The following is a 121,665-nucleotide window of genomic DNA, read 5'->3' on the forward strand; positions in this document are numbered from 1 at the left end:
TATTTTTTATTAAAATCATGAAAAATTAAGGAGAATGATCATTTACCAACTACAATAACCATTAAAAACACAGGAAAACAAATGTTTTAAAGTAACAATCACCCACTCGCAAAAAAAGTCAAGAATAGCACAACAGTCTGGTTGCTGAAATCATTGTCCAGGTCTGATCAAAGAAACACACATGTCAAAATGCATTACACATTGACAGATTAAAAATATAATTTTTTAAAATAACACAAACCATCAGTAGACCTGAACAAAAACCCCTCAGTGCCTGAACACTTGTAACATGAAGCCACCAGAGGAGGAGCCCTCAGACCACTAATGATTTCAACATCAGTTCACTGATGAAGAGAGAAACAGTCTGTAGATTTTAGAAAAAGAATCTTAATTCAATTTGACAACAACAGGTTAAATACTTGGATGTTGTAGTGGTAAATTTGATGCCTGCACACCCTACTCTCCCCTAAGATATTAAATCACCTTTTGCCTGCTACCCATTTGTATATTCTAATGTCTAGACCTTGCCATTTGTTAATTCAACCTCTTTTGTATCTTACCCAACTTCCTACTTTCTCACCAACATGCTAGACTTCTAAATGTAATTTGTTAATTGTATCGTCTGGACCCCTCAATTCACACCCCAGGATATTGATGCCAATACACGTGAAAGGTGAAAAGACTTCCTGAGTTAGGGGCTGACCCCACAGCAAACAAAAGGTGTGGCCACACCCAAGAGGTGGGCTTTTCCTAAAGATATAAATGTTCAGATTTCTTTGTATTAAACGTCTTTCTTCATCCTGAACCACTGACCTTTTCTTTGCAAGGAAAATAAAACTTCGTCGGCCGACAGGTCTCTATTTCATTTTCACCAACAACAAAGAATTTCCACGACAATGTTATAAGGTGTGATAATGTATTGTATGTTTACAATAAAAAACAAATAACACTCTTATACATTATTAAACGTAACAAAAATTTAATTTAGTTCACATCTTGAAGACACTGAAAGTTATACAGATCCAAAGTGTGTTTGTCAGTGATTTAAGTTCCTGAACATTTAGTCTTCACTTTGATTCATTTAAATATATCGTAGTCAGCTGATTTACTGTCATCAGTATGTAAATTAGCCTCCTTGTGTGTTGCCTCATAAGGAAGTGAAGTTTGTGTCAGTGAGAGGACAGAAGAGCTCACATCAGCTCAGCTTCAACATCAACCATGTTCTCTGTAGCTCTGCTGCTGCTGCTGGCTGCTGGATCCTGTGAGGAGCTTTCAGTGGATTCACACTAATGAACACATTAGAAACACTGAATAGTCAGATGAATGATGGAGATAATGTTGATTTGTGTTTCCACAGGTGTGAACAGTATTGATCTCATCCAGCCAGACTCAATGGTTGTGCAGCCTGGACAGTCTTTGACCATCACCTGTCAGGTCTCTGGTTATTCTTTGACTGATAACAGCTATGCAACAGGTTGGATCAGACAGTGTGAAGGAAAACCAATGGACTGGATTTTCCATATGTGGGGAGGAGGTGGCCTTACTCAAAATAATGCTCTGAAGAACAAGTTCAGTTACAGCAGAGACACTTCTGCTACAACAGCGACTGTAACAGGACAGAATCTGCAGCCTGAGGACACAGCTGTTTATTACTGTGTACGTCGGCCCACAGTGATACAAACCACCAACAGACCTGCACAAATACCCAGAGACCATGTGACTCAACCACACATGTTATAAATGCTGAAATTAATATAGACAGTGCTGTCTAATGAGTTGTTAAAAAATGAATCTTTATTTAATTCACTGAATCATTAAGGTATTTTTTTGTTTCTTGTAGACAGAAGAGGAGTTGAGAATTTTGGTAGATCTAAGTTGACTTTCCCTGCAGTCGACATCAGTAGAGAAGAAGAAGAGAGAAACTTAAATTTCTCTCAATACAAGATGCATGTGACATGTTTTATTAATTTATTTTTATGTATTGGAATACCTTGAAACATGGGAAAACATTTCATGACTTAACTACAACTTAAAGAGTAGCTGTATTTCTTCACAAATACACAAATAGGATGCAAATTTCCCTGTTGTAATTTGGCCAAGCTGAAAAAAGCTCTAAACTTTAAAATCTTAAGCCATTTAGAAAAAATAATTTTTTTCATGACACCATCAGTCCAGAAATTAGTTGCCAGGACTTTTTCCTACAGTGTCTGCTGTTACTCTACTTATGAAAATGTGTGTGTGTCACATGTTCCCTCTTTAAACCTGTAGAGGAGGTCTATGCAAACTCTTCTCTTATAAACACACCATCAGTAACTTGTGACAGAAACCTGTGACAGCTTGAGATATATTTGAAACACTGAGATCAGAGAGCTCTGAACTACAGTGTTTATCACAGAATGGAAAATACAATCATCTGGAGTTTATTATTTGTAGTTAGTATTCATGGTGAGAAAATCAATTCTGCTTTACTTATTTTGTAAATGTCAATCCTGTGATTTACAAGTTTGTTGGATAATGATCACATTTTCTTTGCTTACAGGAGTTTGGAGTGAGATCAAACTGGACCAGTCTGCCTCTGAGGTGAAACGACCTGGAGAGACAGTGAAGATGTCATGTATCATATCTGGTTATAGCATGACGAGCAACGCTATTAACTGGATACGACAGAAGCCAGGGAAAGCTCTGGAGTGGATTGGGTGGATTAACACGAATACAAACACTCCGAGCTATGTCAGCTCCTTTCAAAGCCGTTTTACTTTTACTCAAGACGTGTCCAGCAGCACTCAGTACCTTGGCATCAGGAGCCTGACAGCAGAAGATTCTGCTGTTTACTTCTTTGCTCGACAGACACAGTGACTGAAGACAGTGGAGCAGCTGCACAAAAACCTCCACAGACAACAAACATGTGATCTTCATGACATCTGTGTTTTCTCACCACCTGCAAAACCACTTTGATATATCCACATTGGATTCCCACAGAGTTTACTGTAAACTCATGAATAATATTTATTCTCTTTATGTTACATCACTCACAGTAACAGAGTTTCTTCATTTGTCAAAACATTAAATAACACTATATTTCTAATGTCATCTACATAAGTACAAACTCTTAATGTCATAAATCCCCAACAAACATTCAGATTATTGGTGGATTGTTTAACATGATAAGATGACAATTCAACAAATTTCAAAAATACTCATGGATATTGGTGATCATAAGAACACTGCAGATTAGTATTTAGCGCATATGCTGTCTACAGGAAGTAATGAGAAACATTGACGCTAAGACAAATTATATGTGAATTTGTTTGAATGAATGCTGTTTGGAAATGTGACAGATTCCTGAACCAAATTTCACATTTTGGAGTGTTATTAAAATAAATCAGGGAAATGTTTCCTCCCTGTGAGGAGGAGTCAATGCAAAACTCAGATGTCTTCCTCCTCTACTTATCTGACTGCAGAGAGGATGACAGAGAACAGTGGACACACAGTTTAATATGATGGACTATAGGACAGGACTGCTGCTTTTAACTGTCTGCTGGGCAGGTGAAGATTTACACTGATTTTTATTTCACATACTTTCATTGTTGTTGGGAATGTAACTCATCACATGTGCGTCTTTTTTTGTCTTGACAGGTGTTGATGGTCAGACTCTGACAGAATCTGAACCAGTGGTTAAAAGGCCTGGAGAATCTCACAGATTGACCTGTACAGCCTCTGGATTCACATTCAGCAGCTATGATATGAACTGGGTCAGACAGGCTCCTGGAAAAGGACTGGAGTGGATCGCCTTGACTTATACTGATGACAGCCACCAATTCTACTCTGAGTCAGTCAAAGGCCGGTTTACCATCTCCAGAGACAACAGCAGACAGCAGGTGTATCTGCAGATGAACAGTCTGAAGACTGAAGATTCTGCTGTTTATTATTGTGCTCGACAGCCACAGTGACTGGAGTTGGTTGAGCAGCTGTACAAAAATCTACAGAACTCATCTTTACTGGCTCTTCCAGGCCAGTAAAGATGAGACAGTAAACATTAAATGAAACAAAACAAATTAAAGCTGCAAGCAGCGATGAACGGGCCCTCGCAGTCCACGCGGGTCGGGGCGTGCTGCTGTCGGGGCGTGGTCCTTACCCGGACCCATTGCCACGTTATTGTGCGCGCATGTCTTAACTGATAGCCAAAAACGGTTTTGTGTTGATAATAGCGCCACCTGGTGGTCTTTTTTGGTGTGTGAGTTACAGGGGCAAGTGTATACCACCCCTATGAATTTCATATCCATAAGTGTTATGGTGTGGGCACAGTGCCAAATATAAAGTTAGATTGCCACCAGAGCGCCACCTAGTGTCGGATGGGTAAGACCTTTGTCAGCTATCCTCAGGAGGGCAGTGGCAATGAGTGGACCAAGTTTCGTGTTAATGTGACCAACCGATGTGGAGATATAAAATACTTCAATTTAAAGAGCGCCACCTAGTGGTCACGGGGAAAAATTTGGCACAGAGCCTTAGGGGCTCATGGGGAAGTAGTGTCCTGAGTTTCATGTCATTTGGACACACCAATGTGGAGCTATGCAAGACTTCCTGTTTGGAACGAAATCTGCAGGAAGTTGTTATTTAATAACTTGAGTATTTTTTGGAATATCAAAATTCTTTTAATAACTTTTTGTCAGGAGGGTCCCCAGATGCTGTGTGCAAAGTTTGGTGCAAATTGGTAAAATTGCCTGGGAGGAGTTCGAAAAAGTAGGTTTGCGACATTTCGCTAGCTAGGTCCTATATCAGGAGATTCAGCATAATTCACTGAACGCGTGGATATAAGGTTTTTGAATGTGCGACAAAGTATGTGGGAGTTATTGGCCAAAACACACTTTCCTTGATTATAGCGCCACCTAGAGGTGAAAATTCACAATGACAACAGATTATAAAAATTTTTGCCAGGTCTGATCTATATTCCAAGTTTGGTGAGTTTTGGGGTATGTTCAGGCAGTGAAAAATGCGATCATTTTGGCCTAAAAATAATAATCATTACAAAAACAATAGGGACCTCGCAGGTTTCCTGCTCGGGCCCTAAATAAAGGTTACTTGTTGATAAAAGGCCCAAAGACAACACAACAATGTGGTCACTGGAATAAAACTACCACAAAATTAAACATTTCTACAAATGAGGAAGGAATAATGTCTCTGAATTTTGTAAAATCTAAATGAGTCATAATATGAAGGAGATAAATAATGTAACCGTTTCTTGTATAAAATCACTAGAGGGCAGTCAGTGACAAGTTTCTCTCTCCTCTGTTACTTAAAGGAGACTCTGTGTTCTCATTGATATTAACTGACTGACTCTCAACACTCAGATGTAGTTTTTGCATTTTGTCTCACAGGTTTCACTTCCTGAGCAGCTGTTTTCCTCTCGAGGCTCCAAGTTTCTCTGTATGTCTTCAAACATCTGCTGACACTGAAATTATTAAAAACCTTTCATGCCAACCAGCAACATCAGTCAGAAGTTTCCATACTGTTTACATGATGCTGTCTGTTGTCACTTTGCTTCAAATACAGTAATAGAATAGAATAGAATATATTTTATTGTACCCTAGGGGAAATTTGTCATGGACTCAAAGTGCATAGTGCATAGTGGTAGCCGCCCTTACAGACAATAAATACACATACAAAGAAACACACTACATACACACTCATGATTAAAGCAAATAAAAACAAAACAAACAGAACACCAAGTTATTGCACACTTCCCAGGCCTCAGCGCAGGGCCGGCCCTGGGCATAGGCAGTATAGGCAAATGCTAAGGGCGCCGTCATCCACGGGGGGCGCCGCAAACGGGGGGAGAAAAAATAATAATAATAATAATATTTTTTACCAGTGCTATTGCTTATATTATTTCGAAATATTATATAAGCCCACAGCAACATAACTTCATAGCAAAGCCTATTAAATAATGGAGAGGCCTTTCTTCTGGGTTCCTGGCTCATTGCACTGTACCTGCCTTCTGTGAGGGAGGGGGGCGGGGTCGAGAGGCGAGCTGCCTGAATCTGACCGGACCGTGACCCAAGACAGACGTTTATTGATACTGTGGAAACACAATGTCCAAAAGACTGAAACCATCCGGCGCCCAGGGAAGGAAAAGAAGGAAAGAAGAGGAAGAAACACGTGAAAAGGAAAAAGGTACAGTAACGTCAATGTGATGAAGTGAATGAAACTAATATGCATCGTAGTTACCGTTGTTGGAGCAGAGTGTTAGCTTGCTAGCTTACTTCGGACGATAGTAGCATTGTTTAATAATCAGTAAATAGCTGAGTCGACGTAAGTTAATGTTACTCCACCTTAAAGTCATGAGGGACATTTGGAAAGTTAACGTCAGGCCTGTTCAGGTGTTATTTTAACCTGTTCACTGTTTTTTCTCTGCTTGTATGTCAGTTAAAATGCTCTGAGTTTTCCATCCACTTTATAAGTAATAGGGCAGTTGTAAGACTTTGGTTTATTGTGTCACAGTTTATATTTGTTAAAGTTTACATCAGTGTTAAAGTGCAGTTAAAGTGTATTACTGTTAAAACTCCATACCTTAGCTTTCCCATATCATTCATAGGCTACATATATATATATATATAGCTATATATAAGTTTCACTGCACTTTACTTTAGTCTATATTAGTCTTATGTATAGCACACACCAAGCATCTGTTTTTATTAAAATGTAACATCCAGTGGTCACATATACTTCTCTTCTCTCTTCAGATGCACTTTTAAAATATTTCACCACCACTGCCAGTGACACAGCATCAGGTGCTCCTGTCCTCTACCTCAGCACAGAGAGTGACACAGCATCAGGAGTAAAGGCTGCACCAATAGACTCTGCTGACTGGCCATCTCTTCTAACTGACAAAGTAAGAAAGGAGTTAGTTCACAGAGGACCATTTCAAATAAAAAACAGTTACACATATCCCAAAAACAAAGATGGGAGAAAGTGTCCACATGACTTTTTACCAGAGTCTTAGTCAGTGGGGAAAAATCAAAAGAAGCTGGCTGATGTACTCAAAAAAGAATGATAGCTTGCACTGCTTCTGCTGCAAAAGGTTTCCTCCCAAAGAATACAGACTGTTTTTATTTTGTATGTAAATAGAATATTCTTTAATATGTTTGCGCAATACCTTATTTATATTGTATTTTTAATGTATCACTTGTTTCTTTCTTCAGTTTTTATTTGGTGTGATATTTTTGACTTAAAATAAATAAAATCTTGAATACATACATGTAGTTTCTGTGTGAGTGTATGAAAATTGATTGTGAAATTGACTGCGATGCAAGGGGGCGCCAGCCAAAATCTTGCCTAGGGCACCAAATTGGTCAGGGCCGGCACTGGATGTTTATTACTGTGTACGTCAGCCCACAGTGATACAAACCACCAACAGACCTGCACAAATACTCAGAAACCATGTGACTTAAGCAAAAATGTTACATTGGATCATTGACACAAATAAATAAATAAAAACATAAAGAGATATTGTCTCTTGATATGATAATGTATTTCTTAAAGAAGGACAAGCTGCTTCAATTAAAAAGTTAACTACTCATAAATGATGCAATTAAATGAAACTTTAACAGAGTGTCTGTACATGAGCCACTCCCTCCTCATGATATCCTGATGCAAATCTTCAGTCTGTGCAGTGTACTTCTGTCCTGCTGACTGCTCTTGTACTTTGTGTGGAACATCAGAGGTCACATCTCCAGCCTCAGGATGATGAACACACTCACTCTTCTGCTGGTTGCTCTCTCTCTGCCCTGTGAGTTCTCCTGCTTCTTGCTGTTTTATCTTTTATCACACAACATGGACTGATGGTTAGTCAGTGATAGCAGACAACTTCCCAGATGACTGTCTCACTTTCTTCTGTGGTTCCTCTCTTCTTTCATCTCATCAGGTTGTACAGGTCAGAGTATGGAGTCCATTCCTTCCAGTTCAGTATTGAAAAAGCCTGGGGAGACTCTCAGTCTGTCCTGCAGGGGATCTGGCTTCACATTCAGCTGCTGCACTATGCACTGGATCAGACAACCTGCAGGAAAAGGACTGGAATGGATCGGGAGAGGTTTCTCCAGCTCCAGTAGAAACACGTATGCCAGCAGTGTGCAAGGACGTGCAGAAATCAGTAGAGATGATAGCAACAGCATGGTGTATCTGAGACTGTCCAACTTAAAGCCAGAGGACTCTGCTGTGTATTACTGTGCCAAACACACACACTGGTTAAAGGGAGCAGAGAAGCTTTACAAAAACTCCACAGAACATTTGTTCACAAAGACCTACAGGTGGCAGCAGAACATATGAAGTCAGATGACACTAAGGAGAGTATGACAGTGACTCTAAACACTCACACATGCATGGATCATATGAAAACAACAGCAGATGTTGTGGTTTGTGACTTCCTGTTTCTCAGTGTTACATTTAGCGTGTTTTTCTACAATAATTATGGTTTATAAAGTTCCCATTATTAATGTTTAACAGCAGGTGTTGAGAATATATTTGAACATTTTCATGATATATCCAGTATATAGATGGACCACCAAATAAATACATCTTACTGGTGTGTGAATAAATGTTGCCTCCCTGACTGGATAGCCAGGGAAGCTGCAAGTCCTTGGTCTTGCCTGTGGTAAGAATAAAGGAGATACACGTTGCTCTGGTGTTAACTTCACGGCAGCAGGATTTATTCTTCCTCTTTACACGTAAATCCTCACTTCAGGTATCAACATTTCTACAAAATTATTAAAGCTAATGGCCTGAGCTTCAGTCCCACTGTTATTTCAGATGGCCATTTCAATGCATGGGTTAATAAAACAACACTTTGCTCACATGTTCATCTTCTTAAAGGTGACATATTATGCTCATTTCTGCTTGTTGACATGGTTCCTTGATGTCTAAATGGAATGATAGTAACATGCTTTGGTCGAAAAAAACGAAGGATTGAGCACAGCAGGGTTGTTTACGCACCAGTTTCACAGCCCTGCTCTAAGCAGCCGGTTTGAGTGCCTTTCCCTTTAATGCTAATGAGCTACTGCGTGCGCCGGCCACCTCTTCCTGCCGGGCGGAAGCATGGATCTATAATAATAGATCCATGGGCGGAAGACGTGAGGACGGCATCGCATGACCATGGCAACGAGCTATACACATTTGGGAAGCAACTTTTGTGTGTCCATGCCTGCATATAACTGATAGTAGCACAGCAGACATGTAGCAGCTAACCCCTGTCTCCGGCTCCAAAACAAAGTAGTGATTGCTTTACTGCAGGTAACGTGCAGGTCACTGTCCTTTAGCACAATATGCTAATGAATTAACGTAGCTCACCGTCCGCGAACAACCGAGACATTTCACACCGTCTCCTCTAATTGTTCACGGCCGAGCAGTGGTTCACCGGCTGGTTAGAAGCGATAAAATCTCAATATCCTAATTCATTTTCTCAATTCACTATCATGTTTTAAAAAGAGTGTTGATATGACAAATTAACGTTTGGTAACATTAACATTATCGTGAATACTACGGCCAGTAAGCCCAACGTTGATAACTTCACATGTAATGTTAGTTCAGCCTCATATTTACATCGACGGTTAGCGTTAGCGTTAGCACATGTGCTAAACGGCCAAAGTAACACAAACTACACTGTTTTTTAAATACTTACAGCTCCATCATTGACAGTGGGTATGGATCCATCTTTTAAGGGACAATCTTGTTGCCAGTCCAGCGTCCAGTCCTGACCCTGGTTGCTGAAGCAGTCCGGTGTGAAGTGACTGGCACAGACCATAACGCTTTTGCTCACTGAAGCTGGGACGTTTCCCTGATAAATAAAATGTAGCCGCTTCGCTCTGATATCCTCTTTGGTAGGGAGGCGATGTGGCGAAACAGGAGGATCCGTGCATCCGACGACAGAGCAGCAGTGCTCGGCTTTCGGGTTGTACATGGTAGCGGTCAGGATGTCGCGTACAAGTGAAGCGAGAACGAGAAAATGACGGATCCTTGTTTAGGTAGCTGGCGAAGTGTGGGACGAGATAACCAGCGCGAGGGCTGGAGTATGCAAAAGACCGGATTGTGACGTCACAATCCAGTCGAAATCCAAACGGCTCGTTTAGAGACTCAATTCCTGACTCCGGTAGTTTACGAAACATTGACTTAGTTGTCGAAAAATCATGCTTAAGGGGTGGGGAGGCACTCCGGATACGCAAATATACATACTAAAGCAAGGAAAAATCCTATCCTACCACAAGCGCGATGCCCCACCTAGCGGCCTGGACGTGCCAGTGCGGTGAAGTAGTGAGACTGCAAGTGAATGATGAAATGTATGAAAATTAATGAAAAATGATGATAAAAAATTATAGTAGGGGTGTCCGTTTTTCTCTTATCTACATTCTCCTACTGTTTCAACTTTTTCCTATTGTTTCCAACCCTCTACATAAACACCACTGTTAAATAACTTCAGAGACATCTTTATTATTAAAAGAATCACAATAAAAATCTTAAAATGTATAAAATAATATGATGATGTCATTCTAGTTTTGTCCAGAGCTGTGTGAGATGTGGTGTGTTTCTCTGTGAGGAGGAGGAGTCGATGCAAAACTCTGATCTCTTCATCTCTACATATGTGTTGCAGAGTGAAGGACAGAGACTGAATCACTGACATACACACTGTAGACTGGACAGAGACAACTGGCTTTTACAATGATCAGACCTGATTATTTGGTTGTTTTTCTCATCCTGTCTATTAACTGGGCAGGTAAAAACAATGATTGTTTTTCTGACAAGCCTCCTGCTATGAAGACAACATGGCTGCATTACAGTAACTAATGAGCTGTTTAACTGTCTGTAGGTACTGAGGGTCAAACACTGACTGAGTCTGAACCAGCAGTTAAAACGCCTGGAGGATCCCACAGACTGACCTGCACATATTCAGGGTTTGGTGGCAATTATTGGAACACTTGGATCAGACAGGCTGCTGGAAAAGGACTGGAATGGGTTTCTACTATCAGTGATAGCAGTGGTGGCATCTACTACTCTGAGTCAGTCAAAGGCCGGTTTACCATCTCCAGAGACAACAGCAGACAGCAGGTGTATCTGCAGATGAACAGTCTGAAGACTGAAGATTCTGCTGTTTATTATTGTGCTCGAGAGCCACGGTGACACAGGAAGCAGCAACGCTGTACAAAAACTCAACATGTCAGAACAAGTCAAAACTTTATTTTCATCTTTGACATTTGCAGAAATTGACAAACTCAGATAAACATCATCTCAGTAAAACTGATTCAGTCAGACAAGTTTTATTGCAGCTTTTGTGTTCTCCAACATGTAGTTTAGGACGAATGAAAGTATAAATATTCTTGTGACCTTCATGTGAATAGAATTGTTTGTCTTAAATAAATGAAAATGTATTAAAGGAAAAAAATATTTCATATATAAATTAAATATTGTGTTTATAATAACGTAAAGATGAATGTGTTTGTCTCACTTGTTTAAGATATTTAGTTTGGAATAAAAACTAGAAATTTAAATTAATGTTTGAAATTATTGAAACATTTTCTTACATATGTGTCAAAATAAACATTATAACAACCTCAAGCTATGACTGACAGCAGAGTGTGTCCAGGTCTGATCAAAGAAACACATTTGTCAAAACTCTTTGAAATACTTTTTTTTTTTTTAAAATTTAAATTCTTTTATTCTTTACATATGTTGTTCAGAGTGGTAACAGTAAATATTATGGTGATCCGAATGTAAATGTGAATGTTTGACTCATCTGTCTTTTGTTTGAATAATGTTCACAATACAACTTCAAGCTGTGACTCCTTGTAACAGGACAGTTGATCCTCCTTTTATATCCTGTCAGTGTCCTTTTCTATGCAAAGTGAACTTCCTCACAGTCTGCTATAAAGACTTGATATCATGCTGTCAGTTGCAGCAGAAGAAGAGAAGCTCCCATCAGATCACCTTCAATACCAACCATGTTCTCTGTAGCTCTGCTGCTGCTGCTGGCTGCTGGATCCTGTGAGGAGCTTTCAGTGGATTCACACTAATAAACACATTAGAAACACTGAATAGTCAGATGAATGATGGAGATAATGTTGATTTGTGTTTCCACAGTATTGATCTCATCCAGCCAGACTCAATGGTTGTGCAGCCTGGACAGTCTTTGACCATCACCTGTCAGGTCTCTGGTTATTCTTTGACTGATAACAGCTATGCAACAGGTTGGATCAGACAGTGTGAAGGAAAACCATTGGACTGGATTTCTCATCAGTGGGGAACAAGTGGCCTTCGTCAAAATAATGTTCTGAAGAACAAGTTCAGCTACAGCAGAGACACTTCTGCTAGAACAGCGACTCTAACAGGACAGAATCTGCAGCCTGAGGACACAGCTGTTTATTACTGTGTACGTCAGCCCACAGTGATACAAACCACCAACAGGCCTGCACAAATGCCCAGAAACCATGTGACTCAACCACACACACATGTTGTTAAATGCAAACATTAATATAGACAGTGCTGTCTGATGAGTTGATAACAAATGAATCTTTATGTAATTCACTAAATCATAGAGGTATTTTTTGTTTCTGGTCGACAGAAGAAGAGTTGAGAAATTTAATGGTAGATCTAAGTTGATTTCCCCTGCAGTCGACATCAGTACAGAAGAGAAGAGAGAAATTTCCCTCAATACAAGATGCATGTATTGCAGTGCCTTGAAAAAATTAAGAAAAAAAAACATTTCATGACTTAACTACAACGTAAAGAGTAGCTGTATTTCTTCACAAATACACAAATAGGATGCAACTTTCCCTGTTGTAATTTGGCCAAGCTGAAAAAAGCTCTAAACTTTACATCTTAAGCCATTTAGAAAAAAGATTATATTTTTCATCACACCATCTGTCCAGAAATTGACAGGACTTTTTCTACCGTGTCTGCTGTTACTCTACTTATGAAAATGTGTGTGTGTCACATGTTCCCTCTTTAAACCTATAGAGGAGGTCTATGCAAACTCTTCTCTTATAAACACACCATCAGTAACTTGTGACAGAAACCTGTGACAGCTTGAGATATATTTGAAACACTGAGATCAGAGAGCTCTGAACTACAGTGTGTATCACAGAATGGAAAATACAATCATCTGGAGTTTATTATTTGTAGTTAGTATTCATGGTGAGAAAATTCAATCTGCTTTACTTCTTTTGTAAATGTCAAACCTGTGATTTACAAGTTTGTTGGATAATGATCACATTTTCTTTACTTACAGGAGTTTGGAGTGAGATCAAACTGGACCAGTCTCCATCTGAGGTGAAAAGACCTGGAGACACAGTGAAGATGTCATGTATCATATCTGGTTATAGCATGACGAGCTACAATATGGGCTCTGGAAAGCTCTGGAGTGGATTGGGAGGATGGTTACAGGTTCAAACTCTGCTGGCTATGCCAGCTCCTTTCAAAGTCGTTCCCTCATGACTGAAGACGTGTCCAGCAGCACTCAGTACCTCGAGGTCAAGAGCCTGACAGCAGAAGATTCTGCTGTTTACTTCTGTGCTCGAGAGACACAGTGACTGAAGACAGTGGAGCAGCTGCACAAAAACCTCCACAGACAACAAACATGTGATCTTCATGACATTCTCACCATGATCTTATCTAAAAAGTCCCTTGATTTAATACACCTTACAGATATCATATGGTGTCATTTTTATTATCTTTGATGATGTTACATTAGTCAACCCAATAGGAAACTGTCAAAAGTCTTTTGCAATGACTTGGTATTCAATATTTAAATGCAAATTTCACATTCACAAGTAGAAAACTCATCACCAAAGAAATTTCCTAGTCATTTTGATTAAAAATAAAGATGATAGTCCAAATGGAAAGTCATTTCTTTGGCTCTGACTTTCAGGATGGCATCTTGCTTTTGCATCTGCAGTAAATATAACTCATTGATTATAATTTTACTCTCACACTGCATTACATGTATGAGGGGGACTGTCAGTATTGACCAACTGGCAAATCGCAGACTAGAAATGCACCATTTTTAACAAGAGGCTTGCTGCAGTGCAGTACCCTGTACAGGTGCAATGGAGTACCTGCATAGGGAACAAACTGCACCTCAACTGAAGCAAAATGTGCTATTAAACAACCTCATAGATCTATAAGCTATCATAGGCAGAGTATAATGTTTTCATAACACTAAATTGCTTCAAGTCTGCATAAACTGAAACACAGCCTGGTAAAACGTTCAGTTCATGTCAGTCTTTGACCAACTGGCCAATCTGTAGCTGGAGGTATCTGATCCTTCACTGTGCTCTGTGGCCTTATGTGTTTACAGTTTGTGATTCATTATTCAAGATCAACATGTGAACATGTATGGTTAAGATTTCTAAAACTTGTGTGTAGTTTGCTGTTGACAGAAGTATAGAAACATCTCAAAGCCATAATGAAGAAACGTGGCAATTTAAAACATTTGGCTTATTATTATTACACTAATATCAATTGCACATTTGTGTAATTAATTCTAAATTTAAATGATATAGGACATATTTAATAAACTGGAATTTAGTCAAATTCATTTCTCTCCTCCCTGTGAGGAGGAGTCAATGCAAAACTCAGATGTCTTCCTCCTCTACTTATCTGACTGCAGAGAGGATGACAGAGAACAGTGGACACACAGTTTAACATGATGGACTATAGGACAGGACTGCTGCTTTTAACTGTCTGCTGGGCAGGTGAAGATTTTACTAAATCTCTTGATGTTGAGTTTCAAACATACAGTAATTAATTTAGATTTTACTTGTGTCTCAACAGGTGTTGATGGTCAGACTCTGACAGAATCTGAACCAGTGGTTAAAAGGCCTGGAGAATCTCACAGATTGACCTGTACAGCCTCTGGATTCACATTCAGCAGCTATGGGATGCACTGGGTCAGACAGGCTCCTGAAAAAGGACTGGAGTGGATCACTTATATCAGCAGTGATGGCCGTAGCTACATCTACTACTCTCAGTCAGTCAAAGGCCGGTTTACCATCTCCAGAGACAACAGCAGACAGCAGGTGTATCTGCAGATGAGCAGTCTGAAGACTGAAGATTCTGCTGTTTATTATTGTGCTCGACAGCCACAGTGACTGGAGTTGGTTGAGCAGCTGTACAAAAACATACAGAACTCATCTTTACTGGACTGGGATGAGACAGTGTTTGTTTTTTGTTTTTTTCCTTTTCTCTTTTGTGGTTAATTTTTATTAAAATCGTGAAAAAATTAAGGAGAATGATCATTTACCAACTACAATAACCATTAAAAACACAAGAAAACAAACATTTTACAGTAACAATCACCCCCTCACAAAAACAGCCAAGAACAGCACAACAGTCTGGTTGCTGAAATCATTGTCCAGGCCTGATCAAAGAAACACACACAAGTCAAGATGCATTACACATTGAGAGACTGAAAATATTTTTTTTTAAAACAACGGAAACAATCAGTAGACCTGAACAAAAACCCCTCAGTGCCTGAACACTTGTAACATGAAGCCACCAGAGGAGGAGCCCTCAGACCACTAATGATTTCAACATCAGTTCACTGTTACAGTAAAGAGAGGAATTGACACTTTTAGCAATGATAAAGTTAAAGGAATACAACATATTTTATAAAAATTTACAATTACAATAAAACTGAATGTAGCAGAGACATTTTCCAAAAAGTGTCTGACTCACAATATTAATGTGAATAAATGACAACATTATTTCAGCTCATAACTACGTTTTTAAGTTTTTCATTACACAAGAACAAAAACCCACAAACAAAATATGTTTTTATTCCTACTGGAGTTTTCTGTCCCCTGATATCTAAATGATATTCAACGATCACCACTGATGTCCAGGTGACCACCTCACAGGGTTCAAAAGAAACATTTTTACTCTTTAATCTTGTTTTCAACGTCTCTGACAGACATCCAGAGGACAGCTGCTTATGGGTCAAAAAGAACATTTTTATGACGTCTGTCTCCAGCTACCTCCAGACATCCTTATAGTACTCAAATCTCATTCTTTTGAATATAGAGCAAAACAGGACACAAGGTACTACTAGTGGGATTCACACTGGTGGCTAAATTATAAGCTTTTTGTCAAGGGAACCAGAGCAATGCTAACTTCCAGGTTAGCCTACAAAAGTATGTCATTGTGACACCACTCAATTCAGAGCAGACAACAACCTTAATCTTATTAAATTCATGGTGACTAACACAGGTATGTGTGGCCCTTTCATGGTTTTTCAGGTTATGACTTTTATACTGCTTAACGCATAATTTAATTTAATTTGTCATGAAACTACAGTTTGGATTAAAAACTGGAGATCTTGCGGTCACCAACTTAATCCCTTTTTCAGGGCTTTTCAGCATCTAAATTAGACTAGACTAGACTAAGCCCCCAGAAAGTGCTACTGTAATATACAATATTAAAGCAACATTATGTAGAAATTGGTCTTTTGTGTGATTTGGCTGACCCCACAGTTTCAGAGTGCAAAACCACTGTCCTAAATACCAATACCAGGTCTGGAACAATTTATCAGATGTGATGTAGGTGCTACCTACAAAAAAAAACAACTCATGGCGTCATAACAATGTTATGTGTTTAAAACTTGTATGTTGAAGTAAACATGTATGTAACGCTGTGATCTTACCCTCTCACTGAAGTTACATAGTGCAGAAACAAGTGATAGGGGGGCGGAGTGGCTGACAGAGACACTATTCACCCTATTACAAGACACTGTACCATCAAAAATCATTTTGAAGCTGTTATTTTAAGGTGAAAAAGTTGCATAATGTTGCCCCAAAAAAAATTGATGAAATGTCTAAAGGTTTCTGAGGCTTTTGGAGGATTTAAGCCTCCGATTGAAGCCACATGTTAAGAATGACTACAAATGGCATTATCTAATAAATCCAAATCTTTTGTCTTAAAGACGTCAAGAAACCTGAAATCACTGGAAGGACAACAGTAAAGCAGGGTGATACTCTGAACTTGACCTGCAGTGCTGAAAGTTTCCCTCTCGCTTCTGTCATTTGGACTCAAGTCCCATCCAACAAAAACCTGCCCAGTGAAACTGAAACTGACCAGCAGAACAACACTGGAACAGCCACACTTGTGTTCCCTAATGTGACAACAGAACATACCGGACAATACACCTGCACAGCAAAACACCTGAACACGACTTTGACCAGGGCCGGCCCTGGGCATAGGCAGTATAGGCGAATGCTAAGGGCGCCGTCATCCACGGGGGGCGCCGCAAACGGGGGGAGAAAAAAAATAAAAATAATAATAATAATACTATTTTTTACCAGTGCTATTACTTATATTTTTTCGAAATATTATATAAGCCCACAGCAACATAACTTCATAGCAAAGCCTATTAAATACTGGAGAGGCCTTTCTTCTGGGTTCCTGGCTGGCTGCACTGTACCTGCCCTCTGTGAGGGGGGGCGGGGTCGAGAGGCGAGCTGCCTGAATCTGACCGGACTTTGACCCAAGAGAGACGTTTATTGATACTGTAGCAGAACAACAATGTCCAAAAGACTGAAACCATCCGGCGCCCAGGGAAGGAAAAGAAGGAAAGAAGAGGAGAAACACGTGAAAAAGAAAGAGGTAGGCCTACAGTAACGTCAATGTGATGAAGTGAATGAAACTAATATGCATCGCAGTTACCGTTGTTGGAGCAGAGTGTTAGCTTGCTAGCTTACTTTGGACGAAAGTAGCATTGTTTAATAATCAGTAAATAGCTGAGTCGACGATAGTTAATGTTACTCCACCTTAAAGCACACACCAAGCATCTGTTTTTTATTAAAATGTAACATGCAGTGGTCACATATACTTCTCGTCTCTCTTCAGATGCACTTCTAAAATATTTCACCACCACCGCCAGTGACACAGCATCAGGTGCTCCTGTCCTCTACCTCAGCACAGACACAGCATCAGGAGTAAAGGCTGCACCAATAGACCTGCTGACTGGCCATCTCTTCTAACTGACAAAGTAAGAAAGGAGTTAGTTCACAGACGACCATTTCAAATAAAAAACAGTTACACATTTCCCAAAAACAAAGTTGGGAGAATATCCACATGACTTTTTTTACTAGAGTCAGTGGGGAAAAAATCAAAAGAAGCTGGCTGATGTACTCAAAAAAGAATGATAGCTTGCACTGCTTCTGCTGCAAAAGGTTTCCTCCCAAAGAATACAGACTGTTTTTATTTTGTATGTAAATAGAATATTCTTTAATATGTTCGTGCAATACCTTATTTATTGTATTTTTAATTTATCACTTGATTCTTTCTTCAGTTTGTATTTGGTGTGATATTTTTGACTTAAAAGAAATAAAATCTTGAATACATACATGTAGTTTCTGTGTGAGTGTATGAAAATTGATTGTGAAATTGACTGCGATGCAAGGGGGCGCCAGCCAAAATCTTGCCTAGGGCACCAAATTGGTCAGGGCCGGCACTGACTTTGACTGTGTATGCCAATGTAAATGTGACTTGTAAGTAGAAAGGAAACTTATTGTCATATCCTACCTGTGTTGTTATCAACTTGCTGTACACTTCATTTGATGCTCTGATTCTGTTTTTTGCAGTGTATCCAAAGATCCTAAACAGCTCTGGATGCACAACACAGTCAGAGATTCTGACCTGTATGTGTATCAGTCAGGGGTTTCCTTTACCCACCATCACATGGCCGCTGTTGCAGAACCACACTGAGTTCACTGTCATTACCACCGTCTCAAATAACACAATCAACAGCACCATCACCCTAACTGTAAAAGAACGAAGTAACACTGGTGTTGAGTGTGTCAGCAGGAGTGAAAATAGAGAAGTAAAAGGGAAACTCATCATAATCGAAGTAGAAAAAGAAGGTAATCGCTCACCATTTGAATGTTCTTTTCTCTAACCTACAAACCTCTATAGTGCTTTTAGTGTTTGTTTCTCTTGATTTCAGGTCAAATCAAGTGTAGGAACATGTGCCCATCGCCTCTGCATTACATTGAGGCCCTGTTGTTCTTGTTAACCCCTTTCATCTGGATGAAGACGATTTACATGAAGGAGGCGCCTTTCAGCTGACATCTTATCTCCTGGCAGAGAGGACAGTGCTTTCCTGGACCATAAAGACTTCAAATGAGGACAGTTTTAATTAATTTACAACTAAACTCCCATTTCTGAACTCTCTTTCCCCTTTGAACAGATAAACTCTCCACAGGTCATGTTGAGTCCTCTACCAGTTCACCAGGAGGGACGAACGAACTGGTCATCAGAAGGTGTCAATACAGAGTCTTTACATGTGTAAATTGAGTAACACATCAAATGGCTTTCTTCCCCTTTGTTTTATTGTATTTCTCTCCCCCTTCCGTCTCTCTCTTCCTCTCTAACTTCTAAACCACACGTTAGGAGAGAGAACACTGGAAACCTTGTTACCATTTGTTATTGTGATACTCCCGTCTGTTATTTACGACATGCCTGGTATCCTTATCTTTGAGACATTCCATTCAAATGGCCTCTGTATTCTTCCAGATTTCAGACCATTTCTAATTAACCATTAAGTCAGTATCTCACAATCTTATTTCTAACACATTAAGAAACAGTAAGAGAAGTTCATAAAACTGATCTTTTCCCCGTTTCTCTACGATTAAGATTGACTGAAATCAAATTTTAATGTTTAATCTGTCCTGTGTTCGGTGGAACCACAGTGCCCTCCAGTGGTGAGTCCTGGTACAGTTGGACGAGAAATATTCTGTTTAATATGTTTATGGTTATAACCAGTAAATGACTCTGATATGTCTTTGTTTTAACAAGTATTAAGCTGAAATATGTATAATTAATGTTTAATCACGTCATAATCATTTTCATGATAGACAACGTACATCTATTAAGCCATGGTGAGAATCTGTGAGAAGGTGAAGTACTGTTTTGTAACGTTTAAATCTTGGAGATAAAAGCCGGTAAGCCCCGCCTAGACACGCCTCGATTTGCAAATAATAAAACGGAGAGATCACGTCTCTCGAGTCAGTTTTAAGGTTCAGTTTTTAATTTTCAGTTTTGTTTAGTTTAAGTTTTGTTTAAAGTTTTCTTTTGTAACTTATTTTTGAAGCTCTTTACTTTACTTTGAAACACGCTCCAAGACAGCGATATCAGCAGAAGTGCTCACGCGTTGATTTTTCTCACTTTATATTTTTCGCAGTATTGATTAGCTTCTTTTATTAAGTTTGTACCAGAACGAAGTTCTGTTTTAATTTGTTTTATACAGTTAAGTATCGTAACCTGCTTTTGAAGAAGTGAACTTAATTTAGATTACCTTGCATTAACTAACAACGGAAGATCCGCCTGATCAACGTATCATCCTCAGTTATTTTATTCAAGAAGTTAAATTTAGTTTACAAAGTCAGAGCCTGAAAACCACTCGAAGAAACGAAGAAGAACATCTTTATCACAATCATCATCACGACACTACAGCAACTTGCTGTGTCCGAGACCGTGCAAGCGGTTTCCAACGAAAGACTCTGACAAGCCCCCATCGATCGCTAGCGGTACCATCCCGCTGGGCATTGAGCCAAGATCTGCACCGGATCGGTACGGGACCAGCTGCCCTCTTCCTAAGACAACGGACCGAGGTGCCCAACCGACTGATACCGGACGAGCTGACCCCCGGCCATTGGACCGGGACTGCCAGCTAGAGCCGCAAACCACCCGAGGGAATCCGCTGCCGCGGACTCCGCAACTCTGCTGAGAAAGTAGGCTCTCCATCACTCACAACAGCTGGATTCACACATGATACATGAGATGGTGTATATGGCTCTGATTCATATCTTTTAGCTTAAGAGAAATTCGTTTAGGGTCTCGTTAGTATTAAAATTACTCCTGTAATCTTTAAATGCTTCAACCTAAATCGTAATCTCACCATCAGCCCATATTCCACTAATAACCCATTACTTAGTTATTTCACATTTCCTGTTACCTGTTGTTATTCATTTAAATTGCCATTTCATTTATTTAACCTGAATTATTTAGTCAATAAACATATTTAACCGTATGTCGTTGTCTGTGCAGGTTTGTTTTTAATGTGGAGAACCGATGGATATGTGTAGAATTCACTACTTCATTTATGAGATTGAATAAATTGATCTGAAATTGATTAGAATTGATACAAGTTAAACTTGTCCAGTCGAATTTGATTAATTACCTCCGGATTATTCAAATAGACAAAACAACGGAGGTGGTGCCCCATTAACGAGTGTTTTTTTAATCGCCAGTGATTAATAAATTACATTTATTATTAGTGTATCTCCTACACAAGGAATTGGTCAGAATTGTGACAAGTCTGGAACATGTCATTGTGTTTTTGATCGGCGCTCTTGTTTCTGCAATCATTTGCTGTTTGGTGAGAAAATGTCACAGGTACACTATGAATTTACTATTTATGTAATGTTATATTTACTTTTTCTTGTTTATCTGAATTACAGGCTCAGTTTCTGTTAACTGTAGTTCATAAAAACATATCAGAAGTTGTATAGTATGCTTTGTAAAATGGTTAGCAGTGATGGAAAATGTTTATTGGAATAGGTGGGCCAAAATATGCTTAACTTCTAGTCTTTCAAGTGAGATTAAAGAAACCGTGGCCCAAAATTTAAAAAAGTCAGTCATTGTCTACTCACTCCCATGCTGAAGGAAAGGGTGAAGTTTCATAAGTCTTCACTTTTCTTGCATCACACTAAAACAGTGATGCAGCATTCTCCTAAACAACTGAAGTAGATGGGGACTTGTTTTAAAAGGTAAAAAAAAAAACCAACCCAACAATAAATAAAAACATGAAATCGCTCTATGTAGCTTGTCTGGTGTAAGCCACATCTCTGTAAGCCCCAAGATCCCCAAAAAGATTGGAAAAGATTTTAACTTGGGATCTGACGGCTTCTGGAGACATGGATTACACCGGAAGAGCTGGTTGGAGCCATTTTATGTTATGTTATTTAAGTCCCCATCCACTTCAGTTGTCAGTTGAGAATGCTGCACTGCGGTCCATCCACTGGCTTGGGGTGTGTGAGCAGATGATGACTGAATGTTAGTATTTGGGTGAACTTTTCCTTTAATAATCTTTGCTTGACATTTGTATGTTAACATGTGTCGCTGTTTATAAACATTTCTCCTCAGAAACAAACGGAGGACCTACGGAAATCAGGCTGACACTCTGGAGATGGTGACAATTCTCGAGGATCAGCTGGTATTTATATTTATACAGTCGGAGATATTATCCATTAAAGACTTTTGTGACACTTTCCAAGCTGAAATTAGACATTTGACATTATAAGGCAACCAAATTATAATTTCCAGTTGTTGGTGTTGCAGCAGCGGATGAATGACTCTTGTAATTTTCTGTGTTGTATCTGACAGATTAATGCTGGTCCAGCAGTGGAAGTGGATCAGGCCATCGACCAAGAGACAGCTGAAGCAGGAGAAGCTGGGGCGGTGGGGAAATCAGACGTGGAGTACTCCAACCTTGATTTCTCCCTGATTAAGAGGCAGACTCCAGCAGAGGCAGGGGCGACACAAGGGAAGGCAGAGACCGAGTACGCTGAAATTAAAAGAGAAAAAGGAAAGGAGAGAAAAGGTGGAGAGGACAATGTGGAAGAGGAGATGGATGAGGAGGCAAAACATGGTGTACAAGATGAGGAGGAAAGTGAGGATGTGGCGGTTTATTCTACAGTGAAGGAGTTAATGGATGAGATTGAAGGATAGTGTTTCTTAGCTATTAGAGGATGAAGTAGCTTCTGTGATTTGTTGTGATGACATTGCGTCTTGCTGTCATGTGTAACTGTCCCATGTACAGTTTCTGCAGTGACTTTTCAAAAGCCAAACTGAGCCTCTGGTAAGCCTCAAATGATTGAGACTATGTTTAAATATCATAATGTAGAGCACAAGTTATTTTGTGAATCAGCTCCGTAGCAGCGCTGAGCACTGTACAGTTGTTTATAAAAGGCTGTTTTAGTATAGAAAACATTTGTCTTTGCAGACAAATGTGTTTGAGACCAACAAAAGTGGCTGTCATTCCAATGACATTGTTACCACATCAGAGGATATACAAATACATATTACATGTACAAATCATACATATGTGCATAGTTGTAAGGGCGCGGACACACCAAACACAGCAAAGAACTAGTGGCAGCGAGAGCTGACTGTCTCGGCCAAAAAGGTGCACTTGAACATACCATGTTACAGTTTGACATTACACAAGATTACATGACGGCCAAACACGTGAGAAGAAATACCTTCCCATTCCATCAGGTGGACGTAGTATGTATTCATGTATTCATTCCAAAAGGGAAACGGATGACTCCGTACTACAGATACACAAATCGTTGTTATGATAAAGCAGCATTTTTTTGGACACGTCGCTCACTAAAATAGCAATCTCTAGTTGAGAATATGTCTGATAAAAAGTTGCAAATGGCACTGAAGGTCAAAAAATAGAGCCACGGCACTACATGAGTGACATCATGATTGGTTAAGCGACACGCTCAAGGGGCTTTCCCTTTCTTTTCCATTTTTCTTCTGGTGCAGTGATATGCTTAGCTGCTGAGTAGGCAATTAGAGGGATTTCTCTTACGGACGGGCTCAACATTGGCCAGTGTGTCAGGGCCCTAACCCCCTGTGACCTGTGTGAACATTAATGCTCAAAAGACTAAAAGAACAGGTGGAAATCTGTTGCAGAAATCACTTGAAGGACAAATGTTCACACTTTATCTTAAATTTCCGTCTACAGTATTGCTTTTAGTATGCAGACAAATTTTAATTATGTTAACGCTGGATGTGTGTATACTGCATTATGTTGTATAAACTGCTGTATATTGCAATTACAAGTATTATTTTACTCTATATATCAGGAAACCCGTAAGTAGAAAGGTGTTTTGAATATAACTTTATTGTGTCTTTATTTGTATATGATAACTTCACGCAATGTAAATACAGTTTTAAAGCAATAGTAGTTAAATATTTTAGACTAATCGCTTCCTTCCTCAACCACTCACATGTTTATGCATTAAATATGGAGCTAGCTTAGCTTAGCATAAAGGCTGGGAACAGCAGGGGGAAATGCTCTGTGTAAACTAAAAAAGAAAAAAAAGGTTTTAGGAAGGTGTGGCATAACTGTTTGCAGCCAACCTCACCATGGCAACAAGAGTATTGCAGTAACAGCTGGTTACAGTTGAGGAAATCTGAATGCTTGAGTGAATGTTTTTGTTGTTTTTAAAATGTGTTTTAATAAAACATATACTTGAGAAAACTAATGCATTAAAACTGTAGCTGAGTATCAACACAGTGCTTTCTTTGCTGCTACCTTGAATCTATAAATCGATCAACATTACGGAGAAACTGTGCTCATACTGTACTTTCACCACCTTTTGGCAATTTGATTGTTTTTTTTAAAAAAAAGAAAGAAAATGTTACTTTTTATTTGGATTGAATCACGTGTTGTATTATTATTGTATTCAGTGGAGACAGAACATAAAACTGCACCTTCTGCTTTAAACAGACAGGAAATCATGGTGTGAGAGGATGTGAGCTTAAAATAACATCTGAAACTTCAACTCATGTCAAATTTTTTTGCATCCTGGGTTCCCCTTCAAAGAGACAACAGCAAAACTCTGCAGCTTGGCTCATAAGGCTCTGACTTACCGTGTGCACACCTTCCTCAACTTACTTTGTTCCTCTTTATTGGTAATGCCTGTATAATGTGGAAAACTGAATATTCTCACAGCAGCTTTCACAGTGAGTGAAAAGAAAATGAAACTCCCGCTGCTGATCCTGTCAACATTACACCCACATCCAACCAAAAAAACAAAAAACAAAAGAAGAATCACAACAGGCTTTGAATGTAATTCATTCATATCACATCTTTTTGGCGATGTCGTCTTTATTTTTTTTGTAAAGAGGCAGCAAACATGAAAAAGATCCTCAGCTGGAATTGAGCCGTGGAGGTTGTGTTATGTGGTATGTGCTTGAACCATTCGGAAAACAAAGCGCCCAATGTCTTTAACATTGTGGACAGTGAGGAGAAAGACTTTGTATTGTTAATAAATATATTTATCATGGCCTTACTGATGTGTTTTGGCCATCTTCTCTTGTCTAGATAGCAGTTGCGCTGGTGTTATTAGTAAAGATTTGCATTTTAATAACACTGTTGCTATTTAATAATAATAATTTAAGCATTTTTATGTATCGTAAATGATGCATCATTTAAAAACGTGTGTCTTCTTGTAGGCTTATGCATGAATGCAAGTAGATTTACATACACACACACAGTATGCCTGAATGTGCTTAACCTGATTTTGGATTAAGGCTGAGCTAACAGCATTAGAATGTTCTGCTGGCTGGACGGACGCCTTAAATAGATCAGACTGATGCTGCTGCTGCTTCAGAGCTGCAGAACAATCAACATTTTACAACTGAGAACAAATATTTCCACCACAGCTGTGCTTTTCCTCCACATCCGCAGGTGAGTGTGTGCAGCATTTTGTTGAAATGAAACTTCGCATTGCTGGAAAAAAAAAGTCAATATTTGATTGGTTTAAATCGCGAATTCCTTCACTACAGAAAAATAATCAGACTTTGGCACATTATGATAACTGGCAACAATGCATTATTTAATTTTAGGGTTTTTATCTTAACTATTTCTATTATTACTGGGATGTGGTAAACCTTCAGTTTAGATATAAACGTGATAAATGAGTAGTTTTCCTCTGACACCTGCATAGCTTCCAGTTGTATTTATTTTTATTGATATTTTAAATGTCATCATGTCTATCGTTACACTTACAAGCATGGTAAAGGAAGATCAGTTTTAAGGCTTTGTTTGAAAATAGTATTCATTGTATTAAAGGGACTTTTTTATCTTTTCACAGAAACGGCTGATGTTTTCAGAGGCCTGAACCTCCTTGAAACCCTCAAAGACTCCATAGAGAACAACAAGTTATCAGATGTAAAGGATACCGTGGAAGATCTCCTGATCAGCAGGATCAACTTAGCTGCAGTGGGAGACCGTGGGGATGAAAAAGCTACCTTCATAAACTCCCTCCGTGGCCTCAGTCCCGGCGACGAAGGAGCTGTTCCGTCTCCGTCCCCTGCTGCTCCGGAGGAGTTGGCAGGCTATCCTCACCCTAAACACCCTGACTTTCGCCTGTGGGATCTGCCACCTGTCCCATCCACCTCTCCATTTGAACCTGAGAGGTACATGGAGAGAGTCAAGTTCCCCCGCTACAATGCCGTCTTCATGACATTCACACAGACAGTCCAACCCAACAGTGTGGAGGTGTTCCTGGAGGCCCGCTCACTGCAGCAGCATACAGTTTATTTTATTCTCTTCGCTGTAGCTAAAGACACAGAAAAAGCCTGGAAGAAAAGAGGAAAGCTAGTGTGGAAGTGCTGACATCACAAGGTGTGGCACAGCCTAAAGTCTACGTGGTGCGACCCTCAACCCTGGAGAAGTTTGACTTCCCCGGCCTTTTGGAGGACATGGGGAGAGACCTTCCAGAGATACGAGCCCACGCTCTTCTCTTGGCTCTGCCGACTCTGACCTCCACCCTGGTCACTCAGAAAAAGGATGCATTCAAAGCACTTGTATGGGCAGCTGCCTCACTATCTGGTGGGGTGTCGGCTATTCCTGTTCCCTTTGTGGCCTCCATGGTGGACTCAAGTGTAGCAGTGCGGATTCTAACCAAAGCACAAGTATCTCTGTGCCTGGACAATGAATCAGTCGAGGCACTGGCCCGACAGCGAGGCATGGAACTCACTAGACTTAAAGGGCTGCGGACTTGTGTACTGTCAGTGGAGGTCACCAAGGGTGAAGTGAAAAAGCGGCTGGCGGCGGCAGAAAAGGACTTGGCCACGGCTTCGTCGAAGCTGGTGGAGATGGCGATGCCCAGACATGCCCGCTCTGTCAGCCGCTCCTTCACTGCCATGCTGCAAGCCTTAAACAGCGCCATCGATGAAATGGCGGCTGGTGCTGAGAGGGTAGTGGCTGCTGCTTTCGGGGAGGGGAAGTGAAGTCAAATGTTCTTCTCTTTGTGTGCTGTTGATGTGTGATTCATCTTCACTTTTATGTTTTGGGCTGTAAGAGATGCACTGTTTATTATCCTTAATAAATCTTTTGATATGTTGATATGTCACCAGCTACAGGAGACCATCCCCCCACATTGCAGTGAACCGGGAACTGGCTGACGACCTGAATGTCTTCTACTGCAGGTTTGAGAAGCCAACATTCACACCCATCACCCACTCCAACATCAAACAAACCTCATCACCCCCCTCACCCCTCCCTACTGACCCCCCACCATCACTCAGGATCTGTGAAGAGGATGTGTGTCAGCTCTTCAGGCAACAGAAGACCAGGAAAGCTCCAGGCCCAGACGGCGTGTCACCCTCCTGTCTGAAGGTCTGTGCTGACCAGCTGGCCCCCATCTTCACCCAGATCTTCAACAGATCACTGGAGCTGTGTGAAGTCCCCTCCTGCTTCAAAAGCTCCACAATAATCCCGGTCCCCAAGAAACCGGCAATTTCTGGACTAAATGACTACAGGCCCGTAGCCCTGACGTCTGTGGTCATGAAGTCCTTTGAGAGACTGGTGTTGAGCCACCTGAAGGACATCACAGGCCCCCTGCTGGACCCCCTGCAGTTTGCATACCGGGCAAACAGGTCAGTGGATGATGCAATCAACATGGGTCTGCATTACATCCTGCAACACCTTGACTCCCCAGGGACATATGCTAGGATCCTGTTTGTGGACTTCAGCTCGGCGTTCAACACCATCATCCCAGACATCCTCCACTCCAAACTCACCCAGCTCACCGTCCCAGCCTCCACCTGTCAGTGGATCACAAACTTCCTGACAGACAGGAGGCAGCAGGTGAGGTTGGGGAAAATCACATCCAGCACCCGGTCAATCAGCACAGGCGCCCCCCAGGGATGTGTGCTCTCCCCACTGCTCTTCTCCCTATATACCAACGACTGCACCTCGAGAGACCCATCTGTCAAACTCCTGAAGTTTGCAGACGACACAACGGTCATCGGCCTCATCCGTGACGGTGACGAGTCTGCTTACAGACGGGAGGTGGAACAGCTGGCCCTCTGGTGTGGTCAGAACAACTTGGAGCTGAACACGCTCAAAACTGTGGAGATGACAGTGGACTTCAGGAGTAGCCCCCCTATACTGTCCCCCATCACCATTTTAAATAACTCCGTGTCTGCTGTGGAAACCTTCAGGTTTCTGGGATCTTCCATCTCCCAGGACCTAAAGTGGTCTCTCAACATAGACTCCATAAACAAAAAGGCCCAGCAGAGGATGTACTTCCTGCGTCAGCTCAGGAAGTTCAACCTGCCCCAGGAGCTGCTGATCCAGTTCTACACAGCAATAGTTCAGTCTGTTCTCTGCACCTCCATCACCGTCTGGTTTGGATCAGCCACCAAACAGGACAGGAAAAGACTGACACGGACAATAAGGTCTGCAGAAAAAATCATTGGTGCTAAACTGCCCACCATCCAGGACCTGTACTCATCCAGAGTCAGGAAACGGGCAGGAAACATCTCTGCAGACCCATCACACCCTGGACACAATCTGTTCGAACTTCTCCCCTCCGGCAGGCGCTACAGAACACTGTTCGCCAAAACAACCAGACATAAGAACAGTTTCTTCCCCCAGGCCGTCGCACTGATGAACACTTGATCAGTCACCCAGTGTCAGTAACCCCGACTCCAAAATCATCCACTCAGTCTTTACATTTACAGACTACATTGCACTTTATATGTATATATATATTTATATATTTCTACCTGTACATAACTGAACAACACATATCCACACTGTAAATAATATAATATAAATATACTTAAATATATATTTATATATTTATAATAGTCCGGACTTCTGAACACTTTTTAACTCACTGTTCTTTGTTGTTCTTGTTCCTTCTAGTTGAATGTTGTTATGTTTGTTTATGTTCATGTCTATGTCTATGTACATTGTGTGCGAAGAAAAACCAAGTCAAATTCCTTGTTTGTGTTTCACATACTTGGCCAATAAAGCTGATTCTGATGTTTCCACTCTTTTTGATGGGCCTGAAGTACTCAAAGACACTGTAAATACTGTGCAAGCATACATTCTGCAAGTAAATGTCGAGTACTGTAAGCTGCTATTTGGCTGTTTGCCCACCCTGAAGAGGGACTTTCATTTTTGACAAAGCATTAAATAGAGGAAGTGAGAGGGAACTCGTCTGCATACGCACTGCAGCGGGCCAGTTGAAGAAAGAATTACTGTATCAACTTCATCAGTAAAACTATAAAAGATTCTCTCCTCTGGCTTGCATGATTGGGCATGCAAATACTTGAAGATTTTGTGTCAACCGTGAAAACTTCCTTTTTTTTAAATGTTATTTAAGGAGGGATGGTTTGTGGTACGGACTATAATAAAGGATTTCTCTGAGGTAAGAACAAGCTTGTTTTTGTATCTTTCAGTCACAGATGTTTTCTCTATCATACTTCCTATTTTTAAAAATAATAGTCATCTCTGTCTGTAAAGGTTCATCTCAGTCATTCAGATGTTATGCCGTCTGTCTAGACAGAGGAGACTTTTGATTTCTAAAATGAGACTTGGTATATAAGTCACGTATATTCTGTTAATGGAGCTTACAAAAACATTTTATTTATAGTCAGTATGTTGTGTATGGTGATTATGGGTGTACTTGCACGGCTGGTGACGCAGACAAAATTGATGTCAGAAGATCTCAAATATAAATGATATGCTCCCGAGCCATATTTAAGGTACTGAAAGTCAAGAATTTTAACATCTAACTGGAAGCATTAAAGTGCAATCAATGTGGGCTCTGCAAAGACACTATAATTACAACAACTATAGGCTTTTCAGGAAAAAATGTTGTTATGACGTATTTTCAATCTGTTTGCAATCTCTTTTTACTACAACACAATGAAAATGTTGCCAGTTGTGAAAAAGATGTCTGTAGTGCTGGAGAATTCCCAACTATCTCAAAATGATGAAGGAAACAGACCAGATAATTGTCAGAAAAAGAAAAAGAGGAAGAAGAAAAAAATTCAGACTGGCTGATTTGCATTGCAAAACATCAAAAAACCCACCTGGTAAACAGATAGTTTACAGTAAATGTATAAAATTTTGTGTACACACGTTTTATTGGTTGTTTGTTTCAGATTTCTAGCTTTGATGCTGCATGAAGATGAATACTCGGACAATCGGGTGGTTCATATTTCTGGTGCTGATAAAATGTAAGAATTTTATCACCCTAGTGTGATAACAAAGTTTGCTTTTTACAACATTTGGTAAGTTACAAACATTATCTGACTTTTCCACTTGTGTTTTCACACTACAGATCTTTCTGGTGCCGACCCTACTTATTTCAAACTAGAAGGCAGTCACCTGACAGCTACCGAGGGGTCATGCACTGAAATCAACTGCACAGTCTATCCTAGCAGATATAAATTTCCTGAAGCTGTTGCATCCTGGTTTTGGATGAAGGATGCGCATTATAATGATGCTATTAGAGACTTTAACGCCACAATCATTTACAGTACGGATAATCAATCACGTCCCGTCAGTCCAGACTTTGCAGGCAGAGTGAAATATATCGGGACTCCGTCTGCAAGCTGGAAATATCCATCCTCGCCTCCGTCTTGCAGTATTACGATCTGCAACCTGAAAATAACTGACAACGGAAACTATTCTTTCAGAGTTGTAGGAGAGGCTGGAAAATGGGAGACTAATCGAGTTAACCTCACAGTTACAGGTGAGTACAGAAATCAGAACACTGACAGACATTTTAAGAACATACAAAGAAATATAAAGGGCTATGCAGACACTGGGGGCTCCCTAAAAACTTGGTATTTTACCCGGATGGGCGTGGTTTTGTAGCACGTGGCAGTGCACTCTTCGGCGAGCTCCGTAACCATCTTAGTCCATACGCTGAGTGCTTGTTATTTTCACCTCACATCTACATGCATGGAAAGTGATAATCGGCCTCGTAAAAGCCTTTTTATGAGATTTTTTTCTGCCTGAAAACCATTTGGAAATGTAGGCCTTGAGGTGATATAGTATAAAACTGCGTATTATACCTCTCTCACTCAGTGCTGCTGGTTGAATGTGACTTTTATGAGGGTGGCCAGAGTCTGCATATTGTGTGAAAATATGGTTTTTGTTTTATGTATTACACTATTGGACTCAGTGTATTAGTTTTCAGGTATTTAAAAGAACAGTTTCAGTTTTCAGCCGCAGTTTGTTTTCGAGAAAGGTAATGGCACGGATTAAAATGATAAGTCAACGTTCACTTGTGGTCTCACATGGGACAAGAACAGCAATTAAGCTTGGGCGATATCCAGCATTTTATATTGCGATATTTTCCTGTCCAAATATCAGGATAGACAATATTATCGCTGTAATATAAAATATAAATATTTTATTTGTAAATAACGGACTGAAAGAGAGAGATAGGCTGCTCACTTCTTTACCACTCTCTTTGCAGCAACACATACAACACTTGTATGTGACAAAATGATATTAAATTATATATATGTATATATATATATATTATATGTGAAATCTTAAGTTTCTCACACTGAATAGCAAACCAATAGCAGTCAATATTGATCTTCCTGACTAACACAACTACCTAAAACGTAAGTTCTTACTGCTATATTAACATGGAGCTGATAATCTCAGAATCACAAGATCTGTATCTTAAAGTTATGTGGAAACTATCTCATGATTGAGATCTTTATTTTCAGTCACACAGGAAAAAGAATTAGAAGGTTCACTGAGTTTAAACTCAGCATTTAATACCAGATCAGTTTTGCTGGAGCTCCACTCTGCGTAGATTATCAGCCTTTCAAATATGAGTCAGTAATTCACTCAGTATTCAGCTTAGTAACGAGTACATATGTAACTATGAGCACAGAGAGCTTAAGGAAGATAAAGTATGAGTAAATTATATATTAAATATATTTTTTTAAGAGAAAGTGTGATTATGATTAAGTGGCTATTATGTAAATTCACAATCTCTTATCATATTCTCCTTTTCATTTTTTCAGAAAATCCATGCCTGATCACTTGGATGGATTTGAAAACCCAGCAGTAGAAACAGGCCTATATTTACAACTCTGTTGAGTCCAAATTATTATTTTATTTTTTCTTTATAGCTCAAGTTATATATCATGTAATCTTGTCAAATATACTTTAGCTAACAGTGCCAGTAGATGAATCTCCTTTAAGATCAGAATTGGCAAGCAGAATATGCCTCTTAGTGGCAGCTGTTACTTAATTGCTTAATCCAGTGGTTCCCAAAGTGGGGGGCGCGCCCCCTAGGGGGGGCACAGAGCAATTGCAGGGGGGGCGCGGGAAAAACGGGGCGCGGGAAAAACGAATGAATGAAAATATAAATACAGTAGGCTAAATAACACTGCTAGCATAACATGGACAAATTTTTGACGCAGCTCCCACGTAAACGCAAAGCAGAGGATGAAGCATCACCAGATGTGCTTCCAAAGCAATTTCCTTCCAAGGCAAAGACAAGAAAATATGACGACACATATCTTGCCTTTGGCTTCACCTGTACAACGGCGGGTAATGAGGAGAGACCGCAGTGTGTTGTCTGTCTTAAAGTGCTAGCTTGTGACAGCTTGAAGCCGAACAAGCTAAGACGCCACTTGGAGACAAATCATCCAGAGCACAAAGACAAGCCAGTTGACTTTTTCCGACAAAAACTCGTAAACTGCCGTGCTCAACAGTCTCTCTTTACTAAAGCTGCCAGTGGATTCACACTAATAAACACATTAGAAACACTGAATAGTCAGATGAATGATGGAGATCATGTTGATTTGTGTTTCCACAGGTGTGAACAGTATTGATCTCATCCAGCCAGACTCAATGGTTGTGCAGCCTGGACAGTCTTTGACCATCACCTGTCAGGTCTCTGGTTATTCTTTGACTGATGACAGCTATGCAACAGGTTGGATCAGACAGTGTGAAGGAAAACCAATGGATTGGATTTCCCACAAGTGGGGAGGAAGTAGTGGCAGCTTTTATCAAAATAATGCTCTGAAGAACAAGTTCAGCTACAGCAGAGACACTTCTGCTAGAACAGTGACTCTAACAGGACAGAATCTGCAGCCTGAGGACACAGCTGTTTATTACTGTGTACGTCAGCCCACAGTGATACAAACCACCAACAGACCTGCACAAATGCCCAGAAACCATGTGACTCAACCACACACACATGTTGTTAAATGCAAACATTAATATAGACAGTGCTGTCTGATGAGTTGATAAAAATGAATCTCTATGGAATTCACTGAAATCATAGAGCCATTTTTTGTTTCTGGTCGACAGAAGAAGAGTTGAGAATTTTAATTGTAGATCTAAGTTGACTTCCCCTGCAGTCGACATCAATACAGAAGAGACTTAAACTTAAATTTCCCTCAATACAAGATGCATGTGACATGTTTCATTTATTTATTTTTATGTATTGTGATGCCTTGAAAAAATGGAAAAACATTCAACATTCAATTTCAACTTAAAAAGTAGCTATATTTCTTCACAAATACACAAATGGGATACAAATTTCCCTGTTGTAATTTGGCCAAGCTGAAAAAAGCTCTAAACTTTTACATCTTAAGCCATTTAGAAAAAATAATTTTTTTCATGACACCATCAGTCCAGAAATTAGTTGACAGGACTTTTTCCTACAGTGTCTGCTGTTACTCTACTTATGAAAATGTGTGTGTGTCAAATGTTCCCTCTTTAAACCTGTAGAGGAGGTCTATGCAAACTCTTCGCTTATAAACACACCATCAGTAACTTGTGACAGAAACCTGTGACAGCTTGAGATATATTCGAAACACTGAGATCAGAGAGCTCTGAACAACAGTGTTTATCACAGAATGGAAAATACAATCATCTGGAGTTTATTATTTGTAGTTAGTATTCATGGTGAGAAAATTAATTCTGCTTTACTTCTTTTATAAATGTTAAACCTGTGATTTACAAGTTTGTTGGATGATGATCACATTTTCTTTGCTTACAGGAGTTTGGAGTGAGATCAAACTGGACCAGTCTGCCTCTGAGGTGAAAAGACCTGGAGAGACAGTGAAGATGTCATGTATCATATCTGGGTTTGACATGACGAGCAACTATATTCACTGGATACGACAGAAGCCAGGGAAAGCTCTGGAGTGGATTGGGAGGATGGATACAGGTTCAAACTCTGCTATCTATGCCAGCTCCTTTCAAAGTCGTTCCCTCATGACTGAAGACGTGTCCAGCAGCACTCAGTACCTCGAGGTCAGGAGCCTGACAGCAGAAGATTCTGCTGTTTACTTCTGTGCTCGACAGACACGGTGACTGAAGACAGTGGAGCAGCTGCACAAAAACATCCACAGACAACAAACGTGATCTTCATGACATCTGTGTTTTCTCAACACCTGCAAAAGCACTTTATATCCACATTGAATTCCCACAGAGTTTACTGTAAACTAATAACAACATATTTATTCTCTTTGTGTTACATCACTCACAGTAACAGAGTTTCTTCAGTTGTCAAAACATTAAATAACGCTATATTTCTAATGTCATCTATAAGTACAAACTCTTAATGTCATAAATCCCCAACAAACATTCAGATTATTGGTGGATTGTTTAACATGTTAAGATGACAATTCAACAAATTTCAAAAATACTCATGGATATTGGTGATCATAAGAACACTGCAGATTAGTATTTCGCACATATGCTGTCTACAGGAAGTAATGAGAAACATTGACGCTGAGACAAATTATATGTGAATTTGTCTGAATGAATGCTGTTTGGAAATGTGACAGATTCCTGAACCAAATTTCACATTTTGGAGTGTTATTAAAATAAATCAGGGAAATGTTTCCTCCCTGTGAGGAGGAGTCAATGCAAAACTCAGATGTCTTCCACCTCTACTTATCTGACTGCAGAGAGGATGACAGAGAACAGTGGACACACAGTTTAACATGATGGACTATAGGACAGGACTGCTGCTTTTAACTGTCTGCTGGGCAGGTGAACATCTTCCAAGAATTTGATCAGACATATTTTCATTTGTGCTGTGAATGTTACTCATCACATGTGCGTCTTTTTTCTCTTGACAGGTGTTGATGGTCAGACTCTGACAGAATCTGAACCAGTGGTTAAAAGGCCTGGAGAATCTCATAGATTAACCTGTACAGCCTCTGGATTCACATTCAATGACTACCAGATGAGCTGGGTCCGACAGGCTCCTGGAAAAGGACTGGAGTGGATCGCTTTAATCAGTAAACCTAGTGGTAGCACCCAATACTACTCTGAGTCAGTCAAAGGCCGGTTTACCATCTCCAGAGACAACAGCAGACAGCAGGTGTATCTGCAGATGAACAGTCTGAAGACTGAAGATTCTGCTGTTTATTATTGTGCTCGACAGCCACAGTGACTGGAGTTGGTTGAGCAGCTGTACAAAATCCTACAGTACTCATCTTTACTGGACTGGGACAGTGTTGCGTTTTCTTTTCTTTTCTCTTTTGGGTTAGGGTTAGGGTTTTGTGGATATTTTTTTATCAAAATCGTTAAAAAAAATAAACAGAATGATGATTTACCAACTACAATAACCATTAAAAACACAAGAAAACAAATGTTTTACAGTAACAATCACCCCCTCACAAACAGCAAAGAAAAGCACAACAGTCTGGCTGCTGAGATAATTGTCCAGGTCTGATCAAAGAAATACAAAGTTGTCAAAACTCTGCATTTCACATTCACATATTGAAAATATAAAAAAAAAACAATAAAACTGGTATTTACCGACAAGTTTCAAGTTTTTTTGTGTGTTTAAATGTAGTTCAGAGTGGGAGCGGTAAATATTTTGTTCATCTGAGTGGTGTAAATGTGAATGTTTGACTACTCTTGTGTAAGAAGATTAGTGATTTAAGTATATATATATATATATATATATATATATATATATATATATATATATATATATATATATGCTGTATATATATATATATATATGTAGGAACACATGTCCATCGCCTCTGCATTACATTGAGGCCCTGTTGTTCTTGTTAACCCTTTTCATCTGGATGAAGACGATTTACAGGAAGGAGGCGTCTTCCAGGCTGACACCTTATCTCCTGGCAGAGAGGATAGTGTTTTCCTGGACCATAAAGACTTCAAATGAGGACACTCTTAATTAATTTACAACCCAAAGCCTTTGAATGAACTTTCTCTCCCTTCCAAACAGATAAATTCTTCCCACAGGTCAGTCTGAGTGGGCACGAGGTTACCCCTCTGCCTGTTCACCAGGAGTGACGAACGAACTGATCATCAGAAGGTGTCAATACAGAGTCTTTACATGTGTAAATTAAGTAACACATCTAATGGCTCTCTCCCCCTTTGTCTTTCTGTTTCTTTCTACCTATGTCTCTCTCTTCCTCTCTAACTTCTAATCCACACGTTAGAAGAGAGGACACTGGAAACCTTCTGACTTGTTGTTCTATGCCAACACCCCCATGTCTGTTATTTACGACACATCTGGTCTCACTATCTGTGGGACATTCCATTCAAATGGCCTCTGTATTCTTCCAGATTTCAGACCATTTCTAATTAACCATTAAGTCAGTATCTCACTCTCTTAATTCTAACCAATTAAGAAACAGTAAAAGAAGTTCATAAAACTGATCTTTTTCCCGTTTCTCTACGATTAAGATTGACTGAGATTAGAGGTGTGCGATATGACGATATTAGATCGTGAACGATTAGAATGTGTAGACGATCTGCCAAAGTGCAAAGATCGTAGGGATCGTCTAGGGCACATTCCATAAATTTTAGTTCTATGCTGATGCACCGACGCACTAAACGTATTACGTCGTCAACCTGACCGACCAATCACAGCGAATTACGGGCAGTGACGCGCTTTCTTACCCACCTCCTTGTTTATGTGTGTAGCGGTAGCCGCATGCAGAGCCATGGCTGAAAGCCAAACGGAGGAGTTGGTCGCTTTTTTAAAAAAAACAGCGTTTCACCATCTCTCATCTCTGCCAGTTAGACCCTCAACCTGCGAGAGGCACAGTGGAGGTCTGCAGCCAGGACCTCGTGGAGAGGGGTGGCCACCTGCCGCCTCTCTCGGGTGCGCACGCACGCACGCACACACACACACAGGCGCATGGATAGGTCGCGCTTGGCCGCTAATAAACGGTAAATGCGCTAATTGTAGTGTTCAAATTACCGCGACCCCCCCACCCCCCCGTCGGATAGTCCGACCACTGACGGACCCTTTTCAATAAGCTATTTAGTGTTTGGATATACTTAAATCCTGTTAAAATGACTGTGTTGAATAAAACAAACAGTAATGTCTTCATTGATATTTTACTTTCATGTTTATTGAAAGCTACCTTTTATGTTGCAAGAGTGCACTTTATCAGTGTTGTTGTTTACCTTTTAGTATGTTTACGTTGTTTGCACATGTTGGCAAAACTGCAACTATTTAAATTAAAATCTGTTCAGAAAGGTTCTTTGGCCTAAATTGTCTGTTTTTCTTTTTTTGATTTAAGATCGTGATAAAATCGAAATCGTGATTTTATTTTTAAAAAATCGTGATATGATATTTTTGCCATATCGCCCACCCCTAACTGAGATCAAGTTTTAATGTTTAATCTGTACTGTGTTCGGTGGAACCACAGCACCTCCTGATGGTGAGTCCTGGTACAGTTGGACGAGAAATATTCTGTTTAATATGTTCATGGTTATAACCAGTAAATGACTCTGATATGTCTTTGTTTTAACAAGTATTAAGCTGAAATATGTATAATTAATGTTTAATCACGTCATAATCATTTTCATGATAGACAAAGTACATCTATTAAGCCATGGTGAGATTCTGTGAGAAGGCGAAGCACTGTTTTGTAACGTTTAAATCTTGGAGATAAAAGCCGGTAAGCCCCGCCTAGACACGCCTCGATTTGCAAATAATAAAACGGAGAGATCACGTCTCTCGAGTCGGTTTTTTTGGTTTTTAGAGTTTAAAGTTCAGTTTTAGTTTTCAGTTATTCTTTAGTTTAAGTTTTCTTTTGTTTTAAAGTTTTCTTTTGTAACTTATTTTTGAAGCTCTTTACTTTACTTTGAAACACGCTCCAAGACAGCGATCTCAGCAGAAGTGCTCACGCCTTGATTTTTCTCACTTTTATATTTTTCGCAGTATTGATTAGCTTCTTTTATTAAGTTTGTACCAGAACAAAGTTCTGTTTTAATTTGTTTTATACAGTTAAGTATCGTAACCTGCTTTTGAAGTAGTGAACTTAATTTAGATTATCTTGCATTAACTAACAACGGAAGATCCGCCTGATCAACGTATCGTCCTCAGTTATTTTATTCAAGAAGTTAAATTTAGTTTATAAAGTCAGAGCCTGAGAACCACTCGAAGAAACGAAGAAGAACATCTTTATCAATCATCATCACGACACTACAGCAACTTGCTGTGTCCGAGACCGTGCAAGCGGTTTCCAACGAAAGACTCTTTGACAAGCCCCCATCGCTCGCTAGCGGTACCATCCCGCTGGGCATTGAGCCAAGATCTGCACCGGATCGGTACGGGACCAGCTGCCCTCTTCCTAAGACAGCGGACCGAGGTGCCCAACCGACTGATACCGGACGAGCTGACCCTCGGCCATTGGACCGGGACTGCCAGCTAGAGCCGCAAATCACCCGAGGGAATCCGCTGCCGCGGACTCCGCAACTCTGCTAAGAAAGTAGGCTCTCCATCACTCACAACAGCTGGATTCACACATGATTCATGAGATGGTGTATATGGCTCTGGTTCTGATCTTGTAGCTTAAGAGAAATTCGGTTAGGGTCTCGCTAGTATTAAAATTACTACCGTAATATTTAAATGCTTCAACCTAACTCGTGATCTCACCATCAGCCCATATTCCACTAATAACCCATTACTTAGTTATTTCACATTTCCTGTTACCTGTTGTTATTCATTTAAATTGCCATTTCATTTATTTAACCTGAATTATTTAGTCAATAAACATATTTAACCGTATGTCGTTGTCTGTGCAGGTTTGTTTTAATGTGGAGAACCGATGGATATGTGTAGAATTCACTACTTCATTTATGAGATTGAATAAATTGTTCTGAAATTGATTAGAATTGATACAAGTTAAACTTGTCCAGTCGAATTTGATTAATTACCTCCGGATTATTCAAATAGACAAAACAACGGAGGTGGTGCCCCATTAACGAGTGTTTTATTAATCGCCAGTGATTAATAAATTACATTCATTATTAGTGTATCTCCTACATATATATATATAATAAACACATTTTATTTCATGCTTTTTAAATAAATGTTCACAGCACAACTCTGAACTCCAACTGCTCTTAACAGGACAGTTGATGCTCCTTTTTTATCCTGTCAGTGTCCTTCTCTATGCAAAGTGAACTTCCTCACAGTCTGCTATAAAGACTTGATATCATGCTGTCAGTTGCAGCAGAAGAAGAGAAGCTCCCATCAGATCACCTTCAACATCAACCATGTTCTCTGTAGCTTTGCTGCTGCTGCTGCTGGCTGCTGGATCCTGTGAGTCTCACTGAGGCAGAGACACTGACAGTATGATCACAGCACACTGACTGTTCACTGTTATTACACTCATTCAATATTCAACATGTTTTCCTCCACAGGTGTGAAGTGTGAACAGTTGACACAGCCAGCCTCTGTGACTGTGCAGCCAGGTCAACGTCTGACCATCACTGTCAGGTCTCTTATTCTGTTAGCAGTCATCACACACACTGGATCAGACAGCCTGCAGGGAAAGGACTGGAGTGGATTGCGCGCGCACGTGTTGGGTACAGCACATACATCAAGGATTCACTAAAGAACAAGTTCAGTATCGACTTAGACTCTTCCAGTAAAACAGTTACTCTAAATGGACAGAATGTGCAGCCTGAAGACACTGCTGTGTATTACTGTGCCAGAGAGACACAATAACACAAACCATCAGTAGACCTGAACAAAACCCTCAGTGCCTGAACACTTGTAACATGAAGCCACCAGAGGAGGAGCCCTCAGACCACTAATGATTTCAACACCTGCTCACTGATAAGAGGGAAAAAGACACATTTAGCAATGACAAAAGTAAAAGGAATATAACATGGTTCATTACAATTTTCAGTTACAATAACATTAAATATATAGGGCTGACAAGTGTGTTTCAAAAGTAATCTAAATGAAACATAATTGGAAAAATTATAGTCTAAATTAGGTTTTCTTTCCCCTAATGTTTTAGAAAGGTAGGCCTCATGAACAGTTCAAAAGAAGTGTCTGAAAATCAACATAACAACACAAGGAACAACATTTGTTGTCATTTTTTGTTTCCCCCTCTAAAAATTATATTAAAAATATTCACTTTAGTGGCACTGTGCAAATGATCAAATGTTGTGAAAATCTTCATTTGATGCACACTGTGCTTCATAATGAAGGTCAACCAATTTTAATCACGTGCGTGTTAACCTGTTGGACAAATTGTACTGAAACATGAAAAGGGTCTCTTGGAGGAATGCCTCATGTTCAATAAACGTTCAGTTCTTCAGTTTCACCAAACACTAACTGAGATCCAAGTCAAATTCAGTTCTACAATGTGAGGAGGAGTCAATGCAAAACTCAGATGTCTTCCTCCTCTACTTATCTGACTGCAGAGAGGTTAACTGTCTGCTGGACAGGTGAACATTTTGTCTGAAAATAGTGTTTAATTTTATGTGTTTTTTTAAGTTATAAATGTGTTGTTTACGATTTGATTTTATTTCTTTGCTGTCTTGTCATGTGTTGATGGTCAGACTCTGACAGAATCTGAACCAGTGGTTAAAAGGCCTGGAGAATCTCACAGATTGACCACTAATGATTTCAACACTAGTGCACTGTTACAGTAAAGAAAGGAACAGACACATTTAGCATTGAAGCATTAACAGAAACATGAGCTGGTTTATGAAAATATTCAATAATGACAATATTGAATGGACACATGTTCCAAAGGGTGTCTTTTTTGTCTGACTCACAATATGTAAGTGAAATAATGACAAAATGATTTCAGCTCACAACTGCATTTCAAAAAGCTCTTCATCTAAACAAAAAATGAAACATAAATCAGGATTTTCGTTCCTACTGCAGTTTAATTTCCCCTGATGTCCTTTAAAAGGTTTGCCTCATGAACACTTCATCAGAAAGTCAACATTACAACACAAGGGACAACATTTGTCGTCATTTCTTGTTGTTCCGCCTAAAATATAACTTAAAATACTCATTTTTGTGATATTGTGAAATTGATCAGGCTCTCAAATTCTTGATGCACAGTGCTTTATAATGAGGGGCAACGACCTTAAATTATGAGTTTGTCAAATAGTTGCACAAAAACTATTTAATATGTGCAAGTTTCTCTTGAAGGAATGAATCATGTGCAGTAAATATTAATTCTCCAGTTTCACCAAACAGTAACTGAGATCCAAGTCAAATCCAGTTCAACACTGTGAGGAGGAGTCAATGCAAAACTCAGATGTCTTCCACCTCTACTTATCTGACTGCAGAGAGGATGACAGAGAACAGTGGACACACAGTTTAACATGATGGACTATAGGACAGGACTGTTGCTTTTAGCTATCTGCTGGGCAGGTGAACATCTGCACTGATCAAGTTACCTTAAAAAACGGTTCCAGCTTCATGCAATTGATTACTGTATATTCATTTTTGTCTCAACAGGTGTTGATGGTCAGACTCTGACAGAATCTGAACCAGTGGTTAAAATGCCTGGAGAATCTCATAGATTGACTTGTACAGCCTCTGGATTCACATTCAGCAGCTACGGGATGAACTGGATCAGACAGGCTCCTGGAAAAGGACTGGAGTGGATCGCTTATGTCTATATCAGCAGTGGTGGCAGTAGCAGCATCTACTACTCTGAGTCAGTCAAAAGCCGGTTTTCCATCTCCAGAGACAACAGCAGACAGCAGGTGTATCTGCAGATGAACAGTCTGAAGACTGAAGATTCTGCTGTTTATTATTGTGCTCGACAGCCACAGTGACTGGAGTTGGTTGAGCAGCTGTTCAAAAACCTGCAGTGCTCATCTTTACTGTCCTGGAAGAGCCCAAGCATTAAGTATTTTATATCATACATAATTATATTATATTTTTAAATCTGTTCCTGAGAAATATTGATGGTAAACATTAAATGAAACAAAACACAATAAAGGTCACTTGTTGATAAAAGGCCCAAAGACAACACAACAATTTGGTCACTGGAATAAAACTACTACAAAATTAAACATTTCATGTCACTTTGCTGCAAATACAGGAAGTACATTTAGTGATCAAATGCTGCAACTACAACAATGTTCTTACATTTGAAGTTAATCTTAAATGTGATGTAGAAGGTGCTGACAGAAAATAAATTATCTCAGTAAAACAGCTCACATCATATTTAAAGTGTTTCAATAATTTGAAAACATGCTGAACACACTGTAAACATGTCTTATAGAAAGCAACATTTTTGGTGGTTTCTCCTTTTGTTTCCATGACACATCATCATTAATATTGTAATGCTGATTTTAAAGAATATGTTTTCCATTATCTATGGTTCATGTAATATTCACAGTAAGAATAGTTGTGATAATCATTTACAGGAGTTTCATTTCTGTAAGTTGAGTGTGTAATGAAATGAAAATATCATATGTAAAGCAGAGGTGATTTCCAGGCATGTTTTCACTCTGCAGATATAATAACAGTCAACAGACTCTTCTATTGGCTCCAGTCAGACCAACATTGATGCTTCATATGTTTGATTCTATGCAAACTCAGTGAGCTTCCTTGTTACTCAGCTATAAAAACTTGACATCAGGCTGTCAGTGGAGTTCACAGCACGTCAGTTTCAACATCAACCATGTTTTCTGTAGCTCTGCTGCTGCTGTTGGCAGCTGGATGTGAGTCTCTCTGGATTTGTCAAAGTCAACAGTTCTTCTTTTGGAGTTTAACTTGATCATTTGTTACAAAACATTTTCTTTTTTTAACAGGTGTGAAGTGTGAACAGTTGACACAGCCAGCCTCTGTGACTGTGCAGCCAGGTCAGCGTCTGACCATCACCTGTCAGGTCTCTTATTCTGTTAGTGGCTACTACACAGCTTGGATCAGACAGCCTGCAGGGAAACGACTGGAGTGGATCAGTGATGACACAGACGTCAAAGATTCACTGAAGAACAAGTTCAGTATCGATTTAGACTCTTCCAGCAACACAGTGACTCTAAATGGACAGAATGTGCAGCCTGAAGACACTGCTGTGTATTACTGTGCCAGAAGAGACACAGTGAGAGACAATAACAGACGAGTCATACAAAAACTACTTCCTCTATTTACCACCACTGGAAACATTCACGTGTCTCAGTTTAACTGATTATAACTGTCAGTCTTGTGACTGAAAAATAAACGTTTACTTTATCTCATTTGACTGAATGTTAACTACAGAAATTAATATGTTTTCATCTCTTTTCGGTAAATGTATATATTTTTGTGTATTCTGCCTGGGAAACAACAGATGATGTAGAATATTTCCTGTTTTATAAAATGATTCTGATCAACTTCACTGTTTCAGTGTTTAATTTAAATTTCAGTAGAAATAAAAGATAGATGGATGAATGTAATCATAGCTTACAAGTTACAAGAATTTATTACGCTGTGCCAGAAGTTACAGAAAATTACAACGTGCAGTTAAAGCTATGGTCTACGATTTGAAAGATTGATCATTATTATTAACATTATTTAGATGGTGGTTATGGCCCAATAGTACGACCTACACAGTGTGAAGAGTAAAAGGAACCAAATAAATCCATTCTCTCCTGCTCACGTCTGGTCCCAACCCACTTCCGCATTTGAAACTACAAGCGGACAAGAGGTTTGTTTTGCCCTTAGCAGTTCAGCGGCCTCTGCTTGCCCCACTGACAAAAAGTCAAAGAAAGAAAGTCTGTCACTGAAAAGACACAAAGCGGAGATGTGAAATAAAGAGGGCTCAAACCCAAGTAAACATCGGGTCATCGTTTGAACGGTGACAATTTCTGTCTCTGCAGTATTGTCAACAGTTGTTTATTTGTTCGACGGAGACGGCAGCCTCTATGTTAGCACTGTAAGCTAACAACAAGCTAACATTGCTATCATGTTTACACCAAATCAGCCTATTTATTTGCTCGTGGCAGCTAAATGAAGCAGCAAGTAATGCAAGTAAGATGAATGAATGGATGAATGAAACCCTTCGCTTCGCATTGGGGTTTCATTCATCCTGTCTGGATTTATTTCTCCATTAAAAACCTCTTGCCCGGTCACTACTCAGCTGTTCTGCTAACCCTCCTCCCGGTCTTGTCCATTTGTTTTCAACAAAGCCTTTGCTAAATCAATATTATTCTGTCCTGGCTGACAGATAGCGAACAAAGTAAATGAAGAGACCCAGTAGATGTGCTTTACTGTTGCTTTACTGAATCTTCTCATTTAACAGGTTTTTGTAAAACTGCAACACAGATAAAGAATACACATGTTACATGAAATATGTAGTTACATTCCAGTAAACACACATAAATGCAGCGACAAAGATGCAACTCACAACACAAATGAATCTCAACAACGAACCAAACCAGCCCTAGCAGCTCAACTAGCCTCTTGCTAACGATTAGCATTAGCATATTAGCACGGTTTTTATAACTTAAAATAAACGCTTCAAACATCACCTTAAAATTACAGTGCTATGAAACAACTAAGATAAACCAAATGCACAAGTACTCACAGTTGGTTCCACTCCAAGGCTCAGACAACCAACTCTCTGTTGTGGAGCACTTGTAGCCTGAGCATAAACATTGGAAGGGCCTGGTACTTAAAGCTGCAGTACCTCAAAAACACCACCAGGGGGAAACTTATCTTATTTACTGACAGGAGTCAGAACAAATATGATGGATTATCATATACCTTACGATGTGTGTATTTGTGTGTCTTATCTGTCATAAACAAGAGATTACGGTTTACGGGCACGTTTGTGTCGAGGTCGTGGTGCTACTCAGACAACAGCTGGGACACAGCTGGTCCAGGCTCATGTAGGTTTAGTTTTCAGCCACAATGTGGAAGCGATCGTTATGATAAAAGCTGACGGCAGCATCTGTTAGTCTCTTGGCCCTCAATAACTTTTAGAAGTGGCTAACTTAGCTGTTGATAAATAGTAACTTATTACCTACCTGTAACGTAACGTAGCTGTAACATGCTAATGACGTTACGCTAGCTTGGCTGTGGAGTTTAGCTGTGGACATTGTAATGGCTTACAAGATTTACGTTAGTGTCAACGTGCATTGTAATAACTTTACCTGTGAATCCGACATCGTTACTCCGCATTCAAAGCTGGCGCCGTATTTGGTTTCTGCCGGCGAGCTTGTTGCTCTTGTTGCGGGAGGGGGTGTGTCGCGGGAGCCTCCGAGGGGAGAGCGATACGAGCTCGGAGGGGAGGGGTGTGTGTGGGGGGGGATGCTTTTTTCAAATCTTTCTCAGATCGTAGACCATAGCTTTAACAGGTCCGTTAAGACCGATGCAGCCTCCCAGTCCACTGATGTCCATAATGTGATAACTCTATGATGAGTTTAACAGTTTGGTGACAACCAGCAGGACTGGCTGTCGACAGATAAAGATAACAAAACATTATTCTACACAGAAAAAGTCAAAAAACAAATAGCAAAGTGCTCTGTACACGAGTGACTCCTATAGAGTGAACATTCATTCTTTAGTTTCAGCAAACATCAGGGATTAAATCCCTCAATCTATGTGGTGAAGCACATTTGAAATAGTAAAAGCTTCTACATTTTATATTTAGGAAGGAAGAGAGGGTCTTTGTTGATGTTTGAGAGACAGTAAATCATTGTCATTTACATGAAGTCTGTTTCATGTGGATTTATTCATGGCCTTGCCAGATCATACTAAATGAAGTTAAAACAGACCAACAAATAGGACCATGTATAGTAAAATGTGACTGAACAACACTAAGGAAAAGTTCCTGCCTGTCCACTGAAAAAAACACACACACTGCCACAGGAGGAGTCAATGCAAAACTCAGATGTCTTCCTCCTCTACTTATCTGACTGCAGAGAGGATGACAGAGAACAGTGGACACACAGTTTAACATGATGGACTATAGGACTGGACTGCTGCTTTTAACTGTCTGCTGGGCAGGTGAACATCTACACTGATCTAGATTTTTCTTAAAAGAGCAAAAAACTTATAGTAAATTATTGTTTTGTGTCTTGACAGGTGTTGATGGTCAGACTCTGACAGAATCTGAACCAGTGGTTAAAAGGCTTGGAGAATCTCACAGATTGACCTGTACAGCCTCTGGATTTTCAATTAGTGGCTACTTGATGAGTTGGATCAGACAGGCTCCTGGAAAAGGACTGGAATGGGTTGCCACTATTGATGTTACTAGCATTTACTACTCTCAATCAGTCAAAAGCCGGTTTACCATCTCCAGAGACAACAGGTGTATCTGCAGATGAACAGTCTGAAGACTGAAGATTCTGCTGTTTATTATTGTGCTCGACAGCCACAGTGACTGGAGTTGGTTGAGCAGCTGTACAAAAACCTACAGAACTCATCTTTACTGGCCTGATATATCCTAAGAGAGAATTATTAATTATTATTATATTATTGTTTTTAATGACATCATCTAAATTGCAATCTTTAAGCACAAATGAATGAATGAATGAATGGATGAATAAACAAATAAATAAACTTAATGTAATGATCACCTCCTCACAAAACAACCAATGACAGCAAAACAATCTACTGAAATCATTGTCCATTTTTGAGCCGCATTATGGCCTCTAAAGTAGGTCATTAATAAGTGATTCTGCAGTGAAAAAAACCTTCATTTTCTGGGCTCTTGGAGGAAAAAAATGTCTTCTCTCCAAAACTGATCACTGTATGAGAAGCACTGAAGCATGTGCAATTGAATGAAGGCCAATAAACAATAACACGCATTTCATCAATGAAAATATATTTGTCAGTGTGTCTGGACAGTTTTTCACGACTCACAGCAACATCTGTAACCTTTCTGTAATCACACATTGATTCAACTACTGTGAACGCAGTGAAAGCTAAAAGCTCTGTATCATACAATATTCTGTTTTTCTACATTAACCTACATGACCTTGAGTTTTAATACATGATTTTTTGTTTTGTTTTTTACAGTAATGAAATTATAACAGTACAAGAAGTTTGCTAAATTAAGAAAGAAAAAAAATACTGTTAGTCCACATGAGCTCTTTTATCAAAATATGTTCCTATAATAAAACATTTTCTCTACCTAGTCTGGTCACTAAAGATGAAAAACTGTTGACATCTCATTTAAAATATATTCAAATTAATGTTAATTAAAAGTTTGTGTCAGTGGAGGACAGAAGAGCTCACAGTTCAGCTTCAACATCAACCATGTTCTCTGTAGCTCTGCTGCTGCTGCTGGCTGCTGGATCCTGTGAGGAGCTTTCAGTGGATTCACACTAATAAACACATTAGAAACACTGAATAGTCAGATACATGATGGAGATAATGTTGATTTGTTTTCCACAGGTGTGAAAAGTATTGATCTCATCTAGCCAGACTCAATGGTTGTGCAGCCTGGACAGTCTTTGACCATCACCTGTCAGGTCTCTGGTTATTCTTTGACTGATAGCAGCTATGCAACAGGTTGGATCAGACAGTGTGAAGGAAAACCAATGGACTGGACAATGAGTCGGTGGGGTGGAGGAGACTTTGATCAAAATAATGCTCTGAAAAACAAGTTCCTTTACCACACACACACCAGCTCAGTGACATTAAAGGACATAATATGCAGCCTGAGGACACAGCTGTTTATTACTGTGTCAAAGACACACACTGGTTAAAAGAAGCATAGAGGCTTTACTAAAAACTCCACAGAACATTTGTTTACGAAGACCTACAGGTGGCAGCAGAACATATGAAGTCAGATGACACTTAACTGAGGAGAGTACGACAATGCCTCTAAACACATGCATGCATAAAATGAAAATAACAGTTGATGTTGTGTTTTGTAACTTGTTGTTTCTCAATGTTATATTTAATCTGTGTTTTTCTACAACAACGATTGTTAATAATGTTTCCATTATTGGTTTTTAACTGCAGGTGTTGAGAATATATTTGAACATGTACATGGATGCATGGATCGATTTATATGGATGGACCAATGAATAACTGCTTCTTTTTTGGGTATAAATCAACATCACTGTTGAATAACTTGAGACACATCTTTGTTATTAAAAAACATCACAATTAAAATCATGAACTAAAATGATGATGTCATTCTCGTTTTGTCCAGAGGTGTGTGAGATGTGGTGTGTTTCTCTGTGAGGAGGAGGAGTCGATGCAAAACTCTGATCTCTTCATCGCTACATATGTGTTGCAGAGTGAAGGACAGAGACTGAATCACTGACATACACACTGTAGACTGGACAGAGACAACTGGCTTTTACAATGATCAGTCCTGATTATCTGGTTGTTTTTCTCATCCTGTCTATTAACTGGGCAGGTAAGAACAATGATTGTTTTTCTGACAAGCCTCCTGCTACAAAAACAACATGGCTGCATTACAGTAACTAATGAGCTGTTTAACTGTCTGTAGGTACTGAGGGTCAAACACTGACTGAGTCTGAACCTGCAGTTAAAAGGCCTGGAGGATCCCACAGACTGACCTGCACATATTCAGGGTTCAGTAGCCATTATGATAATGCTTGGATCAGACAGGCTGCTGGAAAAGGACTGGAATGGATCGCTTACATCAGCAGTGGCAGTAGCAGCATCTACTACTCTCAATCAGTCAAAGGCCGGTTTACCATCTCCAGAGACAACAGCAGACAGCAGGTGTATCTGCAGATGAACAGTCTGAAGACTGAAGATTCTGCTGTTTATTATTGTGCTCGAGAGCCACAGTGATACAGGAAGCAGCAACGCTGTACAAAAACTCAACATGTCAAAATAAGTTGAAACTTTACTTTCTGCGGTTTATATCAACAGAAATTAATTGCAGTTTAAGAAAATCAACACAATCAGAGAAACATCATCTCAATAAAACTTGATTCAGAAAAAGGTTTTCGTAATTCTGGTGTTCTCTATGGAGTTATATATCTACTTTTTATGTGAGTGTGTTTTCATCTGAAGTCCTGAAAACTGTTGCTGATGAATGTTAAAATTATCATTATAACTGGTTAAAAAAAGAAAAGAACAACACACAATACAGATCACTTATTGATAAAGAATCAAAGAAATCAAGAGCCAAAATATGAAGGTGAAAAATGAGGTTACAGTCTATTCTCTAAAATCACAGGAGGGCAGTCAGTGTGATGTTACTGTCTCCTCTGAAAGGACACTCTGAGATGTTCTCATTGATCTTAACTGACTGACACTCAACATCTAGTTATAGTTTGTTTTGCTTGTTTTTTTGTTTTATTTTGGGGTTTTTTGTCACAAGTTTCAGTTCCTGAGAAGCTGTTTTCCTCTCGAGTCTCCAAATTTCTCTGTATGTCTTCAAGAATCTACAAACACTGAAACCATTAACAGTCTCTTATGCAAACCAGCATCAGACATAAGTTTTCATATTTACACGATCATGGCTGCTGTCATTGTTTTTCTGATTACAGTATGAAGTGTATGGGCTGTCGTCCTCAAAAGGTGTCGGCGTGTAGTATGTTGATAAAAAATTCTGCGGAGGCAAGGCTGGGTGGATATGATAGAGCAATCTTTATTGAAACAGATCTCAAGCCAGCGTCCGAACTAGAGTGTGCACTCCCTGGTATTCTCAAATCTCGGCAAAGTTATGCCCAAAATGCTTTGCCCTCTGCTCTATCAGAACTCCTCTCAGACTCTCAGTCTTAGGAGATCAACCAAAATTCACCCCCGTTCTCTGGTGTGCGGGTCCTTTTTAGAGTTCATTTGCTCATGCCCGCCTGTTTCCTCTAATTGTTTACTTTTGGGGCACTGAGAGCCCCTCTATCCTGTGGGAAAAGAATAGGTCTGCATAACACCTCTAGAGAATATCTCTCAAGGGAATATGTGTACGTGAATGTGTGTGTGTGACTATATTGATGTTATCTAAAGTTGACCTGCTAGTCTCTCTATACTTAGATGAAAATGTATACATTGAATCAATCCTGAACCTCTGAACTGGTCAGTCCTCAGGGTGGGCCTCTTCCTTTAACTATTCTCTGACGCACACTACAGGACTAATATGTTGTTCTCCTGGACATGAGACCTCTACGTTGTCCCCTTCCCACGTATACTTAAAGGCAAGCATCTGGTCCTGTCCCATCCTGTCCTGTCACTCAGAGCTCAGGAGGTATAAGAAACACTCAGACACTACACGTAAATACAGTGAGTAAGTACTGTAAGTGAGCAAATAACTGCATGTAAAAAATAATGAAATTTAAATAAAGCTGTGGTCATATGGTTGAAGTTAATCATGAATGCGATGTAGGAGGTGCTGACAATAAATACATTCTCTCAGTGAAAAAGCTCACATCATATTTAAAGTGTGTTTTAATGATTTGAAAACATGCTAAACACACTGTAAACATGGATTATAGAAAGTAACATTCTTGGTGTTTTCTCCTTTTATTTCCATGACACATCATCATTGATATTGTCATGCTGATTATGTAGTGGGTCTGAAATAGCCACATATAGTTTATTATGTTAACAGACACCCCCTCTTTTTCATTTTAATATTTGAACCTTTATAAACAGTTTGCAGAAAGCATTGCCACTTTGCACCAGTAGAGGGTGCTCTAACACCAGTGGGTCCAAGCAAACAGTCTATGCTCTGCTTTGCTCTGCGCATGTGCAGAGAATAAAACACGCTGCGCAGCAGTAGCATGAGCTAACAACTCTCGTGTCGTGTGTTTGGCTCCACAGGTATGTAAAATGTACTATTTGTACAGTTCTTTTCAGTTAAACTATGTAACAACATATAAGCGAAGCCATGAAGGGAAGCTAAGCACTGTAAGATGTTGAAATATGTACTTTATCGTCGTGGTTTGTTATCGGGCATTCCCGTCAGCAAAAGGTTGGTTAAACAAGAGTGAGTGTATATGTGTGTGTGTGCGTAGTTCCGACCATAAAAGTTACTGGCTACTAGTTATTGTTTGTTAATACTATTCTGAGAGTAATTGGTATGGTACTTGCAATGTTGTGTATATGAATGTGAACATTCAAGCGCATGTGCAGAGAATAAAACACGCTGCGCAGCAGTAGCGTGAGCTAACAACTCTCTTGTCGTGTGTTTGGATCCACAGGTAGTTATACCATAGCTTAGCCGCTCAGCGCCCGCCGCCTGAGTGGCTCATGCTGCCGGACCAGAGACCCCTAGCTCTGGCGCCGGTAACAATTACAATTAAAATATTTTCCATTATCCATGATTCATGTTAATATTCATTAAAAACACTAATAATGATCCTTGTTGTTGGTTACAACTATACTAGAATATATATAATGTTAAAAAACAGTAAAAAAAAAAGTTGTTACATTTCTGTTAATACAGGGACATTTTCAAAATGTTACAGTTGAGTGTGTAATGAAATGAAAATATCATATGATATATCATGATTTCCAGGCATGTTTTCACTCTGCAGATATAATAACAGTCAACAGACTCTTCTATTGGCTCCAGTCAGACCAACATTGATGCTTCATATGTTTGATTCTATGCAAACTCAGTGAGCTTCCTTGTTACTCAACTATAAAAACTTCACATCAGGCTGTCAGTGGAGTTCACAGCACGTCAGTTTCAACATCAACCATGTTTTCTGTAGCTCTGCTGCTGCTGTTGGCAGCTGGATGTGAGTCTCTCTGGATTTGTCAAAGTCAACAGTTCTTCTTTTGCAGTTTAACTTGATCATTTGTTACAAAACATTTTCTTTTTTTAACAGGTGTGAAGTGTGAACAGTTGACACAGCCAGCCTCTGTGACTGTGCAGCCAGGTCAACGTCTGACCATCACCTGTCAGGTCTCTTATTCTGTTATTTCCTGCAGGGAAAGGACTGGAGTGGATTGCGAGTGCACGTGTTGGATACAGCACATACATCAAGGATTCACTAAAGAACAAGTTCATTATCAACTTAGACTCTTCCAGCAACACAGTGACTCTAAATGGACAGAATGTGCAGCCTGAAGACACTGCTGTGTATTACTGTGCCAGAGAGACACAATAACACAAACCATCAGTAGACCTGAACAAAAACCCCTCAGTGCCTGAACACTTGTAACATGAAGCCACCAGAGGAGGAGCCCTCAGACCACGAATGATTTCAACACCAGTGCAATGTTACAGTAAAGAGAGGAACAGACACATGTATCAGTGATAAAGTAAAGTGAATATAACATGGTTCATTAAAATACATTAACAATAGTAGTGACATTTTTCATGAAGTGTCTCCTCTGTCTGACTCACAGTATTCATGTGAATTAATAAAAGAAATATTTAAGGTCATGTGTTTTACAAAGCTTTTCATCCCATTTTCATTCCTACAGGGATTTTCTTTCCTCTGATGTCCTGAAAATGACATGACTTCTCAACACTTTGTCCAAAAATCAACAGAATTATATAGTGAACATATTTAGAAATAGTCACTTTAATGGCATTTTAAAACGTATGAACATTTCACATGACGCAGACTGCGTAATAATGAAACACAATCACCTTAAATAATGTGTTTTTCAGTCTGTTGCACAAATGCAAGAGTATTTTCAAGACAACATGCAAGAGTGCATCTTGGACTTATTATTCACGTATTACAGTAAATATTCATTCTCCAGTTTCACCAAACAGTAACTGAGACGTAAGTGGATTACAGTTCCTCCCTGTCAGGAGGAGTCAATGCAAAACTCAGATGTCTTCCACCTCTACTTATCTGACTGCAGAGAGGATGATAGAGAACAGTGGACACACAGTTTAACATGATGGACTATAGGACAGGACTGCTGCTTTTAACTATCTGCTGGGCAGGTGAAGATCTACAGAGGTCTTGATGTAAATCTATCTTCAAAAAATTGCCAACTTACAGCAAGTGACTATTTTCTTCTTTGTCTCAACAGGTGTTGATGGTCAGACTCTGACAGAATCTGAACCAGTGGTTAAAAGGCCTGGAGAATCCCACAGATTGACCTGTACAGCCTCTGGATTCACATTCAGCAGCTACTATATGGCCTGGGTCAGACAGGCTCCTGGAAAAGGACTGGAGTGGATCGCCTATATAGGCACACTTGGTTACCCTATCTATTACTCCCAGTCAGTCCAGAGTAGATTCACCATCTCCAGAGATGACTCCAGCAGTAAACTCTACCTACAGATGAACAGTCTGAAGACGGAGGACACAGCAGTGTATTACTGTGCCAGAGAGACACAGTGAGAGACAATAACAGGAGAGTCATACAAAAACTACTTCCTCTTCCATACAAGCTGCACATAGTCACAGATAATAAGAATAGAGACCTTTTAAATAACAAAAAGTCTGTTTTGTGTGTTTTTCCTTGGAAGTAATGTTTAAAGGAGATGTAAAAAGTCCATTGGATAAACTTCTGATGATAAAAGAATGTTTTTGTTATGGCTAGTCACGGAAGTCAGGACCCAGTTGCAGAGTTCAACAAGAAGAGTTTATTTAACAAAAAGGTGGGAGAACAGTTCCTCAGGAAAATACTCAAAACAAAGTAACAACGCAAAGCTCTCTAGGGAAAAGTAGCAACTAAAAAGGGCAACTAAAAATCTCCATAGAAATGGGAAAAAGGCTCAAGAACAAAAGTACAACTGAAAATGGTGTCGAGGCACAAAAACTCACGGATACAAAAAGGACACTGGAGGGATAACACGAGGCGAGGCGATCAGCTGGAGTCACACGATGCACAGACTTGACGCTGCAAAGCAAATGAATCATCCGGCACAGGAGACAAAGGGAGGGTGGCTTAAGAAGCCAGCCAATTAGGGCAGAACGAGCTGCAGGTGTGCCAGGTGCTCTGTGCTCCAGGAGATCGCCCTGCCCCTCGGTGCACACTCTGTATGACAGAGAGAGATGTTAAACAAACCAAAACATAACACCAAAAATCAAGACATAACAGTTTTTATACTCATACAGTATAAGCAGACCCTGGGTGTCTGGAGGTTCAGACACTCAAAGATGAGCCTTGGAGAATCTGGACTCTCTTAATAATAATAATGAGTTAAGAGACGACACTGACCAAGTGTTACACACACATTTTCTGGTGCCTTCCTGTCAGGTGACAATCTGTCTGATGTATGGCATACTGTATAAGGCTGATGTGTTGACATATCTGTGTTTGGAGTACAGGTTTTTAATCCATTTGGCGGCAAGATTCCAATAAAGACGGACACTATCTGAGTCAAGAAAAATAATTGTTGTCTTTCCTTTATCATACCCTGTGTGCCTCTTGACAGAATCAGTAAGAAACTGAGCTAAAATGACAAAGCATGTGAATTAATTAAACTGTTGAGTTTGTTGTTTTTGACACCTATTTTGTGGAGCTCTGAGAGATAACGTCTCCTGCTCAGTACAGTAGTACAGATACAGGTGTGAACACTCCCATGACGCATTGACGACACATTAGAGGTCTGATCACTCACCATTTGGAGGAGGTCTTAGATAGATGTTACCACATTCTTTGAGCAGTGTGTTGGCACATGTGCACTGGGCCACATTAAAGAAACACCTAGTCAACAAAGCTCTAAAGTTTTACATCTTCAGTTAAAGATTGTCATTTAGAAAAAAAGTTTAATTTTTTCATGACATCACCAGTCCAGTAATGAGTTGCCAAGACTTTTTCCTACAGTGTCTGCTGTTACTCTACTTATGAAAATGTGTCCGTGTCACATGTTCCCTCTTTAAACCTGTAGAGGGAGGTCTATGCAAACTCTTCTCTTATAAACACACCATCAGTAACTTGTGACAGAAACCTGTGACAGCTTGAGATATATTTGAAACACTGAGATCAGAGAGCTCTGAACTACAGTGTTTATCACAGAATGGAAAATACAATCATCTGGAGTTTATTATTTGTAGTTAGTATTCATGGTGAGAAAATTCATTCTGCTTTACTTCTTTTATAAATGTCAAACCTGTGATTTACAAGTTTGTTGGATAATGATCACATTTTCTTTACTTACAGGAGTTTGGAGTGAGATCAAACTGGACCAGTTTCCCTCTGAGGTGAAAAGACCTGGAGACACAGTGAAGATGTCATGTATCATATCTGGGTTTGACATGACAGACTACTATATTCACTGGATACGACAGAAGCCAGGGAAAGCTCTGGAGTGGATTGGGAGGATGGATACTGGGAAAAATTCTGCTATCTATGCCAGCTCCTTTCAAAGTCGTTCCCTCATGACTGAAGACGTGTCCAGCAGCACTCAGTACCTCGAGGTCAAGAGCCTGACAGCAGAAGATTCTGCTGTTTACTTCTGTGCTCGAGAGACACAGTGACTGAAGACAGTGGGGCAGCTGCACAAACACCTCCACAGACAACAAACATGTGATCTTCATGACATTCTCACTATGATCTTATCTAAAAAGTCCCTTGATTTAATACACTTTACAGATATCATATGGTGTCATTTTTATTATCTTTGATGATGTTACATTAGCCAACACAATAGGAAATTGTCAAAAGTCATTTGCAATGACTTGGTATTCAATATTTAAATGGAAATTTCACATTCACAAGTAGAAAGTTCATCACCAAAGAAATTTTCCAATTTCTTTTAATTAGAAATAAAGACGATAGTCCAAATGAAAAAGTCATTTCTTTGGCTCTGACTTTCAGGATGGCATCTTGCATTCGCATCTGCAGTAAATGTAATTTATTGATTATAATCTTACTGTCACTGGCTTCAACACTGCATCATATATATGAGGGGGACTGTCAGTATTGACCAACTGACAAAACACAGACTAGAAATGCACCATTTTTAACGAGAGGCTTGCTGCAGTGCAGTACCCTGTACAGGTGCAGTGGAGTACCTGCATAGGGAACAACTGCTGCACCTCAACTGAAGCAAAATGTGCTATTAAACAACCTCATGGATCTATAAGATATCATCTAGGCAGAGTATAATGTTTTCATAACACTGAATTTCTTCAAGTCTGCATAAACTGAAACACAGCCTGGTAAAACGTTCAGTTCATGTCAGTCTTTGACCAACTGGCTAATATGTAGCTGGAGGTATCTGATCCTTCACTGTGCTCTGTGGCCTTATGTGTTTACAGTTTGTGATTCATTATTCAACATCAACATGTGAACATGTATGGACAGGATTTCTAAAACTTGTGTGTAGTTTGCTGTTGAAAGAAGTATAGAAACATTTCAAGGCCACATGTTTGTAATTAAATCTATTAAATCTATCTTATTTAATAAACTGGAATTTAATCAAATTCAGTTCTCTCAATGCAAAACTCAGATGTCTTCCTCCTCTACTTATCTGACTGCAGAGAGGATGACAGAACAGTGGACACACAGTTCAACATGATGGACTATAGGACAGGACTGCTGCTTTTAACTGTCTGCTGGGCAGGTGAAGAGCTTGTCTGAAAATAGTGTTTAATTTTATGTGTTAAGTTGTAAATGTGTTGTTTATGATTTGATTTGATTTAACTATGCAATGAATGTAATAAATTATGTAATTTAAATAAAGCTGTGATCATATGTTTGAAGTTAATCCTGAATGTGATGTAGGAGGTGCTGACAGTAAATACATTTTCTCAGGAAAACAGCTCACATTATATTTAAAGTGTGTTTTAATGATTTGACAACATGCTGAACACACTGTAAACATGGCTTATAGAAAGCAACATTCTTGGTGGTTTCTCCTTTTGTTTCCATGACGCATCATGATTGATATTGTAATGCTGATTTTAAAGAATATGTTTTCCATTATCTATGGTTCATGTAATATTCACAGTGAGAATAGTTGTGATAATCATTTACAATTGTTTCATTTCTGTAAATACAGGGACATTTTCAAAATGTTACAGTTGAGTGTGTAATGAAATGAAAATATCATATGTAAAGCAGAGGTGATTTCCAGGCATGTTTTCACTCTGCAGATATAATAACAGTCAACAGACTCTTCTATTGGCTCCAGTCAGACCAACATTGATGCTTCATGTGTTTTATTCTATGCAAACTCAGTGAGCTTCCTTGTTACTCAGCTATAAAAACTTCACATCAGGCTGTCAGTGGAGTTCACAGCACGTCAGTTTCAACATCAACCATGTTTTCTGTAGCTCTGCTGCTGCTGTTGGCAGCTGGATGTGAGTCTCTCTGGATTTGTCAAAGTCACCAGTTCTTCTTTTGGAGTTTAACTTGATCATTTGTTACAAAACATTTTCTTTTTTTAACAGGTGTGAAGTGTGAACAGTTGACACAGCCAGCCTCTGTGACTGTGCAGCCAGGTCAACGTCTGACCATCGCCTGTCAAGTCTCTTATTCTTTGGGCAGCTATCGCACAGCTTGGATCAGACAGCCTGCAGGGAAAGGACTGGAGTGGATTGGGATGAGATATACTGGAGATTCATTCTACAAAGATTCACTAAAGAACAAGTTCAGTATCGACTTAGACTCTTCCAGTAAAACAGTGACTCTAAATGGACAGAATGTGCAGCCTGAAGACACTGCTGTGTATTACTGTGCCAGAGAGACACAGTGAGAGACAATAACAGGAAAGTCATACAAAAACTACTTCCTCTATTAACCAACACTGGAAACACTTAATGTCTCAGTTGAACTGATTTTAACTGGCAGTCATGTGACTGAAAAATAAACTTCTATCTCATTTGACTGAATATTAACTACAGTTTCAACCTACAGGGTTAGAATTCAAATATATTTTCATCTTTTTTTTGGTAAATGTATATCTTTTTGTGTGTTCTGCCTTGGAAACAACAGATGATGTAGATTATTTCCTGTTTTATAAAATGATTCTGATCAACTTCACTGTTTCAGTGTTTAATTTACATTTCAGTAGAAATAAAAGATAGATGGATGAATGTAATCACAGCTTACAAGTTACAAGAATTTATTGCACTGTGCCAGAAGTTACAGAAAATTACAATGTGCAGTTAACAGGTCCGTTAAGACCGATGCAGCCTCCCAGTCCACTGATGTCCATAATGTGATAACTCTATGATTAGTTCAACAGTTTGATGACAACCAGCAGGACTGACCTCCTGAAGCAGATTTTCATGGAACTGGAACATTTGATCTTTCACTGTGCTTTTATCTGCTGTTGCTTACAGGAATTAAAAATCATAGTCTTGATATCAGTTAAACTAATACTTCACGGGCTCGAACAAGATTAAGAGTTCAACAATCTATATAAGAAAAAGAGTTCTTTAGTTCATTTTCCTTTTGTCACATCAGAAATTCATTATGTTTTTCTGGCTATCGACAGATAAAGATAACAAAACATTATTCTACACAGAGAAAGTCAAAAAACAAATAGCAAAGTAGTCTGTACAGGAGTGACTCCTGTAGAGTGAACATTCATTCTGTAGTTTTAGCAAACACCAGGAATTAAATCCCTCAATCTATGTGGTGAAGCACATTTGAAATAGTAAAAGCTTCTGCATTTTATATTTAGAAAGGAAGAGAGGGTCTTTGTTGATGTTGAGAGACAGTAAATCATTGTCATTTACATGAAGTCTGTTTCATGTGGATTTATTCATGGCCTTGCCAGATCATACTAAATGAAGTTAAAACAGACTAACAGATAGGACCATGTATAGTAAAATATGACTGAACAACACTAAGGAAAAGTTCCTGCCTGTCCACTGAAAAAATACACACACTGCCACAGGAGGAGTCAATGCAAAACTTAGATGTCTTCCTCGTCTACTTATCTGACTGCAGAGAGGATGACAGAGAACAGTGGACACACAGTTTAACATGATGGACTATAGGACAGGACTGCTGCTTTTAACTGTCTGCTGGGCAGGTGAACATCGACACTGATCTTGAATTAAAGTTGCCTTCAAAAAGCTTCCACCTTCAAGCAACTAACTACGGCATATCCCTTTTTCTCCTGACAGGTGTTGATGGTCAGACTCTGACAGAATCTGAACCAGTGGTTAAAAGGCCTGGAGAATCTCACAGATTGACCTGTACAGCCTCTGGATTCACATTCAGTGACTATGGCATGAACTGGGTCAGACAGGCTCCTGGAAAAGGACTGGAGTGGATCGCTTATGTCTATATCAGCAGTGGTGGCAGTAGCAGCATCTACTACTCTGAGTCAGTCAAAGGCCGGTTTACCATCTCCAGAGACAACAGCAGACAGCAGGTGTATCTGCAGATGAACAGTCTGAAGACTGAAGATTCTGCTGTTTATTATTGTGCTCGAGAGCCACAGTGACTGGAGTTGGTTGAGCAGCTGTACAAAAACCTACAGTGCTCATCTTTACTGGACTGATAGACCCTTAAAAAAGAATTACATTTGTATTTACATCTTTTTAATTTTTAAGAGAATCATCTAAACTGACCTGATGAAGATCACCATTAACCAATAACAAAAACTATTCAATACATAAATAATTAAAAAAGTCTAACTGTAAACATGACAATCATCTTACATCATTACTGTCCTCACTTCAATCAGTCAAAGAAAATTATATATATTACAAGTACATAATACATATATATAATACATGCAGCTAAATTGAAATCTTTGTGAGAAACACACATTAATTACAAACACAAATATTACTAAAAAAGGACATTATTCATTCCATAGAACTTCTTGGAATCCACACCTCAGAGAAAACATTAGCTGACAAAAAACAGCATTTGTGTAGTAATTGCAAATTTTCAGCAGAGATTTACACGTGCACTACAGCAATCAGTTTTTAGTCTCCAAGTTTTTCTGGTTGTTTGTGACTTCAAACATCCACAATATGAAAACTGAACCTTAAACCAGCTGCAGCAGAGTGAAGTATTCAATTATATGATCTTGCTCATGTCACCTTTGTTTGCAATTAATATATAAAAACAAAAGAAAACATATGAATTAATACATCGATAAATCTTACAATTATAATAAAATGTGTTTTTCATGATCCTAAAATTCCAGGTTAAACTTTTTTGCATTTTACATTATAATATTAATCAAATAACTGAAGCCATTGTGTAACTTATTTGACTCAGGTTTATTACAACCAATCTGCTGGATGCTTTGACAAAAACATAATGAAATAGAAAAATCAAATTTTCTAATTTGACTTTAAAAGCAGAATGTGATGTAGGAGGAGCTTCATGTAAACAAACTCTCACAGTGATCCAGTTTACATCATATTTAAAGAGGACTCATGGATTTGAAAACAGAAGCACACTTTGAACATGGCTTACAGAAAGCTGACACTCCTGGCTGTTGCTCTGTTTGTTTTGACTGGGGCTGAAGGTCAGACCATAACAGAGTCTGAACCAGCAGTTAAAAGACCCGGAGAGTCTCACAGACTCACCTGCACAACATCTGGATTTAACTTTGGAGGCTCAGTCTGGAACTGGATCAGACAGGCTCCTGGAAAAGGATTGGAGTGGATCGCGCTTGTACACACATCTAGTTCTCCTATTTATTACTCCCAGTCAGTCAAGGGTAGATTTACCATCTCCAGAGATGACTCCAGCAGTAAAGTCTATCTACAGATGAACAGTCTGAAGACGGAGGACACAGCAGTGTATTACTGTGCCAGAGAGACACAGTGAGAGACAATAACAGGAGAGTCATACAAAAACTACTTCCTCTTCCAATTGAGTTGTTCTGCACATAGTCACAGAGAATTAGAGTAGAGACTTTATAAATGACAAAAAGTCTGTTTTGCCTGTTTTTCCTTGGAAGTAATGTTTATAGGAGATGTAAAAAAAGTCCATGGGAGAAACTTCTGATCATAAAAGAATGTTTTTTGGTTTTGTATCTCCTGTTTAATTTGTGCAATGACATTGTAACTTACTGTCACTTACACTCAGGGGTGGACTGGGACAAAAATTCAGCCCTGGCATTTTCTGTCCAGACCAGCCCACTACATTATCAGCGACACCACGTAGAAGTCCACAAATCTCGCGGCGTCTTCTCTCACACATACTACAAAGCAGAGTCATATTCCTTGATAGCAGTTAACAAACAAAGCATGTAGCTATGAACTCAAGGACTTATCATATCAATGAAAGTGTGTGTGTCATAAAAAAAAAGTCCTGACACCATCATTTATGAACAAGATAGTCAAATGGCTTTGTCGTGTTTTCATTAGGACACTTTACTAGTGTTTCCCAATGCAAAACAGCCACATCTTTGTGACCTGAAAATGCTCAAGACAACACTATACACAGCCATTTGAAAACTACAGTAAAAGTAACACATTTACACACAAATTAAAGTTACACACAAATTATACCTTTTAAATAGTTATCACCTCAGTAAACAATAAATGAATTAAAAGATTACAATAAATTCAATGGTAAATATTGCAAATTAAACTTATTATTTCCTACAGATTTACTTGTGTTTTATATCTCTGTTTGCAGCTCATCAGGCCACGTGAATGTTTACTGTTGCTATGGCAACAAGAGACCGCTGACGTTAGCATCTGTTAGCTAGCGTAGCTAAATCATCTGAACAATAATAACCCATAATATCACAATTCGGCATATTTGAACAAAATCAACCACAGCTACCAACAGTCACAGCCCTTTAACTCTGGGCTGATGTGCTGCCACATGTTAGATTGTCAAAGTTAGAACAATAACGGCTTCAGTCCCTGAGGAGCTGCGTTAGCATTAGCGGCAGCTACGTTAGCATTAGCGGCAGCTGCGTTAGCATTAGCGGCAGCTGCGTTAGCATTAGCGACAGCTGCGTTAGCATTAGCGGCAGCTGCGTTCATCAGTATGCAGTTAGTGAGGTCACATCACATTAAATGTAAAAACGTTTTTTACTTTGTTTTGGACGTGTCTCAAACATTCAGCCGAGCCAGCCCCAGGCTGACGTTACTGACCCTGTCTGCCTCCACTCGCTCATCATCGTCAGGTCCTCCACCCTCGTCTCCCGGCGCAGCAGCACCTGTGGCTGCTGGCGGGTCGGTGTCACTGGTCCCGGCACCAAAAAGCCTCCACCTCCAGAGACTTCAACTGTTTTAATCGCTGGTTTAAACCCGGGCGTTTCTTCCTCTTATCCATTTTCAAGTAGCGGACACGACAGTTTGGAAGACGCTCACGACTACCACACACTAACGTTACTACGGGCTCAGCAGCAGCCCGGCCCGCCCGCCGCCCGCGGCCCGCCCATCGAGGTCCTGCCCCACCCTGGTTCGTGTCGTGATTGACAGCACTGTCAGGGCTCTCTGAGCCTGTCAGCCCATGATTGATTGACAATGACAAACAATAGACCAATTGTGTCGATGCTGGTAACACACTGCTAGCCCTCTGTAGCCAATTGGCCGCCCAATGGGAGGGAATTTAGAGAAAAACAAAGCGGACCGGACCAGACCGGCCCACATTGGGTCAACGGCCCACCGGGCAGTGCCCGGTATGCCAGATGGCCAGTCCACCCCTGCTTACACTTGGCATACTTATACAGTATAAGCAGACCCTGGGTGCCTGGAGGTACAGACACCTTGGAGAATGAGCCTTGGAGAATCTAGATAATAATAATAATCAGTTAAGACATGACATTGCTGAAGTGTTACACACGCATTTTCTGGTGCCCTCCTGTCAGATGACTTTTTTTTTTTCTGATGTATGGCATACTGTATAAAGCTGATCTGTTGACAGATCTGTGTTTGGAGTACAGATTTTCAATCAATTTGCATAAGTACCATTATTGCATCTGTTTCATGTTGACTTTTATACCTCATTTCTGATTTGTAAGTACAAAATGGCCTTTATGTTGGAGCCCAACAGTTCTAAGACTCACAAGCAAGACAGTTTTCTACAAAAAAAACCTAAAAAGCTAAAAGAAATAAGTACCAATTTTACTGCTAAAACTTTTAACTGCCCTGTTGACTCAAAGTTCCAATATAGAGCTGACAGACCAGCACAGATGTAGAGATACTCTGTTAAAAGTAAAAACCATGCATCCAGAATTTTACTTGAGAAAAAGTATTTAACACGTTTTAACATTAAAACTGAGTAAAAGTACTCTTACTCTACTCTCTTGCATTTAAAAAGACCCTCATGCTTATCTCAAAGAAAAGTAACACATAATGTTTCCTCCACAGGATTCAAGTGTGTCTCTTACCTTTGAGCTTTGAACTTACATCAGAAAGGAGGGATATTAAATAATCGATTTGGTGCCTGGTGCATATGATCATGTGTTCTCATCTGCTGCTGCTCACAAGGGGTAGTAAAACTCTGAAAGTTGTCAAATTAAATTAAATCTGTACTGTCATAGCTTTGATTATTATTATTTGATAGTTGTGATAGCAGGATTAAGATTTTCAGCATTTATATAAGAAAAGTGGTTTGTTAGTTCAGTTTCTTGTCATATTGGAAATTCATTGTATATCTCTGGAAATCATCACACAAATACAGCAAAACTTTATTCTACATAAAGAAAGTCGAAAACAAATAGTAAAAGTGTTCATAGCAGGAGTATCTCATGTACAAGTATATTCATTATTCAGTTTCAGCACACATCAGGAACAAAATCCCTAAATCTAAGTGGTTGAAACATTTAAAATAGTAGTTATTTCTTTCTTTCTTTCTTTCTTTCTTTCTTTCTTTCTTTCTTTCTTTCTTTCTTTCTTTCTTTCTATGGTTTGCAAACCTCAGGAGTCATTCATCAAATCCATTCAAACTTGAAAGAAAGTTTAAATAAATAGGGATCTCTACTCTGTGCAGCTGCAGGGGAGGTGCTGAGGGCTCAGCTCAAGTCACTGAGAAACAAACACACACAGCAGACAACTGAAACAATGCATGTTTTCTTTCACAGAAGAGAAATTACAAGTCCCTGTTCATGCAACGTTACAGCATCTATATTTATAGAGAAGATGTGGACACAGGTTATTATGAAGGAACATGTTGATGTGATCCTAACAAGCGAGTTTGTTGAATCAGAAAATAGTTACAGTCCCCCCTTTGTAACGCTAGAGGGCAGACAAGGACTGACTGTGTTTTTAATGCTGATCACTTGGCCTTACATGGAACACATGGCAGGAAGTAAACCACCAACACAATTACAATTAATGATTTCATCATTCTGTGAGTCTCTGTGATGGTTTCCTCACCCTGTCGATACATAAGCAATTTAGGTGTCAATCTTACTTATACAAGTGCTCATACGTGTGAGTCTTTGTCTGTACAGATGTATTTCATGACTCCCTTCAGTCAATAAACATCAGTTTTTTTCAGCATTGTTAGGAGGAGTCAATGCAAATCTTGAACTCTTCCATCTTTATTTATCTCGCTGCAAACTGAAGACAAACCAAACCACCAGCTCAACATGCAACATGTTTTCACTATGTCTCTAACTACATTTCTGATACTATCACTGGCTTCTGGTGAATACAAGCTTCTGAACTCTTTACTTTCTACGTCAAGGTTTCTGTTTGGCTCCATTCTGATCAAACTGCTTTTCTCTCCAGGTGGTTGCACTCAGACTCTGACTGAGTCTGAACCAGTGGTGAAGCGGCATGGAGAATCCCACAAACTGATCTCTACATATGCAGGAATATCAGATAGTGATGCTGATATCAGCTGGATCAGACAAGGTGAAGGAAAGGGACTGGAGTGGGTTTCCCACATTTCTGCTCCGACTGGAGGCACTAAACTTTATTCCACATCGGTCCAGAATCGCTTCACCATCTCCAGAGACAACAGCAGACAGCAGGTGTATCTGCAGATGAACAGTCTGACGGCTGAAGACTCTGCTGTTTATTATTGTGCTCGACAGCCACAAAAATCATGAAGACTATTGATGAATAAGTCATTAAAGGGGCTTTTTAACTTCACCTCTCTCTCTCTCTCTCTCTCTCTCTCTCTCTCTCTCTCTCTCTCTCTCTCTCAGATTTAGTGTTTATGTTGTACTGTATCTCCAAAATCTCTGTCTGATAAAATGCAAATTCACAAACTGATGTGGATCGCTTATATAGACACAGCTAGTACTCCTATCTATTACTCCCAGTCAGTCCGGGGTAGATTCACCATCTCCAGAGATGACTCCAGCAGTAAACTCTACCTACAGATGAACAGTCTGAAGACTGAGGACACAGCAGTGTATTACTGTGCCAGAGAGACACAGTGAGAGACAATAACAGGAGAGTCATACAAAAACTACTTCCTCTTCCAAATGAGCTGCACATAGTCACAGATAATAAGAATAGAGACTTTTTAAATAACAAAGAGTAGGAAGGACAAGATAAAATAACATAAAGAAGGACAAGCTGCTTCAATTAAAAAGTTAACTACTCATAAATGATGCAATTAAATGAAACTAACAGAGTGTCTGTACATGAGCCACTCCCTCATCATGATATCCTGATGCAAATCTTCAGTCTGTGCAGTGTACTTCTGTCCTGCTGACTGCTCTTGTACTTTGTGTGGAGCATCAGAGGTCACATCTCCAGCCTCAGGATGATGAACACACTCACTCTTCTGCTGGTTTCTCTCTCTCTGTCCTGTGAGTTCTCTTGCTTCTTGCTGTTTTATCTTTTATCACACAACAGGGACTGATGGTCAGTCAGTGATAGAAGAAAACTTCCCAAATGACTGTCTCACTTTCTTCTGTGGTTCCTCTCTCCTTTCATCTCATCAGGTTGTACAGGTCAGAGTATGGAGTCCATTCCTTCCAGTTCAGTAGTGAAAAAGCCCGGGGAGACTCTCAGTCTGTCCTGCAGGGGATCTGGCTTCACATTCAGCTGCTGCAGTATGAACTGGATCAAACAACCTGCAGGAAAAGGACTGGAATGGATGGGGTTTGTTCGCAGTGATGCAACTGCAACTGGATATGCCAGCAGTTTGCAAGGACGAACAGGAATCACCAGAGATAACGGCAACAGCATGGTGTATCTGAGACTGTCCAACTTAAAGCCAGAGGACTCTGCTGTGTATTACTGTGCCAAACACACACACTGGTTAAAATAATCAGAGAAGCTGTGCAAAAACCTGTCAGAATGTATTATTACAAACACCAACAGGGGGCAGTATGGGACCTAAAATATGGCTCTAAAAACACACAGACAAAAAGAAACACACAGTGACATCAGCAGACGATTTTGTTCTTCTCTTACTTCCTATCTGTTTGGACTTTTACTCGTACCAAATGTGTTTGTCTCCCTCTCTGTTATCAGGCTCGTAAAGAATAAAAACGTGAATTTTAATGCATTGTTTTAATAACATTCTAATAACTTTCTGTCAGTTCATAATAATTTGAGAGATCAAAATTACTTTTTGTAAGATGTGACCAAGTTACCAAGGTCCAAACAGTCAAACAGTGCATTGAATATATTAATTTGGGGATGTGCAAAAATCCCTCAGGGCTCAAAGAGCAATTAAAGGCTTCTGGGCTCAGACCAAAATCTTCACATCCACATTAAGACAATCACAAGATCAGTTCAATATCATGTTAACAGAATAAGACATTTTGCAAAATATGCTTTTTTGGTCAGAGTCAGAAGATCAGTGTCATTCTCATAATCCTGTGTCTTGACAACTTGTACCAGGACAGTTGATCCTTCTTTTATATCCTGTCAGTGTCCTTCTCTATGCAAAGTGAACTTCCTCAAAGTCTGCTATAAAGACTCGATTGGAAGTGCATGTGTTGGAACGGACATGTTCATCGAAGATTCCCTAAAGTTCAGTTTCGACTTCGACTCTTTCAGTAACACAAAAACACAAAAAACCTGAACAAAAACCCATCAGTGCCTGAACTCTTGAAATCACCAGAGGAGGAGCCCTCAGACCACTAATGATTTCAACACCAGTTCACTGATGAAGAGAGAAACAGTCTGTAGATTTTAGAAAAAGGATCTTAATTCAATTTGACAACAATAGGTTAAATATTTGGACGTTATAAGGTGTGATAGTTTATTGTATGTTTTCTCACAGTGAAAAACAAATGACACTTTTATACATTATTAAACATTAAAAAATTCAAGTAATGAAGTAAATATAGTTCACATCTTGAAAACACTGAAAGTTAGTTTCGTTTCAATAAGACATTGTTCAAAATATATATCTGATTGTTATCTGAGTCATAATTGCTTTAATCAGTGAATCAGGAGTCTTCATCTACAAAACATTTGCAACACGTTTGTCAGTAATTTAAGTTCCATCTCTGTGAGTGAGATGAAGAGAAACACCTGAACATTTAGTCTTCACTTTGATTAATTAAAATATATCGTAGTCAGCTGATTTGCTGTCATCAGTATGTAAATTAGCCTCCTTGTGTGTTGCCTCATAAGGAAGTGAAGTTTGTGTCAGTGAGAGGACAGAAGAGCTCACATCAGCTTAGCTTCAACATCAACCATGTTCTCTGTAGCTCTGCTGCTGCTGCTGGCTGCTGGATCCTGTGAGGAGCTTTCAGTGGATTCACTCTAATAAACACATTAGAAACACTGAATAGTCAGATGGATGATGGAGATAATGTTGATTTGTGTTTCCACAGGTGTGAACAGTATTGATCTCATCCAGCCAGACCCAATGGTTGTGCAGCCTGGACAGTCTTTGACCATCACCTGTCAGGTCTCTGGTTATTCTTTGACTGATAACAGCTATGCAACAGTTTGGATCAGACAGTGTGAAGGAAAACCAATGGATTGGATTTTCCATATGTGGGGTGGTGGCAACTTTTATCAAAATAATGCTCTGAAGAACAAGTTCAGCTACAGCAGAGACACTTCTGCTACAACAGCGACTCTAACAGGACAGAATCTGCAGCCTGAGGACACAGCTGTTTATTACTGTGTACGTCTGCCCACAGTGATACAAACCACCAACAGACCTGCACAAATACCCAGAAACCATGTGACTCAACCACACACATATGTTGTTAAATGCAAACATTAATATAGACAGTGCTGTCTGATGAGTTGATAACAAATTAATCTTTATGGAATTCACTAAATCATAGAGGTATTTTTTGTTTGTGGTCGACAGAAGAAGAGTTGAGAATTTTAATGGTAGATCTAAGTTGACTTCCCCTGCAGTCGACATCAGTACAGAAGAGAAGAGAGAAATTTCCCTCAATACAAGATGCATGTGACATGTTTTATTAATTTATTTTTATGTATTGCAATGCCTTGAAAAAAATGGAAAAAAAAACATTTCATAACTTAACTACAACTTAAAGAGTAGCTGTATTTCTTCACAAATACACAAATAGGATGCAACTTTCCCTGTTGTAATTTGGCCAAGTTGAAAAAAAGCTCTAAACTTTACATCTTAAGCCATTTAGAAAAAAGATTATTTTTTTCATCACACCATCTGTCCAGAAATTGACAGGACTTTTTCTACAGTGTCTGCTGTTACTCTACTTATGAAAATGTGTGTGTGTCACATGTTCCCTCTTTAAACCTGTAGAGGAGGTCTATGCAAACTCTTCTCTTATAAACACACCATCAGTAACTTGTGACAGAAACCTGTGACAGCTTGAGATATATTTGAAACGCTGAGATCAGAGAGCTGTGAACTACAGTGTGTATCACAGAATGGAAAATACAATCATCTGGAGTTTATTATTTGTAGTTAGTATTCATGGTGAGAAAATTCATTCTGCTTTACTTCTTTTGTAAATGTCAAACCTGTGATTTACAAGTTTGTTGGATAATGATCACATTTTCTTTACTTACAGGAGTTTGGAGTGAGATCAAACTGGAACAGTCTCCATCTGAGGTGAAAAGACCTGGAGAGACAGTGAAGATGTCATGTATCATATCTGGTTATAGCATGACGAGTGCTTATATTCACTGGATACGACAGAAGCCAGGGAAAGCTCTGGAGTGGATTGGGAGGATGGATACTGGGGAAAACTCTGCTATCTATGCCAGCTCCTTTCAAAGTCTTTTCCTCATGACTGAAGACGTGTCCAGCAGCACTCAGTACCTCGAGGTCAAGAGCCTGACAGCAGAAGATTCTGCTGTTTACTTCTGTGCTCGAGAGACACAGTGACTGAAGACAGTGGAGCAGCTGCACAAAAACCTCCACAGACAACAAACATGTGATCTTCATGACATTCTCACCATGATCTTACCTAAAAAGTCCCTTGATTTAATACACCTTACAGATACCATATGGTGTCATTTTTATTATCTTTGATGATGTTACATTAGTCAACCCAATAGGAAACTGTCGAAAGTCTTTTGCAATGACTTGGTATTCAATATTTAAATGCAAATTTCACATTCACAAGTAGAAAACTCATCACCAAAGAAATTTCCTAGTCATTTTGATTAAAAATAAAGACGATAGTCCAAATGGAAAGTCATTTCTTTGGCTCTGACTTTCAGGATGGCATCTTGCATTTGCATCTGCAGTAAATATAACTCATTGATTATAATTTTACTCTCACACTGCATTACATGTATGAGGGGGACTGTCAGTATTGACCAACTGGCAAATCGCAGACTAGAAATGCACCATTTTTAACAAGAGGCTTGCTGCTTTGTTCCCTATGCAGGTGCAATGGAGTACCTGCATAGGGAACAAACTGCACCTCAACTGAAGCAAAATGTGCTATTAAACAACCTCATAGATCTATAAGATATCATAGGCAGAGTATAATGTTTTCATAACACTAAATTGCTTCAAGTCTGCATAAACTGAAACACAGCCTGGTAAAACATTCAGTTCATGTCAGTCTTTGACCAACTGGCCAATCTGGAGCTGGAGGTATCTGATCCTTCACTGTGCTCTGTGGCCTTATGTGTTTACAGTTTGTGATTCATTATTCAAGATCAACATGTGAACATGTATGGACAAGATTTCTAAAACTTGTGTGTAGTTTGCTGTTGACAGAAGTATAGAAACATCTCAAAGCCATAATGAAGAAATGTGGCAATTTAAAACATTTGGCTTATTATTATTACACTAATATCAATTGCACATTTGTGTAATTAATTCTAAATTTAAATGATATAGGACTTATTTAATAAACTGGAATTTAGTCAAATTCATTTCTCTCCTCCCTGTGAGGAGGAGTCAATGCAAAACTCAGATGTCTTCCTCCTCTACTTATCTGACTGCAGAGAGGATGACAGAGAACAGTGGACACACAGTTTAACATGATGGACTATAGGACAGGACTGCTGCTTTTAACTATCTGCTGGGCAGGTGAAGATTTTACTAAATCTCTTGATGTTGAGTTTCAAACATACAGTAATTAATTTAGATTTTACTTGTGTCTCAACAGGTGTTGATGGTCAGACTCTGACAGAATCTGAACCAGTGGTTAAAAGGCCTGGAGAATCTCACAGATTGACCTGTACAGCCTCTGGATTCACATTCAGCAGCTATGGGATGCACTGGGTCAGACAGGCTCCTGAAAAAGGACTGGAGTGGATCACTTATATCAGCAGTGATGGCCGTAGCTACATCTACTACTCTCAGTCAGTCAAAGGCCGGTTTACCATCTCCAGAGACAACAGCAGACAGCAGGTGTATCTGCAGATGAGCAGTCTGAAGACTGAAGATTCTGCTGTTTATTATTGTGCTCGACAGCCACAGTGACTGGAGTTGGCTGAGCAGCTGTACAAAAACATACAGAACTCATCTTTACTGGACTGGGATGAGACAGTGTTTGTTTTTTGTTTTTTTCCTTTTCTCTTTTGTGGTTAATTTTTATTAAAATCGTGAACAAATTAAGGAGAATGATCATTTACCAACTACAATAACCATTAAAAACACAAGAAAACAAACATTTTACAGTAACAATCACCCCCTCACAAAAACAGCCAAGAACAGCACAACAGTCTGGTTGCTGAAATCATTGTCCAGGCCTGATCAAAGAAACACACACAAGTCAAGATGCATTACACATTGAGAGACTGAAAATATATTTTTTTAAAACAACGGAAACCATCAGTAGACCTGAACAAAAACCCCTCAGTGCCTGAACACTTGTAACATGAAGCCACCAGAGGAGGAGCCCTCAGACCACTAATGATTTCAACATCAGTTCACTGTTACAGTAAAGAGAGGAATTGACACTTTTAGCAATGATAAAGTTAAAGGAATACAACATATTTTATAAAAATTTACAATTACAATAAAACTGAATGTAGCAGAGACATTTTCCAAAAAGTGTCTGACACACAATATTAATGTGAATAAATGACAACATTATTTCAGCTCATAACTGCGTTTTTAAGTTTTTCATTACACAAGAACAAAAACCCACAAACAAAATATGTTTTTATTCCTACTGGAGTTTTCTGTCCCCTGATATCTAAATGATATTCAACGATCACCACTGATGTCCAGGTGACCACCTCACAGGGTTCAAAAGAAACATTTTTACTCTGTAATCTTGTTTTCAACGTCTCTGACAGACATCCAGAGGACAGCTACTTATGGGTCAAAAAGAACATTTTTATGACGTCTGTCTCCAGCTACCTCCAGACATCCTTATAGTACTCAAATCTCATTCTTTTGAATATAGAGCAAAACAGGACACAAGGTACTACTAGTGGGATTCACACTGGTGGCTGCTGGGAGGTCTGTATAATGATGAGCTATCAGCTACTTAACATTCAATATTCCATTAATAATGACTGATTCAAAAGTCCTCTATGTTTAACTGAGGCCAATCTTGTCTTCATTCACTATTAGCTTTGTTGAATACCATGTTTTGGTCATCAAACCTCCACCAGTTAGGCTATTGTTCAAAGGTTAGAAGACCAAAATGTTGTATTCAGTAAAACTGATTATAATGAAGGTATTGCGCTTGCTTGTGTTTACTGAGCCAAATGATCACTTTCTATTTAATGATGTTTTACACAACGACCCAACCTTGGAACATTTCTGGAACTTTCCCCAAAAGTCCATCCCTTATTGTAAATATCATTTTGATATAACTTTATATCAAATAGCCATTAGTCATAACTACTGTTTACACTATGATTTAAATATGTTTCTCTATTAACAGGTATTTTACATGACAATTTGTCAAAAAAACGTATTGTATTTTTCAATAATGGCAATTCAGATGTTGAACCTGTGTTAGACGTCTGTAGACCTCTAAAAAGTGTTCTGGCTAGATGCTTTTATTGCACATTCACAGACATCCAACAATAGTCAGACAATAAGAAACTGAACCTGTTTTGCACATCCATAGACATCCAAGAAGGTCCCAGCCAGACATTCAAATATTCAACATGTGCTGCCTGTTCACAGACATCCAAAACAGGTGGATGTTCAGATATTAAACCTGTTCTGAATGTCCACCAGACATACAAATGTGAGTCTGGACAGATATGATCTGAACAACCTGACATCACGTGTTTTCTTGGAACCTCCTGAAATATTGTGTTTGTCACCCTGTTGCACAAAATATATTAAAACATGCAAGAGGGTCTCTTGGATGAATGACTCGTGTACAGTGAACATTTATACTCCAGTTTCACCAAACAACAACTAAGATCCAAGTCAAATCCGGTTCCTCCCTGTGAGGAGGAGTCAATGCAAAACTCAGATGTCTTCCTCCTCTACTTATCTGACTGCAGAGAGGATGACAGAGAACAGTGGACACACAGTTTAACATGATGGACTATAGGACAGGACTGCTGCTTTTAACTGTCTGCTGGGCAGGTGAACATCTACACTGACCTTAATTTTAAATAACTTTTATTTGTGTTGCCAATGCAACACATGACACACATATGTTTTTTGTCTCAACAGGTGTTGATGGTCAGACTCTGACAGAATCTGAACCAGTGGTTAAAAGGCCTGGAGAATCTCACAGATTGACCTGTACAGCCTCTGGATTCACATTCAGCAGCTACTGGATGAGCTGGGTCAGACAGGCTCCTGGAAAAGGACTGGAGTGGGTTTCTACTATTAGCAGTGATGGCAGTAGCTACATCTACTACTCTGAGTCAGTCAAAGGCCGGTTTACCATCTCCAGAGACAACAGCAGACAGCAGGTGTATCTGCAGATGAACAGTATGAAGACTGAAGATTCTGCTGTTTATTATTGTGCTCGACAGCCACAGTGACTGGAGTTGGTTGGGCAGCTGTACAAAAACCTGCAGTTCTCATCTTTACTCCACTGGAATAGCTTAACCATGGAGTATTTGTATATCATATATAAATATATCATATTTTCGATTGAAAACTGAAATATTAATAGTAAACATTAACGCAACTAAACACAATAAAGATCTCTTGTTGATAAAAGGGACCATAGACAGCACAACATTAAACATTTCTACAAATAAAGACGAAATAATGTCTGTAAATTATTTGGAATCTGAATGAGTCATAATATGATGGTGATACATAATGTTACAGTTTCTTGTATAAAATCACTAGAGGGCAGTTGGTGAGAAGTTTGTCTTTCCCCTGTGACTAAAAGGAAACTCTCAGATCTGTGTTCTAGTTGATCTTGACTTTCTGGCACTCGACACTCAGAATTAGCTTTTTCATTTTGTCTCACAGGTTTCAATATCTGTTCTCTGTATGTTGTAAAAGATCTGCAAACACATAACCTGTTTTAAATGTTTTACGCAACCAACAGCATCAGACTGAAGTTTTCATACTATTCACATGATCCTGACTGATGTCTCTTTATTCCTTTTTTGCAGCAAATACAGTGAGTGAACAAAAAAATGAATGAATCAATGCTGCAGTGACAAAAAAGCTGTGCTTATACATTCAAAGTTTATCATGTTGACTGTTAATAAATTGTCTCAGGAAAACAGCTCACATCATATTTAAAGTTTGTTTTAATGATTTGAAAAGACGCTGAACACACTGCAAACATGACTTATAGAAAGCAACATTCTTGGTGTTTTCTCCTTTTGTTTCCATGAGTGAACACCATCACTGTTTTCCCCATTATCCATGATTCATGTTAAAACTTTGTAAATACAAGAAATGATCCCTATCGCTGTTTTCAGTTATACAACAATTTATATTATTCTTATTATTCTTAGTCTTATTCTTAGTAATCATTATTATATATTTTTATTCTTTTTAAGACAAATCAAAGTCACAGGTGTTTAATTTCTGTAAATTAAGGGACATTTTCAAAATGTAACAGTTGAGTGTAATGAAATGAAAATATCATATGTAAAGCAGAGGTGATTTCCAGGCATGTTTTCACTCTGCAGATATAATAACAGTCAACAGACTCTTCTATTGGCTCCAGTCAGACCAACATTGATGCTTCATATGTTTGATTCTATGCAAACTCAGTGAGCTTCCTTGTTACTCAGCTATAAAAACTTGACATCAGGCTGTCAGTGGAGTTCACAGCACGTCAGTTTCAACATCAACCATGTTTTCTGTAGCTCTGCTGCTGCTGTTGGCAGCTGGATGTGAGTCTCTCTGGATTTGTCAAAGTCAACAGTTCTTCTTTTGCAGTTTAACTTGATCATTTGTTACAAAACATTTTCTTTTTTTAACAGGTGTGAAGTGTGAACAGTTGACACAGCCAGCCTCTGTGACTGTGCAGCCAGGTCAACGTCTGACCATCAGCTGTCAGGTCTCTTATTCTGTTAGCAGCTATCGTACACACTGGATCAGACAGCCTGTAGGGAAAGGACTGGAGTGGATTGGAGGTGCACATGTTGGATACAGCACATACATCAAGGATTCACTAAAGAACAAGTTCAGTATCGACTTAGACTCTTCCAGTAACACAGTAACTCTAAATGGACAGAATGTGCAGCCTGAAGACACTGCTGTGTATTACTGTGCCAGAGAGTCACAATAACACAAATCATCAGTAGACCTGAACAAAAACCCCTCAGTGGCTGAACACTTGTAACATGAAGCCACCAGAGGAGGAGCCCTCAGACCACTAATGATTTCAACACCAGTTCACTGTTACAGTAAAGAGGGGAACAGACATATTTAGCATTGAGGTATTAACAGAAACATGAGCTGGTTTATAAACATATTCAATAATGACAATATTGAATGGACACATTTTCCAAAAAGTGTCTTGTCTGTCTGACTCACAATATGTAAGTGAAATAATGACAAAATGATTTCAGCTCACAACTGCGTTTTAAAAAGCTCTTTATCTAAACAAAAAATGAAACATAAATCAGGATTTTCGTTCCTACTGCAGTTTAATTTCCCCTGATGTCCTTTAAAAGGTTTGTGTCCTGAACACTTCATCAGAAAATCAACATTACAACACAAGGAACAACATTTGTCGTCATTTCTTGTTGTCCCGCCTAAAATATAATTTAAAATACTCATTTTAGTGCTATTGTAACATTGATCAGCTTGTGAAATTATTGTCATGATGCACAGTGCTTTATAACGAGGGGCAACCAACTTAAATGGTGTGTTTGTCAAATAGTTACACAAAAACTACTAAACATGCAAGAGTTTCTCTTGAAGGAATGAATCATGTACAGTAAATATTCATTCTCCAGTTTCACCAAACAGTAACTGAGATCCAAGTGGATTCCAGTGTCACACTGTGAGGAGGAGTCAATGCAAAACTCAGATGTCTTCGTCCTCTACTTATCTGACTGCAGACAGGATGACAGAGAACAGTGGACACACAGTTTAACATGATGGACTATAGGACAGGACTGCTGCTTTTAACTATCTGCTGGGCAGGTGAAGATCTACATAGGTCTTAATTTTAGATAACTTTTATTTGTGCTGCCAAGCCAATGACACGCATATTTTTTTTGTCTCAACAGGTGTTGATGGTCAGACTCTGACAGAATCTGAACCAGTGGTTAAAAGGCCTGGAGAATCTCACAGATTGACCTGTACAGCCTCTGGATTCACATTCAGTGACTACTGGATGAGCTGGATCAGACAGGCTCCTGGAAAAGGACTGGAGTGGATTGCCTATATACAATCTACGAGCACTTACTACTCTGAGTCAGTCAAAGGCCGGTTTACCATCTCCAGAGACAACAGCAGACAGCAGGTGTATCTGCAGATGAACAGTCTGAAGACTGAAGATTCTGCTGTTTATTATTGTGCTCGACAGCCACAGTGACTGAAGTTGTTTGAGCAGCTGTACAAAATCCTACAGTGCTCATCTTTACTGGACTGGGACAGTGTTGCGTTTTCTTTCCTTTTCTCTTTAGGGTTAGGGTTTTGTGGATAATTTTTTTATCAAAATCATTAAAAAATTAAGCAGAATGATGATTTACCAACTACAATAACCATTAAAAACACAAGAAAACAAAAGTTTTACAGTAACAATCACCCCCTCACAAACAGCAAAGAAAGCACAACAGTCTGGTTGCTGAAATCATTGTCCAGGCCTGATCAAAGAAACACAAAGTTGTCAAAACTCTGCATTTCACATTCACAGATTGAAAATATAAAAAAAACAATAAAACTTGTATATTCAGACAAGTTTCAAGTTTTTGTGTGTGTTTAAATGTAGTTCAGAGTGGGAGCGGTAAATATTTTGTTCATCTGAGTGGTGTAAATGTGAATGTTTGACTCCTCTTGTGTAAGAAGATTAGTGATTTAAGTATATATATATATATGTATATATATATATATATATATATATATATATATATATATATATATATATATATATATATATATATATATATATATATAATAAACACATTTTATTTCATGCTTTTTAAATAAATGTTCACAGCACAACTCCAAACTCCAACTGCTCTTAACAGGACAGTTGATGCTCCTTTTATATCCTGTCAGTGTCCTTCTCTATGCAAAGTGAACTTCAATACCAACCATGTTCTCTGTAGCTCTGCTGCTGCTGCTGGCTGCTGGATCCTGTGAGGAGCTTTCAGTGGATTCACACTAATAAACACATTAGAACTGAAAACTGAATAGTCAGATGAATGATGGAGATAATGTTGATTTGTGTTTCCACAGGTGTGAACAGTATTGATCTCATCCAGCCAGACTCAATGGTTGTGCAGCCTGGACAGTCTTTGACCATCACCTGTCAGGTCTCTGGTTATTCTTTGACTGATAACAGCTATGCAACAGGTTGGATCAGACAGTGTGAAGAAAAACCAATGGACTGGACTTTTGACCAGTGGGGAGGAAGTGGCAGCAGCTTTTATCAAAATAATGTTCTGAAGAAAAAGTTCAGTTACAGCAGAGACACTTCTGCTAGAACAGTGACTCTAACAGGACAGAATCTGCAGCCTGAGGACACAGCTGTTTATTACTGTGTACGTCGGCCCACAGTGATACAAACCACCAACAGACCTGCACAAATACTCAGAAACCATGTGACTCAAGCAAAAATGTTATATTGGATCATTGACACAAATAAATAAATAAATAAATAAAAACATAAAGAGATATTGTGTCTTGATATGATAATGTATTTCATAAAGAAGGACAAGCTGCTTCAATTAAAAAGTTAACTACTCATAAATGATGCAATTAAATGAAACTTTAACAGAGTGTCTGTACATGAGCCACTCCCTCCTCATGATATCCTGATGCAAATCTTCAGTCTGTGCAGTGTACTTCTGTCCTGCTGACTGCTCTTGTACTTTGTGCGGAGCATCAGAGGTCACATCTCCAGCCTCAGGATGATGAACACACTCACTCTTCTGCTGGTTGCTCTCTCTCTGCCCTGTGAGTTCTCCTACTTCCTGCTGTTTTATCTTTTATCACACAACATGGACTGATGGTCAGGCAGTGATAGCAGAAAACTTCCCAGATGACTTTCTCACTTTCTTCTGTGGTTCCTCTCTTCTTTCATCTCATCAGGTTGTACAGGTCAGAGTATGGAGTCCATTCCTTCCAGTTCAGTAGTGAAAAATCCTGGGGAGACTCTCAGTCTGTCCTGCAGGGGATCTGGCTTCACATTCAGCTGCTGCACTATGCACTGGATCAGACAACCTGCAGGAAAAGGACTGGAATGGATCGGGAGAGGTTTCTCCAGCTCCAGTAGTAACACGTATGCCAGCAGTGTGCAAGGACGTGCAGAAATCAGTAGAGATGATAGCAACAGCATGGTGTATCTGAGACTGTCCAACTTAAAGGCAGAGGACTCTGCTGTGTATTACTGTGCCAAACACACACACTGGTTAAAGGAAGCAGAGAAGCTTTACAAAAACTCCACAGAACATTTGTTCACAAAGACCTACAGGTGGCAGCAGAACATATGAAGTCAGATGACACTAACTAAGGAGAGTATGACAGTGACTCTAAACACTCAAACATACATACATGCACATTATGAAAACAACAGCTGATGTTGTGTTTTGTGACTTCCTGTTTCTCAGTGTTACATTTAACCTGTGTTTTTCTACAACACTGATGGTTTATAAAGTTCCCATTATTAATGTTTAACAGCAGGTGATGAGAATATATATATATATATATATATATATATATATATATATATATATATATATATATATATATATATATGTCTGTATGATATATGGGTCAGTGACATATACACCAGAAAAAAGTGTTTTTTCAAAAACTACAAATAACAGGCATAAAAATGATTGACTTTTGTTCCACTAACTCTCATCTGTATAGAAACATATGTTGTTTTTAGATTTTCAATTGGAATCAGAAGTTATGTGACAATTTGTTGCATTAGTGCCTAAAATCGTCATATGGTGTGACATGGAAATAATTGTATATAAAATGAAAATGGATTATACCTTTCTTAAGTTACTCACTTTATCAAAGTCCTTTATCATAACTAAACTGTGATCCATCATAGTTTTGTGAAAATTAATTAAATTTGTGTATTATTTTCTAAAGCATTGCTCAATGTGAGACCTGTGTCGTCAGTCTTTCAACGTTTTTTCTATTCATTGTGACAAACCTTGCTATAAAATTATAAAAATATTTGTGACTCTTGCTCATACTATTTCCTATGTATTCCATGAACATTTTCACGTTTTATCATCAATAAAGGTATGTTATCTTCACAATTTGGAATGTCACACCAAATGATATAGCGTCACACCATATGATCATGTCGCCATGTGTCAATGCAAACCATGTATGAACCTTCCTATTGGTGAGTACTGATCACTCATATGGCAGGAAATATTAATTAGGGTTGAGATGAGATGAGATTCTCTGCATTTCATAACTGCGTTCCTCTTAGTTGCACTGCCTACAGTGTTCTAGTCCAGTGATATTTTAGATATCATGTATTGCCAGGCTTCAAGAAATCTGCCCCAAGGCCTTTTGAATCAACAATGAAGGCACCCTCTAAAACCCTCCCTCAGACCTTCCTATTGGTCAGCGAATGGAAACAGACCGTTGTCGTTTACTTTTCTTTTCTTTGCCTCAGCAACTCCTCTCTCCTCGCAGGGTGTCATTATTTGCCTCAAGCTGACAAAAGAAAAGGGAATGTATGGTTTAAGACGAAGACAAAACATTGTTTAGACTTAAACAGCATTCTAAGGTTTCTGTGAAGGGGTCTGCTGAGTCTGTCTGATAAACTAGAAATCTGTATCACCGAATAAAACTAAACTAAACTAAACACAATCTATTGTGGATAATTACAGCTTTTATGTGATGATGGACCCAAACAAATGTTTGAAAGGACAAAACATACATTGGACTTTGTTATTTATTGTTATATCTGCAGGAAATTACAATTCGTATCATATGGTGTGACAATCTAATCATATGGCGTGACAGGCAGACAGGTCACACCATATGATAAAGAGTCACACCATAGTATGTTTTCTGCATTTAGCACAACCTTGAGTCTTGTAGCTACACATTAACATGCTGACAAGATGCTAGCTGTGACAAAGCAACATAGATTTACATGTAATCATGACAAAAAATATAAAATTTCTTTTGCATTTCTATGAAAAATGTGTCACACCAAAAGACATCCGGAAGTGGGACTTTTGTCAGAGTGCCAACAAAATCTGATTTATTGAAAATATAAAAATGATAACTCACCTCAGGTATTGATAGTACTGAACAACCTTGCTGAAGAAGGACCTCTCATTCCCAAGGATGTCAAAACAGTTGCCCGTTGAATTATCCCAAAATGGTGTCACACCATGTGATTGTGATTTGTGGGACAAAATCTTTTTGATCAGAACTGACTCAAAACATTATGCTTGGACTTTGAAAAGAGTAGGCTCACAAATAGACATCTGTCTTATTTTTCTGTATTGTTTTGAGAATTTTTGCATTTATTTTTCTTAGCTTTATTCAAGTTCTTACTTTGAGGAACGAGTGTCGGACAGTCACACGACATGAGTTTTGTTGTGTTTGGTTGAAAATTCTGAAAAAATGAATGATGAACTGTTTAAATGTTGAGTATGTTCACATAAAGCATAATCTTCTGCACAATATTGAGAGGGTTTTTGACAAAAATATTTTATATTTATACATGTTTGACACTGAAGACAGCAAAATTGCCATGTCACGTCACACACCCATATCCAGTATATGGATGGACCACCAAATAAATACATCTTACTGGTGTGTGAATAAACATCACTGTTAAATAACTTAGAGACATCTTTATTATTAAAAAAATCACAATAAAAATCTTAAAATGTATAAAATAATATGATGATGTCATTCTTCTTTTTCCAGAGGTGTGTGAGATGTGGTGTGTTTCTCTGTGAGGAGGAGGAGTCGATGCAAAACTCTGATCTCTTCATCTCTACATATGTGTTGCAGAGTGAAGGACAGAGACTGAATCACTGACATACACACTGTAGACTGGACAGAGACAACTGGCTTTTACAATGATCAGACCTGATTATTTGGTTGTTTTTCTCATCCTGTCTATTAACTGGGCAGGTAAGAACAACGATTGTTTTTCTGACAAACCTCCTGCTACAAAGACAACATGGCTGCATTACAGTAACTAATGAGCTGTTTAACTGTCTGTAGGTACTGAGGGTCAAACACTGACTGAGTCTGAACCAGCAGTTAAAAGGCCTGGAGGATCCCACAGACTGACCTGCACATATTCAGGGTTCAGTAGCAATTATTGGAACGCTTGGATCAGACAGGCTGCTGGAAAAGGACTGGAATGGGTTGCTACTATCAGTGATAGCAGTGGTAGCATCTACTACTCTGAGTCAGTCAAAGGCCGGTTTACCATCTCCAGAGACAACAGCAGACAGCAGGTGTATCTGCAGATGAACAGTCTGAAGACTGAAGATTCTGCTGTTTATTATTGTGCTCGAGAGCCACAGTGACTGGAGTTGCTTGAGCAGCTGTGCAAAAACCTACAGTGCTCATCTTTACTGGACTGATAGACCCTTAAAAAAGAATTACATTTGTATTTACATCTTTTTAATTTTTAAGAGAATCATCTAAACTGGCCTGATGAAGATCACCATTAACCAATAACAAAAACTATTCAATACATAAATAATTTAAAAAGTCTAACTGTGAACATGACAATCATCTTACATCATTACTGTCCTCACTTCAATCAGTCAAAGAAAATTATATATAATACAAGTACATAACACATATGTATAATACATGCAGCTAAATTGAAATCTTTGTGAGAAACCTATGATGTTTAATTACAAACACAAATATTACTAGAAAAGGACATTATTCATTCCATAGTTGAACTTTTTGGAATGTTTGTGACTTCAAACATCCACAATATGAAAACTGAACCTTTGAAAATTCAGGCCTTAAACCAGCTGCAGCAGACTGAAGTATTAAATTATATCATCTTGCTCACGTCACCTTTGTTTGCAATTAATATATAAAAACAAAAGCAAACATATGAATTAATACATTAATAAATCTTACAATTATAATAAAATGTGTTTTTCATGATCCTAAAATTCCAGATTAAACTTTTTTGCATTTTACATTTTAATATTAGTCAAAGAACTGAAGCCATTGTGTAACTTATTTGACTCAAGTTTATAACAGCCAATCTGCTGGATGCTTTGACAAAAACATAATGAAATAGAAAAATCTAATTTTCTAATTTAACTTTCAAAGCAGAATGTGATGTAGGAGGAGCTTCATGTAAACAAGCTCTCACAGTGATCCAGTTTACATCATATTTAAAGAGGACTCATGGATTTGAAAACAGAAGCACACTTTGAACATGGCTTACAGAAAGCTGACACTCCTGGCTGTTGCTCTGTTTGTTTCGACTGGGGCTGAAGGTTGGACCATAACAGAGTCTGAACCAGCAGTTAAAGGACCTGGAGAGTCTCACAGACTCACCTGCACAACATCTGGATTTAACTTTGGAGGCTCAGTCTGGAACTGGATCAGACAGGCTCCTGGAAAAGGACTGGAGTGGATCGCGCTTGTACACACATCTAGTACTCCTATCTTTTACTCCCAGTCAGTCAAGGGTAGATTTACCATCTCCAGAGATGACTCCAGCAGTAAAGTCTATCTACAGATGAACAGTCTGAAGACGGAGGACACAGCAGTGTATTACTGTGCCAGAGAGACACAGTGAGAGACAATAACAGGAGTCATACAAAAACTACTTCCTCTTCCAATTGAGTTGTGCTGCACAAAGTCACAGAGAGTTAGAGTAGAGACTTTATAAATAACAAAAAGTCTGTTTTGCCTGTTTTTCCTTGGAAGTAATGTTTAGAGGAGATGTAAAAAAGTCCATGGGAGAAACTTCTGATCATAAAATCTTGTTTAATTTGTGCAATGACATTGTAACTTACTGTCACTTACACTTGGCATACTTATACAGTATAAGCAGACCCTGGGTGCCTGGAGGTACAGACACCTTGGAGAATGAGCCTTGGAGAATCTAGATAATAATAATAATCAGTTAAGACATGACATTGCTGAAGTGTTACACACGCATTTTCAGGTGCCCTCCTGTCAGACGACTTTTTTTTTTCCTGATGTATGGCATACTGTATAAAGCTGATCTGTTGACAGATCTGTGTTTGGAGTACAGATTTTCAATCAATTTGCATAAGTACCATTATTGCATCTGTTTCATGTTGACTTTTATACCTCATTTCTGATTTGTAAGTACAAAATAGCCTTTATGTTGGAGCCCAACAGTTCTAAGACTCACAAGCAAGACAGTTTTCTACAAAAAAAAACCTAAAAAGCTAAAAGAAATAAGTACCAATTTTACTGCTAAAACTTTTAACTGCCCTGTTGACTCAAAGTTCCAATATAGAGCTGACAGACCAGCACAGATGTAGAGATACTCTGTTAAAAGTAAAAACCATGCATCCAGAATTTTACTTGAGAAAAAGTATTTAACACGTTTTAACATTAAAACTGAGTAAAAGTACTCTTACTCTACTCTCTTGCATTTAAAAAGACCCTCATGCTTATCTCAAAGAAAAGTAACACATAATGTTTCCTCCACAGGATTCAGGTGTGTCTCTTACCTTTGAGCTTTGAATTTACATCAGAAAGGAGGGGTATTAAATAATCGATTTGGTGCCTGGTGCATATGATCATGTGTTCTCATCTGCTGCGGCTCACAAGGGGTAGTAAAACTCTGAAAGTTGTCAAATTAAATTAAATCTGTACTGTCATAGCTTTGATTATTATTATTTGATAGTTGTGATAGCAGGATTAAGATTTTCAGCATTTATATAAGAAAAGTGGTTTGTTAATTTAGTTTCTTGTCATATTGGAAATTCATTGTATATCTCTGGAAATCATCACACAAATACAACAAAACATTATTCTACATAAAGAAAGTCAAAAACAAATAGCAAAAGTGTTCATAGCAGGAGTATCTCATGTACAAGTATATTCATTATTCAGTTTCAGCACACATCAGGAACAAAATTCCTAAATCTAAGTGGTTGAAACATTTAAAATAGTACTAGTTCTTTCTGTCTTTCTTTCTTTCTTTCTTTCTTTCTTTCTTTCTTTCTTTCTTTCTTTCTTTCTTTTCTCTGGTTTGCAAACCTCAGGAGTCATTCATCAAATCCATTCAAACTTGAAAGAAAGTTTAAATAAATAGGGATCTCCACTCTGTGCAGCTGCAGGGGAGGTGCTGAGGGCTCAACTCAAGTCACTGAGAAACACACACACAGCAGACAACTGAAACAATGCATGCTTTCTTTCACAGAAGAGAAATTACAAGTCCCTGTTCATGCAACGTTACGGCATCTATATTTATCTGACTGCAGAGAAGATGTGGACACAGGTTATTATGAAGGAACATGTTGATGTGATCCTAACAAGCGAGTTTGTTGAATCAGAAAATAGTTACAGTCCCCCCTTTGTAACGCTAGAGGGCAGACAAGGACTGACTGTGTTTTTAATGCTGATCACTTGGCCTTACATGGAACACATGGCAGGAAGTAAACCACCAACACAATTACAATTAATGATTTCATCATTCTGTGAGTCTCTGTGATGGTTTCCTCACCCTGTTGACACACTGATACTACTCCATTATCAAATTTGCACTTCACTTATGATGACTAAATGCCTAAACCTGTTATCAGCAGCTGTGTGCTGGGATTCAGGCACAAAATGTTATATCCCTATGTTCCATTTATTACGTATCTTGTCCAATCAGTGCTGAAACTTTAATTAAAAACACATGTAATAAGCAAAAATAAGGCAAAACACTAATGTAATTAATATCTTAAATAAGTTAACAATAATATTCTCCGAATAAGATGACTCCCTTCAGTCAATAAACATCAGTTTTTTTCAGCATTGTTAGGAGGAGTCAATGCAAATTTTGGACTCTTCAATCTTTATTTATCTCGCTGCAAACTGAAGACAAACCAAACCACCAGCTAAACATGCAACGTGTTTTCACTATGTCTCTAACTACATTTCTGATACTATCACTGGCTTCTGGTGAATACAAGCTTCTGAACTCTTTACTTTCTATGTCAAGGTTTCTGTTTGGCTCCATTCTGATCAAACTGCTTTTCTCTCCAGGTGTTTGCACTCAGACTCTGACCGAGTCTGAACCAGTGGTGAAGCGGCATGGAGAATCCCACAGGCTGACCTGTACATATGCAGGAATATCAGATAGTGATGCTCATATCAGCTGGATCAGACAAGCTGAAGGAAAAGGACTGGAGTGGGTTTCCTACATTTCTGCTCCGAGTGGAAGCACTAAAAGTTATTCCACATCGGTCCAGAATCGCTTCACCATTTCCAGAGACAACAGCAGACAGCAGGTGTATCTGCAGATGAACAGTCTGACGGCTGAAGACTCTGCTATTTATTATTGTGCTCGACAGCCACAGTGACACAGGAAGCCTCAGAGCCGTACACAAACCACTGCAGATGTCACTGTGACAGTCACTGATAGAAAGTGCTGCACATACAAATTGTTTCTAAATCAACTCCTAATTCAGAATAGTTGATGTGTCTGCCCACACCACGCTCCTGTCACATTATTGCTAAACTGAAACAAAGAGTGGAGTCTACACATCATCAGGTTGATCTTTTCTTATGAAGCTGAGCAGCACTTAACTTACTGTGTATCAACAAGGCAGCAGTATCTTAGTCTTTCTTACCCCTTATATATAGGCTAATTGCTGCCAAAAGGATCACATAAACAACCCAGTCACCAGAATAAATGTTGGCAATTTATGTTTCTTCACAACACAGATATGTTGCAACTTTACTTTCTTCACGATTTGTTCTCAATTAAATGTTGTGACAATTTTGTGCTTATGGTCTGAGTAGGTTTAGGCACAAAAACCACCACATAAAAAAATGTTTTGGTTCACCTGGTGCTTTGGCCACTAACCCGTCTAGAAAATGTCCTGACGTTTCGTCAAAAATATCCAGCTGTGTCACGCTTACAATTTTTGAAATGCTGTCTCAAACGGCGGTCTCTGGCTCGGCGGCTTGGCAGCTGCCACTGCTGTCCCCTCCACCTCCCAACATGAAAGTTAGCTCATACACATGTACAGTAATTTGTATGTGATATGACATGTATTGTGTAATTGTTTAGAATATGATACATGTGACATGTGTCAGCGCTTTGATGGAATATAAAATGTCAACATTGTATTTTGGCTACAGGGCTGAAATAAAAAAAAACTCTAAATTTAAACATTCATCGTTCCTTTGATGTTTCAATAATTTTGTTCATTCAGCAAATTTTTTAAATAAATTCTTGTCATTTTAATATGAATGTTGACACGTTTTAAAACTCCTAGTATTTCTTCAATGTTTTAAATATTTACATTGAAAATACTGTTGTTGTTGTTGTTTTTGCTTTATTATTGGTTTGTTTTGAACAATATAGCCTTTCAAAACCAATATAGCAGAATATTATGTTACAGTTTTATCCAACATGTTCTGAATAGAGGATGGTAATCATCACCATTATTTGTGGGTCACCAACCCACAAATAATGGATAATGCACCAATAAATTAGAAAATAAAAAGTTTAAATTAAAAGTAAAAAATTAGGGGTCAGTTTTAATTTCAGTTCTTCAGATTAGCACAGTTCATCTAAAGTAATGGTATTCATGAAATGATCGATTAAAAAAAAACAACAAAAAAAATAAAACAAAACAATGATAAACTGAGTTAAATAAAGTGCAAAATTTAAATTCAGTAACTATTTTTGTTGAGTGGAATTTAAGTTTTGTTTTACTCATATCCTCCCTGACACTGCAGGTCCCCTGAGTCTCAGTGAAGCCACCAGTATCTAGTTTTTGTATGAGGGTTCATCACTGTGATGGGCTGGGGCCACTGTGATATAGAGCCATACAAAAACCTAAAAGCACTAATCTTACACTCTCTCATTCTTGTGATGGAAAAAAGGCAGGACAAAATATTTCTGATTGGATTATGAGGTAACTACCATCTTTATTATCTTCAATAAGTAGATCAGTGGTCAAAAGTTAGTTAATAAGCAGTTTAAAGTCCATGTTAGCGCAGAGATGTAAAGTCTATCCACCAGTAAATCTTTACTTTAATAACTGATTGAGAATCAACACACAACACATGTTCATATGATGACACCACAGTATAATACTGACCAGGATTTTCTGTGTTTTTCAAACACTTAATGAGGTTTTAACCCATTTTTCTGGTACTTGAGGTTTTTGTTCAAGCAGTGAGTGAAGAAGCAGCACTGTGATTCTTTCGACTACTGGGGTAAAGGGACTCAAGTCGAAGTATCTTCAGGTAAGTCACTTTTAAACATAATTTAGTGACCTTTTTTATTTTATTTTTAAGATACAAATATTGGTGGTAAAGAAATGTTGAAATTTCTTATATAGGTTCATATTGATGTTGGAAAAACTAGAAAACTGAGCAGCCAGATGTGTTTTAGCACAGCTGTTTCTTAGAAAGCGTTGAAAAAGTTATTTATTGCCATTGTCACTCGATGCAGGATGTGGTTTGAGTTGAACTTAACATGGACAATTCTGATGAGTTTTTATAATTCAGATTATTATTCTAGACATTTTTTCTGCAGTGTAATTTTACTGTGTACAATACCATACCAGCATTTTCTTAAAGAAATAAAAAGTAGCATGAATTTGACATACTTAAGATATGTTTCTGTGTTTAAATACAGGATCAGTATGTGATTCAATAAACAAGTACCTATCAAAAGTGATAAAATTTAATACTTTTTTGTGTGTGATTGAAATAGCACAGGGACAACTAACTTTTAAAATGCACAGTAGGTTCAGCTGTTAATCATCTATACAAAAAAACAAAAATGCTAAAAAATATTGGTTTATTTAACACCTATGAAAGAAAATTTCGTGTGCAAACTGACTACCATATTTGCCGGTGTTCTAACTTGTTGATGATTTCTGTGATCCATTATATTCACATGATTATTTAATCGTTTATTCCTTCATGACAGTATTAATATACCGTATAGATATTTAAAGATAAACCGAGCTTTGTTCCTGCAAAATGGTACAGAATGATTTAGGTTTAAGTTCAAGATTTGCTCAAATCCTCTGAATATGTCCAGTTTTAAATGAATGAATAAGACAATATACAGTAAAGAAAACAAAAGTTGAAATAATGTTAAAAAGTGAGAAAAATCTTAATTATCATGAGCTGAGTTTTAAACATTTATTGAAGTAGTTCACAGTATCATGATTAAATGCAATATATTGTAATTATTTGTAAGATCATTTATTTAATATTGGAAAAACTCAGGGCCTCCATTTTTTGAAGATTCAACCAATCATTAGCTTTTAAATTAGTGATTCATTGCCCGTGTTATTTATGTGAAATTGTATTTATATGATTTTTAAATTGAAAAATCCACTCTGTTTCATTTGGTTCAGTGCGACCCGACTGGAGATAAAATCATTGTTGGTTTTCTTGCATATAACTTCTAACTTCTATCCAAAGAGAACTTAGTGGACGGTCACTAACTTTGACTATTACCTACTATTACTATTACTATTACTATTATTATTACTAAGTAGTATAGTAAAGTATTAAGTAAGGATTATAAAGATGCCTAAAAAAATGCCTATGCTGCTGGGAAACAATAATTTCGGCCGTAGCATCTTATTATTATTATTATTATTATTATTATTATGAACAATGATAATGGTACTGTTTATGTTTTTGTATATTATTGTATAGTGGCGATCTTTGCAACAAAGGAGCATGATATTCTCTCTGTCAATGATGGTAACTGGTACACGACAAGCTATCGGTTAGCTGCATGTGTTATTTACCTATATGGGTATGTTTCCTCTTTCACAGAACAACCTGCCGCCCCGAGTCTGTTTCCTTTGGTTCAATGCCAAGCTGAGTCTGATACTACAATCACTGTTGGTTGTCTTGCACTTGACTTCTTCCCAAGCCATCTTGAGTTCAAGTGGGCCGGTACCAATGGGAACAGCTTGACTTCTGAACAATACCCTTCAGTTAAGAAAAACAACAAATACACAAAAGTCAGTGTGATGAAATTGTCAAAGTCTGACTGGGATGCGAAGCAATCTTTTAATTGTTCTGCGGGCTCCAAGATTGTGACACTGAAAAAAAGTATGTGATTTTTAACTTAACAACATTCATCACCTTGTTTATTTTGATTTGATTTTTAAATGTTCAGTTATAATTTTTTCTCTTTTTTCTCGTTTTTTTCTCATACTTACACTCATCTGTCTGGTATTTTGTATTCTTAGCCTCCCCTCCGAAGGTAACTTTGCTATCAGTGCCAAGAGAAGATACTCAAGCCCTAGTGTGCACATTTGAGTATACTTTCCCAAAAGAATTGACAGTCAAATGGAAAAGGAATGCAAACGATGTCTCTGGCAGCACTGATTGGAAGCCCGAATCAATTGAAAACGTGTATTCAGCTGTCAGTATCCTGAACGTCAAGAACACGGACTGGGACACTAGGGATGTTTACACATGTGAGGTGACGCACGGAGGAAGACAATATAAAAAGAAGGCCTCTAAAGGTACAGACCCACTACATTGTCATTGTATAATACTGTTGTTCTGTAACTCAATAGTGACATAATAGTACACAAATGTTAAGAAACATGTTGCTCTCTTTTATGTAGCTCCCATCACAGTGACACTGAACCAACCGAGTCCCAAAGAGATTTTCAACAACAACGAGGTGAAGTTGGAGTGTATCATTACTGGAAAAGACCGGAGCATTGTCGATGGTACTAAAATCACGTGGCAAATTGATGGACAAAATGTGATTGACAGATTGACAGAAACAAAGTCCAGCAACGGCCATTTTAGCAAAACCAGTACGATGACTCGCAATTACACTGAGTGGCAGGTGGTCACCAAAGTGCGCTGTTCTGCCGAAGGAAACGATATGACTCCAGTTGTTCAAGATCTGACTGTCCACAAAGGAGGTATGTCACTGAGTCACACGTCATAACTTATGTCTAGTGAACATCAAGCCTATATATCAACCACTTTGTTAAACTGAGTATCTCTTTCAGATGGAGGGACGCCAAAAGTAACAGTGCATGTCCTCCCAGAGGAGGACATCCAAAAAGCTGCCAGTGAGGTCACTCTGGTGTGTCTGGTCTCCAGTCATGGGCTGCAGGATCACTACATCGCCTGGTCAGAACAAAATGGACAAGGGATCAAAGAGTACACTGATGGCATCAACTCCCCGCCACAGAAGACCAAAAATGGCTACTCAGTCACAAGTGTTTACACCATCACCAAGGCAAAGTGGAATGCACATCACAAGATCGGGTGCTATGTCTGGTCTGCTGGCAGCAACACCTCCATGATGCCGCAAGAAGTGTCGAAGGCCCAGGGTAACTCGCTTGAATGTTGAATAGCAGATTCAGCTTTACATGTTGTATTTTGTGCCAGCGTGTTCTATCCCTGTGTGTCGTTGCTGCCATGGAAACATGTGCGCTCTGTTATGTCACCAGTCTCTGTGATTGTAAAAATATGAGTCAACATGTCAATTTAGTTTTCCTTCTGTTTTAATGTCATCGTATTGTGTTTTAATCTGTCTGTGTCACAATGTCTGACAGCTAGAGATGTGTGCTGACTGTTTCAAATAAATGTTGCATGGAGACACTTGTGTTACATGTTCATGAATGACTTTGGGCTGAAAGGCACACACTCACTGTAGTATACTGTAATGTGCCACTGTTAACTAGAGAAACATTTAAACATGACATGTGATCAAATAGTGATGCTGATGATTCAAGTTTGAGCGCTATTCAAGAGAGACAAAGGCATCTTATCTTAATAAAAACATGCTGTTAACACACACACACACACACACACACATACACACATCTCATCTAACCACCTATACCTTCCTCTTCTTAGAGTTTGATCCAGAGTCAATGAGTTTTTCTCTGAGCTGCACAGACGGTGCCAGTGAAGAGGATGAGTACAGCAGTCTGTGGTCCACAGCCTCCTCCTTCATATTTCTCTTCATATCTTCTGCCTTCTATAGCGTGGTACTGAGCCTGGTCAAGGTAAACATGCAGGACTGTTCTGCATTTCAGTTATACTAACTAAAGACTATATAGGATATAATAAGAATGTATACATCCACTGAAAATAACCAAACAATTTGAAACACACACACAATAAAATCAAAACTGCCCAGAGTTAAAGATTTTCTGTCTGTCGTTATGATGGACTGTCAGCTTTGTCCAGTTTGTGAAATGTACATGATCTTGAAAAGGGAGACCCCTGTAGTTCCAAGAAATGCATCCATTCAACTTAATAAAATTAGAAACAACAGAGACAATAATAATGATAATAAAAAGGGTAAATTTCTCCATCTGGCTACAATACCATTTTACACAGTAAAGTGGTGTGACATGTAGCATTTGCAGTTTATTAGTACAGTCAGCTAGCACATGTTCGACTGATAAACCCTTTAAATTTGAAGAGCATCTATAGAAAATGTGCTGGTTTGTGTCTTTTAAACATTCCATGGCACATACATAAAAATGAGTAGCCATAACAATTTAACGAATTAAACACATTACACATACCATCTTTCAGTAATAAACCACACAAAGTAAGAGTCAAGTTGTATGAGGATAAAGCTTTGTATGCAAGTTCTAAAAAACAAAATTAACCAGTGATACGGCCCAACAGCTTAGTCAGCTGCACCACTTTTAAAGACACAGGTGTCAGTTCTCCAGCTGGCTGAAACTCCAGATTGAAGTGATAAATCAAACCTTAACAGTGTTAAACGATCTGTATTTGACAAGTAAACATAATATTTATTTTTAATTGTTTGATTTTTTTTTTTTTTTCCAGATGAAGAGACAGTGAAGGACAAGATGGATGCAGCACAAGAGACGACTACAGGTCTTCATTTGTTTGTTTTTTTGTATATTTTTTATAGTTTAAAAAACATTTAAGTTCAAGCATTTCAGAGATTTAATTTTAATTGATAATATACTGTTCATCTGCTAAATCAGAGGGTCATCATGAATTGTGATTAAAGTAACTGGAGATGGTTTTGGCTGTAAAATTTAAAAAGCATCTGCAGTTTAAAAATTGTTTGTATAAATAAATGTGTGTACTGTTGGTACATTATGATTACAGAAATTACCTGATTACTTTTATTTACCACAGTAAGGGTAATTAAAGTGTGTTAGTGAAGTGTATCATCACTTTTTAATAATATGTAAAAAATAAAAAAAAATGTAACTAGTAAAAATACATACAGTATATTCTGTGTGTGGCATTGCATTGTGTAATTTGACTAGAAATCTTTGCTTTGTTGACTTTAATAATTAACTCAATAGATATTTTACAGCCACATAAAAAAATTAAGTGAGTATTAAACATGGTTGATAGTGTGCATGTGATAAATATCAAAAGCTTTTGAGGATTTTGTAGTCACAGCAGGGGGATCTAAGAAGATCTAAAATAACACCACATCAAGTCAACAGACTGTAAACTTCTGTTATCAGTTAAGCTCTGAGGGTTTTCAGTTTCCTGACATTTCTAAACATATCATCTTTAGAGAGCCACTTCTCTGTCTCTCAGCACCTCTGGGACTGCACCTGTAGCAGTGAAACTTTCTGGAAACCGTCAGAGCTACAAATAAACTTCCCTCGAAGCACGAGACTCATCTTTCACAGCGTATATTTGCATCTCAGTGTGAATTCAGGCATGAAGTGGCTGAAATGCACACAGCAGATGCACATCTTCACACGCATTGTAAGCAATTTTACAAATGTGACACACATGATGTTGCAGGATGACTGTCAAATACACAGAATTTATAAGCTCATCAAACAATATTGCAGGAAATGCAGGAAGGTACAGAAATACCAGATAAAGTGCATGTTTATTTGTGTATTACTGTAGGTTGCTTTGTTTGTTTTGCTGTATTGTACAGTTATCTAGAATATCAGCACACAGTTTCAGCTGCTTGGGCTAATATGTGGCATACTTCTTCTAACAAATGCATTTACTTATTCATTCTTTTCTAGTTATTTAATTGTTTATTTGCGAGTTCTTTTACTGCAATTTCATCATTAAGAAAAATAATTCAACCTGCATTCTCTATCCTTCAAACCCTCCACAGACATATGTCCTTATAAACAATTTCACTTCATGAAATGTTTTATAATGTCAGCTGGTTCATGTGCTACATGGACATTTTGGTTTATGGTTCACATGCCAGCTGGTTGATAGAAGCATGAAAAGTGAGTCCAGACTGCCATCTAGTGGCAAAGACATCGTGTCTGAGAGGCTCTTATTGCTGGCATGTGACTTTTCTGTATTATTATCTTATTATAATGCTGTCAATTTGATCATTGTTTGCAACAGAGTGCTTTTTCTATGTGGCTGGCATGATGCTGTTCCACTGGATTTACAATTAAACGTGCCCCCTGCACACTAATTTAAAAAATGTAACATTTATTCAGTACATTTTAACTCACTTCTACTGATGAGTAGACAAAAGCCTTAGGTCCACTGTGGTTGTGTTTTCAGATATTTTCACAAATGTGCAGTGGAAACATTTAGGGGTAAAATGATTAATTGTCCTATTTCCAACAATAATACAAGTCAGTTAAATCCTGTAAATTCTCAATATATCAATAATAAGTGGATGTTTTTGCCAAAATACTTTAAAATAACCTCACAGAACCAGATTTATGCAGGTCTGTATTAAAATACTTTGACCTTATTTGCATTTACAGCCTATTTAAGCTTAATATTTGATGCACATTAAGGCAGCAGGTGGTAAGCTACTAAATCACTGGTCTTCTTTGGGTGCATCCTACCAGTGAAGATGAACTATCAAGTTGAAAAGCATGCTTGTGCTGCCATCTTCTGGCTTCTATGTGCACCGCCCCCAATCTGCACTGTTAATATTATCTGACGCTTCATGACCGCGAGATGTGGTCACAAATGCAAAACACTTGAAGCTTTCTTCCTATAGAGGTCAGTGCAACAATGCTTTTCTTTCATGCAACATTAAGTATGACGTTGATCTTTAAAAATGTTTTATTTCAAGGGTAGGATTTGTTTGAGGTCACCAGGTTTAGAGGGTGAATACAAATGACAGTGTTGCTGAAATACAAACACACTAGATAATTAACTAGATAATAAAACATTTATTAAGTCTTTGATTCATACATTATTGGGGAAAATCAAATAATACAAATAGTGACAATAAAAGCACAAGCCAAACACTGAGACCAGAAGACGTGGACGCAGACGACACTGTCTCCCTATCCCGAGGTTAGCTGCAGCCAAATGCATCCTTGTTGGTGTCCTTTCAAGTCCAGTTGAATTTTAATGACAACAAAACCACCATCTCTGCTTGCTCTCTGGTCTTATAAAAGGTTATTGTTAAAGGTGCACTGTGTAGTTGTGGGGAAGACATTTTAATCAGAACTGAAAGATCTTCCTTTAACAAACTAAATAAACAAACTCTTAATTTCATTGGCTGAATAAACTGAATAAACAGAAAACACAATTTCATACTGTTTTATTTTGTTTACATTTGGCGGACCCTGCCACCTTTCTAGCTTCAAACAGTGTTCATGGAACCTTATTTTCCTCAGAGAACAGCTTGTTTATTCAGTGATGGAAAAAATAAATATGTCTAAGTTGTTATTATTACCTCATTAATATTGTAACTATTAAAAATCTGAGTTTTTATTTTCTTCTACAAAACTACATAGTGCCCCTTTAAGGTACTGTGATCAAAATTAGTGTTCACCTTTACAGTATAAGTGGCTTCATTAGAGGGTTTAATAAGATCAATTCATGTTATACTAGAAAAACAAAACAAAGTGTACAGAGAATTGCATTCTTAAATGTACTTTATTTATTTATTTGTAAAACAATCTCTCCTTTATCTAAATCTATTCAATAAATAAAACGTGCCTCATGCCGGTGTGGTAAGGTTTTGGTAACTGCTTGTGTCACTGTGGTGACTATAGTAGTAGCTGGGGTTACAGCACTGTGTTACACACCATAACAAAAACCATGTAGGCCTAATCATAATGCAATGCAATGCATAATGCAACCATATATTGGTAATATTAAATTACATTTCCAACAATTATAATTTTCTCATCTCTTCAAACCAATCTTTTTAGTTTATTGCAAACAAATTATACAGCTTGTACACATTCACATTCTGAGCTCACATCAAAAAATACCATGCTTAATTTTCAAATCAAAGCCACGAAGCCATATAGAAGCAATGAAAATCAATTTCAGTCTTTCCTTTGTAATTTTAGCATATAGTACACTTTATAGCACATAACAAAAACCTCACAAATACAATATTATGTCTTTGTTGACACTGCAGAAGAGCGAATAGATATTCATTATGTTAAGAAACTTGTTGAAAAACATTCATCACATGTTGCGTATTCAAAAATGATACATCTCTGTCATTTTAAAAATGTGGATTCATAAAAACAAACAAAAAACGGATACTCACACTGTTCTGTGGATTTTTAATTTTTAAAGTAAAAATAATCAGACTTGTTGTATAGTGCATTGCACAGAAGGGTGTGACAGGGACACTGTGGCATAAGTTTTTGTATTTTGGTGTCTCACTGTGGTTGGTCACAGTGATTCCCACAGTTACAAAAACCTCACAAGAGAGGCAAAGGCTGTAAATGAATGGTGTATGTAAACACTGATACATGGTAATAAGCAGTCAGCTAGACTAAATTAAAATTCTGTATACGATGTAGTTTAAAGACTTAATAAATGACTGGGCAGCGTTGTTATATCACTGATACAGTAGGGCAGCTGCTTATACTGCCTTTGGGTGATATGCCTGAAAAAAAGAAAACTGAGTGTTAAATATTTATCATCCTGTCAGCGACAATACATAATAAACTGTATAACTGTATTTGTTTCATTAATGGTAAAGCTTTTTTCCAGAAATGCATACAAATTACCATCTTAAATAAACAAATAATAAAAACTCCTGAATCCTTTCCCATAATGTGAACATAATCACATAATCTCATGACTGAAATTAAAAAGGTAAACTGCTGTTAAAAGTAACGGCGTACAGTATGTGTTGTGAAAGCCAGTGTGCAAGGTGGAGTTTTTGTACGGAGTTATGTCACAGTGTACACTAACAACCACAGTAATATATCCTGTGACAAAAACTTCTGTCCACTGAGAGGGAAATGGGGTGCTGATACAGAAAACAAGTACGTAAAATACATGTCCAACAAAACTTTGATGTTTTGACAACATACTTGTGTTAAGTATATACAACTTTTACCATGTTCACATCTTAGTTTAACATATACAGTTGTCAAGGTATTTTACTAAAAGCCAATATGTTGGAAATCAACAAAGTAATCAGGATTCATCATCTGGTGACCATGAACGCCTGTAGAAAATTTCATCCCCAATCCATCAAATAGCTGTTGAAATATTTCAGTCCAGACTAAAGTGGTGGACAGACTAGCTTTGCCATCCAGGGTATGAGAGCCAGGGTATGACTACAAATCACCAAAGTGGGACAAATGTGATTTTCAAAAACATCAAGTATGGGATCAAGGGTAAAAATCATTAAATTAAAATGGAGATAATGCAGAATGGTGTTTCATTGGTGCTCCTGCTGGGTACATACAGTGCAACAACACACTATATCAGGTAGAGGTTTTTGTATGACTACATGACACTGTGTATGGAGTGGCAGCCACAGTGATATGTGGTCATACAAAAACCTCCCCTGAACTGAACTGAAGCAACAAGTCATTGCGTCACGGAAGAAGAGAAGATCAGGTCCTGACAGTCACTCTGAAGAAAGCTCATATTTAATAGAACAACGGAAGAATGAAATGCATTTATGTGGAATTGTATTGGTTTTATTTGTTTGTTTTCTTCAATTCCGAATTATAACACCTCAGAATTATTTTTCATTTGCTTTGCATCAGCAGAGATCATAACTTCACATACTGAAAAACAAATGTATAAAGACAGATGTGTGACAACTTAGTTGATTTGATGTTAAGTACATTTTAATTGTCTGCTAATGGTCATAAATTATGGATGTATTAATTATCAAATGAATCACTATTGCCACCCATATTATTAAGTCATCATTTTAAATTTAATTTAAAATTAAAATAGCTTATTTTAAATGCTACATAATGATGTTCCATTAAGTTTTAAAATACTGCAACACAAAGACACACACGATGTTGAACAAAATATAACAAATATTTGTGTTAGGGCCCCCAATCTTTGGATGATGTGCCTGAAAAAATATTGGTATGAAATGTGTATAATCATAACTGGTTTTAAAAACATGACTAAATGAAAAAGAAAAAAAACAAAATAATTAAAAAAGAACAATGATTATGTAACTTTTGCACTGCTGATTCCTTTTATATGAATAGATCTCAATGTTAAACTATCATGAAAAACACCACATTTAAAGTTACAGCATTAGTGTGTCATGATAGCCAGTGTGCAGAGACAAGTTTTTGTATGGACTTGTATCACAGTGATGCGTATAACGACTACGGCCACAGTGATATATCCTTTGACAAAAACCTCTTTCCACTGAGAGAGAAATGTGATGCTGAGACAGAAAACAAATAGGTGAGATAAGTGTTCAACAAAACTGTTAGTGAGAGCAGAAATGTTTTAAACATTGACAATAATGACTTCTTCTTCATAAAGGGTTCAATTAGGACTTTATGAGCTTAAAAGTAATACACACAGGAGTGTAAAACATGATCAAATTATTACTTTTATTTATTTTACCAATACTCCTGCCAAGTACAAAGAGTAGAAAATACTGACCACACACCATGTCAAGAGAGGGTTTTTGTACGTGTATGTGACACTGTGTGGGGGCAGCCACAGTGATATGTGGTAATACTAAAACCTCTAGACAACTGAACTGAGACACTGTGCCCCCAGGACGTAATACACATAATCATAACTGTGGAGCCTGTTTTATAACGTGAATAAATGAAAAAGTAAAAAATAATAATAATTCAAAAAGAACAATGATTATGTAACTTTTGCACTGCTGATTCCTTTCATATGAATAGATGTCAACGTTAAACCACATTTAAAGTAACAGCATTAGTGTGTCATGATAGCCAGTGTGCAGAGACAAGTTTTTGTATGGACTTGTATCACAGTGATGCTTATAGTGGCGGCCACAGTGATATATCCTTTGACAAAAACCTCTTTCCACTGAGAGAGAAATGTGATGCTGAGACAGAAAACAAATAGGTGAGATAAGTATTCAACAAAGCTGTTAGTGAGAGCAGAGATGTTTTAAACATTGACAATAATGAGTTCTTGCATAAAGGGTTGAATTAGGACTTTATGAGCTTAAAAGTAATACACACAGGACATCACGTTAATATGCACAAGGTAAAAATGTGATTAAGAAAAATGTATGATGTTTATTTATGGTTTCATAGTATTACTGTAAACAGGTAGTGAACAAAGTAAATACTCTTGAGTACAAAGAGTAGAAAACACTGACAAAGGCATCATGTCAAGCAAAGGTTTTTGTATGAGTGTGTGACACTGTGTACGACGGCAGCCACGGTGATATGTGGTAATACAAAAACCTGACACAAAGTCACAGTGCCTAAAGAAATAGAGAAGGTATTTACAAAACCATGCCATTTCCAAAATGTATAATGACACTGGGAGGTGTATTCAATTCAAGAATAGTTGAAGGGAAAATTGCAATTATCTGGGAAAAAAAAGAGAAAGGGGAAAATTGACACTCTTCTTTGTCTTCACTTGCTCTGTATCAGTCAAGATTATAATTTCACACCCTGACAAACACAAAACAAGAGATGTGTGACTGCTTATGGTTAATTTGATGTCAAGTTCTTTGAAGTATGTTTTGAATGTCAGCTACTGATCATAATTTAAGCATGCATTTTGTATAAATCGGTTTAACCCGTAAATTTACACGTGCCTCTTAACCAAGACACTCAAATAAGACACTGTTCAAATAAAGGTGATAACCATTTGTCACCCAGCCTTTGGATGATGTGCCTGACATGAAAAATGTATCCTCCTGTCTAAGCCTCTTGATTTTGTTTTACCATAGCTTTGTTACTCATTCAAATAAGGGTGTCATCTGTTTGTGGTTTTACAATCGTTGACAATATTTGTACATTTATTGTATCATCACTATAATTATGAAGACACTTTTCAGGAGTGTAAAACATGACCAAATTATTATCTTTATTTTCGAAAAAACAATAAACAGAGAAATGCTGATTCTTTCCATATGACTAGATGTTAACATTACTTGTTAAACTAATATAAAAAAACAACACAAGTAACAGCATTTGTGCATCATGATAGCCATCATGCAGGGTGGAGTTTTTGTATTGAGTTACATCACAGTGCAGTATAACGGCCACAGTGATATATCATGTGACAAAAACCTCTTTCCACTGAGAAGGAAATATGGTGCTGATTCAGGAAACAAGTGGGTGAGATAAGTGTTCAACAAACGTCTTATTAGGAACGGCAGAGATGTTTTAAGATGATCTTATACAAAGGGTTGAGTTTCGACATCATGACCTTAAATGTAATAAAGTTTCCTCACCACGCAGGACATCATGTAAATATTCACAGGGTAAAAATGTTCTTTTATGGTTTCATAGTTTTATTGTAAAATGGTACTGAATATAGTGAATACTTCTGCTGAGTGCAAAGACAACAAAATATTGACTGCACGCCACATCAAGAAAGGGTTTTTGTACGTGTATGTGACACTGTGTGGGGTGGCAACCACAGTGATATGTGGTAATACAAAAACCTCTCCACAACTGAACTATCATTATCTACTCAGCCTCATGCTGATGGAAAGTCAGGTGAAGTTTCGTGGTCCACAAAATATTTCTGGAGCTTTACAGCAAAACAGAGCTGCAGCGTTCTCAACAACTGAAGTAGATCGGACAAAAAACAAACAAACAAAAACAAACAAGCAAAACAAAAACTGGTATAATACAAGTATACGGAAGCTCAAAGTGATTTGAAATTATGTTTTACACACTTACTAAAGCTGGAACACTGCTAAGCTAAAAAAAACATTAGCATGCAGATGTGGGTGCATGAGCTCCACCACCTGTCGAGGGTGTAAATTTTGTCTTTTCAAATCAATTTGGGATGTCGGGGCTCCTGGAGACTTGGATTACGTCGGCTGAGCTGTGTGGAGCCATGTTATATTTTTTTCTGTTGTATTTTTTAGATTTTAAAACAAGTCCCCATCTACCACTGTTGTTCAGGAGAATGCTGCAACACAGTTTTTTGTTGTTGTTGTTGTTTTTTTATTTATTTTTTTTGTCAGTGAAGCTCCAGAAATGTTTTTTGGACTACAAAACTTCACCAAACCTTCGACATCGACATGGGGGTGATTAGATGATGACTGAATATTCATTTTCGGATGAACTTATCCTTTAGGCATTAGTCATCAAAATAAATACAATTAATTGATACAATTAAATGTACTTTTACACCAAGATACTCATGCTGTAAAACTACAGGCAACAACCATTTGTGCTATAGGTCACACAACCTTTGGATGATATGCTGAAAAATTATACTTGATATGAAATATCCTCCTGTCAGAATCTATTGATCTTGTCTAAGCAACTGCCTTTTTTCAGTGGTGCACATAACCATAAGAAATGAAAAAATAAATACTAATAAAAAAAAACATAAAGTACCAGGAAATGACTAAATGAAAAAGTAATGAATAATAAGTAACTTTACTCTGTGATAAACAAGAGCCTACAGACAAACTAGCAGCTCTTTGAGGCTGTAAGCAGGCACAGCCATGCTTCGTGCTAAATGCTAATCTTAACATGCTAACATGGTAAGAATGACAATGCTCATAGGTTTAGCAGGTATAATATTTACCTTGTTAACCACTTTAGTTTAGCATTTAAGCACGCTATCATTTGCCAATTAGCACTAAACATAAAGTAAAGCTGATATCATTAGTTTTGCAGATAATTTTGTCACAAACAAAAAGTAGTGGACAACTAGAAATCTTGATCCAATGACACTAGATGAAAAGTTAAAGGTGCAATATTTAAAGATTTTAGTTTAAAACAAAAAAAAGACTTACATTTTGAAAGAACGTGCTGAAATTTGATATTATGTCATAGACCTGTGTGTATAGTGTTGCAGAAATGTCTACTGAAGTTAGCATGCTAACCAGCTATCCCCAGTGTGTTGATGTTGATTTAACAGTCTGCCTAGCATGGCTGAAAATCTAGCTTCATATAACAGCATTAGACAATTAAAAAAGAACAATGATCATGTAAATGTTGCACTGCTGATTCCTTTCCTATGAATAGATCTCAACATTAAACTAATATGAAAAAACATCGTTAGAGTCACAGCATTTGTGTGTTGTGATAGCCAGCGTACAGAGTGAAGTTTTTGTATGGGCTGCTTTCACAGTGCAGAATATAGCAGCGGCCACAGTGATATATCCTGTTACAAAAACCTCTTTCCACTGAGAGGGAAATGTGGTGCTGATACAGGAAACAAGTAGGTGAGATAAGTGTTCGACAAAACTCTTATGAGGAACAGCAGTGATGTTTAAAGATGGACAGCTATCTATTGTTATTTAAGGGGTTGTGTGAGGACGTCATGATCTTAAAACGGATTCTGTTTCCTTACCACCAAGGACATCATATTAATATATAACAAAATAAAAATGTGACTATCACAAAGTAGAATGTTCTTTTATGGTTTTATAGTAAAAAGGTACTGACATAAACCAATACTCCTGCCAAGTACAAAGAGTAGAAAATACTGACCACACACCATGTCAAGAGAGGGTTTTTGTACGTGTATGTGGCACTGTGTGGGGGCAGCCACAGTGATATGTGGTAATACTAAAACCTCTAGACAACTGAACTGAGACACTGTGCCCCCAGGACGTAATACGTATAATCATAACTGTGGAGCCTTTTTATAACGTGAAAATGAAAAAGTAAAAAATAATAATAATTCAAAAAGAACAATGATTATGTAACTTTTGCACTGCTGATTCCTTTCATATGAATAGATGTCAACGTTAAACCACATTTGAAGAAACAGCATTAGGGTGTCATGATAGCCAGTGTGCAGAGACAAGTTTTTGTATGGACTTGTATCACAGTGATGCGTATGGCAGCAGCCACAGTGATATATCCTTTGACAAAAACCTCTTTCCACTGAGAGAGAAATGTGATGCTGAGACAGAAAACAAATAGGTGAGATACGTGTTCAACAAAGCTGTTAGTGAGAGCAGAGATGTTTTAAACATTGACAATAATGAGTTCTTCCATAAAGGGCTGTATTAGGGCTTTATGAGCTTAAAAGTAATACACATAGGAAATCATGTTAATATGCAAAAGATAAAAATGTAATTAAGATGTATGATGTTTATTTATGGTTTCATAGTATTACTGTAAACAGGTAGTGAAAAACGTAAATACTTTTGAGTACAAAGAGTAGAAAACACTGACAAAGGCATCATGTCAAGCAAAGGTTTTTGTATGAGTGTGTGACACTGTGTGGGGCAACCACAGTGATATGTGGTAATACAAAAACCTCTAGACAACTGAACTGAGGCACTGTGCCCCCAGGACATAATACGTATAATCATAACTGTGGAGCCTGTTTTATAACGTGAATAAATGAAAAAAGTAAAAAATACTAATAATTCAAAAAGAACAATGATTATGTAACTTTTGCACTGCTGATTCCTTTCATATGAATAGATCTCAACGTTAAACCACATTTGAAGAAACAGCATTAGTGTGTCATGATAGCCAGTGTGCAGAGACAAGTTTTTGTATGGACTTGTATCACAGTGATGCATATAGCGGCTACGGCCACAGTGATATATCCTTTGACAAAAACCTCTTTCCACTGAGAGAGAAATGTGATGCTGAGACAGAAAACAAATAGGTGAGATAAGTGTTCAACAAAGCTGTTAGTGAGAGCAGAGATGTTTTAAACATTGACAATAATGAGTTCTTGCATAAAGGGTTGAATTAGGACTTTATGAGCTTAAAAGTAATACACACAGGACATCACGTTAATATGCACAAGGTAAAAATGTGATTAAGAAAAATGTATGATGTTTATTTATGGTTTCATAGTATTACTGTAAACAGGTAGTGAACAAAGTAAATACTCTTGAGTACAAAGAGTAGAAAACACTGACAAAGGCATCGTGTCAAGCGAATTTTTTTTGTATGAGTGTGTGACACTGTGTACGACGGCAGCCACGGTGATATGTGGTAATACAAAAACCTGACACAAAGTCACAGTGCCTAAAGAAATAGAGGAGATATTTACAAAACCATGCCATTTCCAAAATGTATAACACTGGGAGGTGTATTCAATTCAAGAATAGTTGAAGAGAAAATTGTATTTATCTGAAAAAAAAAAAAAGGGAAAGGGGAAAATTGACACTCTTCTTTGTCTTCACTTGCTCTGTATCAGTCAAGATAATAATTTCACACCCTGACAAAAACACAAAACAAGAGATGTGTGACTGCTTATGGTTAATTTAATGTCAAGTTCTTTGAAGTATGTTTTGAATGTCAGCTATTGATCATAATTTCAGCATGCATTATGTATAACTTCTCACAAAACTACTATTTTAATTAATTAAGAAGACTCTTTTCAGGAGTGTAAAACATGACCAAATTAAATGTTTTATAAACAGAAAAATATTGATTCTTTCCATATGATTAGATCTAAACATTACTTGTTAAACTAATGTAAAAACAACACAAGTAACAGCATTTGTGCATCATGTTAGCCATCATGCAAGGTGGAGTTTTTGTATTGAGTTATATCACAGCGTGAAAGTAAAGTTTCTGTATGGTCTTCTATCATAAATCAGTATATAACAGCGGACCACAGTGATATATTATGTTACAAAAGCCTCTTTCCACTGAGAATGAAATGTGGTGCTGATGCAGGAAACAAGTAGGTGAGATAAGTGTTCAACAAAACTCTTATGAGGAACAGCAGTGATGTTTAAAGATGGACAGCTATCTATTGTTATTCAAGGGGTTGTGTGAGGACGTCATGATCTTAAAACTGATTCTGTTTCCTTACCACTGAGGACATCATACGAATATCACAAAATAAAAATGTGATTATCACAAAATAGACTGTTCTTTTATGGTTTCATAGTTGTGCTGTAAAAAGGTACTGAAATAAACCAATACTCCTGCCAAGTACAAAGAGTAGGAAATACTGACCACGCACCAAGTGAAGAGAGAGTTTTTGTACGTGTATGTGACACTGTGTGGGGACAGCCACAGTGATATGTGGCAATACAAAAACCTCTAGACAACTGAACTGAGGCACTGTGCCCCCAGGACATAATATGTATAATCATAACTGTAGAGCCTGTTTTATAACATGAAAAAATTAACAAGTAAAAAATACTAATAATTCAAAAAGAACAATGATTATGTAACTTTTGCACTGCTGATTCCTTTCATATGAATAGATGTCAACGTTAAACCACATTTAAAGTAACAGCATTAGTGTGTCATGATAGCCAGTGTGCAGAGACAAGTTTTTGTATGGACTTGTATCACAGTGATGCATATAGCAGCAGCGGCTATGGCCACAGTGATATATCCTTTGACAAAAACCTCTTTCCACTGAGAGAGAAATGTGATGCTGAGACAGAAAACAAATAGGTGAGATACGTGTTCAGCAAAGCTGTTAGTGAGAGCAGAGATGTTTTAAACATTGAAAATAATGATTTCTTCTTCATAAAGGATTGTATTAGGACTTTATGAGCTTAAAAGTAATACACACAGGACATCATGTTAATATGCACAAGATAAAAATGTGATTAAGAAAAATGTATGATGTTTATTTATGGTTTCATAGTATTACTGTAAACAGGTAGTGAACAAAGTAAATACTATTGAGTACAAAGAGTAGAAAACACTGACAAAGGCATCATGTCAAGCAAAGGTTTTTGTATGAGTATGTGACACTGTGTACTGGGGTGGCCACAGTGATATGTGGTAATACAAAAACCTCTAGACGACTGAACTGAGGCACTTTGCCCCCAGGACATAATATGTATAATCATAACTGTGGAGCCTGTTTTATAATGTGAATAAATTAACAAGTAAAAAATAATAATAATTCAAAAAGAACAATGATTATGTAACTTTTGCACTGCTGATTCCTTTCATATGAATAGATGTCAACGTTAAACCACATTTGAAGAAACAGCATTAGTGTGTCATGATAGCCAGTGTGCAGAGACAAGTTTTTGTATGGACTTGTATCACAGTGATGCATATAGCGGCAGCGGCCACAGTGATATATCCTTTGACAAAAACCTCTTTCCACTGAGAGAGAAATGTGATGCTGAGACAGAAAACAAATAGGTAAGATAAGTTATCAACAAAGCTGTTAGTGAGAGCAGAGATGTTTTAAACATTGAAAATAATGAGTTCTTCATAAAGGGTTGTATTAGGACTTTATGAGCTTAAAAGTAATACACACAGGACATCACGTTAATATGCACAAGGTAAAAATGTGATTAAGAAAAATGTATGATGTTTATTTATTGTTTCATAGTATTACTGTAAACAGGTAGTGAACAAAGTAAATACTCTTGAGTACAAAGAGTAGAAAACACTGACAAAGGCATCATGTCAAGCAAAGGTTTTTGTATGAGTGTGTGACACTGTGTACGACGGCAGCCACAATGATATGTGGTAATACAAAAACCTGACACAAAGTCACAGTGCCTAAAGAAATAGAGAAGGTATTTACAAAACCATGCCATTTCCAAAATGTATTAAGACACTGGGAGGTGTATTCAATTCAAGAATAGTTGAAGGGAAAATTGCATTTATCTGGAAAAAAAAAAAAAAAGAGAAAGGGGAAAATTGATACTCTTCTTTGTCTTCACTTGCTCTGTATCAGTCAAGATAATAATTTCACACCCTGACAAACACAAAACAAGAGATGTGTGACTGCTCATGGTTAATTTGATGTCAAGTTCTTTGAAGTATGTTTTGACTTTCAGCTAATGATCATAATTTCAGCATGCATTACATATAACTTCTCACAAAACTACTATTTTAATTAATTAAGAAGACTCTTTTCAGGAGTGTAAAACATGACCAAATTAAAGGTTTTATAAACAGAAAAATATTGATTCTTTCCATATGATTAGATCTAAACATTAATTGTTACATTAAGGTAAAAACAACACAAGTAACAGCATTTGTGCATCATGTTAGCCATCATGCAGGGTGGAGTTATTTTATTGAGTTATATCACAGCGTGAAAGTAAAGTTTCTGTATGGTCTTCTATCATAAATCAGTATATAACAGCGGACCACAGTGATATATTATATTACAAAAACCTCTTTCCACTGAGAATGAAATGTGGTGCTGATACAGGAAACAAGTAGGTGAGATAAGTGTTCAACAAAACTCTTATGAGGAACAGCAGTGATGTTTAAAGATGGACAGCTATCTATTGTTATTCAAGGGGTTGTGTGAGGACGTCATGATCTTAAAACTGATTCTGTTTCCTTACCACTGAGGACATCATATGAATATCATGAAATAAAAATGTGATTATCACAAAGTAGAATGTTCTTTTATGGTTTCATAGTTGTGCTGTAAAAAGGTACTGAAATAAACCAACACTCCTATGAAGTAGAAAGAGAAGGAAATACTGACCACGCACCATGTCAAGAGAGGGTTTTTTGTACGCATATGTGACACTGTGTGGGGCAGCCACAGTGATATGTGGTGATACAAAAACCTCTAGACAACTGAACTGAGGCACTGTGCCCCCAGGACATAATATGTATAATCATAACTGTAGAGCCTGTTTTATAACATGAAAAAATTAACAAGTAAAAAATACTAATAATTCAAAAAGAACAATGATTATGTAACTTTTGCACTGCTGATTCCTTTCATATGAATATATCTCAATGTTAAACCACATTTAAAGTAACAGCATTAGTGTGTCATGATAGCCAGTGTGCAGAGACAAGTTTTTGTATGGACTTGTATCACAGTGATGCATATAGCAGCTACGGCCACAGTGATATATCCTTTGACAAAAACCTCTTTCCACTGAGAGAGAAATGTGATGCTGAGACAGAAAACAAATAGGTGAGATAAGTGTTCAACAAAGCTGTTAGTGAGAGCAGAGATGTTTTAAACATTGACAATAATGAGATCTTGCATAAAGGGTTGAATTAGGACTTTATGAGCTTAAAAGTAATACACACAGGACATCACGTTAATATGCACAAGGTAAAAATGTGATTAAGAAAAATGTATGATGTTTATTTATGGTTTCATAGTATTACTGTAAACAGGTAGTGAACAAAGTAAATACTATTGAGTACAAAGAGTAGAAAACACGGACAAAGGCATCATGTCAAGCAAAGGTTTTTGTATGAGTGTGTGACACTGTGTACTGGGGTGGCCACAGTGATATGCGGTAATACAAAAACCTGACACAAAGTCACAGTGCCTAAAGAAATAGAGAAGGTATTTACAAAACCATGCCATTTCCAAAATGTATTAAGACACTGGGAGGTGTATTCAATTCAAGAATAGTTGAAGGGAAAATTGCATTTATCTGGAAAAAAAAAAGAGAAAGGAGAAAATTGACACTTTTCTTTGTCTTCATTTGCTTTGTATCAGTCAAGATAATAATTTCACACCCTGACAAACACACAAAACAAGAGATGTGTGACTGCTTATTGTTAATTTGATGTCAAGTTCTTCGAAGTATGTTTTGACTGTCAGCTAATGATCATAATTTAAGCAGGAGACATCAGAAAAGCTAGTTTTTCTTCTCCCCTGCTTTGTATTTGTAAAGATAATAAATTCACACACTGAAACACACACATAAAACGACAGATATGTGACTACTTAGAGTTAATTTGATGTCAAGTTATTTTAAAGATGTTTTTAATTTACTGGTTGGAGAACGCTCTGGTGTTGTGTTAAAGTCGGGTCCTCTAAGGTCTCAGGTTAATGTGTGTCACCCCTTACCAGTGGCACTTGAGATGGTTAAAAACAGGAATACTCTCTACTAAATCAGTACGCAACAAAACCTGCCTACTTATCAATACAAGCAAGTGTTTAACTCTGCCTTTTCATAGCACTGAGATCGGAGCTTCTTTGACAAATTGCGATTCTTACGGTTGTGTTTTGCTTCGGACAGTAGCCAGGCTGCTAGTGGTAGCCACGTTGTTAACGCTGTCTAGCGATGCCAACAATAATACCACAGGGAAATGCTGGGGAAACTACATAATTGTTTTAACCCATAATTTCAAATGTACTTCTGCACTAAGACACACAACAGTTAAACTAAAGGCCTTTTTCAGCAGTGCGCAAAACATAAATAAACAGAAAAATAAATACTAACCATCAAGTAACTATTTTTATTGCTGATTCATTTCACTCGATTAGATGTTGACATTACTTGTCAAATTAATATGGAAAACAGAGTTAAAGTAATCACATGTGTGTGTCATGATAGCCAGTGTGCAGAGTTAAGTTTTTGTATGGACATGTATCACAGTGCAGTACAGCAACCACAGTGATATATCATTTGACAAAAACCTCTTTCCACTGAGAAGGAGACACTGCGGATGGTGCTGATACAAACATACATTATTAGGTGAGACTGCTTTCTGCTGTATGTGTTCAACAAAACTCTTCTTGGGAAAAGATTAAGGATTGACAATGATCTGTTCATACGCAAAGGTTTGTGTTAGGACACTATGGGCATAATAGTGATACAGTTTCCTTCCCTTACCCTGCAGGAGATCATCTCAATATTAAAGCTAAAATGTGATTATTACAAAACAAAACAGCAATGATGTTTTACATGTGAACAAAGTTTTGTGCAAAATGCTAACAATGCACCATATCAGGCCGAGGTTTTTGTATGAGTGTCTGACACTGTGTATCCTGGGGGTGGCCACAGTGATATATAGTCATACAAAAACCTGCCCTCAACTGAACTGAGGCACAAAGTCACTGTGCTGTCAAGAAAAAGAGATTTTTAGTTCCAAAAGCAACAATTTCCCACATTTACACAGAGATTCTATAATATTGGTAGATTTTTTTTGCAGTTTAGTTTGATGGTTAATTGGTTAATTGAAGTATATTTGTATATGTGAGTCAATGGTCATAAATTGATAGTCCAAGTGTATATTAAATAACTATTATTTGCTACCCATAACTTAAAATATTCTTTATTAACACACACATCCACTGTTTGAACTATATACTTTTGGACTTAAAGTGGGGATACTATCAAAAGAGAAACGAAAATGTGTGTAAATTTTTGACTTGTGGTTATCAACATCCCGACTGGTTAATATTTATGTAACACAGAGGAAACAATCCTCACCACAACAGGTGCTTCCTCACGCAGTTAGCCAACTGAAACCTTTGACTGAGAGCTCAACTGAAAGGCTCCGACACCAGCACTGATCGTACATGATAATACATTATAGAATGCAGGCCAAAGAAACTGGATTTGACATGTTTTCAATATGGAAATAATAAATAGTAAAACTATTAAATTCTAACAGATAGCACTTGTTTATACCCCAGCCAGTCTGAACCATTAACATTGAGTAATACCACTTTAAAATGAGTATGAGCTTGTTGATTATCAATCTGGTTACTGGAAAAGCTTGAGTTTATCAACAAATCATCAATCAAGGTTGAACCAGAGGAGCAAAGGGAGACAATGATTGCAGCAGACTTGTGACACAAGGACAGAGGCCTAGTCAGCCACTGGTGCAGTACCCAAAAGAAATATTTGGCATCTAAAAAAGGTCATTTTAGCAGAATTGGTTCCAGAAATATATCTGGTTAGAAGGATCAACTGAAAAAAGGGAATTTTGTTTAGCATGTATACGATCTGGCAATGTCCCAAATAGCCATAGGTCAGGTTTCAATAATTTGAAGAGGACACTTTTAAAGAAGATGACTGACAAAGACTGCATGATAGCATTGGCCGAGTAGTAGGGTACAGGGAGATGCAATTCAAGAGCTCCACGCTAGACAAGAAATGTAAGTGTTAGAAGATTATATAGGGCAGCTTTTTAGTAAAAGAAAACAAAAAACAATTACATTTCTTGGCCATAATGAAAGTGAGGCACATGAAAACAAAAGGAATTTCATAGAATGCATGAACTTGCTAACTCAGTTTGCAGCAGCATCACATTATGCTCTCGAATGCCACTAAAGAAATCTGTTCAATCTGAACTCGAGCTACATCCTGCACTGGAGACATTTTCACAAACAGGCTGGTGTCAAATAAGCTCAGTGCCCTCATTTTGTTTCTCGAGCATAAAGTAGTCCACAGCTGTTGGTCTTTTAGAAACATTTTCAACTATACCTACTTCTGATTTTTCATATCATATTTGTAACTTTAAAGAGGCTAGACAGCACTCAGGAGGGGATGTAGACGACTGAGACTGCAGACAATTTCTATGAGAAAGCTCAGGCATGTTGCAGTAATGACACTGAAAAGATAACTGAGTAACGAAGAAAGCAGCAGAAGAGAACGGAGGTCTATGTTGTGGAATCTCCCTGTGAGCGAGTGCGACCCTTGGTACCTCTGAGCACTGCAAAACAAAGCTGTTCTTGCTGCCTTGATTGTATGCTCAGCAAGCGATTTTCTTGTATAAAGGCTACGTTTATGAGTGGAATTCGAGCCTTCAGTCGACACTTTGAAAACTCTCTGTCCGAGGAGTGCTTTGACGAAATCGCAAACCACTACATACACACATACACACATATAGTCATGTTCAGAAGATGGTTGCCAAGAACTACCTGATGCATAAAAACATTCCTGAAACACAAACTGTGTGTAAACTGCTTAATCCACTTAAGTTCCCGAAGCGAAGCTTAACAATGTTCACTGGTGAACAATTAACAATGTTCACCAGTGTGTTAGCATGTTAGCATTTTGGACTGAGGTACATCCGTGACAGCTACTTTGCATGTGTTTATATGCTTGGCCTTTAAAAGAGTTGTTTATTTAAGTATTTATTGGACTTTAAAAGCTAAGAGAGCTTGTTGAACATAGCAAAGTGGCTGCTCACACATCTCCGTGCTGGCCAGCGAGAGCTATAGGGCAGCTTGCTCTTGCTGGTTTCTGCAATCCTACCAACCCCAGGTTTAATTAATAACATTATCTTATAGTGGAGAGGAGAGAAACAGGACACTGGGAACAGGGACTAGACGACTAATGAAGCTGCTCTGATACTACCTCCTACTTAGACTGCCGGGGGAGATGGAGGTCAAGAGCCAGAATGGGCATCAGAACCAAGGGCGGGGGAGCCAGCAACAGAACCGCACTCAGCCTTCATGGCTATCATGACACAGTGAAGGAGACTGAGGAGCACTTTGACGAGAAAAAGAAGTAAGAGAAAATCGCGACAGTGACCGAGCGAGATGCTGGACAAGACCAAACCTCAGACTGGCTGTTAGTCTTTTAGACAGCTTTGCAAAAAAGAAAAATAATAATAAAAAAACTGGACTTGTTGCTGTTGAATAGTAAGTACTACAACTAGTGTTGTTGCACCTGCTTGATGTTTGGCAGTGGTAGCAAAGGTGTCAACTCACTGCTGATGTTAAGCCAAGTCAGCTCATTTTGACAGGTTAGGCCAGCAGCATGTCACAGCAAGGTGTCATTGTCTGTGGTTCAGGTTATGTTAGCTTGGCGTGCTGTTGCTGTTCTGAGTTGTGTGCAATGCTTGTGCAAACTTTGACTGCCGCATGGCAAAAATGCCTGAGCATTTTTACTTCAAGACATACGTCTTCAAGACATAACATTGCTGTGATGTGTAGAATTTTGTTTGTAGTAGCACGTAATGTTAGATTTTATCAGATATATTGTTACAGACACCTGGAATTTGTATTTACGATAGTTGTGTTGCACTCAGAAATGGTCAGGGGCACCAAATCACAAAAAATTCCTACATAATGTTCCTTAAATCAGCTGATCAGTTACATGTATAGAGGCTGGTTATCATAGCTATTAACTTACTGCCCTGTCATTCACCAAATAAGTTTTGCATATATTTTATTGACCTACATCCCTATGTTATCTATCCAAATTAACTTTAAATCAAGATTAACGGTGGTGAGTTTCAGGAGAGCAATGAGAATCAAGCAATGATGTACACAAAAATGGGTTTCAGAAGCTAAAATTGAAAGGAGCGGCCTGAGTTCTAATACCAAGCGAGAGCTGAATAAGACACCTGCTAATGCGAGGACCAGCATGCCATCCAACAACAAAGGAGATGAGTTGTTGGAAAACAAGGTGAAAGGTGACGTGAGGTGATGTGAGGTGACGTGAGGTCACAATCCAAGAACTTATCAAGATGCTGATCCCAGACAATAACTATATCACTGCAAACTTTGGCAAGATCTGTGCCATTTCACGGGTTTTTGGAACAATTCCAGTGACTGGGGCATCAGTTGAATGATCCTTTTCCAGACTGAAGCTATGAAATCTGACCTGAGGAGCTCGATGGGACAGACCAGATCAAGAATGCTTGTGCTTGCCAGCTGGATTGAAAGAGTTACAGCAAAAAGCCTGAAGAGTGCACCAATGATAATGTAAAACATATTTTATTTGACTAGTCAATCAACTCTAATACTTTTATCTAGTGTTTATAAGGCCTATGTGCAGAGATTAATAATGCAGTCAGTATGCACTGTCAACAACAGGCTAATGCTTTCATATTTGAGAAGGTGCACTGTCACTAATTATCATTCAGTTTTCATCTGTGTCAAGGAGCGCTGTCTCACATTAAAGGTGCACTACGCAGTTTTGGGGAAAGTTCTTGACTGATGTTTTATGCCTAAACTCTTTTGTTTTCATCAACACAAAAACAAACTGAATAAATTTTATAGGAAAACACAATTTCATACCGTTTTACTAGTGTATATTTGGCTTTCTAGCTTCAAACAGTGTTCTGGGGACCTTATTTTCCTCTGAGAACAGCTTGTTTATTCAGTTATGGAAAACATAAATATTTCTGAGTTTACCTCGTTAATATCGTATAGTAATACAATTTTGTGTTTGAATTTCTTACTGTAACGTCTAATTGTGTTTTGCTTTGGGATGATTTTCCTAAACTTCCAGAACAATTCAATTCATCTTGAGGTAATTATTATGGAAATTGGTGGGTAATTTTAAAGAAATTTCTACTACTTCTACTTACCACTAAATTTACAGACCTGTAAAATGAAGTGTGATTTTTTTTTTCTATCTAAATGTTAAAAATGTTTCAAGCTTAACTATAAGGTTGGCTGAATCAAGTGTATCTGGTTGTGTGAGATGCAGGAACTGGAGCTGACAGGAGGGTCTGGTAAAGAGGAAGTATTGTCTAACCGTCAGCAAACACACATAATTTTATGTAATCCAGACCACAGGAAATCTCAAGGGAAGTGGTTAATAAATAGTACAGTAGGAATTGCTTTGTCAGTGAAACATGTTTGCTTTTCTTGGTTTAAACAACACGTAGTATTTGTATTAGAGGCAGATTGTAATATATCACTGTGACGACTACTTTGACTACTGGGGAAAAGGGACACAAGTCACAGTAACTTCTGGTAAGTAATAATCATATATATTTTGAGTGAAGACAATTCAATATTTTTCTGTTTTATTATCAAATGTATCTTGGTTTATACTGCACTTAAACTAGGATGATATCTGAAGTATTAACGAAAGATCAGGGTAAATGTTAGATTCACACCGTTGTTTAATAAAATAAATACGATTTACTAGAGGGTACAAGCTGTAAAGTATTTTTGTACGAAAGTGCTATTGAAACCTGTCACTGTGCTACTACTTTGACTACTGGGGAAAAGGAACAATGGTGACCATCACATCAGGTAAAAAAGGCTTCTTTATTCTACATTTTGAAAATGTGATATTTAGTTTTTAATGTAGTATATTTAGACCTCAATGGCATCTTCAAGGTGGTTGTTTTTGTATGTTGGATGTGTTGACATAATACACTGTGACGTTGCTTTTGACTACTGGGGGAAAGGCACAATGGTCACGGTAACATCAGGTAAGCCAATCTTATTTGTATTTCTCTAATGTAAACATTTTGGTTTAAAACCAGTTTTAGTAGTTTTTAAGGATTCCAGTTCTGACTCAGTCGGTACGTGTCTGGAATACTGTATGTTAAATGTGTGTGACTAAAAGACATTCAGGAAAACAATTTTTAGTTCCATCTTCTGAATCCTTATTTGTTAAAGCCGATAAAAATGTGTCAGAGAGTATATTGTCATAAAATGACCGACCACGGAAAGTGTAGATATCTGGGAACAGGTTTTTGTATGCAGCGGTTAATAGTTTGTTGAACTGTGACTACGCTTTTGACTACTGGGGGAAAGGCACAATGGTCACGGTAACATCAGGTAAGCCAATCTTATTTGTATTTCTCTAATGTAAACATTTTGGTTTAAAACCAGTTTTAGTAGTTTTTAAGGATTCCAGTTCTGACTCAGTCGGTACGTGTCTGGAATACTGTATGTTAAATGTGTGTGACTAAAAGACATTCAGGAAAACAATTTTTAGTTCCATCTTCTGAATCCTTATTTGTTAAAGCCGATAAAAATGTGTCAGAGAGTATATTGTCATAAAATGACCGACCACGGAAAGTGTAGATATCTGGGAACAGGTTTTTGTATGCAGCGGTTAATAGTTTGTTGAACTGTGACTACGGTTTTGACTACTGGGGAAAAGGCACCATGGTCACAGTCACATCAGGTATGTAATTTTAACATTCATGATTCCAGAATAAAATTCCTGATCAAATTATGTTTATTTTATCATTTTCATGCAGTCAACTGTTGGTCATTGATAAGACGACCAAAAATATTTTGTAGCCGGACAAGAAAGTTGTGAAAAGTGTAAAACTCCTTTCTATTAATTTCAGTTGGAAAGAAACTTTAACAATTGGTGTAAATTTTAGTTTGATTTTAACCGCCAGCAACCAAACCGAACTATATGACATGAAGTAATGGGATATTACAGTTACGAGTTTTTGTCAGAAGTTTCAATTGACTCTCTTAACTGTGACTACTGGGCTTTTGACTACTGGGGAAAAGGCACCATGGTAACAGTGACATCAGGTAAGATTTGAACGGTTTAAATTTTACAGCAGGCTAAGTTTTGTACTGTGAAATGTCATGTTTAAGTCACTTCAAAAGTAAAGTGTTTTAATTCCACATGTAGTGCAAAAAGTCAAATAGCAATATTCTCAGTTGGACTTACTGGTTGATATTTATGGCCACTGTGTTTTGGGTCATTTAAATGGATTTTAAAACATTGGCTTGAATTAAATGTTTAGGAAGACTTCGCGATTGACATTAGCAGGTGTAGACTTTTCATACTAACAGTTAAGTAGATTCAACACTGTGCTACTACGAAGCTTTTGACTACTGGGGAAAAGGCACCATGGTAACGGTGTCATCAGGTAAGAATTGTCCGATTTACAATTTACAACAGGCTACGTTTCATATTGTAAAATGTCATGTTTAGGTAACTTCAAAAGTAAAGTGGTTTAATATAGTGTGTAGTGTAAAAAGTCAAACAGCAATATTCTCAGTTGGACTTACTGGTTGATATTTATGGCCACTGTGTTTTGGGTCATTTAAATGGATTTTAAAACATTGGCTTGAATTGAATGTTTAGGAAGACTTAGCGATTGACATTAGCAGGCTTAGACTTTTCATACTAACAGTTAAGTAGATTCAACACTGTGCTACTACGGCGCTTTTGACTACTGGGGAAAAGGCACCATGGTAACGGTGTCATCAGGTAAGAATTGTCCGATTTAAAATTTACAACAGGCTACGTTTCATATTGTAAAATGTCATGTTTAGGTTACTTCAAAAGTAAAGTGGTTTAATACATTGTGTAGTGTAAAAAGTCAAACAGCAATACTCTCAGTTGGACTCATTGGTGAATATTTGTGGCTCGTGTATTCTGGGTCATTAAGTGGGACTTATAATATAGTGGCTTTAATTAAATGTTTAGACAGAGATTTGCGGCTGATTAACGGAAGACGTAGACTTTTAATACGAACAGTTAAGTAGATTCAGCACTGTGCTACGATGCTGCTTTCGACTACTGGGGAAAAGGCACCATGGTAACAGTGTCATCAGGTAAGAATTGTACCGATTTAAAATTTACAACAGGCGACGTTTCATATTGTAAAATGTAACGTTTAAGTCACTTCTGAAGTAAAGAGTTTAAATACAGTGTGTAGTGTAAAAAGTCAAAGTAATATTGTCAGGAGGACTCACTGGTGAATCTTTACTGTAGTCTGGTTCATATAAGTGGATTTTATAACAGTGGGTTTAATTAATTGTTAAGGTAAAGATTTTTCACTGCACACTGGAAGACGTAGACTTTTTATACTAACAGTTAAGTAGATTCAACACTGTGCTACTACAATGCTTTCGACTACTGGGGAAAAGGCACCATGGTAACAGTGTCATCAGGTAAGATTTGTACGATTTAAAATTTACAACAGGCGACGTTTCATATTGCAAAATGTAATCTTTAAGTTATATTGTTAGTTCTCAGTGTGTCAAGTGTCACTTCAAAAGTTAAGTCTTTTAATACAGTGTGTAGTGTAAAAAGTCAAATAGCGATACTCTCAGTAGGACTTACTGGTGAATATTTATGTCTACTGTATTTTGGGTAATTTAAACAGATTTTATAACATTAATTAAATGTTGAGGAAGACTTTGCGCTCGACATTAGTAGATGTAGACTTTTCATACTAACAGCCTAGTAGATTCAGCACTGTGCAGCTGGGCTGCTTTTGACTACTGGGGAAAGGGTACAATGGTAACTGTTTCATCAGGTAAGAATATTCTTTAACGTCATATGTAATTGCCGATTTGACCAAAATAATATGTTTTTCTTAGATTAACTTAAACCTTCGATCCTTCAATCTAAAAAAAATACTAAATTACGAATGAATATTGTCAAAGATGTGCATTTACAGCAATTTACCGATATACATAGTTTTATAAAAAACACTACCACAAATAATACTATTGAGGGAGGTTAACCTTTGTGCAACAAACATCAAAATAAATGGCAGAGGGAAACATAAAACTGCTTGTCTGGAGTGGACTTGAATTTCCCTCAGTCAGTGTATTATTACTTTATGTGTTCTATTACAGTAATGATCAATTCAATTGACTCCTCTCTACTTTGACAACTGCTTGGTAAATAATGTCTGTTGTGTTGAATTTTTTGATTGATTTTTTCTTTTGTGGTACTGTATTTACACGTTTTTTTTTGTTTTTTTTAGGCACTCCAAAATCACCAACTGTGTTTCCCCTGATGCAATGTGGCTCTGGGACTGGAAACACGGTCACTCTTGGCTGTTTTGCAACTGACTTCACACCCTCCTCACTGACCTATGCATGGACCAAAAATGGGGCTGCCTTGACAAACTCCATTCAGTACCCTCCAGTACAGACAGGCAACTTCTATACAGGAATCAGTCAAATCCAAGTGCCGAAACAGGACTGGGATCAAAAACAATCTTTCCAATGTGCCGTGACACATGCAGGAGGAAATCCACCAGCCGTTACTTTCCAAAAGCCAATAGACCCAGGTAAGACAGACTTATGATGATTATATATTGATATGTTTTTAGTAGTTGATTTGAAATCTGGTTTTATAATTATTCAAAAATGTGAATGTTTTCAAATGAAATGTATTAATTATATTAAAATGTACAACAAGTTGGGTAATGATAACCAATAATAATGTCGTATTTAATTGTATATTAGTAGAATACAGTTTTAAACAGAATACCCTCAGTAAGAAAGGTTATCAATTTACAATCCTAGAAACAATGTACGACAAGGCTTCTTCTTGTCACTATTTATGATAATGATAAAATAAACCTCACTTGTTTGACTAATAGTGAAAAATAATTATATTCATTCGACATGATTAATGTGAAAATGATTCATGCAAAAAAAGGACAAAATTATGACATAATAATAATAATAATAATAATAATAATAATACGTATACAAATTCATCTTGTGGGATTTTCTGAGAAGTGTTATTAGAGGCAGATTTACCACATGTTGTATCCCGAGCTGCTGCTGACGTGTGAACTTAATGTAAAAGAAAGCAATAATAGGTCTAGACATTCTGACACCGTTACACTTAATGTCTCATTTCAAGAGTATTAAAATACAACTGTTACCAAATTAAAAACTGTCACATATCCTTGAATATATTCAATTTTGCAGGGCTAGAAGGCAAACCAAAAATTGAGGTGGAATAAGAGGGCTGAAGGCTTTCTCGTGTATATTCAGCTGCTGACTCAGTGTATTTAATTCCTTACTAATATACTGTATGTCCTCCGCACCTGTCCAAGAACAGATTATTGCAATGTGTTCTGCTTCTTTCCATCTATCTGCATACTCCTAGTTATGCAGATAGATGGAAACTGTATGTTGATCATTAACACTCAAGTTAAATCTGTGTTGCTTGCCCCAAGCAATCAATGTATATGCAGAAGCAAGCGTTAAAGATCAGCTGTTCAATTATGTCAGTTTTTTTACTATGTAAATCTTGTGTGAGAAGTATTTAATTTTTTAATTCAAGGAGCATAATCATTAGGCATATGTGTGTGTGCAAGTCACATGACATAAAGAAGTACAGAAAAGTCATAAACTCAGTGATATTGTAGGTCTATAGTAAATGGAAATCACATGAACACTGTAGCACATTGTTCACCTCTGCTTCTGCATATATATATGTATTATTCCCTGCTTCCGCATACATATTTTCGTGTGTGTGTTTGTTTTTCAGAGGTGTATTATAAGTTGCCAACTCTCAGCGTGTTGGCCTCCTCTGATGAGGAAAACCAGGCTTCCTTCTCCTGCTTTGCCAAAGATTTTTCACCAAAAAGTTACAAATTCAAATGGCTGAAAGATGATGCAGACATCACCAACAAAATAGACGAGATCGTGACACCGTCTAAGGAAAGACAGCTGGAGAATGGAACGAAAGTGTACAGTGCAGCAAGTTTTCTCTTGGTAAAGGCCAGTGAGTGGACCCCGACTACTACATTTACATGTCTGTTTGAGGGGAAAGGTGAAAACAACCTTCCAGTATTCGTGAATTCATCTGTGATCCATGACAACCAAGGAACGTCCCCGGGTGAGTAAATTGTTCTTTAAAAATAGTTTGTAAAATTCAATTCCTATTTTTTTTTTTGCCATTTCTGTTTAATATTTGTACGTTTATTCTTTACTCAGCCGGTGGCGAATGTCCTGAAGCAGATGTGGAAATAACAATCATTGGCCCAACAATGGAAGACATGTTTTTAAACAGAAAGGGGAAGCTAGAATGTCAAGCCCAGGAAAACAAGCCAACTATTACGGAGATGAAATTCGAAAACGAGCAAGGAAAAGACCTACTTGGTAGCGGACTGGTTAAAGTAAATAAAAAAACATACAGCATTTCAATTGACATCTCATACGATGAATGGAGCCGGGGGATAAAGCGCACCTGCGTTGTTACACATTCAGAGCATATTGACCCACTGAAGAAAGTCTATGAAAGGAGTTTTGGTAAGGAAACTATTCTCTTTGTCCACTAAAAGCCTTAATTTACTTCCTCTTGTCGTGCCTTCACATGCATTAATGAGTGTTATTGCTAAGTGTGGTTTGTAGCAGATATTTCCGTCCGAGCTGTTCTGTGTGTGGGAATCGGCCTGATTGTTCTCTCATGCTTGCAGGAGGAAAACTTCAGCGTCCTTCAGTGTTTATGATGCCTCCAGTAGAACATACTAGAAAAGAAACGGTGACCCTGACTTGCTTTGTGAAAGACTTCTCCCCTAAAGAAGTTTACGTGTCTTGGCTTGTTGATGACGACGCTGCAGACTCAGACAAAACAGTTCAGACCACAAACCCAATAGAAAACAGTGGATCCTATTCTGCATATGGCCAGTTAACGGTCAGCCTCGAGCAGTGGAAACAGAATGACAAGGTGTATAGCTGTGTAGTTTACCACGAGTCCGTGGCTAACACAACTAGAGCTATTGTCAGGTCCATTGGGTACAGAACACTTGGAAACACCAACCTGGTTAACCTCAACATGAACGTCCCTGATACGTGCAAGCCCCAGTAGATGTCATTTTGTGTCGCTGTGTCTTCTGCTGTTTGTTGTTTAAATGTTTGTGGCTTGTGATACGACATTGTGTTTGTCTTTTTAATGCAGATTGAAAATCAAAATAAAAAATGTTCTTTGCAACTCTGTTTTTGTACGTCGCATGCACTTCATGTCTTCATTGGACCATTATTGTGAGCTACATGTTATTCGTGAGTGTACTGTCACAGTGCTGTCCTAATGCAACACAAGTCAGGTGTAGATATCAGCCTGAGTGAGCTTTAAAACAGTGACAGTATGTCAGACTTTCTCTAGAGTAATGCACCACCACACTAACTTTAGACAAAAATTAAATCATATTTGTTCATTTTAATTTGTACATGGTGCTTTAACAATGTTTGTGTGACTTGTCTTTGTGTATGTGTGTACCCTACTGGGTCTTGCACCCCTCAACACAAGACAGATTGTTTAAAGTCCAATTCTGTGGTCTCTTTGTCAAATGATGAATACATGAATCAACAAGCCAAGTCATGCATGCCACATCAGTAATGGGGTCTCTCCAGAGCAATTCAGGATCATTGTAGGAACAGCTTTTTTATATTTAACTGTCAAACTATTAGGCCTTATGGTACACTCATAACAACATGTATATATATATATATATATATATATATATATATATATATATATATATATACACACATATATGTGTAATATTTATTATTTCATACTTGGATTGACTGATTTACTGATTAAATCCACCCTGGCCTGCGAGGTTATGATTTATATCTATAATATATTGCCAGACTAAAGGAAATTTATCAAATTTGGTTGTTCGTGAGCTATTGTTCAAATCTACAGATTTCCGTCACAAATACTAACTGATCAATTACTGTACACTACATCCAGGGTACGAGCTTGTAATTCACAGCCAGTGGAACAGTGCTATGGAGGCAGAGGAAGATAACATGGGAGACACAGCTGTCACCTTCATCCTTCTCTTCCTCATCACTCTGCTGTTCACCATTGGAACCACTGCTTTCAAGGTAATGATGAGTTTATATGTTGGAGTGATTCACAGAGCGCAGAGAAAGACAAAACTATTTTATGAATTCAAACAAAGTAGGGTTGGCAGTAAAGTTGTAACACAGGAGTTGGAATGACAATAGGTTCACACGGGGCAGAGTTGCGAGAGAAAAAAAGTCAGTAACATAATAATAATGCCGCAGTAAGTGACATAATGCATTATGGCTATTTGACTAC

General features: G+C 38.1%; 1 protein-coding gene, 1 long non-coding RNA gene, 1 pseudogene and 2 gene segments (V, D, J or C); all 5 read left to right on the top strand.

Moving 5' to 3' along the window:
* The first annotated feature begins 1,218 nt into the window (after positions 1-1,218).
* On the top strand, positions 1,219-2,856 carry LOC141019262 (immunoglobulin heavy variable 7-4-1-like). The segment is given in 3 exon segments: positions 1,219-1,261; positions 1,358-1,474; positions 2,540-2,856. Coding segments are annotated over 3 exon segments (477 nt in total).
* A 19,806-nt stretch (positions 2,857-22,662) lies between these two features.
* LOC141019263 (interferon-inducible GTPase 5-like) lies at positions 22,663-27,069 on the top strand (annotated as a pseudogene).
* A 2,312-nt stretch (positions 27,070-29,381) lies between these two features.
* Positions 29,382-30,833, top strand: LOC141019664 (uncharacterized). Its single transcript, XR_012180787.1, has 3 exons — positions 29,382-29,501; positions 30,241-30,315; positions 30,420-30,833. It is a non-coding gene; the product is annotated as an uncharacterized lncRNA (long non-coding RNA).
* Positions 30,834-39,631: 8,798 nt separating this feature from the next.
* LOC141018962 (immunoglobulin mu heavy chain-like) lies at positions 39,632-120,551 on the top strand. The segment is given in 8 exon segments: positions 39,632-39,677; positions 57,572-57,872; positions 65,218-65,222; positions 115,676-115,720; positions 117,575-117,883; positions 119,101-119,451; positions 119,550-119,864; positions 120,032-120,551. Coding segments are annotated over 8 exon segments (1,764 nt in total).
* On the top strand, positions 75,896-92,096 carry LOC141019163 (immunoglobulin heavy constant mu). The gene is made up of 11 exons (XM_073494004.1): positions 75,896-75,944; positions 76,031-76,334; positions 78,060-78,239; positions 85,141-85,256; positions 87,336-87,401; positions 88,959-89,240; positions 89,381-89,659; positions 89,765-90,073; positions 90,164-90,490; positions 91,020-91,171; positions 91,971-92,096. The coding sequence occupies exons 1-11, from the start codon at positions 75,896-75,898 to the stop codon at positions 91,983-91,985; spliced, it is 2,079 nt and encodes a 692-aa protein (XP_073350105.1). The 3' UTR covers positions 91,986-92,096.
* Positions 120,552-121,665: the final 1,114 nt, after the last annotated feature.

The sequence above is a fragment of the Pagrus major genome, chromosome 23, assembly GCF_040436345.1.
Source record: "Pagrus major chromosome 23, Pma_NU_1.0".
Classification (NCBI taxonomy): Eukaryota; Metazoa; Chordata; class Actinopteri; order Spariformes; family Sparidae; genus Pagrus; species Pagrus major.

Bases quoted from the DNA above. Each gene is read 5' to 3' on its own strand.
- LOC141019163 (XM_073494004.1), top strand. From the start codon at position 75,896: ATGATGGACTATAGGACAGGACTGCTGCTTTTAACTATCTGCTGGGCA. The intron at 75,945-76,030 runs GTGAAGATCTAC...TTGTCTCAACAG, and splicing joins TTTAACTATCTGCTGGGCAG to GTGTTGATGGTCAGACTCTG. The intron at 90,074-90,163 runs GTATGTCACTGA...TATCTCTTTCAG, and splicing joins TCTGACTGTCCACAAAGGAG to ATGGAGGGACGCCAAAAGTA.